The following is a 144179-nucleotide window of genomic DNA, read 5'->3' on the forward strand; positions in this document are numbered from 1 at the left end:
AACAGTTTTTTTTAAAGGTGCTACATAGCATTTTAGTATCAATAAATCATTACCTCATTAATGTTGAGACATGAGTATAATTACTGTAAACAAACGAGACGGTATCAGACTCTTCAAGGGGGGAAATAGCAACATCCTTTTTGTGACAGGAGCAAAGGGGTTTATGGGAAATGTAGTCTCAATTTTGAGAAACACTAGCGCTTACAACGCCACTGGTGTGAGATAGAGGCTCCCAATCATCTCAATCATGGTCTCATTTGTTTACAGAGATTATACCAAGGTATCGCAATTAATTTGACAATGATATATTGATTTTTTAAAAATGCTACATGTAGCATCTTTAACCGTGAAAAAAAGCAATATCCCCTCTTTCCCTACAAGCTCTGACATTTGAAGTTGTCTACTTAGTGTACCAGGAACATCTTGCATCCAATTACTTTCTCTTTTAAACTGCTTGAACTTAATAGTCTTTTAATAGACTTTTGTGTATTTTCCCGGGAAACTGGTGAAATAAGGACAACCAGCACCTATATTGTGCAATAGGTACAACTCTATATTCGAAAAGTGGTTCTTATATTTTGCACAGTGTACTGTATCGCAGCACCATTGCATGCACCATTACACTTTCATAGCTTAAGTCTCGGTTTATCCTGCTGTGTGTATGAGTCTGTGTGTGTGTGTGTGTGTGTGTGAGAGAGATTGCTGTATACAGCGGGAGAGAAAAGCATCCACCATCACAAATCCATACAGTAAGCAGCAGTGTAATAATAGGCCTATGCTGGTATATCATATTGCAGTCAGATAGCCGAGCCGGCACCAGACTGGATGCGGAATGGACTTTCCATCGGTGGCTGAATGCATTAGAGACCTCATTATACACTGTATAGCCTGTTACCAGTGCAGCATGGTGCCCTAAGTGATGACTGGCCTTTACTGCTGAATGTGTGCGTGTGTGATAGAGAGAGAGAGAGAGAGAGAGAGAGAGAGGGGGGTGGGAAAACAGAGGAAGAGAGATTGCACTCTAGTTTTATAGTGTGAGCGGATAAGAGAAAAGAGAGGCTTCGTTCTTACCGTATACGCATGACCGGCAGGCCTCGGCAAAAACCTTTCACTTCTGCAATATGGTTGGTGTGTGAACCTTACTTCTCAGTTCATCGCCGTTCCATCTCGAGCTCAGAGGGTGCCAACTCTCCGTGTCACCCTCTGTCTCCACAACAGGTCAGCATGAGGTTTTAGAGATTTTTTTAGAGTATTTTCAAAAGGCAGCGTTTGCCGATTTTTAAGCGTTCGCTCACTTTCACTTCAGTGCGTTTGCAGTAAAGCAGTCATTCTGCGATTTACCTCCTGGAACTGATAGTGTCACTTTGTTGATATGAACTAAGAAGGATCTATCCCCAAACTTTGAGGTTAAAATGAAATGTGGGACCATGACAAAAAGGGGTAATCTGTTCATTTTGGGGGGTAAGGGGGGTACAAAAAGCACAAAAAGCTGAAAATCTTAATGATCAAAAGTACCAAAGTGCCTGAGTATTTTATTTAGTGAGGTACTCCTTTACTTAAGCTTGATAAGATAAGATAAGATATCACTTTATTAATCCCCTTTATTAATCCCCTGGATGATAATTCAATATTATCGTTTATCGTCTTTCAGTAGAATCATATTGTGATGATATTGTGATATCGTGATACACAATTCTGCCGTCTAAACTGATGATAAGCAAATTTTATTGAAAAATTCGGACAAAATGAGGTATTGTATTATTTGAACATTTCAGTTTTGTTTGACATCATGCCTAACGTTACGATTCGGTTCAATGGGATGAACATTAGTTTGATTAACAGGTGATTTTGCATATGTAAGCCACATTGTGATATATATCGATATTGAAAAAAATCCTTATGATTATCGTGATAATGAGTTCAACCATGTCGCCCAGCAGTAGCCTTGTTAACTAGTAATACAAATCCAAAATCTAAGCCCAATGGAATGCACTACATTTATTCAACAGGATCATATTATTGCTTCGCATTGCTTTTACATTGCATGAAAGTATCTTTCCTCTCTCTGTCTCTCACACCCACACACACGCACACACACACACACACACACACACAGTCACTCGCTTTCCCATTCTCTATATATCACTTAACTTCTCCTTTAGACATCATACAGTATATCACCACCCTCTTATCAGCGACAGCACCTCTTTAACTTTATGACAGCGTAGGCCTTCTACTGTAGATATATATCACTTTACTTTCACATGAATCCCTTCTCTGTGACAGGTGAGCCTGTTCATCCGTCATTTTGGCTTTTGGCTTTTTTTTTTTTTATTGCTAGTGTTCAGTTTTAGATCAATGGCTTGAACTTTTATGGACTGAAAAAAATGAAAAACCGTTTTTTGTCAGGCTGAGCTGGCAGCACAAAAACAACTTTTAATGTGTTTGTGTGTCGCTCAGTGGGTAGAGGATGGCACTAACACTGCAGGGGTAAGGCTTGATTTCCCAATGGGGCCACACATGCAAAAAATATAAGCACTCCCGGTACTGTGACCCCCTTTGGCTAAATGGCGTATGTTAAGATGATCATAACATTTTACTGCCAAACAGGTGATGCAAGCCATAATAGTTTTTTGTGAGGCAGCGTCACTGCAATACAGAATATCTGGGTATTCATAATAGAATTCATAATAGAAATACCTCTCTGGAGGCGCAATATGTGTGTCAAAAAAGAACTAAATGTGAGCCAATCCACATGTGTAGTTCAATTCACAAATGCAGATTCAACAATTTTTATGAAAACAACACTTTTATTCACAAATATGTGTCTGTTTTGTAAATGATGTTACATTTATTTATATGATGGTTTACAGCACGAAACAAATAATTTATTTGTGGATGGAGAGATACATTTGCATTTCTGTTTTTTTTTGCATTCAAAAATCTTAACACATATTTGGGAACTGTAGTATGTATTTATCTTTTTCCATTTATATTTCTATTCACGGACACTACATAGATGTAGTGTGTGTGTGTGTGATAGATTGTGATTTTGGACACAGAAATCCCTCCATACCACTCTTGACATATAGCATGACCGGTAACAGCCCCAGTGTTGTTGTGACTTCCTGAATCTGCTCTCGATAGTCTACTTCCTCTTTCTCTAACTGTAACTGCAGCTGATAGTGTGTAGACAGCCTACTCAACCCCAGATCCCACAGTGCAATATGTCACACATCAGGGATTGTTGCAGCCCCAAACACAAAGACTGAAACGGTTCAGGCTCACTAAAACATGCTAGTACTCTTGTTACTAGCTTATGTGCTATATGTTTAATGCTATATGTTAGGTTATGCTAGGTGTTGTGTCAGTTTTGACCAGTTTTGAGCTCCCATCTCACCTTGTGATGTGCTAACATTTGCTACACCAGGAAATGTGTCCGTAACATGTGATGAAAGACAACATGAAACGGCATTTTCGAGAGAGTCTTGCTTCTGTAATTCGATGCTTTTCCGGTTAAAACAGAATGTTGGCGCAACGCGGGGAGGGGATTGCTCAAAAGCGGGCGGGGAGGTGAACTGTAGCAAACATGGAAATTATGTCAGGAGTCAATTTGCCGCTCTTACGACTTGAAAAGTTATCAAGTTATCGAATTATAATAGATTTTTTTTAACAATTTTTAACAATCCTTAAAGGAATAGTTCACCCAAAAATGAAAATTCTGTCATCATCTCCTCACCCTCATGCCAAAATGAAACACAGGTGAAATGTGTTAGTCCATATAACACACAGGGAGGCTGCAGCACAGCTTGGTAGCAGCCTTCTCCAAAACAACTGAAGTCAATGGGGACCAGTTCTTTAGAGCTCCAAAACAAAAACAGCCAAACAATCACACTGTGAATAGAAAGACCTATACACCATTATTTGTTGCAAATCAATCAGCTGTAGTTCAGATTTGCACTAAATGATGGTGTAAATATACTGTAGGTCTTTTTGGAACTCTGAAGAACTGGTCCCCACTGACTTCAGTTGTTTTGGAGAAGGCTGCTATGGAGTTGTGCTGCAGCCTCCCTGTGTGTTATATGGACAAACTTCACCTGTGTTTCAACTGGCATGAGGGGGAGGAGATGATGACAATCCTTTAAGGATTGTTAAAAATTGTTAAAAAAAAATCTATTATAATATTAGTCAATTTTTATGTACGCCTACTAGTACGTAATGCAGCCACTACTAAAAGTATGCCATTTTCCAGGAAAGCAAATGAATGGGGTTTGGAGATAAAAATACATACAATACATACATGTTTTTGTAAATGATGCTACATTCATTTAAATGATGGTTTACAGAACACGACTAATCATTTATTTGTGGATGGAGAGATACATTTGTGTTTCTTTGCTTTTTGCATACAAAAATCTTAATACAAATTTGGGAACTGTAGTATCTTTTTCCATTAATATATTTTTTTCACACACACACACATTAAATATGTTTGTGATTTTGGACACAGAAATCCCTCCATACCACTCTTGACATATAGCATGACCAGCCCCAGTGTTGTTGAACTGAATCTGCTCTCTCTGAGTCTACTTCCTCTTTCTCTAACTGTAACTGCAGCTGATACTGTACAGCTGATACATTTTTTTTTTGGGGGGGGGGGGGGGGGGGGTGTATTGTTAAATGTGTGTACATTATGACATGAAAATAAGCTAACAAGGTGAAGCCATTTTTCACCTCACTTTGCCTTTAATATTCTGGGTTGCTCTATCAGCCAAGTGTTAACTGCAGCTGGAAAACCAGCATGTTCAGTGTGTGGGTTTGCCTGTGCATGTGTGCCTGTGTGCATCCTTGCGTGCAGTCTTGCATGAGTGCATACGTATGTGTGTGTGTGTGTGTGTGTGTGTGTGTGTGTCTGAGGAGAACAGGTACAGTTCCCCGCCGCTGACCTATTTTCTCTGTCAGACGCTCCCGGGGGGGGGGGGGGGGGGGGGCAGCGTCTCCTCCTGTCTCTGTCTCTCCTGAGACGAGGGAGAAGGGGAACGAGAGGGAGGAGGAGAAGGAGTCGGATGGAGGGAACAGGGAGAGCAGATTTGCATACAGCGGTTCCTAGAGAGAGAGGGAGCGAGTGAGTGAGGAGGATCAGCCCCTCTTTTATTGTCGCTGTCAGGTTAAAACCTTGTATCTCCAAAATGTCAGCTTTTCAGGAACTAAGGAAAGCAGCCTTGTTTTTAGCTTGATGACAATGAATTTTTGAGTCTATCCAATGGGTTTTAAAAGGGTTTCATTCGCCCAAGAGGTCGGAGAATTCTCTCGACCCATAGAGGAGCATGTAATCCTTCAATTTAGCTGAAAACATGAAAATCACCATAAATTGGAGTTACAAGGTTTTCACACAACAGCAAATTCTGCCATTCAGTGGAGGCTTTTACTGAAAGTGCCATAAGTGCATATATTTTTAATATGGGCGACCCCAGTGGGAATCAAACCCCCAACCCCACATGTCCAGTATGTATGTATGCATGTGTGTGTAGGTCACTACTTTCTTCTCCCTCCTCTTTTTTTTTTTTATCTGTCTGTCACTTCCTTCCTTTGCCTCCCTCTCTTCTCTCTCTGCCCTTCAACACATCAGTCTGTTTTCTATCTCTCCTTCATCTCTTCCCCTCTTCCTCTCTCTCTCCCGTCCTCTCTCCCCTTTTCGACACACACGCCGCCGCCGTCTGCTGCCGGTTCACCCCGATTCTCTATCTCTCCTTCATCTCCTTTCCCCTCTTCTTCCTCTCTCCCTTCCCTCTCTCTCTGTCCATTAGGAAGCACTCAGGGCTGATGGCTGGGTTTAAATTGAGATATAAAGTGATTAGGCAGTGAATGCGTCTGTGATTGCTGTGCTGTTACAATGGCCCAGGATGCTTTTTTTTTTTTTCTATCAATGTGAACCCATTCAACCCCACAGCACAACAAAGGCAATTTTACTGTACAAAGAAGCCATTGGGGTTTACCAGTAACACTAAATAACCAATGTGTAAGAGGTGTACAGGGGGGATTACAGCTCTCTAAGTACAAAGTATGATGTGCATTCCCCTAGCTGAATCACCTAGTGTGTATTTAACTGATTTTTTCATGTAGTAAGTGTGCTGTGTGGCCTAAACAGCAACATTTAACATATTGTACACCCCTAAGCAAAAGATGCAAGTGCATTTTACCAGCTGTTATTCCATATTATTGCATTAGAATCAGAAGAAGAAGAAGAACTATCTGCTAAAATTGAGCTACACAGTAGATCGAGGTGATAAACAAGATTTTGAGCAATTTCTCCAGCAATTTCCAACTGTTTTTTTGCTTTTGCGATCCTTTTATTCCTACTTATTTCTTATTCCTTTTCTCATTTCCCATACGCGCTGAAAGCAATATCGCCTGCCATGCGTTGCCACAACACGTGTGTGATGTTTTCCTCTTGTCGTTTCCGCAGGAGACCTGGTGGCTCTGAAGAAGGAGAGCTTCTCCCTAAAGGAAGGCGTGAGTTACAGAGTCAAGATTCACTTCAAGGTGAGAGAAAATGTCGTGAAATAAGCGCAAAATTTAAAAGTGCAAATGCTGAGTAAAGTTTTGAGTTTTTCTTAACCATGACCAAAGCCTTTCCCTGACCGTAACCAAGTTGTTTTACTTCCCTAAATTTAACCGTTAGCCAACCTGTAGGTGAAAATGCGTAAGCTTCACATAATTCCTGTCCACAACACGTAATTTACATTTCAAATTTTGTGCACATTTCGCAAAATTTTGGAAGATCACGTTGTGACGGATGTAGTCATACAGGTAGATTAAAGGGAAACAATGACCATTTTACACATTTTACTGTAATATTATTCAGAAGGCGATGGAACATATTTGTGTATGTGGTTGCTTGGATAATATTAAAATGTGAAATGCTGGTGTTCCCCATTACAGATGAAGGGATGTATGGATGTGTACGTACGGGTGGAGTGGGGGGGATCGAGCCAGACAAGATACACTTGAGATGCACTTTAAGTTTAAGCAGGGAGGGAGGGAGGGAGGGGCGGATCGATGGATGGATGGAGGGATGGAGGGATAGGCAGGGGATCGAACAGACAGATAAGCAACTGATCAGGGAGTTAAGTGACTGAGAGAGAGAGAGAGAGAGAGAGAGAAAGAGAGAGAGAGAGATGAGCAAAGCCACACACTCTACACAACAAACCACGGTATCAAACAAGACCATTATCATATTGAATCAATCCTTTCATTTTATGCTGCCAGTAAGGATTAGCACTAGAAAGGCCAGTGGATTTTTGAAGTGGGAAATGCAAACATACTCTAATGAGCAACTTTGTAATGTAATTAGTTATTTTAAAGGCAGGTAATGAAGAAAAGTAACCAATTACTTTAAAAGGTAACTCTCTCCAACTCTATTTTTGAGGGAAAAGGCCAACAAGTTGTCAGTTGAAGTTCATAAAATTATAACTACTATTTTCTAGCATGACTTTGAAAATGTAATGTAAAATGTAATGTAACATTTGGTTTATATAGATACATACATTTGGTCTAGGAAAAGTCACGGAGACACTTTAAAAAACGAGATATTTCAAAAAAGGCCTTTCCAGTGTTAAAGGGACGATTGTGGTGAGTTCCCATCCTCCGCTTCCTCTCCCTTCTCCTCTTTTTTCATTTCTTTTTCTCACCCTCCCCCTTTCTCCCGTTCTCTCTCTCATTCTCTGGCATTTCCCAGCCTCTCTCTCTCTCTCATCTCTCTCTTCCTTGTCTCTCACTTGCATCGCCCTTTTTCTATCCCCCTTTTGCTCTCTCTCTCTCTCTCTGCCCTCTTCTTCTTTACTTGCCCCCTTCTTCTTCGTCTTCTACCCTCCTTCGCTCTCTCACACCTCCACCCCCCCCCCCTCTTCTTGGTCACAAATAAACTACTCAACACACATGTAAACACACAGCAGCTTTTCCCAAGCTGCGCTCTCATGTCCACTATAAATAGCAGCTGGACAGTTAGACGCTGAAATATAGCTGAATGGAAATAGAAGCATGACAGACAAATAAACAAGGGAGATGGAGAGGAGCCGCGGGCTAGAGTGGATGTTTGTGGAACGATTATCACTTTAGGGGACATTTCGGGGACACTTTACTGGACATTTAGGGGACACTTTAGGGGACATTTGAGGTGAAATGAGTGTGGATGTTTTTGTCCACACATTTCGGTGATGTAGCGTTCCATAGACACCCTCTTCATCAGAGATTTTGTTGCTGAATTTAAGATTTTTGAATTAGAATTTAGAGCCAAAAAGTACTTTAAGCATTTGAAAGGGAAATCTTATAGGTTCCAATATATGATACAATCCAATCAGCATCAATTTCAATTCAGAAAAGTGGAGCATTGCCCGATGACTGAAAAGATATTCAAATTTGGTTGTAATAAATAATAATAAACTTTGATTGTATAGTACCTTTCTTAACAGCATGACAAAGTGCTTCACAGAGCAAGTACAATATACAGCACTAAGACAATAAAATGACACAAAAAAGGATCAGAGAACATAATAAAAAAAGTAAAGTATAAGGAAGAGATATAAAAGAGGACATAAAATCAACAGTAAAACCAAATCATGACTTCAGGCTTTGACAAAGGCTTCTTTTTTTTTTATAAAAGAGGATTTTAAGAAGGGATTTAAAATATATTTTGATTAAACTATTACATGTAGGTCACCAAACATTCAGCTTTGAAGGAACATTGGTTTTGAATGCTCCTCTAATTTTTTTTAGACATGGCTTCCATATAAATTTCTGGCAATTTTACCTTGATCTTTGCTCTCCATTAATACAAAATTACAGGAAAATTGCCCCTCAGATACTGTTACACTGTTATGTATCATCAATCTGTGAAGTTCAATGCAGTTATTTTGTGATGAAGTTTTTTAATTACTGTAACTTTTCTGGTGAACCCATTTTCCCTCAACCTGCCTCGTCTGCTTCTACTCCAGGTAGTGGTTTCCTACATTTCCCAGAATGCCTTGTTCCATTTAGCTGTTGGTTATACATGTCGGTGGAGAGGCATAACAAAAACGATAGAAAAAGCAAGAATCCCTTATTCAAAACGAAACATGTCTTGTGGCTGCATTGAATTCTGATCTATTTTCTGCTACTGTGGGTGGAGGAATTGGTCTCTCTGCCTAGAAATATCTTAATGCGAAATCATGTTGTCTACATTTGACCAGTCATCGATGCAAATAATAAAATCGCACCACCAAACAACAAAATGGACCCAGAAATGCAAAGTACATCACCAATAACTGTTTTTTTTATAGTGTTAAAGTGCTTTATGGTGGGTTCTTCCTTTAAGGGACTAAAACAGGATTCAGTAGTAGCCATTGTTGGAGTCTCCCATCACATCTCTGTCCTTTATTAGTACAGCACTAACCACTGTAGACAATTCCCTCTATAATGCAGTGGAGCTGTAACAAAGAAAGAAAGAAAACAGCCGGTTAACAGATCATTCCTTGCATCTTCTGTGATCAAAGTTTAGATTTTTTTCAAACGAAACCTTGCCGAATGTTCCTCCATTGAATTCCTAGAGGATTAGGCTAGTGGAGAACTTGGGGGAGTTTTGCTAAAGGAAGGGAGGATTTGATCAGAAATAAAGTGATCATCTAATCTGACTTATAATAAAAAAATATAGAGGAAATTGGGGCCACTTGCTTATTTAATAAAGGCAGAATTTTTGTTAGAATGAAGGTATTGTGTGTGTTTGTAGGAAAGGAGGTCAGTGTGAGTGTGTGTATGTGTTTGCTGGCATCGGTATAGAATAGGAGGGCAGCACTCGAGGGGCTTGGCCCTGAAGGGAAAGGGAGATGTGCTGAGAATGACCAAACAGCTCCAAGAGCGGCTGACTCAGCTCTGCTGTGAGGCCCCCTGCTGGAGGAACGGCGTCACTGCCGTTTGCTCACACACAAGCGGGTGGGAATGGGAACGGGTGGGATGCAACTTCACCCACAACAGTATAAGCAAACTAATCACTGTGTGCGCTAGGGGTTTGACTGATATGGGCTTTTTGAAGGCCGAGAGCCATTTATATCTTTATATGTTTCCATTTCCAATGCCAAAAAATTACAAGTATTCAGTGTTTCTCCCCAGAATTGTATTGTCATGGTGGAAAAAAACTCTGGGCCATCATGTGACACTAAAACTCTCCATTGAAACCCAGAATAATGATATCCTTTTAGCTCTGGGATTGATTACTACCTTGAACTGAAAATAATATTCAGGACCCAGGAGAAACGGTTGGGGTCAGGACTCAATAGAAGGCTGGGAGGCATGCATGTGACTCTAAAGACAGAGGTCTAAACCATGACATGGTCTCTATGCATGTTCAAATGTCATGTGAAATGTGTGTGTCTGCAGGTGAACAGAGACATCGTCGCTGGTCTGAGGTACTTTCATCTGACCATCAGGAAAGGACTGAAAGGTGAGTTCATTGTTGCAAAGTACATCCTTATATGTACATCTGCAGTACCGCCCTTTCCAGCGTATAACTGAGTGTCTTTTGTATTTTGTGCTGTATTGCAGGCTATGTATTTTTCATTGTGGGCAGCTACTGTACAATCTGCAGTTTCTCTAGAACTGAAATCAGGCTCTCACGCATACAACTTAGTATCTTGGTGTTTAGTATCTTGACAAGACAAGGTACATGGTTAACATTTATGACCTACAGTTTCCCCACATACACTTAAAAACAAGCTATCCTGCGTGCAAGTGAGCATCCATTTTGTGTCTTTTCCCACTGGACAAGATAATGTACATTGTTGGAAGTTACATTAATACAAATGAACGTCCATTTTGTTGTGTGTGTTGAGGTCAGAAATTCCCAGCTGTTAGCAAAGAAACATGGATGCGAGCACCAAATTCTGCTCCCAATGCTAACAGCTAGTGTGTAATATTTGGCAGCGTTAGCAAGCTAGTTAGCATAGCATGTTATCAACTGTAGGTGCAACTTTACATTTCAAAGTTATATTTTTTAACTATTTACCACACAGATGTTTTGATAGATTTAAAGGAATAGTTCACCCAAAAACGAAAATTCTGTCGTTATCTATGCCAGTTGAAACACGGATGATGTTTGTTAGTCCATAAAACACACAGGTTGCCAGGGAGTCATTCCTATGTTCCCAGAATCCTATGTTCCCAGGGTCCTATGTTCCCAGGGTCCTATGTTCCCCAGCTCTATATAGCACATAATGGGAACATGGAAAAGATCTGTATTCGCTTAATACCATAGGTGTCATTTACACTGGGGACGCTGGGGACATGTCCCCACCACTTTTAGAAATGGCCGATTTTGTCCCCATCACTTTTTAAAAGCATAATTTGTTAAAAATCTTCTGAAAAATAGCTTGCGCCAAGAAATGTTAACTAACAAATGAGAACGCTCTGAGAGGTTTATTTGCACACTAAGAAAACATTGCAATGCAATGTAAATATAGAAGAAACAAATGCGCATTGTCCAAAAAAAGAAAAATGTTCTCACCGTAATTATCTACTCTGACCTCATACCGATCCCCCCATTACATTGCCTAAAATCGCATATGTTGAAGACCGTTTAAAAAATGTTTTTTCATCTGAGCCCTTATGTCCCCACCACTTTTCAACACAAAGTGACGCCCTTGCTTAATACGGTTAGTTAGGGTTAGGGTTAGGGTTAAACATAGGACCCTGGGAACATAGGACCCTGGGAGAGCACATATGTAGAAATGGGGAACATAGGACCCTGGGAACATAGGACCCTTTGTCATGTTCCCATTACATGCCATATAAATCTGGGGAACATAGGACCCTGGGAACATAGGACCATGGGAACATAGATACGCTCCCGGTTGCCAGCACAACTCTGTAGCAGCCTTCTCCAAAACAACTGAAGTCAGTGGGGACCGATTTTTTGAGTTCCAAAAAGAGCAAAAAATGACCATAAATTTACTCCATACAGCTCATGCAGCATCATCCAACTGTTCTGAAGCCAAATGATCGCACAGTGAGTGGGAAAGACCAATAGTTACACCATTATTTAGTGCAAATCTTCACTACAGCCGTTGTTTTCGAAAACGTTCACAAGTGCACGCACCCAGAACTTGTGCGTTCATGTGAATTTTCCCCACTTCCCTGCGTGGAATTCCGACTTGGATTGCCATTCCATTGTACCTTTCCTAGTAGAACGCTGGAATTTGGTTGACAGTTATGATCTCCAGTTTCCAGCATCCATTTTACGTCTTTTTGACCAGACAAGACAGTGTACGTGGTTGACGGTTTAGAGTGATTTCCAGTGTTACCATGCATGCAACTGAGCGTCCATTTTGTGTCTTCCCCGCAGTGGACAGGGCAGTGCACATGGTGGGCAGCTACGGCCCGCGGGAGGAGGAGTACGAGTATATGACCCCTGTCGAAGAGGCGCCCAAAGGCCTGATCGTCCGCGGCACCTACCACATCAAGTCCCGCTTCACCGACGACGACAAGGTGGAGCACTTGAGCTGGGAGTGGAACCTCAACATCAAGAAGGACTGGAACGACTAGAGAGAGAAAGAGAGAGAGGGATGACACTGCTCTCTTCCCCTCTCCCATCCCTCCCTCTTTTTCACCCCCTCTCTATCCATCCTCCTCTTCCCCTCATCTACCTTTGTTCCAGCTCCTCCTGTTAGAGGAACCTCACTATCTAAGAAGGATTGGGGACAAATTGAAGGAGAGGGACGGGACGCAACTTGTCTCTCTCCTCCTCCCTTGTCCTCCTTTTCCCATCTTTTCCTTCCTGTTTCACTTAAACCCATGAGTCCCGGGAAGGGAAACTCACTAGCAAGAGCAACTGGGACTTCTAGAGAAGGGAACGCCTCTCTTATCCCTGCAATGCATTCTTCTACTCTTATATCCTTCTATCCTATATTCCAACCATCTTGGGATGACGACATCAAGAAGCTTTGGGATGAGCAGAATCGTAACTTCGCCCTCGTCCCTCTCTCTCTCTCTCTCCTCTTCCCTCTTTCCCTCTCCCTTTCTCCCTCCCTTCCTCCTCATCCTCCCCCTCATTTATCCTTACCTACACGACAGCAGCAAATGGTCAGCCACGGCAGGTATTGATACAGGAAGTTAGTTGAGGCACAGTTCTACAGGGAGAGATGAATTAGAACTAGAGCTAAATAAAGCATCCAATGACTTGTGTTTACAATTCTGGTTAAGTAAACTACACAGCACAGTGGCATGGACAGTGGCACAGGTCAACATGCCATGTGAACAGAGGTGGGGACTCGAGTCACATGATTTGGACTCGAGTCAGACTCGAGTCACAGTTTGAATTGCTTGAGACTTGACTTGATACATGAAGAGAAGACTTGAGACTCGACTTGACTTGTACTTTGATGACTTGAAAAGGTTTCTAAAGTCTTGACAAAAGATCTTGCGTTTGTGTAAATGACATACTACATTTCGACTTGAGACTTGACATTAATGACATGGACTTGACTTGGACTTGACTTGGTAATCCACATTTAGACTTGAGACTTGACATGAATGACATGGACTTGACTTGGACTTGATTTGGTAATCCACATTTAGACTTGAGACTTGACATGAATGACATGGACTTGATTTGGATTTGACTTGGTAATCCACATTTAGACTTGAGACTTGACATGAATGATATGGACTTGACTTGGTAATCTATATTTAGACTTCAGACTTGACATTAATGACATGGACTTGACTTGGACTTGACTTGGTAATCTACATTTTGACTTGGGACTTGATATTAATGACATGGACTTGACTTGAGACTTGTGCCTCAAGACTTGAGACTGACTTGGGACTCGAGCAAAGTTGACTTGGTCGCACCTCTGCATGAGAAGTATAAGAACCATAAAGCCATGATATGACATCACTCAGTGTGCTGGATGGAAATGCAACTGTGCGTAGTACGCTTACAAGCATCTAATATCTGGAGAACATGCATTCCCAAGCAAAGAGATGAGTGGAAATGCGTAAACACAGGGTGTGTCTGTACTCGCTCAGAACATTGAGCAAGTTTAATACCAGTAAAATCGATCCGATGTGGAATACATCACACTTGACTTGTTGAAGCTTCATTTGTATCAAGATGAATGTCTAATCCCAGTGAGATTTACAGTCTATAGTCCCACCGCATACAGTTGGTAGTAGGCAGTGACAGTCTGAATGGGATTGTCCTGAGGAATGTCACTGCTTCAGTATTCCTTAGTGGACAAAATATTAGGAATGTCCTCCTGATATAGAGTCGACCGCCTTTTGCACAGTCCATTCACAATCGATCCACAATTGATTGTCTCAAGACTTAAAACTTCTTCCACATTTAGAATTCAGTCTATTTCCTGGGAAGGACAGGTATTGCTAATATTTTGTGCAGAATTTGTAAGGGTCAGAGCAGAGGAGATGACTCTATGACAGTATAAAATGTGAAGTTTCGAACTAGAATATGTAAGAAGATAAAAGAAAAATACATTTGGTGTTAGATAAACAGATATTTTCTTTGCTTTCACTTCCATCCCAAGACCTTCCCCTCCTTCTGTCCCTTCTTTCCGCGTGGTTTTAAGGCCAGATGTCAAAGAACATAAGGTTCGACATATCGGATACATGTATCTAATATATGTATTTTCTTTGAGTTACTCCCCTCTTCACGGTTGTATATCATAACTACTATCTACAGCTTTCAGAGTATCAATCATGTAATCTCTTCTGCAATTGATAGGGTATGGATTGATTGGGCTTTTGATGGATTATGTGTTCCGTTAGGGAAGAGGTTAAGAAATTTTGACAAAAGATGGATCAGATTTTTTTTCTAATACTTTCATATAATCATAGTTTGTAATGATTTATTGTGAAATTTTGTCCAAATCCCATAGCCTTTGATTAAATTCTACTGTTTAACCACAGTAAACAAACAACAGAAAAATAGAATATTTTCTCCTCATTACGCACATACACAAAAACGTTTGAGAATACATTATTAATTCAGGATGTAAAAGAATGTTTTGGAGTGTTTCAACTCATTTTAGTAGCAAAATGAATCCCAAGCCACTACTAAAATCATCCAAAGTATTGCCTTTTCATACCGTGCTTATGCAGGGATGAAAAGATACACAATTCATAAAAACCTTTTCTCACAAAGACTTGGTGATGACTTCATCCAACATGGCACACTTTATAAGTTCTGGCAAAGACATGGTCATTTTCAAGGCACCGATTTCCTTTGAGTCTTTGGAAACGCAGACCAATGAAAGACTGTGAGACGGTGTGTATTATAGAAAGAGGTGCATGTACATTCTTTAGGATTTGATACTGTTCTCTCATTGAAAATGAAATTTACTCCCCCTTTCTAAACCTCTCTAGTACACCAAGGACAGGAGATGTGAATCCAATTCTACATTCAACCTTTTTAGCGAAATATCGTACGACGGTAGCTGGAAGACGCCTGTCAGAAAAGTATATAAAGTGATCTGTCCAATCCAAATTAAAAAAGAAAATGTCCTTATTATTGTGTAAAGTCTTTGAATATGATATTGTCATTGTTGCTGAACATGATATTGAACATTGAAATGCCATTCAAAAAATGGTTGTGATCTAAGAATAACTGTAAATGTTAGCTTGTTGGGTGTTGCATGGTATATCAAGATTCTCTCTTCCTTTTTTACGACTTTATTGTAAAATTTACTGTGATGTAAAAAAAAAAAAAAAAAAGGAAAAAAGAAACCGACACAATATACAGATGTAGATGGTTGCCAGGATACTGCAGATATTTACAGGGATATTTTTAAAGGCACAGTTTGCTGGAAATAAGTACAGCTATCTGTGTCTGGGTAATCACAAGCCCCCAGCCTGTAATGAGGAAGTGCTGCATCTGAAAATATTTGTGTCAAATCTAGTCGAGCATCCTGTATCTTTTAATAAAGGTTATTCAAACAAACAGTAAGGTCTTGGCTGTGAAATCATTTTTACTGCACTTATGAATCAAAGTAAGAATGCTTGCTATGAGCCATAAATATGCAATATATGCAAAAATAAAGCTTTCATTCAAACACTGCTGCACATTTTCTCTATGTAACAAATCTCTCATCATAAAGTCAGCTAAGGAAATGACAATTCATAGTTGATTTATACAGCAGGTAAAAAAAACCCCATGCATTATTGTCTAATCCTGTCCATTATGTATCCACCTACAACTAATAATAATAATGATAATAATTATCTATTATCTATTATCTATTATATTAAAAAGAGACACAGAAATCAGGTATGAATGTTGTCTACCAAAATCTACATAATGACAGAGACACTGGGATACTATTATCAAATTGAAACTAGCCTATATCGAAACAGAAGATTACTTAATTTTTTTTTTACTGTGTAAGTGTGTAGCAGGGTGTTGCTGGGAAAGAGCACTTCAGAAAACCTCCACTGGACAAATACATGTTTAGAATGATATGTCCCACCAAAGGGGGGACTATGGATCGGTCTCCGTCCGTTAGTTAGTGTGTTAGTTTGTTAGTCACACTGTAATGTTGACTTTGTGCCAGTAGGGGGCGGCATTGACAATGAATGGGGACTCAGTGGTAAAGCAGGTCATACAATTAAAGTCATCATACAATGTGGGGGACAATGAATGGGGACTCAGTGGTAAAGCGATACAGTTAAAGTTATCATAGGTAACATAATAGTCTACACACGCTACACACTTGGAGACATCAGACTGGGTTGATGTGTTGAAGTGAGAGTCAATGGAGAATTTTTGGGCAAACCTCTAACCACAAGACACTGTAGTTATTGTACAGTTGTTGGACTGTTGTTCTGTTATTGCATCATCACTGCACTACCACTGTGCCTCAGTGTTGACTACTTATATCATATTACCACTTACCTACTGTGCAATACCATATATCACTTCGAACTATCATTTAGAATTTATATTATTCATAACACTCACGCTCCTGGTATTGTATGTTATATTGTATATTGTATTATAAATTGTATTGTAGTGTACATTGTGTAATGTACGAATTGTATTTATTGAGTATTGTAGTTCTTATATTTTGTACTGTATTGAGTAAAAACAGGACAATTACAGTTACTACATTTCAAGATAGAACTTGTAAGCCTAATTCTGAGGAGAGTAGGCAACAGAAATATATGGTCAATCTGTCCTTTCATTGTCCCATATGAAAATGCTTATACAATTTACACTCAGCAATCACTGACTGACCCAAGGGTGGAAATACATCACTGGTGGGGACAACATGTTTACTATTTGCTTGTTATTTTATATTCTATAAATAAGACAAAATTAAGTGTTCATATTTGGTCTTTAAGGGGAAGAGTTTGCAGCTTTATGTTATTTTATTTTATCCAATCACAATTTTGTGATTAACAACTTCATGTTTATTTCAGAGTTGAAAGTTAGAAGCATGTCCTCAGTTCACCACAGGTGGGCAGTGTTGCCTGAGTGTGTACACTGGGCAAAAGAATCCCTCAAAGTTAAATTTCAAAAGACTCCTGTATGTTGAATGCAGCAATTCATTCTTTGTAATTTTTTTTGGCATAAATTGTCAAATATGTGTATGGTAGTAGATAGAATGAACTAAAAAGACAAGTGTGACTTTAAACTCAGTGTTTGCGGATGAAACTCTTCCCGAACTCCCTGCACCCCAACAGAACGACCCTCCAGTCCATTAAGAAAAAACATTTGGCCTTTTGCCTGTACAAGCAGAAGAAAAGAATGCAAATCAGCAGTAAACATGTGCAACTCTCAGAGGATTTGATCTGCTCTCCTGTCCAAAATGGTCTTAGTTTTTCCTGTTAAACTTTTAAAAGGTGTGAAAAATACATGTTTCCACCCCCGTCCACTATCTTTTTACAGTACATGTGTCATGTATTCATTGTACTGCATGCAATAAAAAGAAATTTGCAATATTATTAGCCTACCTGTACTTCAGGCCATCTCTGCATCCACCTTATTATTTTGTTTGTTGTTTTCATGTTCTGTCCTCAGACCGTCATGATCAAAAAGATCTGATTAAATTGTTTTTGTTTTTGTACTTATTGTGTACTTATTCCCTTTTGACAGTCAATACCAGCAGGAATAATTCATTTCAATTTGTGGCATAACGCTATACATTTTGGAAAATATTTTGTGACCTGAAACTCCTCAATCATTCAGAAACCCATAAGATTCTATCCTCAAAACCTTTTTAATAACTTTTTAATATCAGCCTTTAGTTTGTTTGACTTTCATACCAGCAATCATTTTGTAAGTGTTGTTTTTTTCAAACAGTGGATATCTCACTTTGGAATGAAACCATTTAAATATGGTGAAAACAGCTGTTGGAAGAAAGGTTAATATGAACAGAGTACACATGAAAGGAAAATTCCATCACTTAAATCAAACATGCACTCATTTCAACTCTCTTTATCATGTATTTATGCCATCTGTTGTCTTCTCATTCCTACTGCTAACACCACAGTTAAAAATAGCAACTACTGTGTGTCATTATACTTTGTTGGCTGTAGTGTAGTGGTGACGGTGACCAGGTTAAAAAAACATTTAACTGATAGATTCATTTGACATTTAAAAATACAACTCATTAAATCATCTATAGTGTTAGTTTTTTTATTGATTACATTACACATATTAGATTTTATTATTCAGCAAAAAAATTCAGTAATAATCCCAACTAACTACCTGTCCCTCTCACCTCAGCTCCCATCCTATAGAGGGCTTTCAGGTGACCTAACACTCTCTGGCGGCCATATTGGAGGTCATCAGCTCTTGGGCCGCTGTAGCTGTGAACAGCTGGTTGTGTTTCTAAACTAATGCTGCGTTCCATTTACCTCGGAAGTCGGAAGTCGGAGCTGGGAGTTGACCGCGTTCCAGTACAAGTCGGAACCAATTTGTTTTTTTTATTTCACGGGGTGGGGCAAGTGGGGTTTGCTCTAGCCAGGTTAGCCATTGTTAGCAATACCAGTTGATAACAACGCATTACACGGTATTTTGCGCATACAAACACCGTAGCAACATGTCCACAGATAGAAGGTGGACAGTACAGTGTGTACGACTGATTTTATGAGACACAAATAAGACAGAAGTGCTAATAAACAGTATATTACTACAGTTTGAGGCGCAGAGCAGCCATCTTGGATTTTGAGGTCGGGGTTGGTGAGGTTCTTCCGACTTTCTGAGTCGGAAATCCGACTTCAGTGGGCGTTCCAGTTGAAATTTCCGACTGGGAACACGGAAATTCCGACTTCCCAGTTCAAATGGAACACACCATTACAACTTGTATCTCAACACAATTCAACATGATAAGCCTAATTTCTGTGCTGTTTTTATTTCGCCACTGACTCATTTTGTGCTTAGATAATATCAGTTTATTCGCTAGATAACCATAGCATCTGATTAGCTAAATATCACTGTCCTAACACATCTGCTTTACACACTAGCTAACGTATCTAGTAGAAGCTAGCATTAGTAGTGGCTAGTAAACATACAGTATGTTAACATTAGCATCACTTGCTTTGCTAAACAAAAAACAGCTGTTTTTTCAGGATGTGCTGACGCTTTTCAAGCTACAACTCACAGTGTTTTGGAGTAGAGACTAGGGCTAAAGTCAAGACATGAATAAGTACATGAACCACACATGTCCCTGGATTTGCTCCCAAAATCTGGTGTGGCTGTAGGCCCGTTTAGTAGTCTCATGAGGTAGATTTGTTCCCAAATTAATTAAACTGTAACAAACTCCTGTTTTAGCCAGTCTCTACTTCAAAGCACTAGAAGTTGCAGCTTGAGAAGAGTCAGTTCAGATAATCTAAACAAACAGTTGGTTTTTGGCTTTGGTAGTTAGCCAGCCAGCAGGCAAATTCAGCAAAGCAACTGGTGTTCACGTTAATATGTAACTACTAGCCAATACTAACAATAGCTTTTACGAGATACGTTAGTTAGTGTGCAAATCAGATGTGTTTATATCAAGACAGAGATGTTAGTAGACCATACTATGGTAACAAACTGACATTAAACACAAAATCGATCAGATGCGTCAGTGGTGAAATGATCAATTCCCAGTCAAAACAGCACAGAAATTAACCATGTGTATTCAGTTCTGTTGAGACGGCCAAGTCGTACATATAGAAATCAAAGCAATCTTCACAGCCATTGTTGTCCAAGAGCTGAGGACCTCCACTATGGCCGCCAGAAGATGTGTTACATCACCTGAAAACGCTGTATCCCATCCTCACTCCACCTCACCTCACCTCCCATCATGCCCACTCCTCACTTCACCTCAGACCACCTCGTTTTGTCCCCCCCCACCACCTCTCCTCTCCTCTCCTCCCCTTCACTCCTCCCCATCCAGCTCCAGTCACATGCTCTGACAGGTAAATAAAAGGTCTTCTGGTGGAGCCCACTGGGATTCACACAGCCAAGCCTCTGTGCTCTCTTGACAAAAGGCCTTCCCTTCCCCACACTGTGTCACCAAAAGGGGGACAGACTTACCGAAGCAGGTAGCTATGCACCTCAGACTTTTCTTTTATGCAAACACAAGGTAAGCTGAGCAGATCAACACTACAGTAATGTTGCTTGCCCTAACTTACATTCTGGGTGATGACGAGTAAGTTGAATATTTAAGATGATGTTGGCAATTTTTGGGGTATAAAGCCTGTTTTTTAATTCAGAATTAAGATCCTCAAAGGCTATGCAGGCAGGTAGAACACAGCAGCTGTATGCCAGTGTAAGTGACTGGGTTTGTCTCTTTAAATCCAAGTCATTCTGTAAAACAGAACTTACGGCAAAAGTTGTGGAACAAATCATTTGTTTAACCTATTCTAACACCAGAAGTAACAAGTGAGGCTGCCAGATTCTCCTAATCAAAAGGCACTGAATCTGAAACTGCTGGTTTAAATTTCCATATTTTCATAACCCTTGCCCGAGAACCAATTTTACACCCGCTCCAACAGGACAGTGTAACTAGGGCAACAGGATAATATATTCTCCTGCTGGAGAATATTTTACTGAATCGTGCCTCTGCAAAAAAAAAGCATCACGTGAAATACAACGAGTTCTCCCTAACAGCCAGACTTCAGATAAACCGACAGGTGTAGTGGAGTTAAAGCGTCGGTTTGCATCACATGTCCGGGGGGCAGATGTTCTCTCCGTCTCTCGCTCCCACAGTGGGGCTGAGATAAGGCTTTTTGGGGTCATATGAATGATCGTATTTGTACATTTGGCAATTTCCCCAAGGCTATGTCTACCTAGACCCCACCGACAGCATTTTGACCATTGACCATTACATTAGGATTTAGATTTCATATACTAAAGCAGTGATTCTCAACCTTTTTCATATCAAGGACCCCTAATTTAGTCCACATTAGAGCCACGGACTCCCATTTGATGAGATTTTGTCAAATCTGAGAATGTTTTTATTGTCAGATATGATTTTGTCCAGAATTCCATGACTATCTGTATTGTAGGTAGAGAGATAACAGAGAAACTATGATCAGAACAGTCATTCTTCTACATTCTCTAATAAAGTAAATGAAATAATGCTGAAGTTTAATGATTCATCAATTTGCTGGGGACCCCCTGGAACCCCCTCAAGGACCCCTGGTGGTCCCTGGATCCCACGTTGAGAACCACTGTACTAAAGGTTTTAGAATTTATAATCGACTCAAGACAAAAATAAAAACCTGCTTTTTGAACTGTGATGTGTGGCTCCAGACCCCCGACTTTTATATAGTACCCCTGTATTTCAACTTGGTACAAATGTCCTGAGCTATTTCTGTGATATGTGACCTAAACCCTCGCCTCAGCCCCAGGATGCGTTTGCTCTATGCGTTGGGTCTGTCCGTGGCTCTGCTGCAGCTGGCCAACTGTCTGCGGCTGGGAGCCTTTAACATCAAGTCATTTGGGGACAAGAAAGCCTCCAACACCACCCTGATGGACATCATCAGCACGGTCTGATAACACCACTGCTTTTTATTCTACTTCTTGTATACTTCTTTCTTTCTTTCTTTCTTGCCTAAAACCAATTTACTGCAGAGCCTTGAGTAAGCTAATAAATCAAAATTTAAACTGTAGAGGAAACACACAATGCTGAGCTAGACTTGGAAAAACACAAAGTACATTACACCCAGAGATTGCCATTACTACATTACATGGATGATCAAATTAGGCTGAAAATATAAGTTATATTTGTCCACATTGTGTGCACCTCTATTGCATATTTCGGGAGAATCATACATTAAGTACACTGGAAATTCTCCTAGTGTAGAAAGTGCACTTGGTGGCACTAGAGAGTCAATAAAATGAGTGTTGTTTTGTATTTTTTTTGGTCTGTTGCAGATTGTCCATCGCTATGACATCATTCTGATCCAGGAGGTCAGAGACAGCGATCTGTCAGCAACCAAAAAACTCATGGAGCATGTCAACAAGTTAGACTAACTACACACCTTTTAAAAAGCATACAAAAACATGTTACACACAATTAAGTGGGAAGTAGTTTTCTTCAGGGATGTTTGTAGACAGCGGGGATGCTCACACTGTCATATAATGGTGACCATAATAATAGTTATGTGATTTTGTGTGTATGTGTGTGTGTGTGTGTTTGTGTGTGTGTGTGTTTCTCGTCAGAGGTTCTCCTCAGTTCAGGTACCGCCACGTCGTCAGTGAGCCTCTGGGCCGCAGCACCTATAGGGAGAGATACCTCTTCCTCTACAGGTACACACAGAGGGAAAAATAATGCTATTACTTGTACAAAATATCTTGGGTAGTGTACATTTTCTCTGTCTCTGTCCTTATTGTAAGCAGTGACTGGCTAACAACTACAGCTGCAGTTTAATAGCAGATGGTTGAGCAGCAGATTGGAGTTTTAATTTTACAAACATTAGCATTAAGTCAATGTAGTAGTAACTGTAGTAGGTGGGATGTGGTACAATGCTGTTCTGGAAATGCTACAACGGTTTGTTTGGAATAAACAGAAGAAGAACTGGGTAGTTGGCATGAGCAGAGATAGCCACCATGGCTGAACAGACAAAGAAAAGAGAAACTCAAACTGCATCAACAGAAAGGCAATGAGCACATACAGTGAAGTGACTCCCCAACAGACTGCTACATCAGACCCTGTCAATTAGTATTTTTTCTCTTTCCTGTCCAGGGAGCAGACGGTGTCAGTGGCTAAAAACTACACCTATGATGACGGCTGTGAGTCCTGTGGAACAGACACCTTCAACAGAGAGCCCTTCGTTGTCATGTTCTCCTCCAGTTACACTGGTAGGCTACGGAACAAGAAAGAAAGAAAGGAAGAAAGAACAAAAGAACGAATGAACGGATCAATATCAATATCTCCCTCTTGCAAATTTGATGAACATTTGTTGTTCATTTCTGCATGGGGGTCATTTTACGGTAGAGATTCTGTTCATACTGATGTCAGATATTGGTCACCTTTCCATCTTGAATGAGAACAGTTAAGACAAAGAGATCGGATTTGAGCAAAAAATCGGAATTGAGCATTAAGGCCTGTAGTGTGAACCTTCTACCTAAGGCTACCTTAGGTAGAAGAAGAGAAGTTTAATCAATGTTGTTGCAATGCCTACTGGTCGCCAGTAGAGGTCGATAAAGATCATAAATAACTTTATGCGCCTTTACAAGACCCTATACATCAGTTTAATACTACTTACTATTAAGTATACCATGAATTTCCATCATTATGTATTATGTCAGCCTAAAAAGGTGGTAAACAACTTGCCTCTCCTCCTTCAAGCATCCCTCTCTCCTCTCCTCTCCTCCCTCGTTTCCCAGCGGTGAGGAACTTTGTCCTGATCCCCCAGCACACCTCTCCAGACTACGCTGTGGAGGAGGTGAACGCTCTCTACGATGTGGTGGCTGATGTCCGCGCCCGCTGGAAGACCAATGTGAATATACACACACTCTCTACTAATACTCAACCATCGCTATAAGCTATATAAATAAAGTCATCAAATTATCATCACACTCTCCCTGTAGGACATCGTGCTGCTGGGAGACTTCAACACAGGCTGCAACTATGTGATGGGCTCCGACTGGGACAAGATCCGCCTCTTCACCGACAAGACGTTCCACTGGCTGATCACCAATGAGGCTGACACCACGGTGTCACACACCAACTGCCCCTACGACAGGTGACACACACTCACACCCTCCATACATACAACCAGAGGTAGGGACTCGAGGCACAATTTGAATTGCTTGAGACTTGATGCATGAAGACAAGACTTGAGACTTGACTTGACTTGGGTTCTGGTGACTTGGGACTTGACTTTGACTTGTGCTTTGATGACTTGAAAAGGTTTCTTAAGTCTTGACTTGAGATCTTGTGTTTGTGTAAATGACTTAGATTGAAAGTGATGAGATTTGTTCCAGCAGACGACTGAATTTGTATGGAATGATTGAATTTACTGAAGTTGAAACTGATTATAGAAATCAAACTCATGATGCTCAAGTTTTTATCCTATTAAAACCATATTGCATTGAAAAGTCCTAGATATTTACTGTTCTTTAACATATTAAATTGATACTGGACTCTTGATTTGTTCTGACTTGCCTTGCAGTTCTACATTTACACTTGAGACTGACTTGGGACTTGAGCAAAGTTGACTGGGTCACACCTCTGCATACAACACACACACTCTTGACGCCATCCTTCTTCCTCTACTTGTAGGATTGTGGCCACTGCTGACATGATGAGGGGAGTGGAGCGTGGCAGTGCGAAGGTCTACAACTACATGATGGACCTGCATCTCAGCCACAGTCTGGTAAAAACCAAGTCGCTCTCTAGAATCACTTCAATTGCCAAAGCACAAGAAACAGACAGGCATCTCAACTCAATTAACTACTAAGTCATGACATAGTTTGCGTGTGACAGTTCCCTCTTCCTCACTCTCAGGCACTGGCTGTTAGCGACCATTACCCTGTGGAGGTGAAGCTGACTGGCCACGCTGCCGCTGCCTGAGTCACATGATGCCCACAACCAATCAGCAAGCATTCCATCTGAATCTGAACGACGACTGTTCTATTCAGTGGGGAATCTCTCACTGATCTTCCATCGAGTCATGAATTACATGACTACAATAAAAGTCAGTCAAATGAAGTCCTTGCATTGTTTAAATTCAGGAGAAACTGATGAACAGGGAGTCATATTGTTATTGCTGGGTTACTTCGACTAAAAGTGGAGACTGAGGATGGGTTGCAGGTTCCTACATCATCGCCAGAATCCCAATATCTTTTCATAAGTGTGGGTTTCAATTTCCCATTTGGGTTTTAGGATGAAAATATTAAAGAACCTCTGATATACTGTACATCTGCATATGCATCGCCCTCATAAACCTCAAAAACTTCCTTCAGAAAACATGTTAGATAGAACAAGTCTACACAACAATACAAATGAAGGTGTTCATAGATGTTTATATGCAAAAAAAAAAAGACAAAACGGGGACATAGCAACATGACATTCACCCAAGGCAACATCAATCATGTCTTTTAGTGAAATAGTTAAAAGTTGAGGCTGAAGTAAAAAAGGCTCTTTAAACCAAACATGACTTTTCACAACGCATTTTACAATAGGAATGCTGACATTGGACCAGTTTAACATTTACATAAAAGGCGTGATGTGGATGAGAGCAATCTCATCAATGATCCCAGATCAGCATTTCTACTCCAAGACGCTTCCTGAATGTTATGTGTCAATCATGAACTTGAAAGAAGCCAATGAGAATTACTCAGTCAAGAGGACAGCAGTCATTGGTTAGATTTAGTCCATTATCCTGGCTATTATAAATGTGTTAGAAAGCACTTGTTTCCCTGCATTGATAATGGCTTGAGGCAGAGGGTAAATCTCAAGAGTCTAAAGTTGCTTTGTCTTTGAATCTCATATCATCTGAACAGCAATGATATAAATCAGTGTTTCTTGAACTACTGGTCCAAATTCAAGATGAGTCATGAATGTGTTTCTACTGGGTCCCCATATGACAAAAGTACTGTTATGTTTCTATGAACATGGGTCCCAAAGAGAGGCTGAATTTCTCTTTCAGGTCAAAGCAGTTCAGGGAAATAAAATGAAGACACATCTGTTAGAGAGATAATAAAGGATTTGCCACTTTAGGCTATCGAGATTCACCCCAGGTTACTTTCATTTGTTGTTACGACGCCTGAAGGTATTCTCTGAAAGGTTAGGCACTCCAATGGTGAAGACCTTTATGTTCCTCTTCAACAATTCTAGACCTAAATTCGTCTTTACTTTAGATTTTCAGGAACAGAAGTACCATGGAAAAATACTGTTTCTCACTGAAGATATGACACTGAAGGCAGATAAATGAACAACCATTTTCAACCATTGTCACCAAATCCCTACTACTAGTTTTTTGTTTCCGTCTCTCCTCTAGCCCTTTCTCTTCTTGAGCATCTCCAGGTACATGCGCAGCGACTTCTGGATGGAGTCTTTGGTGATGAAGCTGACGAAGTTGTGGATGTCGGCCTCTCTGTTGGACATCAGCTTGTCGATGGTCGGCTTCCTCATCATGGACTTGGTGATCTGTCTGGCGTGGTCTGGAAAAAGCGAGGAGACGAACGGTTAGCCCAGTTTTTCCAAACATGGAGTCCGGGGACACAGCCCCCTCGGTTCTGTTCCACTATCCGTACCTGGAATGGCCAGCCACTTGGCCATGGTCTCCGTGGCTGTGGTGAGAACCTGGTCCTCGGGCACCAGCCGGTCCACTAGTCCGATCTTCAGGGCCTCTGGAGCACTGTAGAGCAGGCCCAGCTCCAGGGCCATCTCTGTCGTCCGGTGGCCCACTGTGTTCACCATGGTGTCCTTGAACCTGCAGACGGCACACACTCTTAGATCGAACTAAAAATATAGTTATCATTATCGTTTTGGATGTATAGTTATCGCTGTAGTGGGAACACAGACATTCAGTTTACTTAGAACAATTTAAATCTTTTTATATTTATTGTTCTAGATGTGAATGGACCTTTAGTCAAATATTTAAGATCTATTCTGTTCTATTATATTAAAAAAATATTCAATAACAATTCAATTCATGCATCATATATACCGAGTCAATAAGAGATTCTGTGAGTAATGTGGTGAGCATTAATGTTGATGTGCGTCATCATTCATAATCATCATTCCTTACCAAAAAGGTGCGACGATGCCAAGTTGGGTCTCGTTAAGGCCGATGCTGTAGCGAGGGTTTTCAGCCATGATCCTGTAGTCGCAACCCAGAGACATCAGACACCCCCCCGCAGGACTGGAACCCTGTGGAGGGAGGGAGGGAGGAGAAAACTTGGTTAAAGTGGTGATCCATGAGATTCCCTTTTTTCTTTTCAGTGTGTCTGTTGATGCCGTTTGAGTTTCTCTTTTCTTTGTCTGTTCAGCCATGGTGGCTATCGCTGCCTCATGCCAACTACCAAGTTCTTCTTCTTCTGTTTATTCCAAACAAACCGGAAACGTAAAACACATTTTTTTTGCAGAGTGCAGTGACAAGAATCACCTGGTCATAAGTCACAAATCAACTATGGTGGCCAATGAGGGACAGTAGGGACACATGAATATCATATGACAATGCAAACATGCTGAAATGTAAAAAAAGGGTTCTCTTAATTATCAGGGGTATTTTTTGCCCCCTCATTTTTTATTTGACAGGTGTTTTTGTTATGACTTTGGCCCGAGACCCTGTTAATTTCTGACCCTGGCTGTCACTTACATTGATTGCTGCTATAGTGACCATGTTGGAGCCATAGAGTTTGAGCCACATCTCCTGGACGGCCTTCCAGAACACTCCACAGCTTTCTGGACTCTTCCCGTACATCTCCATGATGTCCAGTCCTGCTGAGAAGACCTTGGGCAGGCTCTGGATGGAAGCAACACACACACACACACGCAGGTTAGTCATTTTCTTTTGTTCAATGTTTAAAATGTTTCGCCATTCCAAAACAGACAGAATTTCAATTATGGAATATCAGATTTCATACTAAAATTCCTCTGTGTTCTTTAATGAAATGGTCACATATTCACTGGCTATTAAGTCACCATTTTTATCCATGTATCCTTTATTTAATCTGATAATCTCATTGAGATAGATATCTCTTTTTCAAAAGGAGAACAGAACGAATTCATAAAAACTACACAAAAAACTACACAAAACAATTCAGTCACATGTTCCACCAGTCCAACAGTCTGCAAAATTGATTCCAAAAGATTAACAAAAAATACTTTATACAAAACAATTACAAACATAATCAAAATGTGAGATTTCATTGCTTTAAAATCCTTGAGGGGGACAAGAAATTGAAAGTGCTTTGCAATCTTTTGTAATCCATATATGAGGTGCATACTAGCACCAGGAAACAGTCTAAAAGCTGTTATAGTTATAGTTATATTTGCATAAGCGTGTGTAAATGCTATCTTGTTTTAAAACAACTGTACACCTCATGACAGTGTGTGTGTGTGTGTCTGCCAATGAGTTCCATATCTATTTGGACAGTGGCACATTGCTGAAAATGGCTTCAAATCAAAGACAACCACAGTCCACACTTCCACCTGCTGGTCATTTTTGTAATTTCATGCCCAAAGTAATACGAGCGTGAAGCCCAAACATCAAAACAATGCGTTGCTGTCCGAACCCTCTTGTATGTAGGCTATGTAATGTGAGGTCACACTGTACCGAGGTGATGATGAGGCCTCGGCAGCTCTTATCCATCTCCAGCTTCTCCAGGCTGATGCTGAACTCTGTGAGGAAGTCTAAACTCAGACTGTTGACCGGAGGACTCTGCATGCGCATCACCGCTACACCTGCACAGAGACAGAAATAGGGATCTTTTACCTGAATCCTTTGGGAAAAACTGGTCTGTACTTGCATTCCAATAAAGACCAGTGAGTTGAACTGAAAGAATGGAATAAACTAACAGAAAACCGTTCAGTTTATAGGATCTAGACACAGTTGCAAAGGTCTTAGTTGCATTAGACAAAATAAAACTGTACCTGTGCTGCTGTCAAAATCCACTTTGATCTTAGATGAGGTGGAGTTGTTCCTCCGCTGAGAGAGGAGGAAGGGAGACACACACACTCTGCCATGACCGCTGGAGGACAGCTGAGGCAGGAGACCTGCTGGCACACACACACACACACACACACACACAGTCATTAGGTTATTATAAGATTAAGTATTGGTATCTGTGAAGAGAGTTCTATTAAAAATCACATTTTAGAAAAAAAGAATATGAGCTCTGTTCATCACTCTGAAATGTAGATGATCCAGTAATAGAAAAGTATTATGATTTTTTACAAATCGCAATTCTTTATTGAAACTTTTAATATAAACTACAGTCAAAGCTATCATTGTCTGACAGTCATTATTATTATGATACTGAACTCAAGTTAGTTGCTTCTGTTGCTGAGTGAACTATGTAACTGTATATACAATGTAACATATATACAATATAATAGGGATATCATGTCAGGATGAAGCAAAAGAATCTGCATTTGGTGGGTATGAAAGAGACTTATTGACCTTTAAGTCAAAACAATGACACCATTTGAATTGCAGGATCCCAATACAACGACTGCACAACAAAGCCCATCAGCTCTAGTTTTATAATAATGCTAATAATAATAATAAACTTAAATTATATAGCACTTTTCAAAACATATGTTTCAACTACTTCACGAGCATGAAAAGAAACGCAAAACAGCAATAGTTACAAGAAGCAAAAAGTGTGAGAAATGCACAGTGCCAAGTGTCGTGCAGCTAGATAGAAATAAACAAAAACACTATTTTAAAGCCTGCAGACGGCTAGTTCAGCGATTCAAATTAACGGTTAACGCATGCCAGTAAAATTACACGAAGCAATATCAGCTACAAGTTAACATTTACTGTTCACTATGTGATACTGAGTGGTAACTAGTGGGTGCACAAGCTAGCAGAGTTAATTTAAGTTAATTAAGTTAATAAGAGCTGTAAGAGAACAGCAGGTTAAAGACTATGACCTTTGCTCCAGTTTCTGAAAATGTATATAGGGCAACAAGGGGCTAACTCAGGTAGCAGAGCTAGCCGGCTGGCTAGTAGCTCTTATTTTACTACAACTACAAAGCCGACCTTTAAAGTCGATGCATATTATCAAGTCCACCTCCCACAATGCGCTCACACTTTTACCGTGCATACAGACGTACCTGAGAAGCCGCACTTGGCTGAGTTTCTCAATGCATTTCTCAATGCCATCTTGTCCTGTCAAGTTGGCGACAACCACTTCCGCAGGCTGACAGTCGGGAGGCGGGACCAAGAGTTGATATCTTGCAAGTGATTGGTGCGCCGTGATTGAGCTACATTTCATTCAATTTTTTTTTTTTTTTTAATTTAACACAATCAAAAAGCCATTACAAAATAATGGAGTAATAATAAAATAAAGAAAAAACACCAATAATAGCTAAAATAGATAGATAGATAGATAGATAGATAGATAGATAGACAGACAGAAAAATCCAGAACCAAGATTTTTTTCTCCAAATTTTATGTTTAACAAGGTAATACAGCTTGTGAAATCCTGTGTGATTGTGCAACACTACATTGATAAAAGGAAGGACTTGTTCATTTTGAAGACAGTGAATGGGCATTTGATTGTACAACCTATTTTACAGAGTTGTAGCACTGTCAATTCTTTTTTTATATATAATAATCCAGCAGTAGTTGTTTCTATTTTGTATAGGTCATGCTCTGCCTTCAGGTAATGTGCTCAATAATTAAGAAATATTTCCACTCTATATCTTATCATATATGGAGTATGCCCAACTCTGCCTCTGAGCGTCTTGGGTAACCTAATTTACAGTGAAATAAGAGACTGAATGCTCACCGCATTTTATTGTGACTACCATGTTAAAGAAATGCTGTGCTCAAACAATAGGAACCATAAAAATGTTTTGAAACCCAAAAAGCACAGAAACCACACTCTCTCTTCAGTAAAAACTATGTTTGGCTTCACTGGCTTTAGTGAAGTGAAATTTAAACAACAACATTGTGCTGAATGTGGGGTTTTCTTTGTACCGTGTGTATCAGTATCTATTCCGAAACTAAGTTGTCAATATTTCTCTGCGTCACTGCCACAAGACAACATCTTTTACATTAAAGGAGCCTTAAGTCATCTATGACCTATGAGGTACCATATCACCAGGCTAAATACTGCAATAATAATACTGGGTTTTTTTAGCTGAAAATGTCTCACTCCCTCATAGCACTTTCGTTGAGCAGTTGAAAATGCCAGGAGGTGGGGGGAGGAGATGGGCAGAGTCTTGAATCTCCGGAGTTTTTATTCCAAAACAGAGTACAGGTGACTACAGGTGACAGGCAAGGTGACTTTTGAAAACCTGAAATCTCAGCAGCTGGTGAAGTAATCGTTGAGTCATTTTGTTCAGTAAACTTATCAAACCCCCGCAGATAAATTATGTTCATTTTGTGTTATAAGCACAGAACTTGAATGCATAGAACAGTCATATACCCATTCAAATCAACATTCCTGGACGGTCGGAGTGGCGGCCATTTTAATGTGAACCGTTGGGCTAGCTTCTGTGTGAACTGACTTATGACAAGTCACTGAGCTGAGAGGTTCTGCAGCAAGAACCAAAGGAGCTTTTCTGTTGCCTTGCTGGCCATCACGAGGACCTTAAGGCTCTGATGAAGCTTTTTAATGCAGAAGTTAAAAACTCTAGACACGCCTACTTTTCTAGTCTCATTGAATCTAATATTTCTAATCCGAAAGTACTTTTTAACATCGTAAGCTGCGCCACTGATGCTCCCCCTGTCCCTTCTGTAGACGCTATACCCCTGAAACCTGCAATGAGTTTTTCAACTTTTTTACTCAAAAAATCTACCGCACCCGTAGATCCCCCGTCAGTTTGTTTACCCGCTAGGCCTGATACTCTTTGCTCTCTTCGACCCTGTTTCTCAACCTACACTATTAGACATTGTTAACAAAATGAACCCCTCCTCCTGTCCTATGGACATTCTCCCCCCTAGATTTTTTAAAGAAGTTTTTAACACAGTTTGTCCTTTTATATTGAACATTTTAAATAGCTCCTTTTCCTCTGGTACTGTGCCCCGTCATTTCAAAAAAACAGCCCCTGTTAAAGAAACCCAGTCTCAATTCAAATGATTTTAACAAGACCTATCTCTAAACTTCTGTTTTTAGCTAAAGTCCTGGAGATTGTTGCAAATCAACTTTTAGCTTTTACGAATGATAATTCAATGTTTGAGTCTTTCCAATCAGCTTTTAGAGCTCACCATAGTACAGAAACTGCCCTTCTTAAGGTCATGAATGATTCGCTTTTAGCTGCTGACGCTGGACGTCCCTCCATTTTAGTTCTCTTAGATCTCAGTGCAGCGTTTGACACAGTTGATCACACATCTTGTCCTGTTTAGAGCAATGGGTGGGCATCAGTGGCACGGCCCTTGAATGGTTTAAGTCTTGTCTTATCTTATCTTATCTCATCTTATCATAGCATTAAAAAAAAAAATTCCTGCAAGATTTAAACGTATTGTATTTGGGGGCGGGCACAGATGTAAATTGGACGGGCCTGGCCTGGTCTGGCCCTCCCTCAGCGCCGGGCCTGGACACGATACAACACTATACATGGGACTGGATAGAGGAGCAACAGGGCTGTGAGAGAGGGAGGGAGGGAGGGAGGGAAGGATGCAATTATAGTTTGCGAGAGAGCGAAGCAAAGGATGAGGCCAGGGGGATGAGCTACGGAGAAAGAGAGAGAGGGAGAACAGAGGTGTGGGAGAGACAGTGTGAGGCGAGTGTGTGTGTGTGTCCACAGGAGGAAGACGCAGCAGGCATCAAAGCTCTTCTGAGTGAGTATACTGTTTTACCTTATGTTACAGTGCACAAAATTCATATGTGTGAATGTATGTTTGTGTCTGGAAACAGTGGTATACAGTACTGAGCACAGATTGTTTTGTAAATGGAGAAGCAAATTACATGGTTTCCATTGTTGTTGGTCCTGATGACACTGATGACAGCAGTGATGACAACGATGACGGCGACGGTCATGACTATGATAATGACCTTCGTTTTTCAGAAAGTTTCAATGAAAACTGATTCAATGAATACAAAATAAACTGTATTTTCCCTGGATGTGTGTGTGCACAGCAAATTTCCCAGGGTTGATAAGTGTTGATTTGTCAGTGACAATTATTCTGAGTTGACAAGTGTTGATTGGAGAGTCGTTTGTCCACTCACAGAGCTGATATGGCTCTGGGTGTTCAAAACTATCAAAAATGTCAAATTAACTCTGATATAGGTGTTATATTAATTGATTTTTGCTGTTTGCATTGCTGTTTTTTTTGGTGCGACCAGGCAGTCCTGACCGTCCCGTTCCAGCTGTGATCGAACCTCATAGGAAATCCATCGGTGTGCGTCACCTCTACGCCCTGTTACCTGGGGGACAGCAGCCGGACACATAACCCCCCCCCCCAACCACCCCCCACCCTTCTCACTTTCTATCCAATCCCACCCCTCTTCACCATGGATCTAATGGAGCTGGTTGACATCGGCAGTGGTTGTGAAGACGAGGATTGCGGCCAGGCAACGGGCTTCCTGGAGGACTGCTCTAACCAATTAGATTGCCAGTGGGAGGATTCTATGTTTAGATTGGTCGAATTAGGTAAGTGAAAAGCCACAGCTACTGAATGGCAACTGGCAACTGTAGTACTTACTTGGGTACGGACACTTCTAAGTGATGAGATGAAACTTAAAATTAAATATAGAGGTGGTACTGATAAAACAATATAGCAATATTCCCATTTCTAGTGTGTGTGACTGTGGTGTGCGGTCTGCTGATGCTGCTCGGCATTCTGGGAAATATGCTAACGATCCTGGTGGTTTGGCTCCGCCCCCACATGAGAAGCTCCACCTACCTCTACCTGAGCAGTATGGCTGTTAGTGACCTGCTGATACTGCTGCTGGTGCCTCTGGATATGTATAAGGTACACACACACACACACACACACAGAAATATGTTACTCAGTGTGTTAGACCCAGAGTTTTTCTGTGATTATCATGACCAGAAACTAAAAGGTAATTTGTGGCATTTTTGGTTATTATTTGAGGCAGGAAGTGCAACCCAGTTTGGGCTACATAGTTCACGGGTTGTTTTCAAACCTACTTTCCGTTTGCTTTGGTCCGAATCAGGGGATAAGTTGTTACTTTTTTTCACTTTTGCATAGGTTTTTAGCATCACAGGATCAGCTGTGTTTGTGGGTCATCACATTTGCATAAACTCTCCATGGAAATTGCACCTCTTGTGGTCCTCATCTATAAACCCACTGTTTATGGAACGAGACCCTGAATAAATAATTGATCCCTCTTTACTTCATTTCTTGATTTTACAACTCAGTTTGTCGAAGCAGGGGATTCTGCTGATACCCCTGCAAGTAAAACAACTTCTAAATCTTTATTTTCCTGTGATGTTACCCTGCATTCAAGTGTTGTTGGATTTACGGTCTGAACAAATTTCCGACCAGGAAGTGCCACATGAACACTTTATTATGTCGGATGATCAAGTCGGAGAAATCGGGATTAGCTGAGTTGGCTAAACAGAGCAGAGTGTTAGCAATTGAGCTAGCGATAGCCTAGCTAGCAAGCAATGTTTGGCTATTTCAGGGGGCTATGAATGTAAATACCACAGGAAATTGAATGCCGTTGGACTATAGTTAGCAAGGAATATCCATGTCTTTTAAAGTTGTACTTGTGGTTCATTTTCGGCTTTATTGTATGAAATTTCTTCCGTTCTCGTGCGACTCTGCTCTGTTTAGCCATGTTGGAAAGCACGATTACGTCACAACTCAGCTAATTCGTGCAGCAGCTACAATCCCGATTTTTCCCCTGCACAAACACAAGTACAATTTTAAAAGACATGGATATTCCTTGATAACTATAGTCCTACAGCATTCAATTTCCTGCAGTGGTGGAAGAAGTACTGAGATCTTTTACTTAAGTAAAAGTAGCAATAAAACAATGTAAAGATACTCCATTATAAGTAAAAGTCCTGCATTCAAAAACTTACTTAAGTAAAAGTACATAAGTATTGGCCACACAATGTACTTAGAGTATCAAAGTAAACATACTCATTATGCAAACTGTCCCCATTTAGAGAGTTATATTTTTCATAAATTGTTGGAATATTAATACTAATTTATTGACATACATGTACATGTAAGCAGCATTTTAAAGTTGTTAACGTGAAGCTAATCTTAACAATTTAGCTATACTTTTGGGTAGTCTAATCTATAACAATGCTATTTTATAGTTATTTTATAAAGATGATCAAATGTTTTAAATATAAAATATTGATCTGAAAAGTAACTAGTAACTATAGCTGTGAAATAAATGTAATGGAGTAAAAAGTACAATATTTCCCTCTAAAATGTAGTGGAGTATAAGTACAAAGTAGCATAAAATGGAAATACTCAAGTAAAGTACAAGTACAAGTAAAATTGTACTTAAGTACAGTACTTGAGTAAATGTACTTAGTTACTTTCCATCACTGATTTCCTGTGGTACTTACATTCATAACCCCCTGAAATAGCCAAACATTGCTTGCTAGCTAGGTTATCACTAGCTCAATTGCTAGAAGAATTGCCTAGAAGGCTGCCAGTGTGTGTAAAAAGTTGATGAAAACTCCAATCTACCTCACAAACTGCACTAAGGGGGGAAATAGGAGGGAGAAGTATCTGCTCTAAACACCCCAAGAAACTATAGACACCTCTGTCTGTTTCTCTCTCTTTCTATCCCTCCACCTGTAGCTATGGCGGCCCAGGCCCTGGCCTTTGGGAGACCTTGTCTGTAAGCTGACCATGTTCCTCTCAGAGTGCTGTACCTTCTCCACCATCCTCCACATCACCTTCCTCTCCCTGGAGAGGTACCTGGCGGTCTGCTGGCCAATCGCGGCCAAGACCCTGGTCACGCGGCACAGAACCAAGGCTCTCATTGGCTGCCTCTGGCTGGGGGCGATCGTCAGCGCGGCGCCGGTGTTGGTCATGGTCGGAGTGGAGGAAGTGGGAGGAGAGGAGTTAGGAATGGGGGGATGGATGGAGGAAGGAGGACAGGGAGGAATAACGATAGGTGGAGGGGGAGAGGGAAGCGGGGAAATGGCTTTTATGGAAGGAGGGATAGAGGGAGTAAAGTGGGGAGGAGAAGAGATGACGGGATGGGATGGAAGAGTTGAGAAGGAGTTGAACGCTAAAATACAAGTTCAGGAAAAGGCAGATGAGGGAGGAGGAGGAGAAGTAGAGATGGAAGTTAAAGGAGAGGGGCAAAATAAGAAGAAAGAAGATGAGGGAGGAGGAGGGGGAGAGGAGGAGGAGGAGACGGAGGAATGGCGAGGAAGAGAGACAGAGGGAGGCGACAAGAGAGAGTGCCGCTGCACCTCCTACGCCGCCTCCTCCGGCCTGCTGGCGGCCATGATGATCCTCTCCAACCTGTACTTCCTGGTGCCGCTCGGCATCCTGGGAGTGGTGTACAGCCTGATCGGGCGAACGCTGTGGCTCCGTCCACGAAGCAGCCGCAGGGACCAGTCGCACGGTCACACCATCAAGATGTTAGGTGAGAAGCACACACACACACACACACACAGCTTCAGTTCTGGTCTCACAAAATTTCGTGAAAAGTTTCGCGAGACTGCGTCGAGACCTTGCGATTGTCATGCCGTCTACCCCTTTTCTCTTTTTCTTCCTTCCTCTCTCCCTTCACCTTCCTCCAGGAGTGATAGTCTTGGTGTTTGTCCTGTGCTGGCTGCCGTTCCACGTCGGTCGGACCATCTTCTCCCTGACTTTTGTCACCGGTGTCGACGGACAGGACGTATACGTGGACACCGACACGCACATAGGCACCGACACACTCTCTGACACTCTCTCGAACACAGACACGCGCTTTGAAACACCCTCCGACACCCTTGGAAAACCCTTAGACCCGCGTGTCGAGATGAACACACACACTCACGCAGACAAGAGTGATACACACTCCAGCACAGACGGAGATAAAACACTCCCTGAAGCTGGTACAAGCACTGATGGTGGACAGGTGGACACCCACGTAGAAGCAGATACTCATAGTGAGACTGACACTACAAATACACACAGTGATACACACAATGCTAATACACAACTAGACATAGACATGCAAAGTGATACACAGAATGACCACGCACACGCCAGAACAGGCACAGACACACAAGCCATGACATCCACTAGCCCGTACGATGACGCGGGCTCTAACATACACAATGACACATATGCCGATGATACACACGCTTACACTCGTGCCTATATTTTATACTATCTGTCTCAGTATTTCAACCTGGTGTCTTCTGTCCTGTTCTACCTCAGCGCTGCTGTCAATCCCCTGCTATACAACCTGATGTCCGCTAGATACAGACACGCCATACACAGCCTCATAAGCGCACGCTCTCACACACAGTCTCACACACACTCCCACACACAATCGCGCACGCAGTCTCACACACACTCTAACCGCCTGCGCCCGCTCACGCCACAGGCCTCCACTACCACCTTGTAAGGGTAAACACACACGGATGGATACACAGACTGCATACACACGCATGAATACACACAGATATACATTGAAACCCGGGCTATGAACGCAGACAGACACACGCATGTTCACGTAAGGCACATACACACACACTGACTGATACATATGTGCACAAGGATGGAAGTAGTAAATTATATTTACTCTCGTTACTGTAATTGATTAGCTTTTTTGTGTTGATATTTTTGAGTATTTTTTGAAGACAGTCATTTTACATTTAATAATTTATTTTTTTTTAAATGGCACCTCGCTACATTTTAAATCATATCTGTTACAGGGTATACATTTTATAGGCTCTCCATAAGCATTGAATTGGAAACTGGCCATAAATTACATCTCCATCAAATCTGCAAAAGCATGTGGAGAAAAGGTTAACTTGTAACATTAAATAATCAAACTTAACCATGATAGCAGCTTAGTTCACATTAGCCAAAGAGCTATGATATTGGCTTAGTTAGCATTAGCCATAAAGCCACAAGCTTAATAGTAGCCAAAAGGTAATATTAGCTAAAAAGCCATGATAGTAGCTTAGCTAACATTAGCCCAAAAGCCATGATATTAGCTTATACATTAGCTATAAAGCCAAGCTATTTGTTTCCCTATTTGTAAATGAAATAAAAGGTTATGGCCATAACTTTATATAAAATGTAAAATAGGAAGGCAGTAAAGACATTGGATTTTTGATAAATATTGGTTGTTGACATGAAGCATCTACTCTTATTCATTTATTTATTCAGTTATTTATTTAAATTGTTATTATTTTTGCTAATGATTCATTGTGATTTTCTCTGTATATGATTTATGATGTATGTATGTAGCTGACTATTCCTCTTTGTATTGTGTATTTGTGTATCTTCGAAATAAAAACCCAAGTCAAAAACCCCCAATTGCAGCTTAGTTAACATTAGCAAAAAGCCATGATATTAGCTTAGTTAACATTAGCTAAAAAGCCATGATTGCAGCTTACTTAACATTAGCTAAAAAGCCATGATTGCAGCTTACTTAGCATTAGCTAAAAAGCCATGATAGTAGTTAACGTTTTAAAGCCATGAGAGTAACTTAGCATTAACCAAAAAGCAATGATAATAGCTTAGTTAACATTAGTTAAAAAGCCATGATAGTAGCTTAGTTAACAGCTAGTTCACTAGCCTTACTAGCTAGTTGGCTAATAGCAAAATTAATGTACTAACGCTATTGAATAATGGGGATGGGAATTTTTCTTTTTTTTTTTCTTTTTTTTTCTTTTATTTCCTTTTCTCACAGATCAAATAACATGAATTTGAAAACCTTACTTTTTACAAAGTTTAACACAAAAACATGCAATATCATATATTGAACTCTCATGGTAAAGATGTAGGTCTAACAATGTTGGTTGGTAGTCACATTTTGTACATGTGCACTTGTGTAGATGCACACACGCATGCACGCACACACACACACACACTCAGAATAGGGCTATCATTTTGATTCATGTAGTTTCATATGGGCTGATGTGTGTGTTTATGTGATACGTATTACATTATATGTCCTGATGTGTCAGAAATTGATATAAATGTCTTTATTTGATGCACAGATGAGGTTATATTACCTCCGGCATGGAGGTTATGTTTTCATCCGTTCGACAGTTTGTCTGTCTGTCTGCAGGATGTCTGAAAAACTTCCCAATGGATTTCCAAGAAGTTTGGTGGACAGATAGGCCTTGGGCTGAGGAACGATTGATTTTATTTTGGTGGTGATCCACATCTGGGATTTCCACCATTAGATTATTATTTGTTTTAGCCATAACAGAAACTAATAGAGACAGAGACTTGATTCCAAATCCTAAGAGTAGCCTGTGCTTACAGGGTCAAGAAATCAATTTAACTTAAAATGCAGGTGATAGGAATGATGTCTTTGGGTGTAACTGCAAGTTGGAGAATTGTTCAGCATTGCTGCTTGCATCATTGAAAGGTGGAGGGTTTTCAAGTAAGCACTTACCCTACATAATGGCATAAAACAATATCACATCCTGTGTATTGGTAATTATGAGTGATATTTTGATGGATATTCCTGAACAAGAGACTTTCCGGTGTCTATTTATCTTTCTACTGTCTTATGTACTGGCTTGCTAACAATGTATGTAAAAATGTAGTAGCCTATTTGTGGTGTATTCTGTAGTTCCAGCTATGACTGTTACTACTATAGCCCTTGTAAAATGTAATTGTTATAAATGGAGGATATACTCTATGTGTTTAGTGTATTTTTTGTTTTGCTGCTATATGACACAGCCTCCCTTGGGATCAATATTGCATCTCTTCATAGTATTGTTTCATATATGATATATAAGATACAATATCTAATACAATTAGACACTGTTACTATATGATGTAAATCATATATGATGTACTAAGATATTATATATGACTGATTTGATCTCAACCCATGAAGAACACTATATCTTACCCTCTGTATCTGTTTGACTATGTATATTAATATTTATAAAAATACTTTTCATCGCTGATCTTCATTTGAGTTCTACTATATGTGCTTCTTCTTCTTGTTAATCACTTAAAGGCACTTCCTGGCAGTGTTCCCTCATTGTGTTATTTTTGATCCGATTCTATTGATTGATGGATTTTTTGCTCTCTTGCTGTATTGATAGCTCTGAGGTCCTGCAGATTATCTGAACTTTAAAACAATCCCTCACTTTTAATGAATATCAACATAGTTAAATATATAATTAAACAAACTTAATATGTAATATCTGTTTACAGGCTCTCTGAACAACAGCAACAACAACAACAACAACAAAATGTAGCTGCAAATAAGTGGGGCATAAGTGGGGTCCAAGCCTATGGGGCAAATGATTTGACAGTGAGAATATAAGCTTGATTCATCATTTTGGAATATTCTGTTCCAGTAATTACAGTCTTAAGGGAAGTAGAAGAAGTAGTGGTGAAAATTGCTTGTTGTCGCTAGTTTCAAGCTCACCACACAAGTTACATGTCACTTCTTGCTTTCTGGACTCAGGCTCAATATTAGTGTGACCAGTTGGGAAGGAACTACAATGACCAAGACACAGACAGGAGTTAGTATAACAAAGAGGAACATGGATTTTAAAATGTAGGAGTGTACAGGTGCAGTCCAGTCTCGTTCCTCTTCCCTCTCCTCTTTGGGCCCTCTTCTCCTCCACCAGTCCTGGAACAAGGAGTAGCAGGTCATTTCTTTTCAAAACAGCAGTGATGAAGGGGATTTCCTTTCAAACGGCTCCAGGTAGTAAATAGTAAAAAATCAGAACCAGGTTTTCCTTTAAAAACACAATATTGCAAAGTCCCCAGATCATCAATCACAGTATTGCACAATTCCCCAGTCTGCTCCAATTGTATAGGTTTACTTCCATTATTGCTGCGATCCCATCCGGTTTTTCCACTGTCCATGTCGCCATCCTTTTCCACCACTTCTCTGTGGTTCGGCCCCAATATAGTTTTCTAAGTTAAGCAGTTTTTACGTAAAACAGTTACGTTAGTATGAACGTGTGTGCATAAAGTAAAAATATTGTTATAAGTTAGGGAAAAAAAAGGTTGCCAGTGAAAATAAAATCAACAGCAAACAGGAGATAGTGTATTCCATGAATATCATAAGCTACATCACCAGGTCAGTTTTACATTACAAAGAACTACAATGAAGATCTGAACTGTTCAAATGAAATCTCTATGTCTTAAAAAACACATCATCATGGTCTTGTCTCTTGTGTTTGGGGTGTTTGTATCCTATCATAGAATTTGCACACTTACAATGCCTGCCATAACGTCATGGAAGTCAGTGTTGATTTGGTGCATAAGACTTGTCAGAAAGCTGATGTGTTACTATGGCTGTTAAAAATCACAAGTCACCACCCTCCTTATTATCCCCAATCACCACTCCCAGCTCCGAACTGTGCGTGTTTCCCAAATGTAGGCTAATTGGTGGCTTGACTTGAACTTTTCATTCCGCCATGTGATTATTTGGTTGAATGTTTAATTTATTGTTATTGTGTTTAGATCTCCATGAATAGTCAGAATTGAAGAGACTACCAAGTTGATGGATGTATTACATGATGCAAGTTGGAAATGATAGCCTTTGTAGAACCTTTGTTGAAATGCTCCTCGGTTTACATTTACTGATTTACCGGTAGGCTACTTTATTTTATACACACAAAATCATCCATCAAATGTATACATCAGGACAGGACCTTCAAAGAACTGTTGAGAACGGCTCCATCTATTCAAATTCTGTGGTTTCAGCATTGAGGAAGTTGTGATGAAGGGGGGGGTGAGGGGTGAGTGGAGGGTGGGAACAGAACAGAGCGACTTCATTATACCGATTAAATTCAGAAGACAAGATGGCAAGCAAACCACTATTCGGTAAGTATATTAATACCTAATACCATGAGAGACTGATGGGGCTCATTCATAAAACTGCGGTAATAGTAGGCTATGGCTACTGCCTACAACTCTGTGTCCCGGTAATTTGACCTAATTCATAAATACACCACAGCCATGATATACCGTGATGGAGCTACATTATCACTGCGTTATCCTCAGCTGGTGCCCGGGTGACAGCCAATCAAAACGAACATGCTAATTAGGCTTTTCATGTAATTACCTGTCCACACTTGTGTGTCAGTGATAGACAGCACAGATATGTCACCTTCCTCCTCAGTCACTCCTACTGCTGTAATTGCAACATTGACCATGATAAACCGAGTGTTTATGATGTCACTTACAGAAATTATAAATTGACCATATGTGGTGATCTGATCATGATTTGTTTATCTTACAGCGTTTTGATACAGGGACATTGGCAGCATGAGCTGCGTTTCTCTTCAATCTATGGACTATACTGTTACAAGGCCGTTTTGACCGTTTGTTTTTTCGTTTGAACCAAAAACGAAAAAATGGGCCCATATTCCATTTTTCCGTTTAAACCAAAAACGGAAAAACGAGAAAACGGGCCCGTTTTCCGTTTTTCCAATGTCCTGACAGACAAGTTGAGAAAGCGATGTTTTGTGCTGTTAGGGTCCAGAGGAGCAGGGAAGAGTCCAACCAGAGGAAACACTCCACTCAGCAGAGAGGAGATAAAGTTAGAAGGAACTGCTCAGTGTATGAAGAGACACAAAGACACAGAAATACACCAAGTCATTGGATTTGATGCTGCAGGAGTTCCCCAGCCATCTTTGAAGTCAGGTGGTTATAGAGGCAGCATGGACCTCCCCATAAGCTGTGAGTATAATATTCTGAACTATAATCCTAGGAAGGTATAACTAATTACAAAACATCTGAGATATAAAAAGAACATATATAAATACTGTATATCAAAAGATGACAGAAAAGAAGTCTGCACAGTTAGCTAATTAGGGCATCAAGTCTAAAAAAAGACATTAAAGGATAAGTTCAGTCAGAGACACTTACGTCGGTAACACTTTACAATTATGTCCTTAATTAACAGTTAACTAATGTGTAATTTACTAATGGTGTTCATGTTAACTAAGGTATTAATTTATAAATTATTTAATAGTTTATAAAGATGGCTATTAAATAATGTATAAATGAATACCTCAGTTAACATGAACACCATTAGTAAATGATTACCAGACACATTAGTTAACTGTTTAATTAAGGGTTAGTTAATGCTTAATAAACATTAACTAACCCTTAACTTAGTGACCTTTATTGTAAAGTGTTACCCTTACGTCAAAGGAGTTGGACCATTATAGCACTAATGGTTATACAGTTATATTTGGCGGTAAAGGCTCTGCTCTTGAGGATGCTCCCCGATGAATCCAAGCAGCATGTGAGAGATTCTGCGGGGAGCGCAATAAACCCCCCAAGGCATAACAGACATATCATTAATAATAATAAACCAACATAAAACCAGACACAGTTCGGAGATAGCTTGTATAAGCATCCTGTGAACAGATAATAACAGGAGGAGGTTGGCGGTGCGATGCTCTATTTCTGCGATTTTGGACCTATATATAGTTTTTCTCTTACATACCTGTAGTACTTGGGACCCACAGACAATATTGACTCCAGAGTCACCTTTCAGTTGAAATGGTGAGCTCCACTGCTAGGCGTCTTGCTGGTAACAATGAGTCCAAAGGGAGTTTGTCAAAATATCTAAAAAAAAACACATTTATAGGCTCCTCAGGGGAGCTGAGAGTAAACAGAGAAGTTGTGAAATACATAACTTAAAATTAGGAAAACAGGAAAACCTGGAACTATTTTTCTCCACTGCAGCACAGACTGCTGTGGGGTGAAAGTGTGTTATTGGTGGAGTGATCTAGTTTTAGTAGAACACTATCTACTGAGTGGAAATGGTGTGGTGCTGCTGCTTTCTGGGCTGTGGATAGCAATATGTCAGTTGGTCGCCATATCATTGTCAAAGACTGGCTTTTTTTGAGATATTCTGACAAACCCCATTGGGACTGCCTAGCAACAGGCGCTAACATGTTTCAACTGACAGCTGAATCTGGAGTCAATATTGTCTGTGGGTCCAAGTACTACAGGTATGTAAGAGGCAAATTACATATAGGTCCAAACTCAAAGAATTTATCCTTTAAGAAAAGACATTAGCTGAGCTGAGGTTCTTTTAATTTGACATGGTGTATAAAAAAATAATTTAATGGTGTTTTACATTTCTCATTTGCATGCTGGGATGAAAAACAATGTAAACATCCCCTGCTGTCCTGTTTTTCCACAGTTGGCGGAGATGACAGAACTGACACCAGGTCTGTGAGTTCAGGATATAGGTCCCTGTAGCACGGATAGTCATACAAAGAAAACCATCACAGTATTCTTACAGTGGTGAAAACTGAAGATGGTTTTGGATCAAGTGGAGCAATCTATGGACTGTACATGTCACAAGCCAGGTGCTGGGACCAGGCAAAGATCTTCCCTATTCTTTTGTATGGTACATTCAATTTCTAGTAGATCCTCATTTATCCAGTTTGACCAAGATGTTTTCCGTACAAAGTCCAATGTCTTCTCGCTTTTCTCCCTTAACTTCAGGCCAGTTATCACTTGGTCATCTCATGTTGTATGAAGGAAAGATTTAAAATCCATTATACTGTAAAGATTGCACATACAAAATCATGGCTGTGTATTATCTAGTTATACTTTGTGTATGGCAAACCCACTCTATTTCCTTTAAGTCTTAGCACTCCCACACGATTTATTACTTATTGTGCTAGTTTTATTTTGTCTATTTTTTGCACTTCTTCGTTCTTGTTGTTCTTGTTGTTTTCTTGTGTTCTTGTTTTTTTTGCTTTATTCTCCGTTTACCTTTTTGATCTAGTTCACAATGCTGTCGACACTGACAGACTAAGAATTTCATTGCTGCTGCTGTATCTGCACATTTGACAAATAAGCTTTGATTTAATTTGAAGATTTTTCTTACTGTTGACTACTTTATTGTTGTAGCTATTTGGCAATCGTTAATTAATAATGATAAATGATAATTGCAACCACAACTTCAGTAACCACAATGTTTCTTTTCAACATTTTTCAGGTATAAAAAACAAGAGTAGGAATGAATCAGTTCAATTCACTGACATTCACTTCAGTTCATTCCGTCTCAATTCGATTAGACGGTTTAATAAAAACACATAATACACATAAATAATAAAAACACAGAAACAAAACACAATAAAAACACACAATGTAAAACACCTAACAAACAACCACAATGTAGGCCATGTCATCTATTGTTGGCATGGCCAATTGGCCAACAATCAGAATAGATCATTTCAGTTCAAATTAATTTTAAACACAATATTTACCCATATATATATTGACCCATACAGATTGATATCTTTATATAACTGATACATGATACAAGTCAAGGTCATATAACAATGCAATAGTGGTGGTATATGATAGAAAAATAGTGAGGTCACTGAATTATGCAGCAGTGAGAAAATCATTAAAAATGTTTTGTAGTTGCGCATCACTGCCTCTAGAGGTCACTGAGCCTCCAGTCCCTTCCAGTCTGAGTTTCCCAGGATGCTTTTCACCTCCCCATACACAATGAGTCACAACTAGGGACAGCTCTACAGCATGGACAACACACTTTTTGGAGTTGCATTACAACACATTTTACTGAAGGAAAAGCAGTTGGGGTATGATGTAATTTGTCATACTTGATCTCTGTTAACTACGACTATAGTTCTGATTGGTTAAAATATTTTCCTTTGATTAATAGGTTGCATAGGGCATGGCTTTAGCATTTTTATCCATAATCTATGGGTTAAAGTTCCCATATGTGTGACTGTGTATGCTATGTTGTTATGGAATTGATTAATCTATTTGAGTTCATTTTATATTTACTGAAATGCATATGATTTGTTAACATGAATTACATTTTTAGGACAGTGTATAGGCCTATTATAGTAAAAGCTACATTCCTATGGTCGTTTTTTATAATCAATATTGTATTTTTTAGGCAACAAGTTAGTTATATGTAAAGATATGTTCTGTAGATGGATATAGTTATTAAAAGGAATATCGCAGAAAACCTCTTGTTCTAACTGCAGATTTTTGACAAATGACCAAGTGATAAGATAAAGAAGTTAATGTATGCAGCCTCTATACTGCCTTTATAATTGCGGCCATCACAGCCTGAATGCAACTGCAGGAAATATATATGCTAGCAAAACAAAGGCACCTGGGGTGGCCTACCAGCACAACGTAGAGCTGTCTGCTGGTTATCAATCTAAAACCCTCCTTTAATGGGGAAGATGTCAGTGAATTCATAATCTGAGGTGATAGGTTGAAATGTCAACCGGTATACTTTTGCTCTGTGTGGCACATGGTTGGACACCAGAGGAGGAATAACGTAAGTTAGCCAAACGTTTGGCTAGTTAGCTCCATTTAGCTCAAGTCTGCAATTAAAGTCAATGATAGGAAATTTTGATTGAAAACACAATACGTTAAAAGTAATCTATGCACAATGAAGACAAACATCCACTGCATGTGCATTGATCTGAGAGTCGTTCAAAACGACTGCTAACGGAGCATTAGCCTGCAAGTTAGCCAAATTCAAATCCCTGTTAAGTTGCATGGTGGAACTATTACACCGTGAGTCACACCTACGCGCCCACCATGTTCTCTCTCGTCTTAGAGAGCGCGAAACGAGGTGACACGAGAGGTCTCGCGAGATATGATGGTCATATCGCCTGTGTACGGTGTGCATCGCGGGATCAAAGACAGCTTGGATAAAGACTCTTACAAACACCACAGGCTTAAAACGATGAGACAGGAAAATACTTTACATGTATATATACATAAATGGCATAAACGTGTTTTTTTTATATTAAAAAAATGGGCATCAAGAAATACTAGTCTTTGTACGTGGAATGGACGTCACAGTGTGGCCATCTGATCACAACCATTTCACAACCAAATAAATTGTCAATCTAACGTTGTTGTATTCAACAAAAAAACAAAGACACATGCATTTGCTTTTTTCAGAGCAATAATATGATCAATATTTCTTGGTTTGTAAGAGAGGGTCTGAATGGACCATTATTGGACGTGGAAACCTCACCATCTGGCCGTCTGCCTCATAACCACGTTGCAGTTTTTGGCGTCCGACCGGAACCATTTTTGGCCAGGGACACGACGTCGCTGTCCGAGCAATGTTTGCTGGGAGGTTACCCACAGAGCAGCAAAGTTCAAGTTTTGATTAACAACCTAGATTAATAGTGAAATAAACCGTTCAAAGCCATTAACTCACACAAGGCCTCCTAACACTTCCATCTTCCACTGCTTCATCTTCCACACCACAGTATCAACATATAGTAACAAAGGTAGTTTGCTAGCTAACGTTTGCTGACATTAGCTTAACTTAGATCGTAAATAAAGGGAAATCAAGCTCTTACACTAAACAAAGCAGAGAGAAAACATGTATACATACATAGCAATTCTTGCCATTTGGTTGATATGATTATGACCCCTATCTGTTTGAAGCATGAAACTGTTACGACTATGCCACTTGATGATTTGGATGAGCACCAGGACTCAATATTGGTGTGACCAGTTGGGAAGGAACTACAATGACCAAGACACAGACAGGAGTTAGTACAACAAAGAGGAACATGGATTTTAAAATGTAGGAGTGTACAGGTGCAGTCCTTGGTCTCGTTCCTCTTCCCTCTCCTCTTTGGGCCCTCTTCTCCTCCACCAGTCCTGGAACAAGTAGGTCATTTCTTTTCAAAACAGCAGTGACGAAGGGGATTTCCTTTCGAACGGCTCCAGGTAGTGAATAGTAAAAAATCAGGACCAGGTTTTCCTTTAAAACCACAATATTGCACAGTCCCCAGGTCATCAAGTATTGCACAATATCGTTTTTTAAGTTAAGCAGTTTTTAAGTCCTAAAGCAGTTACATTAGTATGAAAGTGTGTGCAGGGGCGGTTTTAGTGATTTGGAGGCCCCAGGCAAAGACAAATGTGTGAGGCCCTTCTCCATTTTGCTTAACGCAATCATAGCTAGTAGAGATGCACCGATCGATCGGCCGGTGACCGGAATCAGTCTCATATATCCGATATCCGATTCAAATTTAAGACAACGGTAAAAACTCCGATGTAATTAAGCAATATTACACGAGAGGGTGTGCGTTACCGTGATGCTTACGGACTGACCGCATCACTGTCGTGCCAATAATGACGGTAACGCACACCCTCGAGTGTAATATTGCGATTATACAACAGTTACCAACAAAATAAAAGATACAAACAAAATGTATTCATATTGTGGGGCAATTCGCTCTCAAAATAAAAAACGTTTTGCTAGTGTTATCTCCGTTTCCCTGGAAATACATGGGGTCTGACTAATAACTGGAAAACAATCAGTCACGTCAGTAGACTCCTATGTAATGGAACCTAGTTTACTACTCCAGCAAGTAGGCGGAGCCTTAGTAACGACCTAGCAACAGAGACGATTTCTAGTCCCTGTTGAGTCAGCCAGCCAACTGTAGCTAATGCTTTCTAGAGATCGCGGGATTTCCCAAACTGAATAAATACCACACATATAAACACAAAACTGCCTTGCTAGCTCAATCTTGTTGTAACTAAGATATCTGCTGAAAAAAATAATTTTTCCATGGACAGATTTAGCTACTATGTCCGCGAACTTCACATGTATTTTTAAGCTAGTAGCGCCGTGTCACCGACTCACCGGCACAGCTGATGGATGGCAGAGCGTCTGGTAACATCAAGGCTGAACACAGTTAGCGTAGCGTTATATTTAAATATATTGTATGATAATATGGCGGAGTAATATTTAGTGATGAGCACGGCTAGGTGTGCTGTCATGCTGATTTGATCACGTTCTAAATGTCTAGTTGACCAATCAGATTGCTTGGTCGGAACTACCTGTATAATAGTCCATAATAGTAATAGTCCGTGTGTTGTTATATAGATCTGTTGCACCTGTTTTCTTTTGGGAAAGTATAAAGTGGGATATACTGCAATTCATTTTCATTTGGATTTGTTTGAGTGAGAGTGAGAGAAGGTCTTGTAACCTGGTGCAGTTTTGGAGAAAATGTAAGTTATTAATAGTCAATGTTTTATTATGAACATACAATTGAATTTTAATTTTACAAAAATGTTTGTGTGTGCTGTCAATTATAGTTCTTAGAAAGAAAATCGGAATCGGCCAAAATCGGAATCGGCAGGTCAGACTTTAAAAAAATCGGAAATCGGAATCGGCCAAGAAAATTGCAATCGGTGCATCTCTAATAGCTAGTGAACAAAAACTATTTGGAGGCAGCTCTTTTCAGTTAACAAAGCCTCAGAACTAAAGGACAGATCCAAATGAGAATTCTGTTCTAACTGAAGAACTTCAAATGACCCTCAGTCACACACACACACACATGAATGACACTGTAATGTATAATCATATTGAGATTAGTACAGTGGTTATAGTCACAGGAAAAATAGCAATCTCATAAATATCCATACATAGTAGCCTATAAGTGCGCTCAATACAAAGACAAAATAAAAAACACTAATAATTGGCAGGTTATTTGATAAACACTCAGGTCAGACAAAGGCAAGGTTAGATTGTGTTGGGGAAAATACATTATAGAGGGAGATTAATCTGATTTAGGCTATTTTACTCCAGTTGATAACGTTAATGTGGGTAAGAGCAAGTGAATCTAAATTTTAAAAAGATAAATGGCTTTAGGTCTTACCATTAGAGTCATGCATAGGCCTTTATCATCACATGCTGCAGCAGCTTGCAAGTCGCTGTCCAGGGCGACGTCCTCTGCTGAACACCTGGCACACACACCTGCCACATCGGCAGTTATGGCAGGTATTCTTATCTGTCTGTGTAACGGAAAATTCCTCTTGGCCCCCTCCTGTTACAGTCATGGGTCGCCTTGCTTTTTGCATCTAATTTAAAGTCAAGCCATTTCTTTTTTATTATTATTATTATTTATTATTATTATTATTATTTTGTTATAGTCCTATAATATTCCGATAGGGACTTAAGAGTGTCTGTGATACTCACTAGTGAGTTTACAGTGACCATATCATGGTATTTTCATCTTCTGTAGTATCACTATAATATTCCTATAGGGAATTATAGATTTGTTGGAATATTCATTTAGTATTCATCTAAAACGTAGTATAGGAATACTATAGTTGATTTTCGTAAGGGAACGCACAACAGACAACACTGCATTAACAACAGAAGTTATTTTTTCCCATTCCTTTAGCAGGGCCTTTGATTCCACTATTGAATTATATTAAATATTATATGCTTTAGTTGACTTATGTCTGATAGTAGGACTTCGGTCTCAGAGCTGGCAGACTTCTCCTTAGTCTTCAGTGTCATTTTTATGAATGAAGCTTCCCGACATATGGGCTGGACCCCTAACGTTATATGGCATTATTGGAACGTCAATTATGCAAATCCACAGTTCTCATGAACTTGCATTCATTTAGAACAGGTAGAAGAAAATAAATAAATAATTCACGAGGCCCTCTGGCGGACGAGGCCCCAAGCAATTGCCTTCATATGCCTTATGGTAAAACCGTCTATGAGTGTGTGGACTGTTCAAACAAAATCTGTCTTAAAAAACACATCATCATGGTCTTGTCTCTTGTGTTTGGGGTGTTTGTATCCTATCATAGAATTTGCACACTTACAATGCCTGCCATAACGTCATGGAAGTCAGTGTTGATTTGGTGCATAAGACTTGTCAGAAAGCTGATGTGTTACTATGGCTGTTAAAAATCACAAGTCACCACCCTCCTTATTATCCCCAATCACCACTCCCAGCTCCGAACTGTGCGTGTTTCCCAAATGTAGGCTAAGTGGTGGCTTGACTTGAACTTTTCATTCCGCCATGTGATTATTTGGTTGAATGTTTAATTTATTGTTATTGTGTTTAGATCTCCATGAATAGTCAGAATTGAAGAGACTACCAAGTTGATGGATGTATTACATGATGCAAGTTGGAAATGATAGAACCTTTGTTGAAATGCTCCTCGGTTTACATTTCTGATTTACCGGTAGGCTACTTTATTTTATACACACAAAATCATCACCTTCAAAGAACTGTTGAACGGCTCCATCTATTCATATTCAAATTCTGTGGTTTGTCAATTTCAGCATTGAGGAAGTTGTGATGAAGGGGGGGGTGATGGGTGAGTGGAGGGTGGGAACAGAACAGAGCGACTTCATTATACCGAATAAAGTCAGAAGACAAGATGGCAAGCAAACCACTATTCGGTAAGTATATTAATACCTAATACCATGAGAGACTGATGGGGCTCATTCATAAAACTGCGGTAATAGTAGGCTATGGCTACTGCCTACAACTCTGTGTCCCGGTAATTTGACCTAATTCATAAATACACCACAGCCGTGATATACCGTGATGGAGCTACATTATCACTGTGTTATCCTCAGCTGGTGCCCGGGTGACAGCCAATCAAAACAAACATGCTAATTAGGCTTTTCATGTAATTACCTGTCCACACTTGTGTGTCAGTGATAGACAGCACAGATATGTCTCCTTCCTCCTCAGTCACTCCTACTGCTGTAATTGCAACGTTGACCATGATAAACCGAGTGTTTATGATGTCACTTACAGAAATTATAAATTGACCATAGGTAGTGATCTGATCATGATTTATTTATCTTACAGCGTTTTGACATAGGGACATTGGCAGCATGAGCTGCGTTTCTCTTCAATCTATGGACTATACTGTTACAAGGCCGTTTTGACCGTTTGTTTTTTCGTTTGAACCAAAAACGAAAAAACGAAAAAAATGGGCCCATATTCCGTTTTTCCGTTTAGACCAAAAACGAGAAAACGGGCCCGTTTTCTGTTTTTCCAATGTCCATGAACATTGAAAATCAAGTGGAACAAAGTGGAAAAACGGCTTGTTTTTGGTTTGGTGTAATTTCCATTTTGCAATTTTCCCTTCCAAATTGAAGACCACAGGTGACTGAAATCAATGGAGAGGGTGAACCGGAAGTAAAGTTAAACCGTCAAAATAAAAGTGAAATGTGTGAGAACTTTACTGTCAGGAGAACGAGGCACTCTGCCAATGAATTGTTTGCCTGTAGCTTCAGATTAAGCTAAAGTTAGCTAGTTAGTGTGATATATAGTGATATTATTTTAGTTGAGTGGCATTAATTGTTATTGTGGAAAATGTTTCCCCTATTCCATATTCCTTACCCAAGAGCATCTATAAAGTCACCAGCAGAGGTCCCCATCACCCATCGTGAAGGTTGTAACATTGACATGGTTTTAAATAATAATAATAATAATAATCATATTAATAAAAATAATACTAATACTAATAATTTTAAAATTACATTTTAAATTAAATCTACATTCCTCTATCATTAAATGTGGCGTTATTGACTAATTTTACTCTACACATAATACCAGCTAGTAAAATAGGCTACTACCAAATAAACCTTTTTTTTTTTTTTTTTTCTGCAGAGTCAGTGACCCCAGCTGAGGCACATACTACCCATGTACACAGATACATACACCTTTTCAAGTTGGGAATGCAGACCAGTGAAAAGCCACAGGTTGTGAGGTCTGGCTGGCTAGGCTATAGGTATTCATAACTTGCAGTCACGTGACTGGTTTGTCGTCACCGCCATATTGACGCCCAATGCCCGACTCCGCCATTGTAGCAGTCGGAAGTAGCAGTAGAGTAGTAGTCGCTAGTGAGAGTGTTTTGAGAGTGATCGAGAGGAAATCAGTCAGCATTTATTACCGTGTCGGGAAGGCACTGAAAATGCCTGTGATATGTTGTGCTGTTGGGTGCAACAATCGTGTTGGAGTGGATGGGGTAAAGTTTCATCGTTTGCCCACCGATAAGGAGCGGCGCGATCGGTGGCTAGCAGCCATCAGGAGAGACAAGTGGACTCCAACGAAGCATTCGTGTCTTTGCAGTGCTCACTTTGTCTCAGGTAAGCGTGTAACAGAGAGAGTTTGTATAATTGTCTTGATAGATACCATACGTTATATGTTAAATAGCTATTTGCCATACTGTCTTTGTAGCTCTCGACTCTCATCAGCCTCATTTTGTTTTGTTACTTGCCCCCGCTGCGATGTGCCATCTCCGTTAGCATGGAGCTAGCATGTCGTAGCTTAACCCAGTAAATACATTTAAGTTTAAGTTAGCACAAACTTGCCAGCTAACGTTGCAATTGTACTTTTATCTTGCTATCTACTTCACACTATTCTTGCTCAGCACCATGAATGATCAATACATTGTGATGAGGAAGAGCAGTGTGCGCGATCTTCTTTTCTCAAGACTGAAGTGATACTTTCCAACGCACCTGCATCAGAGATCGTTGGATGTGCAAATATTTCCATGGAAAAAACTTGCTATCTACACCATTGGTTTAGTCACAGCAGTGCATCTTGAGTGCAGATTTAATCAATAGACCTATCATTTGCTGGCAGGCACATCTAGTGAAGGCTGACACAGGACTCTTTACAACCAAAGATTACTGTATCTGGGCTAGTGAATGACATGATACAAGTCATATTCTTGGTGTTATTCAGCCACTAGTATGGTTGTATGGTTAGCTACAGACACAACACACTAATACATTTGCTATATGTTTTTACAGGAAAGAGTGACAACCCACTGAGCCCAGACTTTGTGCCCTCCATCTTCGCTCATGTATCATCTCCTCAGAAGCATACCGTGATGTACAGTGCGCAAAAGTTTGAGGCAAGGCAGGCCATGAAGAGGAAAAGGAGGCAAACTGAGGAACAGTCCAGTGCAATGATGGGAGAGGAATCGGAAAGGGAGGATTTGGAAAGAGAGAGATCAGAGCACACCACTGTGGAAGTTGACGCTGGAAGCTTGGGTGACGTCCCACCGTGCAATCATCCAAAATGTGTGTCCATCATGAAAACACTGGAAGGGGAATGTGATTCACTGAAAGCCGAAGTCCACCACCTGAGAAAGACAGAAAAACAACTTTGAGAAAGAATTGAGACACTGTCTTTCAGTCAAGCCAGCTTCAAGGGAAATGACGAGAAGGTTCAGGAGCTTACAGGGCTACCTTCCTATGCCAAGCTGATGGTGGTGTTCACTTTCATTTCAGCCTTCCTCAAAGGTGGTTCCCTCACACCTTTTCAGCAGTTTCTTCTTACACTCATGTGTATGAAGTTCAACATGCCACTTCACTTCCTGGGACATGTATTTAGTGTTTCATCAGCTACAGCAAGTAGACTTTTTAACAACACTTTGAATGTGATGTCAGTGAGATTGTCATCATTGATAATTTGGCCTGACCAGGAACAGATAAGAATTAGTCTCCCCCTTTGCTTCCGGAATGGCTTTAGTAATTGTACTGCAATAATTGACTGTTTTGAAATATTCATTGAGAAACCCAAAAATTTCAGAGCACGAGCACAAACATACTCCCAGTACAAGCACCATAACACTGCCAAGTACCTGATTGCCATTACACCGCAGGGAGTCATCTCCTTTGTCTCCAAAGGCTGGGGAGGCAGGACCAGTGACAAGCACATCACAGAGAACTGTGGCTTCATCAAGAAGTTGTCCCCAGGGGATGTGGTCCTGGCAGACAGGGGCTTCAATGTCAGAGAGTCGGTAGGCTTGGCATGTGCACACCTGAAGATACCTGCTTTCACAAGGGGGAAGTCCCAACTGCACCCAACTGAAATTGAGTCCACCAGGGGTCTTGCAGCTGTACGGATCCATGTGGAGAGAGTGATTGGTCTTGTGAGGAACAAATTCACCATCCTTCAGGGAACCATTCCCATTACTTTGTGCCATGGAGAGGACTCAGAGGGCTTCACCTCTTTGGACAAGATTGTTTTAGTGTGTTGTGCCCTGTGCAATGTGTGTCCTTCAGTTGTGCCTTCTGAGTGATTGAAACACTGCCTGTAATCTATAATCTGTATATATAATCTTACCCTCTGCAAATATGATGTGAACTATACATAATGTAAATATTCTGCAAATAGTGTAGGCTAGTCTCTAAATATTATACTCTGTAAATAGTGGAACCCATGTTCTATAAAGATTTTGTAAATGGTGCCTTCTGACACAAACTACTTTGTAAGTATTGTATATATCAGCCGCACAAAGGATTTACTTAATTCTTAATTCTTACTTAATTCTTAATTGTTTACAATAAATAATCAATACAGTGCTTGTTGAAGTGTCATTTATTACTAATTTCACAATACTTTAAAGTGTAAAACTTGATTAGAAAAATTAAATACAATAGAATTTTTTTATAACACAGATATGATTTGGCAATTCTTGTGTAGCTTCAATATAAAAAAGGAAAGCATTCAATGTGTACATAAGGGCGGAATTTGAACAGATGTTTAGATTGAAAAGTAAACAAGTAATCAAATGACTAATATCTATGACTTGAATTTACATGTGAGTATGGAAATTCACAATGGCTATTCTTTTTACATGGTGGTGATGCTGCGTGGCAGAGTAAACCACTTGCCAAGGAGTTCTGGGAGCACACCATTTTTGATAAACTCAACAACCTTTGGGTAAGATGAATCAAAGATTGTGGGATCATAGTGTATGCGCTCTACAAAAACACTAGATGGACTCCAGACTACAAAATCACAAAACTCCACCTCTGCTAAGCGCATTTGGGCTTGCACCTGATGCATGTAATGATGGTCCTTTTTCAGTTCCATTTTCCCATCAGTATTACTGAGGCAGAATGATTTATCCGCACATCCCTTCGCCACGGTGCTGTCCTTGATGCGGTAGGGGCACTTGATCTCAAGGATGCCACGGCCATGACATGAGCAGGAGAGTACACCATCAGGTGAGGCACCAAGCCATGGGAATTCTGGGTTGATGATAAGACCTGAGGGTCTCATGAAGAACTCGGCATGCCTCTGCTCCATTAAAGCCTGGTACCTCGCGCTCGCAAGCGGTTCACTTGAAACTCCATATCTGAAAAGAAAACGATAATTAGAGGCTATATACTGAATTTATTTCTGTGAAAAGTACATATAACCGATAAAATTGACCAAGCCAGGAGCTTTTGGCTTTCAGTATAAGATAGAGCAAAAATAATTAATTAAATAGGGGGTAATGGAGATGGTTTAAATACATAAGTTATATCCCTGTATTTACACATCTGCATCAGGGTGCGATTTGCCAGGGGGGTGGGACCTTTTGCTTTTGATTTCCCTTCCTCTGATCATTCAATTTAATAACCAATGGGGGCTCTCTGCTATGTTTTATTGTGTCAGTGAATAAAATACACGACGTTCTCCAATCTGACAGTAGATGGCGCAAACAACTTCCAAAAAAACACCATGGAGTTTTTCTCCGTTCTCACACACGGGATTATAGAAGCTGCCTTCTTAATTATTCAGATATGTGGATAAAAGAAGAAGGTCCGTCATCAGCCTTTTTTTTAAATTCAGTGCCATTTTCGTACTGGTATATTAAAATCAGAATTTCTGCTGTCCACAAACATGCTGACTAGCACACTATAGCTGGCCATCGCCTGGGGCCAGGCGCATAAAACTCTGGAGATTCAAGCGTTCTCTTAACAGCGCCAAATCCGCCGTTGTGTCTTTACGCACAGCCATTACGCACCCAGACGTTTCTTTACAAATCGCACCCTGATCTGCATTATTCATATATGAGCTCTTCAAACACTTAAAATATCCGCGTTGTCTCGACTATTACTATAGGTAGGCCTACCTTGTTGCCTCTGTGGAGAACTGACATGAGCGTGGATAACAGATCCTTTTTATCAGTGATGTCGATTGCTTAGCTCTTACTGCCTAACCAAAGACTGACGCTGTCACTCGCCCTGCTCTTTGGTCATACCAAACCCTACTCTTAGCCTGTTCTCTGGTCTCCTCCTCTATCAGCAAACACTGGAAAGCAAGACAGTACTTAGTGATATATGTGTTAAGTGAAATTTACTCAGTTGGTGCAGTGTTAAATGTCCTTAAATGTGTGTAAAAAGCATTGTAGATGAAATCCATTGTAAATGGCTCACCCAAGTTGTAATGTGACCTATTGACAAAATTACACACCTGCTGTTCTGTTAAATGTAGCTGATCAAATGTCTTGGAGCTCTCTGTAAGAAGCATTGGCAGATCCCACTGAATCATTTTCTTCTTGTACAAGGCTGGCAGAGGTGGTGGTAAGTCCAGCTTCAACATCTTTGGGATGTATCTCTCTGAGTGTCCCTCTATGATGGACAAGACAGCACTCTGACAGGGTTTGACTTCCTGCGTCTCACTCTGATGTAGCTGTTGGAATAGGGACTGGACTTCCTCCTCTGATGGTGTTTGGGTAGAGTTGGATGGAACAGCAGGGCAGGCCTTCCTCTTTCCAAAGCTTATCTTGCCGATTTCTGCATACTGGACCTTCCTGACTGCGTCTTCACTTGGCTGATCCCACGCACAAGGTTTGTCAGTACATGCCTGTCCACTTATCACCCCCACAGCTGCCAAGACGGCATACATTAATGCAGCAGCATGGGAACATGCCTCTCCCAGACCTGCCTTGCAGGTGCAGTGTGCCATCATTACAGTTCCATCCTCCTGAACAGCCAGCCATGGAAGAGTAGGGACAATATTAAGGCTTTGTGAATGATTCACCTGTAGGAGAAGATCGAAAAAATTTAATCCTTTGTATGTATAGGTTTTTGTATTCATACATCCATGTATATGGGATGTATCTATTTATTCTAGCCTATCTTTTCTATTACGATTGCTCTGCGCACACATCATGACCAGATTCATGTCATAATGTTGCTAAATGTAGCTCTAGAGTTAGCTAGCTACGTTACCGTAGCTGAAGTTGCCCGTTGGGCTCAGGTTGATTTATTGACGATTGTCTATAGCTGATATCACAATTATCAGAATTCATTTTAATTAATTCGGGATAAACCACACGGCAACACTGTCACCGCTATCCATAGTGAGGCCACCTCTGTGTGAAAGAAACCACTGTAAACCTGGCTGACGTTAACAAATGGTAGGCTACTGTAAACACTGTAAACAAACTAATTTAGATCGCCAAAAAAATAATTTAATAATGTTTCTTACTTTGCCTGTTATCAGGAACATCTTCTTCTCTTGTAGATGGAGTATTTTTGGCTCGTTTACCCATCCTGCGGTGAAATACCTGAAGGCGTCCGTACTTTTGTAAGCCTTTAAAGCCTCTCCAGTGTACGGAGACGGGTTGTGAACAAGGTAGATATAAATATCGTGAAAGGACAGTTCTGGGAGTTTACATGCAGACCTCAGGGGTGTCAGCGAAGTTGAAGGTAAAGAGTATGGGTCACATCCTCCAAGAACCGCAATCTTTTCATTGTATCTTTCTCGTTCATGTAATGAGAGGTGAGACGTGGCGCTGTCCATGGTACTAGCTGTTAGTGTCAACCGTCAGTGTCAGCCGTCAATATGGCGGCAATAACGAACCGGGCGCGCGACGCAAGTCATGAATTGCATGTAACTACACATTCACCAAGACTATCTATCAGGGGGCAATGAAAAATAGATTAGACTACACCCTGACATAAAGAGGGGCCATGTCAGACCCTATAACGAGACCTTACTTTTTGTCAATTTGAAAAGGGCTAAAGGGTTACAGGTTTATGGACAAAGTTGACCAATATTGGGATATCCCAATTGGGATTGGGATTGCAATACTGAACTTCAACAAATATCCGCTTCATGAAAATTGGGATTAATAAAATACAACCATACCATACCATTTATGACCTGGATGTTTGGAAGTCCATACAATAAAACAAACATAAAACATTTTTTCTTCACCTAAATGTAAAGAATTGCGATACAAGCTTTATATTAGGCTACTATTATATATATTGGCTATAAATATCACGGATGTATAAATTAAATATTCAAACCTCAGCTGGAGTTCGATTGTCGACGGCAACGCTGTTGACCGCAGCAGTGATTTCTTTCCATACTGCATTTTTCTGACTTCCTTTGATGCCAATTTTCAGGCTGCCAAATAGAACTAATTGGTTCAATTGGACTTGTGACGTTAGAGTTTCTATTTTGAGGTCTGGGGGCGAGGCCTCTAAAGCGAGAATATCTAGGGGCGTGATATTTAAATGACGATTGTTTTCAGCCTCCACATTTATCAACGCCCGATCATTCTTACACTGTGATCGGCGAGTTTCTACGTTAGACTGATAAATGAAGGCCAGTGTGTGAAAGCTTGCATGTTACTCCTTATTCTGTGGAGTCTGCTGCACCAACAATATAATGGCAGTACATATTTGGATTTTTTGGAAAGTTTCCACAATAACCAGCCTGCATTCAGCCCTGACAAAGTGTAGCAAAACGTGTTACGCAAGCGTTGCAACTACGGTAGCTGAGAAGGCCATTCTTTGCATTCTTTAAATACATGTTTAATACTACAAAATACACTCGATGTTACGGTCACTGCCCTTGCCGTCCAGAATAGCAGAGAACATCCCAGTGGAGTGAATGGGTTTGTGAAAACTGTGCTTCCTAATTATAGTGATCCAGCATTTGCCTCATTTGCATTTCAGGATGAAAAGGCAAACATTTCAGGTGAAGGATAATCCACTTCTTACCTTCGAGACTGTGTTAGGATCTATATGAGCTAATTATTTTATTATGAGGCCTATCATTATTGCTGATCACTGTTGTTGTGATATGATATTGTAATATTTACCATTATATATTTAGAGGAGTAGAGTGGAGTAGAAAAGTTTATGAAAGTGTCACTCTACAATGGTACAAACAATAGCAAAAGATACAAACATGTCTTCTAATTCGTTCAGTTGTTGCAGACACCAAGCTGCAGCGGACGCATTTGTAAAGGACTTTTGTCGGATCCATTGTGCGCACTGCCTTTTTAATGCGGCGGGGTTTATATACAAGTCGCTGCTGATTGGGTAACACCTCTGACACGCCCACCAAACGAGAGACAACGTACCTCAAAGCCCGTTGCACACCGTTTTTTACACCGTTTCGAGGAAACATGACGTTCAACCCGGAAACTGTAGCAAAACGGTGCAAACCGCTTTCAGATTGAACGAGCCCGAGGGGTTAAAGTGGGCCGGAACGATCCGGAACGGCGTTCCGGCACCTTCGATTAATAAGTAAATAAATCTGATTGGCAGTTTCATACATAATAATGTCAAGCGAGTTCACAGGGCTGCCAACTCTCACTCATTGACCGAGAGACTCACGCAATTTACATGTCACACTTTCACAATTCACATGCTCTCACACCACAAGTCCATTTTCTCATGCAGTCGCGACGCAAAAAAATGACACTGACAGCAGGACAGACGAGACAGAGCAGCACCGTGCAGCAGAGAGTTATTCAGACCATCTGAATAGCGAGAAATATACACAAATGTATTATATTGTAATTTATTCCCATGCATGCTGCTCAGAGTAATCTCAGTCAGCGGCTCTTCTGCGTCTCTCCCTCTCCTCTCGCACCGGTGCGCACCAGGCAGTGAGAGTGAGTTGCTATGGTTACGGGGACGCTCTGTCTCTGTCGCTCTGAAACTTTCTCAAGATTCCCAATAATAGGTTTTTTAGGTTAGTATACCTATGCAAAATCATGACTGTAAGCACCTCAATGCTGAAATCTAGTAATATAACATAATTTTACATTTTTGGTTAACATTATACAGGGTTGCTGTTTCTTGACTTAATCCCAAGAGGTTAGGTGGTGTAGAAATGCAGAAAATTTGTTTTAAATGACAATTTTTTTCTGACCCCCCCACCAATTATGTATCTACCCCCGTAGAAATGCAGGAAATTTGTTTTTAAATTTGTTTTTCTGAACCCCCCCCCTCCCCCCCACCTGCCAAATCCCACTTTAACCCCTGACAATAACTATTAATTAATGCCACTCAACTAAAATAATATCACTGTATATCACACTAACTAGCTAGCTTTAGCTTAATCTGAAGCTACAGGCAAACAATTCATTGGCAGAGTGGCTCGTTCTCCTGACAGTAAAGTTCTCACACATTTCACTTTTATTTTGACGGTTTAACTTTACTTCCGGTTCACCCTCTCCATTGATTTCAGTCACCTGTGGTCTTCAATTTGGAAGGGAAAACTGCAAAATGGAAATTACACCAAACCAAAAACAAGCTGTTTTTTCCACTTTGTTCCACTTGATTTTCAATGTTCATGGACATTGGAAAAACGGAAAACGGCCCGTTTTTTCGTTTTTGGTTTAAACGGAAAAACGGAATATGGGCCCATTTTTTCATTTTTGGTTCAAACGAAAAAACAAACGGTCATTCATAAAACAAAGTTTTATGAATAAAACAAAGTTTTATGAATGAGCCCCTCTGATTGTCTTACATTTTACAGTCTCTCTCTCTCTCTCTCTCTACATTTAATATATGTATGTTTGTTTTACTGAGACGTTGAGAAAGCGATGTTTTGTGCTGTTAGGGTCCAGAGGAGCAGGGAAGAGTCCAACCAGAGGAAACACTCCACTCAGCAGAGAGGAGATAAAGTTAGAAGGAACTGCTCAGTGTATGAAGAGACACAAAGACATAGAAATACACCAAGTCATTGGATTTGATGCTGCAGGAGTTCCCGAGCCATCTTTGAAGTCAGGTGGTTATAGAGGCAGCATGGACCTCCCCATGAACTGTGAGTATAATATTCTGAACTATAATCCTAGGCAGGTATAACTAATTACAACACATCTGAGATATAAAAAGAACATATATAAATACTGTATATCAAAAGATGAAAGAAAAGAAGTCTGCACAGTTAGCGAATTAGGGCATCAAGTCTAAAAAAAGACATTAAAGGATAAGTTCAGTCAGAGACACTTACGTCGGTAACACTTTACAATAATGTCCTTAATTAACAGTTAACTAATGTGTAATTTACTAATGGTGTTGATGTTAACTAAGGTATTAATTTATACATTATTTAATAGATTATAAAGATGGCTATTAAATAATGTATAAATTAATACCTTAGTTAACATGAACACCATTAGTAAATGATTACCAGACACATTAGTTAACTCTTAATTAAGACTTAGTTAATGCTTAATAAACATTAACTAACCCTTAACTTAGTGACCTTTATTGTAAAGTGTTACCTTTACGTCAAAGGAGTTGGACCATTATAGTACTAATGGTTATACAGTTATATTTGGCGGTAAAGGCTCTGCTCTTGAGGATGCTCCCCGATGAATCCAAGCAGCATGCTAGAGGGCATAATAGACATATCCTACAATGAAATGAGGAAAACTCTGTCCCTCTGTCTGCATCCATTTTGCCCCTCAATGGTTTGGCCAATCAATCTGAAACTGCACATGGGCATTGAGCATCGGCATAGGCAGGGACTGACAAAGCTGATTTTTAAATTTTCCAAAATTTACGCTGTTTATGCGCATTTTTGGCAAGTCTGCGCAGAGTTGTGGCGCGCGCATCCCCGGGTGTGGATTAGTCATTTATAATGATATATAAACCAATATATAATAATAATAAACCAACATAAAACCAGACACAATTCGGAGATAGCTTTTATAAGCATCCTGTGAACAGATAATAACAGGAGGAGGTTGGCGGTGCGATGCTCTATTTCTGCGATTTTGGACCTATATATAGTTTTTCTCTTACATACCTGTAGTACTTGGGACCCACAGACAATATTGACTCCAGAGTCAGCTGTCAGTTGAAATGGTGAGCTCCACTGCTAGGCCTCTTGCTGGTAACAATGAGTCCAAATGGAGTTTGTCAAAATATCTAAAAAAAACAACCATTTATAGGCTCCTCAGGGGAGCTGAGAGTAAACAGAGAAGTTGTGAAATACATAACTTAAAATTAGGAAAACAGGAAAACCTGGAACTATTTTTCTCCACTGCAGTACAGACTGCTGTGGGGTGAAAGTGTGTTATTGGTGGAGTGATCTAGTTTTGGACGGTCAGGTCAGATTGTAAACAGTAGAGTTTGGTAGAACACTATCTACTGAGTGGAAATGGTGCGGTGCTGCTGCTTTCTGGGCTGTGGATAGCAATATGTCAGTTGGTCGCCATATCATTGTCAAAGACTGGCTTTTTTTGAGATATTCTGACAAACCCCATTGGGACTGCCTAGCAACAGGAGCTAACATGTTTCAAATGACAGCTGAATCTGGAGTCAATATTATCTGTGGGTCCAAGTACTACAGGTATGTAAGAGGCAAATTATATATAGGTCCAAACTCAAAGAATTTATCCTTTAAGAAAAGACATTAGCTGAGCTGAGGTTCTTTTAATTTGACATGGTGTATAAAAAAATAATTTGATGGTGTTTTACATTTCTCATTTGCATGCTGGGATGAAAAACAATGTAAACATCCCCTGCTGTTCTGTTTTTCCACAGTTGGCGGAGCTGACAGAACTGACACCAGGTCTGTGAGTTCAGGATATAGGTCCCTGTAGCACGGAGAGTCATACAAAGACAATCATCACAGTACCTTACAGTGGTGAAAACTGAAGATGGTTTTCGATCAAGTGGTGCAATCTATGGACTATACTGTTACAAGCCAGGTGCTGGGACCAGGCAAAGATCTTCCCTATTCTTTTGTATGGTACATTCAATTGCTAGTAGATCCTCATTTATCCAGTTTGACCAAGATGTTTTCCGTACAAAGTCCAATGTCCTCTCGCTTTTCTCCTTTAAGTTCAGGCCAGTTATTGGCCATCTCATGTTGTATGAAGGAAAGAATTAAAATCCATTATACTGTAAAGATTGCACATACAAAATCATGCCTGTGTATTATGTAGTTATACTTTGTGTATGGCAAATCCAGTGCACTACTTCATTCTTAATTCTTGTTGTTCTTGTTGTTTTCTTGTTTTTTTTGCTTTATTCTCCGTTTACCTTTTTGATCTAGTTCACAGTGCTGATGACACTGACAGACTAAGAATTTCATTGATGCTGCGCTGTACTGTATCTGCACATTTGACAAATAAGCTTTGATTTAATTTGAAGATTTTTCTTACTGTTGAATACTTTATTGTTGTAGCTATTTGGCAATTGTTAATTAATATTAATAATAATAAATGATAATTGCAAGCACAACTTCAGTTACCACAATGTTTCTTTTCAACATTTTTCAGGTATAAAAAACAAGAGTAGGAATGAATCAATTCAATTCACTGACATTCACTTCAATTCATTCCGTCTCAATTCGATTAGACGGTTTAATAAAAGCACATAATACACATAAATAATAAAAACACATAAACAAAACACAATAAAAAACACAATATAAAACACGTAACAAATAACCACAATGTAGGCCATGGCATCAATTGTTGGCATGGCCAATTGTGTCAGAATAGATCATTTCAGTTCAAATTCAGTTTAAAAACTATTTACCCATATATATATTGACCCATACTGGATGATATCTTTATATAACTGATACATGATACAAGTCAAGGTCATATAACAATGCAATAGTGGTGGTATATGATAAGTCACTGAATTATGCAGCAGTGAGAAAATCATTAAAAATGTTTTGTAGTTGTGCATCACTGCCTCTAGATGTCACTGAGCCTCCAGTCCCTTCCAGTATGAGTTTCCCAGGATGCTTTTCACACCCCCCCCCCCCCCCCCCCAATACACAATGAGTCACAACTAGGGACAGCTCTACAGCATGGACAACACAGTTTTACTTTCTTGACGTTCTTTTTGGAGTTGCATTACAACACATATTACTGAAGGACAAGCAGTTGGGGTATGATGTAATTTGTCATACTTGATCTCTGTTAACTATGACTATACTTCTGATTGGTTAAAATATTTTCCTTTGATTAATAGGTTGCATAGGGCATGGCTTTAGCAATTTTATCCATAATCTATGGGTTAAAGTTCCCATATGTGTGACTGTATGCTATGTTGTTATGGAATTGATTAATCTATTTGAGTTCATTTTATATTTACTGAAATGCATATGATTTGTTAACATTAATTACATTTTTAGGACAGTGTATAGGCCTATTATAGTAAAAGCTACATTCCTATGGTAGTTTTTTATAATCAATATTGTATTTTTTAGGCAACAAGTTAGTTATATGTAAAGATAAGTTCTGTAGATGGATTTAGAAAAGAAATGCATTATTTATGAGAGCTGAAAATGTTCTGTCTCCATGTCATGAGAATGTGTGTTTTACCTTGTTATTAAAAGGAATATCGCAGAAAAACCTCTTGTTCTAACTGCAGATTTTTGACAAGTGACCCGCAGCATATGAATTTCTTTCCCATGGAAAGCTGCAGGACCAGTATGAACACTCTAGTACAATATGCTGACAAAACAACATCTCTATACACTGGTAAATCAGATGGGCTTAAAGACACCAGGACAGTTCAGAAATGAATAGGCAAGTTGTCACAGAAAGCAACTAAACTTTCTAGCACTCATTGCAGAGCAGCAAATCCGACCCAGGTATCACAAGTTAAACCAGACTAATTATTTGCAAATACTATTTGACCCAATGTAGGCATGCACTCCACCTGACCAACTTTCTTGACAAAGCTGACACTTCCAACCAGTCACAATCCCAATCCCAAAGTAGCAGGAAGGATGATGATTAGGGGTTTCTATGACTGCCACCACTTAAAGGATAAGGCTGGTGTTTTTTAATGCATTGCTTACCATCAACAAATCCTATGAAAATAACAAAATCAACAATGCGTTTGCTCTACTCCCGTTACTTTCTGACTTCCCACGTACCGTTTTTAGCCTTCAACCCGGAAGTCGTTGGCTCCAATTGTAAGCTAAAAACCTTGAAACACAGCTCACAAAGACATAGTTTCAATTTAAAAATCACTAACTGTTACCACGAAAAGTCAGGCTGTTGTAGTTATTACCAAATCAAATTCAAATGGGAACAAATTCTTCATTACACCGGGGACTATTTTCGGTGCTGCGGAACTACTTTCCTGAGATGAAAACGTGTTTATGGTCGGTTAAGTTAAGTTGTTTGAGGAAAAAGTCGGCCGGCCCGATGCATCGTGTTGATGAAATATGCTGCCAGAGCAGCAGCATGGCTCTGTGACGGGTTTTTAATCGTTTTTTTAATACAATGGAGTTCTATGGCTGCTGGGACATGGCTTCATTGGGCATCTGCTACATGGACGAGAGTTGTTGGCAAAACAAAGTCATTGCTGATTTTGTTATTTTCATAGGATTTGTTGACGGTACGCAATGCATTAAAAAACACCAGCCTTATCCTTTAAGCTGCAAGAGTCACAAAGTGAAGAGGTCACTTCCAAAATGAGATATCCATTTTTAAAAAGGTGACACCTTCTTACAAAGCCTCTGTTTCCAATCCACAGTGAAAAGTGATACTACAGCTTTTTTCCAAAACAACAGGATTATCAGAGTGATCTAACCAGTTAGCCCAGAAGCTGTGTTGTTCAGAGGGAACAGTATACAGCAGCAGACGCTTAGGTAACACTTCTCATTTGTCCTCATGCTTCATTAAGACGAAAGGTATGTAACCATTTGCTTAAATAAATCAGCACATCAGTGTTTTTCACCAGTAATCCAGAAGTGTCTTTTCAAACACAGGTAATACTGTATAATGAGCCCAGATCAAATTTTTTGGAGTAATCCACCCAGCTGTAATTATGATATTTGAAATCTATTATAAATGTCTTTCAGATGTAAAAGTGACCAGAAGAACTGATGCGAAGAGAAGCATGCGCAGTCATGATGGCATCACAACCTGGTCAGTTTCAGCTAGGAAAATCTATTTTACATGAATTATCATTGTTAAGTTATATGTCATAACAAGTAATAAGTCCCTAATGACACAGATCATTTGTTTCATTGACAGATTCAGAGACCAAAGACTTGAGGATTGTGCTGCTTGGGTCGAGAGGAGCAGGGAAGAGTTCGTCGGGAAACACCATCCTGGGCGGCCAGGAGTTCGGCTTTGGGAGAACAGCTCGGTGTGCGAAGAGACAGGGAGAAGTAGCAGGGAGGCGGGTCACTGTGGTCGACACTCCCGGATGGTGGAAAAGTGCCACCATTGACGAAACGACTGAGCTTGTTAAACAGGAGCTTGTCTGCTGTGCCTCGCTTTGCCCCCCGGAGCCTCACGCTTTCCTTATAATGGTTCGGATGGACGCTTCTTTCCTGAGCGAGCATAAGACCTCGATGAAGGAACACATGGGGCTTCTCAGTGAAAGAGTCTGGAGTCACGCCGTAGTGCTGTTCACCTGTGGCGACCAGCTGGGAGACAAAACCATTGAGCAGTACATCGAGAGTGAAGGGGAGGCCCTCCGGTGGCTTGTTGGGAAATGCGGGAACAGGCATCACGTCTTCAACAACAAGAACAGAGGTGATGGTGGTGCTCAGGTCACAGAGCTGCTGGAGAAGATAGAGGAGATGGTCGCCGGAAACGGAGGAAGACATTATGAAGCTGACGCAAAACTCATCCAGCATGTGGAGGAAATGAGGACGGCAGAGAGGGACAGAGCAGAGCAAAGACTGGTAAACGTGCAGATAGAGAGACAAAGACTGAGATCCATAATGGGTGAGTAATTTCAATCTATAGCAGTGATTCTCAACCTTTTTCAAATCAAGGACTGGTAATTTTGTCCACATTAGAGCCACAAACCCCCATTTGATGAGATTTTGTCTCTCAAACCCAAATCTGAGAATATTTTAATTGTTAGATATGATTTTGTCCAGAATTTCATGACTGTCTGTATAGGTAGAGAGATAACAGTGGAACTATGATCAAAATAGCCATTCTTCTATATTCTCTAATTGTGTTAACTTCTTGTATATGAAATAATGCTGAAGTTTAACAATTCATCAATTTGCTGGGGACCCCCTGGAACCCACTCAAGGACCCCTGGTGGTCCCTGGACTCCACGTTGAGAACCACTGATCTATAGCACTGTACCTGTGAAATCTACAAAGACTTAGGTGATCAATGGGTTCATTGGCAGGACAGCAGATTGGTTAAGGAGGGTCAGTAGTCAAATGTTTACTGTTTGTCTGTCCAATACTTTGAAAGTATCTCTGAGCAAGGGACTTAAAGGAGCATTAAGTAATCTATCAGCTTATCTACCCTATGAATCTATTGGCAACCTGTAGGAATTGCAACAACATCAGTTGAACCTATCTCCTCCTACACAAGTCTCAGCTCCCTTCACCCTTCCCATCCCCTTGAATGACAGTGACCTATAATTGATATAAAGTCATGTCTTCACAACAGAGAGCAGTATAAGCTAGCAAATTAAAGCAGAGATCCAACAGAAACATCTAGTGGTGAGGTAAGGGTTAGGGTTATCATCATGCAAAATACTGGAATAATAATAGTGCTTTATTCTTTGCTTTTTTGGCTTGAGAACAAGGTTCTTATAGCCTTCAGAGCTGAAATGTCTTGCAACACCGGTCTGTTGCTCGTAGCGCTGTCCTCCATCATTGAGCAGTTGAAAAAGTGATTGGGCTGATGAGCGGGGAGTTTTTGTCCCCAAACAGCGTATGGGCCAGAAATCTCAGCACCTGGCGAAATAATCGTTTAGTCACTGGTATTGATCAATAACCCTATGAACCCCCCAGTTATGGTCATTTTGTACTATGGGGCATTGCTCCTTTAAACCCCATGTACATATGTGGAGAGCGTGTCTATGTTCTCTCAGCCCTATGTTCCCTCAGCCCTATGTTCCCTCAGATCAGTACGTCCGCCAATGAGGTATTGTTTTCACCCCTTTCGCCCCCTAACCCTAACCCTAACTCTAACCCCTGACCCAAACCATCTGATGCTGAGGGAACAACACCGTGCATAGGGATTACACATTACCTTGAAATGGTCAAATGAGAAAAAAAGTATGTATGATTTTCTTCCCAGTTGCACAGAAGAAATATACAACATCAAGCCTTTTTGTTTCTCCCTCAGGTCGCTCCTGCCGTCTCTCAAAGCTGAGGATTGTTCTGCTAGGACACAGAACAGCAGGCAAGAGCAGCTCAGGAAACACCATCCTGGGCAAGGAGGAATTCAAGTCAGGGAGAACGACTCAGTGCGGGGTGAAACGAAGACAAACAGCTGGCAGGAAGATCACCGTGGTGGACACTCCAGGATGGTGGGCGAACGCCTCGGCGGAAGACACCAGCGAGCTTGTCAAACAGGAGATTGTGTCTAGTGTGTCTCTGTGTCCCCCAGGACCCCACGCTCTGTTGCTGGTCCTAAGAGCGGACATCGTTTTCCCAAATCAGTTTGCGGGAGCCATACTTGAACACCTGAGTCTTATCAACGAGCAGGTGTGGGATCACACTATTGTGTTGTTCACTAAAGGAGACTATCTGGGAGACAGAACCATTGAGCAGTACATTGAAAGTGAAGGGGATGCCCTCCGGTGGTTAATTGAGAGTTGCGGGAACAGGTATCATGTCTTCAACAACAAGAACAGGGGTGATGGCTCTCAGGTCACAGAGCTGCTGGAGAAGATAGAGGAGATGGTGGCTGCAAATGGACGAAGGCATTATGAGATAGGTAGAGAGATGTCACAAATGGTGAATATGAAGTGGAGAACAAGGAAGGAAAGAGCAAAATGGAGAAAGACCGTAATGAAGAAGTGCAACACAACCCTTCCTGGTCCATTGAAAGGTATGCTTCAGTTTTCCTCCCCAACAGTGAATATGCAGCAAAACTACAAGCGTCATATTTTGTAGTGTATATAAAAGTGGAGACACTCATCACTGCTGAAGATATCCTCTGTGATCCATTGGTAACTTTGAAATCTTCACTGGTCTCCAGCATGAATCCAACTACTGGATGACAGCATGTGTGTAGAAATATGCAGATGATGCACTGATTTTCATTTCATTTCATTTTCGTGCCAAGAAAGCTGCCGTCTCACCATCAAGAATGTCTTTAGTATTTGTTTCAATTGGGAGCTTTAATATCACATGATCTAAATATTATTGAGGCATGTACATCTTGCTGAGAAAAAAATTCTGGGAGAAACAATTAGGGTAAGACTGATATCGGTTTGCCGACATTGGCTTTTTATTAAACGATGTTTATTGGATAGCTATTCAGTCAGCCGCCAACATGATGGAGGTTCCTCTCTGACCACAGCTACATAGAACTTCTATTAAACCTGTTCATTCTTTTCTTTGCACCTTTTATTCATTCACGTAATTTTTCAGCAATCTCGGAACGCATGTCTATCGGTCTGACGACGATTAGACTCTGGGGGCGACGGCCAATATTTCAGGGTTTCTGGTGTAGCCAGCGGACATCCGGGCCAAGACTTCCTCTTCCGTGCGCCGGTCATTGTTTACAGTCCGATTAGCAACTTGAGATGCGAGAATGGAGTTGGAGTTGAAAGACGACATCTACGACCGGATTGTTTCACAAGTTTTTTAGGTCCAGACGACATTTCGGCTAATCTCGGCTAATCTCTAAACAGATATCTGCATATGGGGCCCTCGCCCCCAGAGTCTAATCATCGTCAGACCGACAGACGATGGGTTTTTCTGAATTCTTCACTTAGAGGTAGTAACCTATATCCTAGAGTTCCCCTGACATTGAATAGGTGTGGTGGGTCTTCCTGACATAAACAGCTGCTAACCCTACAAGAATTTCAGTAGTCTGGGTTTCAGTCGAATGTTTTGGTGTCACATGATGGGGACTAAATGCTGTTTCAGGCTTTTCCATGCTTCCAAGAATAAAATTCTGTGTGGAAACACTGAACACCCTAACACACTATAAAGATATTGAATATTGGCATTAATATCAGCAGCAGCGTCTTTTCTCTGTCTCTGTCACTGTTTATGTCTCTTTCTCTCTCACCCTATTCTTTCTCTTAGAGCTGATAATTGTGCTGCTGGGACACAGAGGATCAGGGAAAAGCTCGTCGGGGAACACCATCCTGGGAGGAGAGGGATCGGTGTCAGGGACAGCAGCTGGAAGTGGGAAGCGGCAGGGGGAAGTGGCGGGGAGGCTGGTCACCGTGGTCGACACTCCAGGATGGTGCATGTCTCTCTCTGCCGCAACCGTCTGTGAAGAGGTTCAGCTGGAGATTGCGAGCAGCGCGTCTCTGAGTCCACACGCTTTCCTTCTGTTTATCCGTGTTGACGTGTCGTTCAACGAGAGCATGGAGACGGCAGTGGAGAAACATCTGCTTCCTCTCACCGAAAGAGACTGGAGTCGCATGGTGGTGGTGTTCACACATGGAGACTGCCTGGGAGACAGAACCGTTGAGCAGTACGTTGAGAGTGAAGGGGAGGCCCTCAAGATTCTTGTTGGGAAATGCGGGAACAGGTATCATGTCTTCAACAACAAGAACAGGGGTGATGGTGCTCAGGTAACAGAGCTGCTGGAGAAGATAGAGGAGATGGTGGCAAGAAACATGGACTTGCCACTTTTCAATGCATCAAACTCGCCACAGGGTAAGTGATTAATTCATGCAGGAGTTCACAAATTGAGAATGAGTGCATAGATAAATAGTGTAAGGGTAAGTTACATGTTGTTCAATCAGTGCCAAAATGCATCATCAGAATTGGACAAGTGGAGTGGCAGTTACGGCCTTTCAAAGTTAGAAATTTTTACCTTTAATTATAGCACTCCCACTCTTACAAAAAGATCACGTGAAAACATATGTAAATTCAAAGCACATGTGCTTTTTGGACACATGTTGGTTTGCATATATGTGAAATTTCCCTATGTGAAAATGACATTTGCACCTGTGAATTGTTTGTATGTAACAGCGGGAGAAAACAGAAAAAAAAAAGGTTCTCATGTGGAAAAAAAACACTTCACACCTATGAACTGAACTGTTCACATCTGAAGTAAAAGTCTCAAGTAAAAACTGTCAGGATACAATGTGGGAAAAAAATGACATGTGCATTGAATTCACATGTGGGTTTTCACATGTGCCTTTTTGTAAGGGATAGGCCAGTGTCATGTTTTTAAACTAGTATAGTCTCTCCAAGTATAGTGAAAATCAGACCAGTGGTGAGTGGGATATCACCTGAGATAGCATGTTTGGTGGTAACTCAAGAGGTTGTCAAGCTTGTGAGGTCACCAAATATTTTTTTGGACATTAGAACATTACTCATCAGTAGCAGGAAATAAAACATAGATTGTAATTTTGTCTTCACAGGCAGTGGAGACGGCCTCTTCTTCATCACCCCTGCATCTCAAACCTCCCGTATGCAATCCAGCCGTGGAGACCCCGCTGACTCTGAGCCCAGAACATCTCACTGTTCGGGAAGCAGAAACCATGGCAGTAATGCAGAGCCTGGGAGGAGCTGTGGACCAAGGTGGAATCGCCTGCCAAAAATCCTCTGTTTCAGAAAACCCATGGATGATTCAGAGATCCTCCTAGATGAGAAATGAAGGACATGTTTAGTTTAATTTGAAATTCTCAAGAAATCAACATTTCAAATCAACACTTATTTATATGAAAATTAACAGATTATTACATCAAAGCTTATTATATATTATTTTATATATTATATTATTTTATGGCATTTATTATTTTGCTGCACATTAAAGCACTTTGTGATCAACTTGTTTTGGAAAAAGCACATTTCATCATTTGAAAGCAGCCAAGAGTGCCAGGAAAGAATGAACGGAATCTGAATGTAAACATTGGTAGTCTTTACATATGCTGTAAAGACTGTGCTGTGATATATATGACTGTGAAATTGTAGCTTACTTTTCAACATTGACTTCTGTTATGCTCATTGTATTGCATGTCCAGGCGCATGTATTAAAATTGTGGAAGATACAATTACATGTTTCAAGTTGTTACTTTTAGATAAGATAAGCAGTGTAGCCTTTTTTATATTTTCATGTGCTTGTCCTGATGTTTTTCCTTTATCATTCTTTGTTGAAAAGTTATATGTAGTTATAGGCTCATTCTCTGTACAGTCCTTGTGACATGCATGTGATAAGGATAGTAAATAAACAAGCTTGAACTTGAACACTGAAAGTGAAACTAACTTCCGGGTTCAGTGTCGTCAGGCAGACTGGATCGGTCTGGTTTTAAAGGTTGTTTATGAAGGGCACAGTCAGCTGTGTTCAGAGTTTCGTTAGTTAGTTTTCTTTTGTGCAACGCAGCGCAGCAAAAATGGGTAGGTGAATTTGTCATGATTTTGTTTTTCATAACTAGGCTACTATTAGAGAGCTCTTAATGCAACACTATGTTGATGTAAATTGAAGTTATGTTCTTATCTGTGACGCAGATAAAGCGCAACACATGGCAATGGAAAAAATACAGGAACAAAAGTTTCTTATTAAGTTAATTGTGAGCCATTTACTGCTTTGACATTATATCACAAATACATGTAATTGTACATTTAAAATGTATTTTAAAGTCTATTTCACTCGAAGTTTTGCCAGCAGTGCAAATGTATTTGTTTATTAATGAGGATCCCCATTAACTATACACAAGTGTGTCAGCTATTCTTCCTGCCCATTAAAACACAATATACATCCAAAACATATGCGCAAAGTTTAAAACCAGGATACAATAAAATCAACAATCAGGACCACGTTGTCATGGGCTACAGCATGAAAGACAAACGGAAACATTTGTACAGTAAGCAATCATTCTTACATATCATAAGGGGAAGGACAAACTCGACAAAAACAGATGTGAAATACATATGCATGGATACAATAGTGTAAAACAAGTAGGCCTACGATTAAAATGAAGCATTTGACCGCAAGTCATAATACAATGTCCAAGTTGGCAGATCTAGTAGAGATATTTGCTGCAGTCCCTTATTTTAGTTTATAGTTTAGTTTATATTGGCAATTCTACCATTACGTCAAAAGTAAACATATTGCCTCTAAAATGAAAATGAAAATCAACAGCTGATGTATGATAGGGGGAAACCGTGTCGATTGTTGCAACAGTATAGCCTACGTGGTACACAAGAGGAACTTGAAACTTGGTGAGCAGATGCTGATCACTGTCATGGGATTCCCTGCAGAAAATCAACACTCGTTTTGGTTTTGCGGAGTTATGGTCAAAACGTGATTTTCATGTCGGAAAGTCAAATATTGAAAACGGAAGTGTTTTTCGTTTTTGTCATAGAGTTTATTTATTGAATGCTGCAAACTTCTGTCATCTGTTAGACCTATCGGGAGACTAAACATCAGCCATTGTTTCATGTACCACGTTGGCTTCGCTTTTCTGTTTTCCTATAGCTTAACCCTCCTGTTGTGTTCGTTTCATGTTAATTACTTCTGTGTTCCCAGTTCAAAATGACCGCCCCATTATAGCTGATTATAAATCCATAATACATATGTTATCACCTAATGTTGTGTTAGATCTTTTTTATCAACTTAAGTTCTTGTGAACATTACAAGTTTTGAACTTCTATTTGCTATTTATGGCCTGTAGGCCTCATTGACCTGAGCTCATACAACTCGTTTTTGAGTGAAAAAAGACAACAAAAAAACATTTGAAACCATTTCAAATGTTTAAATAATGGCTCAAAATAACATCTGTTGTGTTCCCAGTCAAAACTGACCGGTATGATTTTATTAGTAAAAAAAAAAAGGACATAGGTCCAAAACTACACATGAAAACTTTACTGCATCTTCACTGTCAGTTTCCTGGAATCTCCTCCTCACCAGTGTCATGATCAAAGATAAGATCAAGAGCCTCACATACAGTATATTGTTTGGTCATTGTGCTGCCACAGAATGAATTGTGAGCAAGGCCTCAAAAAAGCTTTATATACCAGAGCTGCGAGAAAAGTTACTATTGAAACAATGTTGCGATTGTTTGTGAGTGCCAACAGGTGTGGTTCCCGTGGGGGAAAGATTGTACCGGGTAAGGTTACCGTGGGTGTTGCCATGGAAGCCAAGAAGGGGAGTGAGGTGTGTGTGTGTGTGTGTGTGTGTGTGTGTGTGCAGCACTCTTTGAATTTGCATGGCCATGCAAATTCAAAGAGTGCTGAAAACTGCGATTCATAGGGGCTGGACACCAGGCTAGATGAGAGCCTGCAGGCGGTCTGTCATGAGACAGTCTTATAACCCTAACCCGGTAAACACAGGTCCCCGTTAATATATCAGCTGTCATTGAAAAATGACAGTGGATATATAGGTTAACATATTCTGAAAAGAAGGGAGTGTAGACCGTGGTGTAGACTAGACATTACAAGCAAAACATGACAGGAAATTGATATTTCGAAACATTTGTTTGTGTGGGGCATTAAATGGAGGATAAAATATTGATTAACCAGTAAAATAGTTAGACGCAAGGTTGAATTTTATCTATTTGTAACAGATAAATTGTATTAAATAATCTCAACATTTGTTTGGATGATCAATTCGTGAACTAATGATAAGTACAGTATATGCCATAAAATGTGTTAGTTAACTGTGTTGTGGTCCGTTTTGAGCGGTGCTACATTCGTCCCCTGTCTGTGCTACTTTTGTCCCGACAGTGAGGGGCAAAAGTAGCACTGCACAGCTTCTCTTTTTGGTCTGATGACATTTGATGTATTGATCCATGGGACGAAATTATTGTTTATATTGGTAGGGCACATGTGAAGGTTGTCCACATTAAAATATTGTAACTCTAGGTGACACAATATTTTTGTAATGAGGAAAAAACCAAAAAGTGCTACAATCGCCCCGGATATCTCCTACTGTCGCAATCACATCGGAATCAAGCTATTTGATCACAGTGTTTCAGACACAGCAAGATAACTGATGAAAGAGGGTGCAGGGATGGGCCAAAATGGGGTCTTCTGCTGATTATAACATTATTTCAAATAAGATGTAGTCATGCTAAGTGACCTACAACAATGTTTATTAACTAGTATACACATTTGTTTTTTTGATTGCAGTGATCAAGCGCCCAGAACTTGGAATTGTGCTGCTCGGACCCAAGCGAGCAGGGAAGAGTTCATCAGGGAACACCATCCTGGGCAGAGAGGCATTTAGGCTCAGGAGAACTACCCAGAGTGTGAAGAGACAGGGAGAAGTAGCAGGGAGGCAGGTTGTTGTGGTCGACACTCCGGGATGGTGGGAGAACGTGTCTGCCACGCACACTCCTGTGCTAGTCAAGCAAGAGATGTTTTATGGCGTATCTCTCTGTCCCCAAGGACCCAACGTGCTCCTCTTGGTTCTACAAATAGACTTCAATCTGAAGGAAGTCGTCGGGAAAGCTTTTATTGAGCACATGCTTTTGTTCAGTGAGAGGGTTTGGAAGAATAGCATTGTGTTGTTCACCAAGGGAGAATGTCTGGGAGACAAAACCATTGAGCAGTACATTGAGAGTGAAGGGAAGGCCCTCCAGGAGCTTCTTGAGAAATGCGGGAACAGGTATCATGTCTTCAACAACCAGGAAGAGAGAGATGGTACTCAGGTCACGGAGCTGCTGGAGAAGATAGAGTCGCTGGCAGGAAATGTAGGACAGCATTTTGAGATCGATAGAATGGTTGCACAGGAATTAGAAGAAAGGAAGAGAACAAGCGAGAGAGCACAAAAGAGACGGATGAATGTGAAGAAACAGAGAACAACGCTCAAGTCATCAGAGGGTAGGGAATCATGTGACATAAGTTACCCTTCTACCAATGCATTCCTCAACATCGGTATGCCATTGTCAGATTAAGTGCAATACCTTGGTATAATTACTGTAAAGAAATGAGACCACGATCCACTGCTAGTACCTCTCAAAATGAAAACCACATTTCCCGTGAACTCCCCTGCTTCCTGTCACAATGAGGATGTTGCTACTTCCTCCATTTGTGCTGCAAGAACAGCACCCATTTCCCGTTTCCTGCTATGAAACAATCCAGGAAATTTCCCATGAAATCCAGCAGCCAGTCTTCGCTGTAGTGGTCTCATTTGTTTACAGAAATTATACCGATGTCTCAAAAATAACTGGGGTAATGATTTCTTGCCGTAGCACCTTGAAAATCAATTTTGAAAGTGTAAACATGCGTCTACTAGTGTCATTGAAGTCTTTTCTCATCCTTTCTTTCAGAGCTGAGGCTAGTACTGCTGGGATGGAAGACAGCAGGGAAGAGTTCATCAGGAAACACCATCCTGGGCAGCGAAGAGTTCAAGTTAGGGACCACATCTCGGTGCGTGAAGAGGCAAGGTAGAATGGCAGGAAGGCGGGTCACGGTGATTGACACTCCAGGATGGTGGAGAGATGTCCCTTCTGTCTACACTCCTGAGTTCGTTAAACAGGAGGTCGTTCGTAGCGTGTCTTTATGCTCCCCAGGGCCGCACGTCCTACTCCTTGTCGTCTGCGTAGACATGTCTTTCCCTGCTGGGTACAAGGAAGCCGTAAAGAAACACCTGCGTCTTCTCGGTGAGAGAGCGTGGCGTCACACCATAGTGCTGTTCACCTGTGGCAACTGTCTGGGTAGCGCAACCATTGAGCAGTACATTGAGAGTGAAGGGGGGGACCTTCGATGGCTCGTTGAGAAATGCGGGAGCAGGTATCACGTCTTCGACAACAAGAGCAGGGCCGATGGCTCTCAGGTCACAGAGCTGCTGGAGAAGATAGAGGAGATGGTGGCAGGAAACAGAGGAAGACATTATATGGTGGACAGAAAGATGATTAAGGAGACTAGGGCAGAGCAGAACAAACCTAGAGTGATGGAGGTGCAGAGGCAAAGAGACGGAAACCCGAGGGCAGCAGAACTGAGGATGGTACTGCTGGGGTACGGCCATGCGGGGAAGAGTTCCTCCGGGAACACAATACTCGGCAGAAAGGAGTTCAGCAGCAGGACAGCCGAGTGTGTGACGGGACAGGGGCATGTGGCAGGGAGACAGGTCACGGTAGTCGACACTCCAGGATGGTGGATGTCTCTCTTTTTTAGCCAGCCACCGGATGAACAAAAAAGAGGGGTCATACTGAGCGGTGCGTCTCTGTTTCCCACAGAGCCCCACGCTCTCCTGCTGGTGTTACGGTTAGACTTGTCGTTCACAGAGAAAGAGAGGAAAGACCTAGAGGCGCACGTTCGTCCCCTCGGCGACGCGGTGTGGAACGGCTGCATGGTGTTGTTCACTTACGGGGACTTTCTGGGTGACAGATCCATTGAGCGTTACATTGAGAGCGAGGGAAGGGCCCTCCAGTGGCTTGTTGAGAAATGTGGGAACAGGTATCACGTCTTCAACAACAAGAGCAAGGGCGATGGCTCTCAGGTGACAGAGCTGCTGGAGAAGATAGAGGAGATGGTGGCTGGGCAGCCACTTGGACATGCACAAAGCATTGATATTCCTCTTAACAGTAAGTATCTGCAATTCTTCAGTGCTGTTGGATGAAAACCTTGTATCTCGAAAATGTCAACTTTTCAGGAACTAAGAGAAACAGCCTTGGTTTTAACATGATGGCAATGCATTTTTGAGTTTATCCAATGGGTTCTGAAAGGGATTCACAAGCCCAAGAGGTCAGAGATTTTTTGTCAACCCATAGAGGAGCATGTAATCCTTCAATTTAAGTGAAAATGTGAAAATCACCAAAATTTGAGTTACAAGGGTTTTACACAACAACAGCAAAGTTGTATTTTTTAAAGGGGAGTAGGTCTGTTAGTGGGTTACTGGATCCTCTATATTTTGAAAAAAATTCAATAAGGAATTACAGGTAATGATTGTTTTCCCAAAATACAGTGTTTTGGAAAAGGACTCTTCATGTATTGTTGATATTTGGCCACTAGATGGCCTAGTTCACATGAGTGGTTCAGAAGCATTTGAAGAGTTGAACACCATGAATTCCCCACCATAACAATCTATGAAGTAACAACACTGTAAGCTGAACTATTATTAGTGAGAAATTGTTCTTGCTCTGCAGTGAGTGGATCCCAGAAGTCACCGTCTGGCTCCTCCACATCATCGCTGACTTCTTCTGGTTACGCCACCCAGAGTACTGACTCTGGAAGAAGCTCTGGATCAAGATGGATAAGCCTCCAGAAATTACTTCAGTGCAAAACAAAAGACTCCCTCTTACAAGATTTCACATGAAATGCTATGAAAAAAAACCCCTGTAATAATTATCCATGACTTTCAGTGACATTTAGGCATTTATCATAATGTACAGTAATAATGAACATATAACAGACGTCCCTTTGTATAACAGACGTCCATGTAACCTATAATTGCTGATACAGTTTGGTTTCTGATCTGCTGAGCGGGCTGTTCCAAGCCAGCAGAGTGTGTCGATTCATTAGTCTGTTAGTTGCAGGAATGTAAAGGGAATGTAAAGAGAGCAGTAATGGCAGTAGAGTAATGTTGGGAACAAGGGATAAGCCTATGTGTAGGTCTAGTGGAGTGGAAGCGCACACTCAACCCTGTAACATTTAGATGAATTGGGCTTCTGTATGAATGCTCACATTGGGTTATGGCACAAAGGATACATCAAATCCTGTGTGGCCTATAGGTCAGTGGTTCTCAACGTGGGGTCCGGGGACCACTAGGGGTCCTTGAGGGGGTTCCAGGGGGTCCCCAGCAAATTGATGAATTGTTAAACTTCACCATTATTTGATTTACAAGAAGTTAACACAATTAGAGAATGTATAAGAATGACTGTTTTGATGATAGTTTCTCTGTTATCTCTCTACCTACAATACAGATAGTCATGGAATTCTGGACAAAATCTTATGTGACAAAAATATTTTCAGATCTCATCAAATGGGGGTCCGTGGCTCTAATGTGGACTAAATTAGGGGTCCTTGATATGAAAAAGGTTGAGAATCACTGCTATAGGTAAATGCTGGTGAATATGTGTAACCGTCCTTTGCTTTACGTACACTTTTCCAGGGTTGTTGCATTTATGTCAGGCACAAGGGTAGCCTACTTCTGTTACTTGCTTATGAATTTGTAATCAGCTGTTTCTTTTGTACAGACTGCATTAACGATTGATAAAACATTTTTCTCTCTTGCTTCTATTATCGTGAACAACCTTGTGATCAGAGCAGGAGAATTGAAGCAATAGTTATTACTGGAAATGGAAAACCCTGTAATAAAGTTTTGAAAACTACAGATGTGTCTTGATGACTTTTGCATTTCTACAAAGTTTTAATGCATTTGCATAGGCATTTGGTACAAAATATGTAGGCCTAGGATACTGTAAATGAAAAGCCCTCACTACAGGTTCAGTGCAGTCAGTGATCATGTTTTTTAGGGGGGTTTATACAGTCAGAGAGACAGCTGTGTTCTTTACCAATCTGCTGTAAGCTAAATTTTACATTGAAAATACAGCATAGCTAACATATTTTGAATTGGAATTAATTTAATTAATTTAGTTTGGCAAGAGCTTTGGTTGAACCAGACATTTTAAGAGATGGTTTAACGACACGTAACTACACACAACGATACAGTAGGTGGCGGTGTGCATCTAAAAAAAAGTTGGTTTGCGAGCCACCATAAAACTCAGAGAAGAAGAAGAACAAGAGTGACGTAATTTCCGTAATGTAACTGCCACAAACAGGAAGAAAACATCCAGCTGTCAAAGATAGCAAAGGAGGGCTAGCTTAGGTTAGCTTAGGTGTCTAGCATTGGCACAGTAATGAAATGGTCTTGTGAGTAGAGAATACACTTGTGTCTTATCATGGTGTGTCCGGAGTAGTGACTGTATCAATCGATACGCAAGGAATATCATTTCCTCGACGTTCCTCTGGTCCGAGTGCCGAAACAAGGTACGCTAGCTTAGCAACAGAACATTAGGTAACGTTAACGCTAGCCACCGAGTAAGCTAATTAGCTAGCATTCATGCTAGCTTGCAGTCAGCTACAGCACTCACAAGCAGCTACTGTACCAAATCCCTGCTTTTTCTCAAGCAAACTGTGTCAGCATTATTTGTGATTATTAACAGTAGGAGCAACAGCAACTGTTCAGCAGAAGAGCAAACAATTAAAAATGTTTTAACGTGCAGTTAAAACACAAACGTGTAGTTGTACAGCATCAGTTGGCGATTTTAATGATTAATATATAGTTCTGGCTGAATTAGCTTATTGTTGTTTATTCAATAATGATAAATTTAAGCTTGTGCTCGTCGATTAACAGCTTGTTAGCTAGAGAAATAGATGTATCAACAGTTGAACATGATATGATATTCTCTACAGACTTGTCAGACTTGTCCACCGTTCATTTTGCTTTTATTTTCGCTATGTACTCAATTTGGTGTAATAGGAAACCCACACAGGAGATCGCATTAATGACCTGTGTGGTCTTCCCTACATTACTCAGCAAGCATTTGTCATGTGGTAACTTTATCTAATTTACTATTGGGTCCCATAATGTATTTATGAATGAAGCTGTGGGTCTTCCACGCTGCTGCTGTTCAACAGTTTAAAGTCAAATTTGATCTCCAATTGATTCCTGTGAGTGTGAATGGCTGACAGGATGCCCTCACTGCATTCAGGGAGGACTTGGTTTTAAAAGTCTTAAAGTGTCTTTCAGTATGGTCTCATATTGGTTTCTTTATATGAGAATGACTGATGTGCCTCCTGTAGCTCTCAGTGTAGACTCACCATTGGTCCGTCACTTGACAGAAACCTGTGTGTGCTCTGTGTTGGTTGTGCAGGTGTGAATGACTGACGTGGTGCCTCCCACTGCTCTCAGCGAAGTCCAGCTCCGGCTCCTCTGCCACGATGACATAGAGAGCGTCAAGCTGCTCTGCGGCGATTGGTTCCCAATCGAGTGAGCATTACTTGCTATGAATTATTCATACTTATTCATACTTTAACTCATAATTTAATGTCTCTCTTGCAGTTAGTGAGGCTCTTCAGCCCATGTTGTGGTCCAGTGTGGCTCAAAGGATAGAGTGTGGCACTAACACAACCAGGGTTTGGGGTTTCCCACTGGGACTTTCGATAATAAAAATATATGCACTAGGGATGGGACGACATGCTTATCTCACGGTACAATTTGATATGGGGTTCACAATTTGATACAACCATGATACGATGTAATAAGTGAAGCTTCAATGACAACGTGTGACTGTGCAGAATTATGTTTATTTCTGAGCCACAAATCTTTCTAGCGATGGCATTGGCTTGCTAGAATGTAAACAACACTTTAAAAATGTCATTACAAAGTGACAATAATATAATTTGGATGGAGAAACTCATGAAATTGTAATGAACAAGCCGTCTCATTTGTGATTACTACAGCAGAATAAAATGTAGCTAATATTGCGATTAATTTTTCTGCCCCACGATACATATTGTCACATTTTTGTATTGCGATATATTGAATTTCGATATATAACGTCCCATCCCTAATATGCACTGGTAGCACTGCAAGTTTCTTTGGATAAACAGAGTATATAGATTATCATCTGTATTAGTGATAGTTCCTTGTTCCTACACTGACATCTCTGACCTGTGGCTCCAGGTACCCAGACTCATGGTATCAGGACATCACCTCCAACAAGAAGTTCTTCTCCCTGGCTGCCACCTTCAAAGGAGGCATCGTGGGAATGATTGTGGCCGAGATCAAAGGCCGGACCAAAGTACACAAAGAGGTATGATGTGCAGGCCACACATACAAATGCACATTGTCCCCTTGTTTTATCTCCGCTCACTCAGCTGCCATTTGGAAAAAAAGTCTTAAATAGAACACTGACATTCCAGATTCTGTTTTTAGTCTGCTAATTACACAGAACCAGATGCCCTTGATTGAGTTAGACTCTATCTGGAGACAGGAGAAAGAAAGGAAGAAAGAAAGAAGGAACGACAGGGTGACGGAGTGGTGAAGCGTGGGGAAAATACCGAAAGAAGAGATGAGGGGCAAAAGAAGGAATGAAACGTGTAGAGGAGAGGAAGGAGAGCGGAGAACGGAGGAAAGGACGGGGCAAGAGAAAGAGGTCGATACTGGAAGGAGGAAGGGTTCAAACTTCAGAAGAGAGGATGAAGGAACAGATCGAAATTGTTTAGGAGAGGAGGATGGAGAGTGGTCGGGTGACAGAGAGGGGAAGAGAAAGACGAGGAGATAGAGATGAAGGTTGAAAGAAGAAAAGTGAAGGGGCAAAGGGAGGGACTGAAAATGTGTGCAGGTTGGAGAAGAAGAAGAGGAAATGGGGGGCATCGAGGAGCAGATATGTAGATTTTGGGGAACAGAAACAAAGGTGGAGTCAAAGTAGAGTGCTTTGAGATGTGAATGAGTTCTAGACTTTTCTCTCATTATGTCCACTTGTTGGTGTGAAAATAGGGTAGACCTGTTTGTATTGGCTGTGGTCAGGTGGTTTGCATTGCCATCTCAGTCGGACCTTGTAAACCAAGCCGCTCCCTAAAACCTGAGAATGCCTGTACTCTGCGGCTTCTCCCCATGTTGCTTAAACCCAGTGGACATGAGTGTTTTCTCGTTCCTTCATTAATGGTCAGCAGTGTACTAAACCTGTAGCTTACCTCACATTTACTGTGTCCCCCTAGGATCTCTTAAGTGCCCCACTGAGAACATTCACGGTCACTTTACAGGAATCTTTACAGGAGCACAAGATTTAAACACTTTATACTTCAATACTTGAAGCATACAGGCTTTTGGGATGTCACATGTTTCTATGTATGGGATGGATTGATAACTACATTGGCATTCTCTTATGGTGTCCTGTTAATTCTTTGGAAAATTGTCTGCTCGGGACCTATTTGGAAGATAACGATAACAAGCAGCATGTATTTTGAATGCTTACTATTTTCAAATGTGTGTTAGTGGGTATGAGTCAACTTGAAGAATGGTGTGAAAACTGCATTAGAAACAGTGGTGATATTGTAGTCTGATATTCGCTGTTTTCAGTGTAACAACTGGTTGACACTAGCTTGAATGTGGTCAGTGTTGAGAACTCCTGGTGGCATGTGATCACACTATAGTATTACCTCAGAGTCTAAAGATTATTATTATAATAGATGGTAGATAAATCATAGGTTTAGAGGTTTGTTCCTATATTGGAGTATAATCCTTACTTACCTATTTTTTGTCTTTCTTTCTTTCTTCCTTTCTTTTTTTTATGTCATTTCATTACACAAATTCCGTCTTGCTTTTGCTTGTAATTTATTTTATGTAAAGCCCTTTGAGTTGCATTCTCTATGTGAATGGTGCTATAAAGTTTTTATTATTATAGTATAAAGTTATTACTATTAAATGTATAATACCTTGCCGTGTATTTACCCTGAGGTGGTGTTTTTACCTATTTTGGGAAAAGTCACACTCAATCCTATTTGAGCAATACGATGCTTGGCAGTTTGGTTTAGTGGCAGTTTGATTTATTGCACTTGACAGGTACTTGAAATAAGTGCAAAAAACAAATCGCTTATCGCTTTGGGCTTTAGATTTTATGAAGGGTTCTCTCTGTATGGAGGCTTTGTGTGGTATCAAAGCTTCATTTCCCTTTGGCAGAGCATTTCCATTTTTGAACACGCCTCCCCAGCGGGCAATTTGCACAGGCGAACACCGTGAGTGTTATGGGCAGAGGGAGGTATGGATTAGGGCACATTCACACCGAGCATGTTTGGAGCGGTTTATTCGAACTCTGGAGCGTTTACTACTTTTGTTCGAGCCGTTCGGGCAGGTGAGGACAATGCCATTTGAACCGAGATGCCTGAAAAATGCAGGTCTGAGAACTGCAGTGCGATTTATTAGGAGTGAAAATGTAATCCAGACCCCTCCAAACGACAGGAATCAAACCCAAATGCGAGGTTTTATGGGTATAAAGAGACAGATGTTGGCATCTATTAGCAAACAAAATGAAGTCCATCATGCTCAGCTTAGGTTACAGGGATCAGATTTGTTTTGACTCCCCTCACCACTAAAATCTCACCAAAACTCTGTCTAATAAACAAGCTACGTGGCTTTTGTTTACAAGCTGTGGTTCATTTGTAACTGGGCAGTGTGGGCAATATTTTTCCACTATGGTTTAGACCGCAGAAAACTAACTGTCTATCAGCCATTTTGACACCTCTCTGCCATCACTTGGAGTTATTTTTTTCTATTCCTGTTTGGCTTGTAAAATAATCTATTGTAAATTCCAAGAAAACATCGGAATCCGCTATCCATAATTGTCTCTGTCTCTGCCTCTGTCTGTCTGTGTGTGTTAGGATGGAGACATCCTGGCCTCCAGCTTCCCCGTGGACACACAGGTAGCCTACATCCTCAGCCTGGGAGTGGTCAAAGAGTTCAGGAAACATGGCATAGGTACTGCTCACCTCTCCCACCGACTCACCGAACCCACAAACACACACACACACACACACACACCTTCTGTTATCCTATAACAATAATTTTCAGGAAGCCTTCACTTGATATGATGTTCTTTTTCCTCACGGTGCCTGGATCCTATTTTTAACAGACAAACACACACTGTCTTCCCCCCCCTCTCTCTTAATTTGCTCTTGTCATTTTCTCTTTTTTCCTTCGTCGTTCTTCCCTCTCTTTCTCCCCGTTCACAGTTTGAAGAGGCACATCGCAAAACCACGGCAACACTTTTCACCAAAACGCTCCCTGACTGACACGCTCCCCTCTCTTCCATTTCGTCAAGGCATTTTATCGTTGGACAGTTTGAAGAGCTCGTCTACCCTTCCCCACCCTCCCTCCATCCCCCCCTCCCCCTCTACCCCCCCCTCCCCCTCTTTATTGAAGGAGCACACCTCGACCGCAGTGCAGGTCCTGCGAGGCCATCTGCCTTCCTCAGCACAAATAACGCTGATTGGCTTTTTCTGTTCGCCGTCTTCCTTCCTCTCCTCCTCTCTCTCACGTATTTCCTTCAGACTCTCCTTTAGTCTCTCTCACCAACTCCGTATCTGTTGAGCTCAGTGTGTCCTTTATATTCATTTTGATGCGGTGGCTCTCCCAAGCTGGATTTTTTTGAAAAATCCAGATACAAGGAGCATTCATCATCTGGCCTTGTTGCTCATCCCGCCTATATAAATGTCTATATAAATATTAGGGATTGACTGAGTTTTTGGCTGATACCGATATTTTTAGACTCAAGTCGCTGATAGCCGACAAAAAAGTACCGGAATTTTATTCTTGTCAGCATGTAAAAGCCTCTGAAACAGCATTTAGACCTTCATGGGACACTAAAACTCTCCACTGAAACCCAGACTAATGAAATCCTTATAGGCAGTTCAGCAGCACCTTAAAGAAGGGTGACCCACCACACCTGTACTATGGCAGGGGGAACTGTGGGACACACTACTGCCTTTTTAAGTGAAGAATTATTACATGAAAAACGTAATTTCACAATCAAATCAATCAAATTTTACAGACTCGTATCAGCAGTGGACGACATGACTAGCCGGTGTCAGATATTTAATAAAAGGCCAATATCGGCCTGATATATCTGCCAACCTATATATCGGTCCAACCCTGATAAATACCCAAATAAGAGCCATTCTTAACCTGCTAAACCTACTAGAAACTGATCCTGGAACCTCTGTCTCAGAACCAAAATTACCCACCACATCTAAAACAGTTCTGCAAGAAGCACTGCTCTAGCTCTCATCCCTTCTTCTTTCCCTCCGTTCTTCTCTCTCCCTTCTCTCCCTCTACTGCCGGACAGACTGAAGGAAACATCTCGCCCCTGACCTGACCTAGGACACTGTAAATCTGTCTGCCTTCTCTCTCTCTCTCTCTCTCCGTCACTAACTCTCCTCTCTCTCTCTCTCTCTCTCCGCCCCGGCTCCACCCAGGCTCTCTACTGCTGGACAGTTTGAAGGAGCACATCTCTACGACGGCCCAGGACCACTGTAAGGCCATCTACCTGCACGTCCTCACCACCAACAACACTGCCATCCACTTCTACGAGAACAGGGACTTCAGGCAGCACCACTACCTGCCCTACTACTACTCCATACGAGGGGTCCTCAAAGACGGATTCACATACGTGCTCTATATCAACGGCGGCCATCCGCCCTGGACAATATTATATCCTTTTGGGGGCCAGGGGGGGATAGAAAGGTGTGTGTGTCTTCTCTGTGCCTGTCGCGTTTTAACCTTAACTCCCTGTCCCACTGATTATATCCAGCACATCGGTTCGGCCCTGGCCAGCCTGAGCCCCTGCTCCATCCCGCAGCGGCTGTACCGCCAGGCCCAGTCCCTGCTGCGCTCCCTGCTGCCCTGGTCCAACATCGCCTCCAAGACCGGCATACAGTACAGCAGAACGATGTGACACAGCATGGTAGGTGGCGAGTGAAAAATGTGTGTGTGTAGAGGGAGTGTGTACCTACTCTCCTTTTCCTATTTTAGTCTGGGAAGTGTGTGTTCATGGATATCTGATTCTCTTTCACTCTCTCTCTCTTTCTTTGTCTCCTCTGTCTCTGTTTCAGGAGCGCAGTCTTATGTTTCTCATCAGTCTTCCCCTGTACGCACCAGGATGCTCACACACACACACTCGCACTCACATTCTCTCTTACACACACACACACTGGGAACCCGATAGAGACTAAAAGGTTCGAGCCCTGCCTATCTTCCTGTCTACCTACTACCTGTCCACCACTGTCACAGAGACTATGTATACTGTTTGTATATGACATATATTAAGCTAATATATAAATTTCTCCATATGTATGTATATTCTATGCTGTTAGTAGGCCTAGGTTCGACTACGCCCCCCCCCCTCCCCATCCCCATCCCCATCCTCTTGCCCTCTCAATGTGTAGACTGAATCGTCCGGACTGAATCCAGATTCGGAGTCAATTCCAGTTTGTGAAACATCAACTCAGGAACGAGTTCATTAAAATTGGATTGAGAATTGAGTACTTTTAATAGCGTAGTACCGTAGAATAAAGATAAGTATACACAGGAAACTTCTAGAAGCAATGTAGATGGGCAATATATTCAGTAGCAACAGCCATTTCCAAATGGGAAGAAATCATAATCTGAAATTAAATTGCCAAGTGCAATAAATTTACTTTAAACCGAGACATATGGACAATTTAGAGAATATGACACAGTACTTACTGAGACACATGGTACAAAGACAGCAGGACCTCACCTACTGTGCATAAATCTATAAAAGTGTTACGGAAACTCTTAGCAAAATGGCCTTTCTACATGTTGCCCATGTATCATTCATATAAGAGAGAAGGAGAGTAGTTTGAGTCCTGATTTAGAGGGTTTGAATGGTAATTGGCTCCAGCACTGGCTGTAATGTTGCTGCTCATGTAGAGAAATATCCATCAGTTTGTCCAGGTTTTTAAATATCGGCCCAGATTAGATTTTTATGTCTGCCTGTTTGTAATAGAGAAGAGAGGAAAGGTAGTAACGCTCCCCAACATGAGGGTCATACTGCTTGTGTATGTGTGTGTGTGTGTGTGTGTGTGTGTGTGTGTACATGTGTGTCTGTCTTGTGTGCAAGAAAGCGAATGTGTGTATATGTGTGTGTACAGAATCCGAAATTAACGCCCTCCAAGTGCCAAATGCTGGTAAAAATTCGTCTTCACCCGTCACACTGGCCGGTAAAATTTTCATAAGGTAACATCTTAATGCCTTGGTTATATTGAGTTCTGTTGCATTTCATGATGAATTACAAACTTAATCCATGGTATAAGTGAGGGTCACAGTACTTGATTCTACAGGTGAAATAGCACTGAACACTTAGGGTGACATATTCTATGAAAAATGAATATGAATTACTTGGCTAATTTAGAAATAATACGTTTTTTGGTTTACCAGCCGTCGGCAAGAGAGCCAAAATGTTAATTTCGGGCACTGTTTATACACTAGACTTGTTGCGTATATGAGTGTGTGTGTGTGTGTTCTTTCGTTTGAGTCTGTCAGACAAGCTGCCCCTGGAGCATTTTTATAATTTCATACATAAACCCAAGCCTTGTTTTTCCTGCCATAGTTCCAGTTGTCACGTCCTCACACGTACATTTCAAAAAAGGCTTCCGTTGTGTCCTTACCACCGAAAACCTCAAGGTGCCACATGGGGCACATTCACAGCATGAGTGTCCTGCTGGAAACCATGCATCTCCAAACAGCACATTTTTATCATTTTAGACTCATACATTTTCAATACCGAGCGCATGTGCAGTGGCTTTGCTCGGTCCCCAAGATCATGAAAAATGTCCAAAAAAAAAAAATGTTGAAATTGGAGATGCAGGGTTTTTCCGCAGGACATCGCAAGGAGAATTGTGAGCTTTTTTTCTTTTTCGTCTAAAAGGAATTGAGATCAAAGAGTTCAGAGATCCAGCCGTAGTGAAATAGCTTCTGAACAGGAGAAGGGGGGCAGAATCCTACAGGAGTAAATGAATGTAGTCCCCGATGCAGACAGGTCCCTCCACAGATCTCACGGGGTTTGTGTTGTAATACCGCAGTGGGTTCGCGCTGTTAGTACACCGCCTATCTGTGTCTTATCAGGCTGCACACAAAGCTATTGAGCGGGGGGCGGGGGGGGGTTCTCAATATTTTAAGTAGCAGGGGGAATCGAACCTGTGACCTTTTTTTGTGTAATGGGAATGTCACTCACCATATATACACGCCTCCATAGAAGTTCAGGAGCAGTCAGCCTCCGATGTTTAGCTGCCCTGGGGATCCACTGACACCACCAGATCCAGGCTTTATCCTCCAGCTAGCTGCAAACAGGCAAAATTACACAGAATGAAAATGAATGTATCTACTTTGTGGTATATCCGACTGTTTTTGTAGATTTGGTAGAACTTTTAGACTAGATTTTCATATTGAAGAAATGAACATGGTTCCCCAAAGCAGCCAGTATTGGTGGTTGACAATTTATGAACTCCTGTAGAGTTCTGTGCACTACAAAAAAAACCAGAAAATGTTCCACTGTGCTTTGAGAAACCAGTCCCTGATCTAACCTGTGTTGTGGTATTTCTTAACCAGAGCCAAATAGGCTAGAATTACACATAAGTATAGAAAAGCTAATTTTACCTGTTATGTCGGCTGTTTTCAGCAATGAAAAGCTCACACTGGGTTGACATACTTTTCTTTTTTTTTCAGTGCTAATCCAGCATTTAGTACTGCAGAATTCTCTTAATATTTCCTCTTTAGGAAAGGAGCGACAGTGCAGCAAGTATGTAAAGTGGAACTTCCCATTGCAGCCCAAAACAAACAGGGATGTAAGTAGTGTAAATAAGACAGATATTAGATTATATGTACTCTTTGTCAATGGGAGGATGAATAGATGGTTTTTAAAACCAATGTTTTTGATTTTACTTTACTGAGTTGATTTCTCTGGTATAACATACTGTTTTTTTTATTTTGTCTTTTTTTAAAAGCCCTGTTCTCTGGGGGCAGGAAAGTTACTCTGTATGTTGAAGGTGTCTTTTCATAATTATGGAAGAGGATTAGGGCCACATGTAAAAAATTTGAGTTTAATTCTGAGAATAAAGTCAGAATTCTGAGATTCAGAGAATAGTCAAAATTCTGACTCTTTCTGAGATTAATCTCAGAACTCAAAATACATTTTTCACATGTGGCACTAATCCTCTTCTGCACACAATACTATCAGAATCTTGTTCATATTTTTTGTCTTTTACTGTAAGGGAATGTTTGTTTTAAGATGACTGATTTATACACTCCATCGCAGACATCTCAAAATTGTGTTCCAATTAAGTTTGGAGAGGACTAAGTTCTTTTTTTTTTCTAATACAAAGCTCATCCTAATAATACAAAAAAAAAAGGAATTCAAATGTGAACAGTGCGTCTTTACTGCTTAACGCCACGGATCCCAGATCATCACGAATGCATTTCCTACTGATAGCCGCTCATAGATTTCACCGTCGAATCAGACTGAGCAGAGCATGGATTCTTTTACAAACTTGTATGCTGTGATCTCCAAAGGCTTGGTGTCTTAAACTGTGGATCAGAACACAGAACGAGCTGTGGGTCCAAATCTGTCTCGGCATGATAAAAAGAACAGCAGCGTGTTCAAATGAGCCCATGGGTGTACGACTGAAACTTTCCCTTTGGGCTCGAGTTTTAAACAATTTAGAGAGTTATCCGATGGTTATTATTCTTCTCCACTCTGCATGCTCTGAGCCAGCACATTTACTACCAAATATATGGAAAGTGAAGAGTGTGTCTGCATTGAGGTAGTTCATTAAAGCCAGGCACTCCGGCTACTTTGTTATAGCCATAGAGATTAAACCAGGGCAGATCTCAGCTTCCTTATCGGCACAAATTATTCTCCGCATCGCCCGTTTTAGCTGTAAATCTGCAGGACAATTAGGAGATGATCATTTCTCACCAACCCCCTTTGTGTGTTAATGTCCTCTCACTGTCTCCGGGTGTCCTGTAATACAAAGTCAGCATCAGTATATGTTTGTTGTACATAGTAGAATTCCAGGTTTTTACAAAATGTGATGTTGCAAAGGGGTAATGTGTGGAATCAGCACATTACATTGGGTTGACAATGAAAACTTGAACCCATTTTCAGTTCCCATTCCTTACAATAGAACTCAAATAAAAAAAAAAAAAAAGTGTCATGTCGCCCTCTGCCGACCATGTGAAGAGGTGCTTCACATTAACCCTGTCATATCCCAGCTGTCCTCTCCTAGCCCATGCATTCTTCTGACTATCACATACTTTTAATTATGTTTATTTATTCTCGTCGATTTTTAAATGCATAACAATAGTGGTTCATATTTTCTTTTTTTTTTTTTTTAAGAATCATCCTTTTGATTTTCTATGAGAAGACTTGATTGTTCACACATGCTTGATTATGTGTACATGTACCGCACACACACACACACACACACACACACACCAAAATGTTTGTCTTGAAGGCAGAAGAAAATAAACACATTTTTGAAATAACTGCTGGATTTTGTGTGTGTGATGGGGAGTTTTGTTCATATGAAACCGCGTGTTAATTCGTCATGCAATTGTTCCCTCCTGAATTTCTCTGGTAATTTGCATCTCATGCAAATTAAGGACCACTTTCTCACATATTTACACCTGCTGAACAGACATAAATCATATTGAGGTTACTGTTACTGTTACTTAGACCAGTGATTCTCAACCTTTTTCATATCAAGGACCCCTAAATTAGTACAGATTAGGGCCATGGACCCCCATTTGTCTCTTGGACCCAAATCTGAGAACATTTTTAATGTTAGATATGATTTTGTCCAGAATTCTATGACGATCTGTGTTGTAGGCAAAGATAACAGTGAAACTATGATAGTCATTCTTCTACATTCTGTAACTGTTAACTTATTGTAAATGATATAATGGTGAAGTTTAACAATTCATCAATTTGCTGGGGACCCCCTGGAACCCCCTCAAGGACCCCTGGCGGTCCCCGGACCGCACGTTGAGAACCACTGACGACTGAACCACTGTTTCTCACCCACTTGTAGGGTTTTAAATGATCATGACTGACAGTAATGATGTTTCACTATGTTCAGGTGAAATAAAGAAACTAATATGAATCTATGCTGATACCAAAAGGAACTACGCTATAGTAAATTTTAGAAAGGTACTATAAGCTATATATAATATCCAATAGGAATATTATAAAGATAAAAAAAATACCATAAAGTAGGAGAAACTCACCATTGAGTACCACAGACACACTATAAGTCAACATAGGAATATTATAGGAATATTGCTGCCCTCTGTATTTGACAGGTTAAAACGATGTGTGATGTGTTTTAGCCCCATTTTCACTGAAAAGTGAGGGAAATCCCTTTGCGGATTGAGGTCTTTTATACGAGCTACGGTATCTATGCTTTCTTTGGTTTGGGTTTGAGTGCGCACTGCGGAGTCAGTTGCGGTAAAAGGACCCCCCCCCCCTCCCGTTGTGACGTCACCCCTTGATGAGTAGGTCACGCCCATTCGGAGCGAGAGCGAGTGAGCGCGAGAGAGAGAGAGTGACAGACTCTTGGATACTGAATCCCACTCACATCCTACAAGTTGAGGAAAAACAACTGAACAAAACTCTACTCAAAGTTTTTTTTTTAAACGTATATTTTACCGCTTTCTTCTTCGGCTCGAGAGGAACTTTTGTCGTGAACTTGGGGGGAAAAGGTGAGTGATGCGCCGCACACTTCAAAGCCTGCATGCAAACACCATTCATGAACCTCAAGTGCATCAACAAACAGACATAATGTGGGATTTGCTCAGTGAAAGCCATACAGTTGCTTGCTAGGTGTTTTGTAGGTTGTGGCCGCAGTAAAAAACCGTTAAATTCGAATTGAAAATACTAATAATAAATTGGTGGACCACATTACCAGATGAGTTGAACGTTTGTGTAACTGGTCATCACTTAGGTGTCATAATAGTTTATTCATATTAAGTCCAGGACAATATATTTTTGAGTCAAAAGGTTGCTCATACAGCAGTCTTGGTTTCTGTTTTCAACCCTGACTTATTGCTAGAGTTAAAGTTGACTGGTTTCCTGCGTTGAGGAAAGTAAGTAACTCTTTCCTTTCCATTACGGATTGTATTTTCCTGGCAGAACTTGGCGTTCATCATTTCCAATGGGAAGGGAGAGGGAGGCAAACAAGCTAACATGAGCCCATAAACTGGGAAGCCTGAGAGAGAAAGTATGTGTGTGTGTGTGTGTGTGTGTGTGTGTGTGTGTGTGTGTGTGTGTGTGTGTATACTGCCTGTGTCATCCAATTACCTCTTCACACAAGTCTGTGTGTGTGAAAGAAAGAGAGAGAGAGAGAGGGAGGAAGGGAGGGAGAGACTTGAAAAGGTTTTCTCAAAACACAAACCCTCATTTTGAGCTAATGAAGAGCTGGAAGAAAAGCTCTGTGGGTGTGTTGCCAACGAGCCGAGGAGCTCCAGGATGTCAGTATCTATCAGCAGCACATTAAGTCTTGGGAGGGTGTGTGGGTGTGTGTGTGTGTGTGTGTGTGTGTGTGTGTGTGTGTGTGTGTGTGTGTATCCGTTAACCACAGAGGAGAGGTGGAGGTGGAGGGAAAGACCTTGTTTTTGCTGCTGGGTGAATTGAGCTGGTTTAGGCCTGTTGTTGGTTTAAATAGAAAACATCAGCTGATGTGATGGGGAAGGGGTGTATGTACGTGTGTGTGTGTGTGTGTGTGTGTGTATCTGATAAAAAGTCCCGGATTTGTAAAGAGCAGTGACTGTACATGGGTACCTTGACACATTTTCAGTCAGGATGTGGCTGGCTGTAAAAAGTCGAGGTTTTTTTCAACTTCAGAAGTGAACGCAGCTAAACTGAGGTTAGGAAGTGTTCAGTGTGACACAGCCAGTCACATATGAAAGAATGAACAGATGGATTGATAGACTGAACTAGGTTGTTATCCACAAGTCATTCCCCAGTTTGTCACAGCATGTTTTGGCTTGTTGGGGGATGCGCAGAGCCTGATAAGACCTTCTGTCAGTAAGTTCCAGGCCTTTTGTATCCATAGTACAAGCTCAACTGGATCTAGGCTTGCATTGACATTTACATTTCAGGCATTTAGCTGACACTTTAATCCAGAGCGCCTGATTGTGAGTGAAGCAGTAGCTTAGTAGTGAAGCTTACATCCACGTGAACACACAAACACTGTTGCAGTTGGGGATGCAGCTTGCATTTCTGGGTCCATTTTGTTGTTTGGTGGTGTGTTTTTCTTCTTCCCGCGGATAAACTGGCCAATCGTAGACGACGTGATGTCACATGGAGATATTTCCAGTGCAGTTACAAAGGAGTTTGATCGCAGAAAATGTTCCAGCGATCAAAAACATCAACGCTAAACGTCAGGTTTTGGTGTCAGTCCCTCAGAATCAAAGAGCGAGGGCTTCTTTCTAGAACCAATTTTGCACCAAGAGACGTTCAACAATCATACAGGGTATGATTATGTATCCTCTCGTAGAAGAGGAGAGAGACCAATTTCTCCACCGACTGTAGCCTCAATAGACCAGAATGCAGTGCAGCCGCAGGAGAGGTTGTGCCTTGAGTAAGGGGTTGAGAGATATGCCTCAATAGGGCTTTTCACATAGCACATTCTTAGTTATCTTAACCCTGGGCTAACAGTTGGCCCAGGGCTGGCTTAACCCCTGTTCACACACAGACATTTAACCCACGGCTAACTCTTAGCCTAGGGCCAACGATTCACACAGCATTCTTGTTAGCCCAGGGCTTGCATGTCTGAATAATCTACAGTATATGGTAATAAAAACACTTGAGCCTAGGAATGCCATGCATCGTTGCTTAGCAACGTTGTAAAGGAGAAGTTTGATTTGATTGAACACAAAAGTGTTCTAACCCTGTTGACACAGCCAACAGATAACCCTGATTTTAAACAATTTCCTGTGGAGAACCCTGAAAAGTCGGGGTTAACCCTGCTCCGGAGCAGGGTTATTGGAATTTGCCTATGTGAATCGTTTCTTAGCCCTGGGCTAAGCACTGTGTGAAAACCACTAATGTTCAAACTAGTTATATTTATAGACCCATACACCCATCTTTGATTGAAAGCACGCAAGTTCACGCAAATTTACAAAAACCAAAGAGCCCAGACATTTTATGTAAAAATTGTTTCTATGTCCTTAAAGTGACTGTATGCAATACTTAGTCCAGGTCATAATATGCACTGCAGTTTGCCATCAGTTGATTTTGTTATGCTAGGCTTTCCTAGGCTTTTCCATGACCCTGCAGATGCTCAGGCGAGGCTGCGGCATCATAACAAAGCCAGCGGCGTCGAATGCCAATTTCAACACAATAATTTGTGCTTGCAAAAGCGCTACCTTTTTATATGTGTGCACTCACCCTAAATGCTTGTTTTCAAACCACCTACATCACACTAATTATGCTGTTGTGCCGTATTTAAGATTGTCAAGAAGGCTAATTGCACTATTGCGGTGGCTCCACTTGATGTTGTGGTTCACAGCACAGTGGAAGAGAAGACTAGGGCCATCATGCAGAATTGTATGCATTTAGGGCTGAATGATATGGTTGAAATCAATATCACGATAATCATAAGTATATATCGATATATATCACGGTATAGCTTAAGTATGCAAAACCATGTTAAATAGTCAAACTGCTGTTCATGACATTGAACTGCATGGTAATGTCAGGTGTGATGTCAAACAAAACACTAAAATACCTCAATACGATTCCATTGAAAGAAACGATAATATTGAATTATTATTATATTGCATTATCATCGTTATTACATGTGATGTTGACCGCTGCTATTGATTAATTTGTGTCTGTTATGTCAGATGTGTGTTGCACAACCTAAATTCCCTTGGGATTAATGCAGTACCTACCTTTCTACACTCTCACCATGGTTTTATGGCCATGCGTTTTACAGCCGTGGCGTCGGGAGGTAGAGCTTGTTTTGAAGGCCTTACATGCTGTTGTGCAATATGATCTGCTGTAATCGTCCCTGGTGAACGCTGATGGAGGCAATAAGGCAATGATAATGGAAGAGGGAGAGAGAGAGGGAGGGGAGGAGAAGCTGATGCTGAGAGAGGCATGGATGGTCGGAGTGTAAGACTGGGAGAGGCGATGGATAAATGGACGGTGCTTAGATGGAGAGAATAATTAGACGTGGATGAGAGGAACGAGGGCGACGGAGAGAATGGGAGGCAAGGGGAGACGAGAGGTGCTAGAGTGATGGAGAGCGATTTAATTGGAAAAAGTGAAGGAGGAGAAGGTAGACAAATCAAAGGAGAGATGGACTGATGTGGAGGACGAGCGAGGGAGGAGACAACGAAAGAGGGAGTGGACAGGAGTTTGTTGCTTTATTGAAAATATTTCGGGAACAGAGGAATATTCTTTACTTATTCTTAGTCTTGGCACTATCTTTAGGTTTGTGACAGGGGAAATTCCCACCTATTGTACTGTTGCACTTACTGTAAGTTGCCCTAGATAAGGCCGAAACAATAACAAACCCGAACACAAAGAGCAAAGGAAAGGTGTCACTGGTCCATGGTAGCAAAGAAAGAAAGTCAATGGCAGTTGGTTGGAGAGAGAGAAGACAGGTAGCGAAAGGAGAGATGGAGCAGAGAGATAAAACAGGAGAGAAAGGAGGGAGTTATGTTGTCGTGACCTGTCCCCATCCATTCTCCTCCCTACTCTGTGTGTGTGTGCATACATAATGTGTGTTTATGTGCATGCTTGTGTGTGTGTGTGTGTGTGTGCGCTACCTAGCTGATGTGTAGCTAGTTTGTCCAAGGGGCAAATTCCACCTTCACTACTGAAATATGACTGGAATGACCCCCAGAGGCGTTATCTGTGCTTATCACCAGATCACTCAAGGTTATACTTAGGGAAGTATGTGTGTGTGAGGGATAACCAGACAAGGTCACACTATCTTGAACCGGTACTTGAAAACAATAACCAGTGACATTTTCATGTAAATAAATGGCCATTTTGCATCTAAAAAAAAAAGGTTCAGCGCTCTTTTATTGTCTTGTGTTTGCTTCTGTCAGAGAGATAAATGAATGAGTGTGTGAGTGAGCTGGTGCTGGCCATACGGTACGTTTGTCCTACATACATAATGACTGAGATAGAGACAGGGATAAAGAGAGACAGTGATAGGGAGGGAGAGAGGCGTGTGCATGCATGCATGTATTACAGCAGCACAAATTAGGCCTACTTGTTGTGCATATCTGCTCATTCCCACTATTGTTGTCCAGTTCGGAAGAGTAAAACCCCCTCCACTTAAAGAAGCACAATCCAGTCTTTCAGTAGGCCAGAGAAAAGAGGACATGAACAGTACTATTAAAGGTGTCGGGTTGCACTTTGGCCAAACAGGCTCAGCTCTTGGGTTATACCTTTCAGTGTGCAGAAGAGGAAGACAAAACATAGATCGGGTTTACCGCGTTTTAGTTTTACTTCTTCTTGACCTGAGTTTTATTTTTGATGGTTCTGAAGAGAAAACAAACTAAATACTCTTTGTGTCTATCTCAGACCGTTTCTGTTTCGTCTTTGTTTTTAGATCCCAAGACCAAGTAAAGTGAATTTTTGTCCCCTGCATCTTTTCATTTGATCTAACTGACCTGTCGCCGGTTTATAGGCGTACTGCAGCATTAATAAAGACTTTTTAAAAGAATTCAAAAGAACATTTAAACCTATTCTGTCCCAACTTGTTCCAGTCTTACACTTGAACGCCTCAACACAATGCTTCAACACTTTTACTAAGGTAGAAGTTTGTATTTAAGACTTTTACGAATTTTATCAGGTTATTATTATCAGGTGGGTGCTACACATCGGTGGTGGATGAGTTGAGACCCCCCCCCCCCCCGCCCCCCCCCATCATATGTGAAGCGCTTTGAGTACCTAGAAAAGCGCTATATAAATGTAATCAATTATTATTATTATTATTATTATTTATAGGTGAAAAGCTCTATTGCAAAACGCATTGCAAAATCATTAAGTTTAGCATTCAATATCTGTCAAACAGTCTGTAAATGTGTAGATAACCTACAGTAAGAACTTGGGTGAACTACTATCCTTTAAAGACACCATAATTACAGGCTCAAGACGGTAAGGCTGAGATCCTTTTGGTTTTGTGCTGGTTTATTATTGGGTTTAATGTTGCGTGCCATAGTAGGCGCCACATTTTTCAATTGTGGAGCAAAACTCCTCACTTGTAGCCCTGAGGTTTAATACCATTAGAGGTGTTGTATTACACTGTGGGGAAGGAGGTAGTGCTCTGTACAGCAGGGTGTAAACATATGGTCATGGTGTAAATGAGATGTGAACATGGTGACAGTGCTTCTGATAGTAGCCTGCAAGACAGGACAGGACAGGACACACACAAGATCGGGTTTCAGTGTTTATACTTGGATCATGTGGGGATCGCTGTATTTGTGGGCCGTCATGTCTGTCTGTCTGCTGCAGGTGAAGAAATACACAAATCCTGCGCAAAAGTAGGAATACTCTGATGGAATTGTGCTCTGAAAATACATTCAAATTCTGTTAAAAAATACACCGTTAAAAAGGAGGTGTCATTTTCAACCTGGAGCAACTTGCGTGTTAGGTTTCGAAATGTTTTAAAGCTGCAGAAGGGGAGATTTTTATGCAAAGATACACCCAAATAGCAAAGTGGGGCCGTCCCATCAGACCGTGTAATTTGCTCCAATTAAATCCTGCTGCGTGGAAGTAACAGGAAGTAATGAATCCAAATTTGAGTGCAAAATACAAATATTGAAAAGGTAGATCTTTTTCTCTCTCTCGACTCTTTGGTTTCCTTTGCGTCACAGACTGGCAAGGTTGGTAAACATGAGCGAGCGGTGTGCAGTTTGCTGATGACACCTCACCGTATTTCTGGGTGCTGAAGTTTTTACACCGTTTTCAGACAGTTACTTCTCTGCCATTTGGAGCCGGCAAAGTGTGAAGTTGCCCGGTGCAGATTGAACAACAACATATGTCGACTTAGTCTGAGTTGTTGCTGGCGTATCTTGTGTCACAATAATGTACGCTTGTTCCAAATTAGATGTATCAATCTAGGATGGGTTGTTGTTAGATGTATTAAAAGGAATAGTACATGTTCAATATGATGTCTTTGTTGAGATGGAAGGGTGGACATTGAACTCAACCTGTGGAGAGAGTGAGTGAGAAACTGCCCTAAAACTCCTAAAAGAGGCAGATTTAATGTCTTCTGTTCTCCTGTTGTCCTTTTTCTCTCTCTAGTTTGATCACTTTTTGTTTTGGCTGGAAGTCTATCTGTCTTTCCATCTCACCCTGGTCTGTCTTTCTCTTTCACTATCTGCCACACTGTCACCTACTTTTTCAGTCTTCACATCTGATCTCTCTGGCAAAGAAAACACATTTCTGTCTGAATCTCACCAATAGGGCACCAGATACCCCAGGGTCCTGGTCCTCATTTCAATAGACTTGTAACAATTTGGCAGTGGTGTGGCACCATGACCAGTAAGTGACAGGTCACTCTGTCTTCGGCATGAAACCCCAACACGGCGGGGATAGGGAAGTTTCACAACCCACACTGTCTCAAACATTTATAGGAAAAGAGGATAAACAAATAATTAAGATTCTTTCTGTGTTGCCTGTCAGTTTGCAACACATTTTGAAGTTGCATCCAATAGGGTCAGAGTGCCATTCTGATGAGGGGAATTGCAACGTGAGCTCCTATGCTGCCATAGAATATAAATAAGGAACCTGGCTGATGTTTGCGTCAATGATACTGAAGTTCTTATTCTCCCTTTTAACATGCTTCTGGATGATTTTCACCAAGTACCTCTTTCAGAATTGTCTTTTAACTAACAGGTTGTAGTTCCCATTTTTTGTGGTCAGATTACATGTATTACTCCCATCATCCCAGTGAGCATGCACAGGGTCACCCTGCCCCAGGCCTGACAAGAGTCCATTCAGTGATGAGGCACAGATTTCACAACCCATCACCACTGTAGAAAGAGGTTACAGTGACACACAGACACTTGCGGGTCACATGAAGGTTTTGGGTCAACTTGTTACATTTGGAGTTATCACATATCTTTCAGTGAGAGTTATGATCACTAATCTGCACTGATTTCCTTACACTCATAGACTCACCAAACTGGTCATTCTCCAGACATTAGCTGTGCCTTGATGTCCTGTCCATGAATGAAAACATCTTTACAGTGCAAAAAATGGCAGGTCCCAGCCCATGCAGGCTTCAATTAGCAATACCAACATCTTGTCTCATTGTAGACCAACAATGCTGAGGAGGAGAGAGGAGCCGTTGTCATTTTTAGCCAGTGAGCTGGGTCCGGTGCCAGATGGGACGCTCTGTTGTTGATACTGCTGCAACAAACACCCCATTGATTCTCAACAGAGGGGATCTCTCTCTCTCTCTGATGTGTTTTCCTTCTTTTCATCTCTCTCTCTGTCTTAACTCTGTGTCTCTCGCTCTCTGTTGCCCTCTCCATTGATGTTTTCTGTCTTGCCCTTTTCCCCTCAGAACACCATGTTTTTGGCAGCATCAACTCTTCTCGCTATACAAAACAGCCTGTTGTGTTTTTCACTTGTTGGTGTCGCTGATCTGTATCTGTGAAGCCACTGCAGAATGGGTCTTTGGATTCTGAATGGCTCCCAGAGGCTCTAAAGTAATCTCACTTTCCTCCGGTCAATGGCATTGCAAGCAACTTGAGACACATTAAGTCTCTTTGGTCTGAGACATTGTATCCTTGGATTCAAATGTCCAACAACGCTAAAGTAAATTCTATTCCCTCTTCTGCATTTTGGTGTGACTTCTGGCTCAGTCACCTTAGTTCAGTAGCCTACCAAGTGGCTAAAGAATCAATTATTCCACTCCTTTCTTAGATTTGTTCATCTGAGTATGGATTCTAAATGCCTGTACTCTAGCTCTGTAATTGCCTTAAAGGAAAAATCCACTCTAAAACACTAACACTGTTAAAAACAGCTATTGGAGATGCACCTTGCATTTCTGTTGTTTGTGGTTTGGTTGTGTATTTTTCTTAGTAGTGCGATTAACTGGTGGATAACTTGATGTGACATCACATCATGATTTCCAGCACAGCTACAATGGATTGTAATCAGAGAAAATTCTTCAACTGTCTAAAACATCAACAGTAAACGTCAGGTTTTGGTGTCAGTCCCTCAGAATCAAAGATCAAAGGCTTCTTTCTAGACTCATCGTTTTGCACCTATGCTCAACAATCATACAGGGAGAAATCCATAGTGAGACCAATTTCTCCACTGACAGTAGCCTCAATAGACCAGAATGCAATGCAGCCACAAGACATGATGTGTTTTGAGTAGTTTAAGACTGCAACTCTCACTTGTTCTCTCACTTGTCGCTCTGCTGTCGCCACTGCTGTCTCCACCTACACGTATAACACATAGCTGAACCGATCAGACACGTTCTCTGGGCTCGTCGAAAGGCATTCTGGGAAATGTAGGAAATTATTAACTGAAGGAGAAGTGGAGAAGGCGGGATAAGGGGAAGTGGGTACACAGTGTAAGAGTATCTGAGGGTGAAATTTTCCTTTAATTTTCAATCTTCTTCCAACATCATGCTGGTCTTATTAACATGATGATGTTTTGCTCCAGGTCGGCTCCTGTCTCTTGTTGGTCTAATGATCTGCGTCTTTAGTGCTGTAATGGCTCTGCAATGGTCCAGCACAGCCGCAGTTTCCTCTGTCTAATGCAGTGTAACATTATGATGGAAACAATCCTGTAAAGCAGTGGCTGTCAACCTTTTTGGTACTGAGACACAGAGCCTTATATTATCATAGCAGAGGGCTAGCTTGCACAATGAGTTGCATGAAATTTCCCAAATTGCATTAAGCTTGAATTTCCTCCTTTTTAAACTGGATTTATGGAACCAAATGCAGTCATTTTGCTTGACATTGACATTCACGACAAGTGAAGCAAAGCACCCTCCTCAGGATGCATTCAAATTATCTGGTATCTGTCCTTGTAACTTTTTATTGGACGTCACAAGCAAATGTTTCTGAGGAAAGTTAGGGGACAGTTGCAAAAGAAGGATTTTTGTTTTGCTTTGTTTTTTAATATCACAACTTTTGTACACTCTTAGAAAGAATGTGTCATATTTAACACACTTTTGTGTATTGTTTGTGTGTAGATTGGGACAGCACACATTTGTGTTTCTTTTCTACAAAACATATGTTCATAACGAATGTGTACGAAAAACATTTAACAGTGTATGCCGAGAAACAAAAGCCTTCCAGTATCCACAGACCCCCTGAGGATTGTAACCAAAGATTGAGTTTTAAGAGAGCACCAAAACAACTAAATCATAGTTAAAGCATTTCCGCTCTCCAATGATTGGACAGGATGAGACCTGGCTACTTCCTGCTTTCTGCTGCATCCAGTAAATAGTAATCATCCCCCCTGGTCATGACAACCTGAGGAGAGGACCAAAGGATGACATAGGAGAGAAGGGGAGGAAAGATGCATTTGTTATTGCTAATGGTATAATAGTCGAACAATATCATACATATTTAAGACATAAAAAGCTGGTTGAAGGCCATAGATGCATACAGAGTGTGTGTGATCCTGTGCATGTGTGTGTTTGTGTGTCTTGACATCATTGTAATAAGAGGATGGGCGGAGGAGGAGAGAGAGATTGTCTATGTGCCTCCGTTTTATTCTTTCGCTTTGTTTCAAGTCGGCTGAAAGGAGTTTCCATTCATTCAAAGGTAAATAAAAAAAAAGAGGTAAATATAGTTTGATCAAAGGCTGTGACTCCTCACTCCCGTATGAATAAATTATCTATTCAAGTGCACTTTGATTTACATGTATGAAGTGAATCATTCTCATCCGTAGAATTACAACAGATAGACTGGGCACTTACTGGTGGATCATGGTCACCTCTGTCGTAGAAGTATGGATAATTCAGCGACTTTAGTGCTAGATTTAGCGACTTTTCAGCACCCCCATTTTGAATTTCAATATATCGTCCCATCCCTACTTGCTTGTCTGTTGCAAAGAGGTCTGAGGATCTGACAGTGCTTCCCATACACAAGAGCTGGGGGGGGGGGGGGGGGCTGTAGCAAATATCTGAATATGCAAATTAGCGTCTGACATCATCTGACGCCTTCTAGCGACTTTTTTGGCAGCCGACAGCTACTTAAATCCTCATTTATTTTACATATCAGATATTTGAAGGGGCATTCGTATGACGGGAGACATCACACTGACGCACACTGGAGGGTGAGTCATCAAAGTGTAAGATCGTCTCTTACTGTCATGCACTCAGCCAGTTAGCCCTCCCCCGACAACACATTTGCACATGCACACACACACACACACACACACACACACAGATACACGCCCACACTGACTTTTAAGCACACGGACAGCTCATATAATAGCTTCTCTGTGTTTCAGGTTAAGGCTCTCTGCTTTCAAATGACGAACACATATACTGCCTCTATTGTCAGTGTGTAAATATGAAAAGGAAGCAGCTTTTCTCAACACACACACTCCCTCTCTCTCTCATTGCTTTCCCACTTGCGCACTCTCTCTCTTTCTCCCTCTCTTCCTGTCTTTCTGTCTTTGTATTGTATCTCTCCCTCTCTCTCTCTCCAGCCTCTAGCCTTGACTCTACCAATCCCCTCCACCTACTCATATTTTCGACTGCTCAACGATGGACCGACCATACGCCGAACGCTTAAAGGCTTCGTTCTCGAGCCAAAAAAGCAAATGATTATTATTACAGTATTTTGCATCATAATATATACTCTCTTCGCTTGACGTTTGTTGGATCTCTGCTATATTTATGCAGCTCACTTGTCTTGATTAGAGGCCACCGTAGCTCAAGGGGACAGAAGGACATTTTTGGTGTTCAGTATGGTCACTGGTGGGAAATCTTTTCAGCGCACAGAATCAAAACCTAAGAGCGAAATACAAAAATGTCTCCTAAACAGCGAGTGAGCTCTCCGTCCAGAGAAAGATAGAAGTATAGAAGTCTTCAAAATCCAAAGAGGTACCTCCCAAAGTTGCTTAAATGCAGCTTTAAGGGGGGCGAAAGGGGAAATTTATTTCACCTGGAGTTTGTTTCACCTAACCTTTTAAACAGTAAACCCCTTGCATCCTGTGTTTCCCCCTTAATTTCCCCTTAAGTAGCTTCAAAGTTAGAATTTTTTTTTCCATACTGTACGACAATGTCACATCCATATTCTTCATTGAAGCTACAACACGCTTATACTGAGTGAAATACTCAAACCCAAGATACCATTTATTTATAGCTGCACCATTACATCAAATGGAACAAAATCTACATGTCTTGTGCATCTTTTTCTACACATTTCTCTGTAATTCAGCATATGTGGTATCTTTGGAAACCTCGGGATCTCGACTAGAATTCAAAATAAAGTTCTGCAGGTTTGAACGAAGCTGGGGCTGGAAGGGCGGAGGGAGAGGGGAAGCCAGAGAAGGGAACGTTTTGTCTTCTATCACCTGAAAGAAAGGTCGTCGTCCCCGCAGTAGCGACTCTCCCACGCTGACTGCAGCCCGGGACAAAGAGCCTCCTCCGACCCTCTCATTACGCGAGACTCCTCTAGATCGAGAGAAGAGGCGGGAGATAAAGGGACGGAGAGCGGGTGGATAAAGAGATGAAGCGAGAAAAGACGGGGACGCCGCCGATCGTGTTAGGAGTTTCGGTCCCTCGCGCGGTCACCCTGTTCTGTTCCCGCTGTCCTTTTTGTCACAACTTTAGTGTCATCTTCTGTGTGTTTTGAACTACACACTAACGGCTACTCTGTGGGTGTGGGTGTGGGTGTTTGCATGCGTGCTTCACCTTAACCACCTCAGCAGACTAGGATAGCCTCTTCAGCAACATTTATTGACATTTAACAGTGAGGGCCATATAACTCTGAGCTCAGATTGACAGTGAATGGATAACAGACCCGGGTCAAATAGTATTCTCAAATACACTGAATGTACCAAATATTAGGAATGCTGACACTTTTCATGAAGCACACTGATGAGGTAAATCCAGGTAAAAGCCATTATCCCTTATTGATTTCCCTTATTAAATCTACACCAATCACAAAGGAGGAGATGGAGATAAAGAGAAGCAGAGAGTTAGAGAAGGATTTTGAAGCTTTGAGACAACTCGGATGTGGATTGTGCAAAAGGGCAAAAGCTCAATATCAGGAAGATGTCATATTATGTAAGTCATAGTTTTAACCTGCTTGGAGTACCAGATGGGTGGGCACAATTATGTAGCGCTATTGTGATTTGCAACTTTTTTTTTTTACACTATCTCAATTGTCCTGATGCACTCAACCCTACCCATCTTCGGGATTATCTTCACGGGAATCGTGCCACAGACAGACACTGTCACTGGAGGGCAGGAAATTACACCAAGTTCAATTTATTTAAAGTGCATTATCACAAGTCCCAACGCACTTTACCAAAGATACATTTAAAAGAGCAGTAAAACAGCTTGTATCACATATAATATCATATCATATGAGATAGTGTAAAACAAGGGGAGAAAGATAAATTTAGATAGGACAGTAAAAACAGCTCATATCACATTGAATATGATATAATGTCATATAAACTGGGGCTGAACAATTAATCGAAATTTTATCGAAATCGCAATATGGCCTACTGCAATTTTCAAATCGCAGGAGGCGCAATATTTGTTAAAGGTGAAATGTGTCAAAAAAGCATTTTAAATGAAATATTGTGGTGCTGCAGAGATGTCCTGGCCTACACATCATATTCCACAGACTTAAGAAAACATCTTTGTTTGGTACAGATCCCCGCAAAAATCACACCATAATCATTTTAATATATTTTTCAATTAAAATGAGAATAATGATGTAAAAATTATCATTCCCTCTAATATCGCAAATCATAACGCAATTGCAATATCAGTCAGAATAATCGCAATTAGATATTTTTTCGAAATCGTTCAGCCCTAATATAAACAAGAATGAAACAATACAAAGGAAATAAAACAGTACATAAGGAAGAAGAATGTTACATGATGTTGGATATCGGACCAGCTAGAGTATTTAGGTTACACAATAGAATTTAGAGAGTGTGTTTTAAGTTTTGCCTTAAAAACAGAAACTAGCTTGTAACCAGTCATGGTCTTGAGGTTCTTTTCTACCAATTTTTGAAATTGTGAAAAAGGGAAAGTTTTATGTAAATTTTGGAATCCACCCGCCACTGTGGCTGATTGGCAAAAAGGTTTTTCAGCCCTGTACAGAATAATAATAATAATAAAAAAAACCACTTAAAAGTTGCGTAGGTGCTGGAAACATGATGATGATGATGTCACTCAACAGCTAGCTATAGGTGTTACAGTGGCTGGTTGAAATTTACCCAACATCTACAAAAGTTAATTTACAAAATGCTACATATTCATTTTGGGTAGAAAACATTAACTTAAGTAAACTATTCAATATATGTGTAATCATTTTGTCAACCAAGGACTTAATTTGCCTTCTGTCCTTTACTTTACTTCTCAACCTTTTTCATATCAGGGACCCCTAATTTAGTCCACATTAGGGCCACAAACCCCCATTTAATACAATTTTGTCTCTCGGACCCAAATCTGAGAATATTTTTGGATTTTGCCCAGAATTCCATGACTATCTGTATTATAGGCAGAGAGATAACAGTGAAACTATGATCAAAATAGTCATTCTTCTACATTCTCCAATTGTGTTAACTTCAAATTTCACAAATCATCAATTTGCTGGAGACCCCTGGAACCCCCTCAAGGACCCCTGGTGGTCCCCGGACCCCATGTTGAGAACCACTGCTTTAGAAAGCACTCCTCACTGCAACTCAAATCTATCATTCTCTCTGCATCTGCCCACTCTTGTTTTTCTTCCTCTCCCATTCTGTCTCTATTCATCTCACTTCTCACTCCCTCTGTCGTTGGCCTTCTCTCCCCATGTCTCTCTCTCTCTCTCTCTCTCTCTCTCTCTCTCTCTCTCTCTCTCTCTCTCTCTCTCTCTCTCTCTCTCTCTCTCTCGCTTTCTCCAGCACTAACCCCCTCATCAGGATGGGAGGTGAAAGGACTTCCTGCCACACACAGAACCACATTCAACAGTTGCAATGAGTGTGTGTGTGTGTGTGCATATACGTGTGCTCCTTCCTTTGCCTTCACCCACTGTCTCTCTGCCTGGGTCTTTTGTCATTTCTTTGCTGTTTGGTATGAAATATGTATTTGTGTGTATGCGCTGTAACCCTCCCATTATTTTGATGATGTCAGGTCAGATGAGTGTGTGTTAAAAGGCCGGGATCACACTCAATCTGTAATGTATTTCTGCTTCTGCCAACTATGTATAGAGATCCACATATCCCAAACTAACTCATTCTAACTACCCAGTTCTTCTTCTTCTGTTTATTCCAAACAAAATGTAAAACGCATCGCTTCCCGTGCGGTAGAGGATTTTTATAACAGCAAATGGAAATAGGTTGAATCACTATTGTGTTAGATCAATAAGCGATATAAAGTAGAGAAACAGACATTTAATTATATGAAAATGTCACTGATTAGTGGAGTTGTTGTTGTTGTTTTGTTCCTGTGTGAATGCAGCTTTAGATGAATGGGCCCGGTCTGGGAGTGGGTGCCAGACTGAAACACTACACCACTAAATGGAGTCTGGATGCTTTCATGAAATGCATCAGAGGAGAGGCTGGATGTAGCTAGCATCATACAGTACAATACCCCAGCACATGATCTGTTTGTTCTCAGCAAAGCCGTGTGTGTGTGGGTGTGTGAGCAAACGTATGCATGTATGTTTGTGTGTGTGATTAAATGTGTGTGTGTGTGTGTGCGTGTCGTGTCCCATCGGGCTGGTATTTGCTGTATCAGCAGGGTCTCTGGGTAGCGTGGTGGTCAGAGAGCACTAGAATGGAAAATTCCATAGGACACTAGAGGACCGGCCTTGCTCTGTGTGTGTGTGTGTGTGTGTGTGTGTGAGAGAGAGATAGAGAGAGAGAGCGATAGAGAGTCAAATCCATGTTTATATAGAACGCATCCACCTTTATAATAGACACTGTTACAGCTAGTACAATAGGTGCTGATACACGATACATTACAGGCGGTCAGACAGGTTGGTCCTGGACTTCATAACAAAAATACTTTTTATGATACAAGTAATAGTAGTTATCTGTCATTTCTGGCGTGTGTGTGTGTGTGGGTGGGGAGGTATGGGTGTGAACGGGTATTTTTTATATATATATATATTTTTTTTTTTATTAATTGTGGATATATGGTGTTTCCTTTCTTTGCTCTGTGGGTTTTTATGCACAATGTTTAATTAAAGAACAATTAAAGACTCTCTCTCTCTCTCTCTCTCTCTCTCTCTCTCTCTCTCTCTCTCTCTCTCTCTCTCTCTCTCTCTCTCTCTCTCTCCCTCTCTCTCTCTCTCCTCTCTCTCTTCCCTACCTCCTACTCTCTCCTCTGCCTTCTGGTAGATTACCAACCACATGCAAACGAATTATCACGAAATCCAGTCATAACAACAGTTTGCGTTTCATGAAGGAAATGTTTTTGTGTGTGTGTGTGTGTGTGTGCGCACACCGGGTGTGTTAGTGTGAAGTTCTGTGGGAAATTCTATAACGTTCCTAGTCACTCATGACTCACACTCATGAAAACAAGGATTTGATCTAACCTACTCTGTCTCTGGTCTGAATGAAATACTGTGATTTTGTAGATTAATAATCCATACACATGATGCATTTTGTTGGATTAGCCTCCACAATAACCCATATTCTTGGTTTGATGTTGAATGTATTTTGTCAGCAAAGTGGCAAAACTCAAAACTAAGTGTGTTAATAAACGAAAGCAAGTATTCCCCTATCAAAGATATTTTATGACTATGCTTCATGTGGTTTAAAGTCATCAAATACAAAAAATGGATGAGATCATTTCTTTGGAAGAAAGGTAGAAAATGCAGTGTTCATTTCTGAAACACTTTGGAGGGGAAAAAAATCATCACCTGAAGTTCATTGTTAAATATTACACTATAAGTTACATGAGTAGACTGACAACAGTAGTACAATTTAGACAACTTTTCCTCTAAAACACAAGCAAGTGTTTAGAATCAATGTTTTTTATCAAGATAAATGAACTGCAGTCTGCACTAGAACCAGAACTGGGAGCAAAACAGACCCGGGACCTTTTTCCAATATCCTCCTTGTATGTTACCCAAGAGGAAAATTAGACAGCAGCTCTAACGTCAACAGAGCAATTGTGGTTTGAAATCCCACTCTATAAGTTTCCTAAACAGCTTAGTGTGTGTGTGTGTGTGTGTGTGTCTGTGCACTTTTTCCTAAACAGATTCAATAAGTGGTTGCAGCTTTCTGTACAATAGCTTTAGGTGGCCTTGACTCCTGAACACACACACACACACACACACACACACACACACACACACACACACACACACACACACACACACACACAGAGTTTATCATCTCCAGCCTTCTCACATTCTCCCTCTCCTTATCTTCAACTCTTTCCACTCCTGCTCTGTTATCTCCATGTTTTCCATTTTACACATCTCAAATGACTCAGCTTTTCTAACTACGGCCTTTTTACATATTATCATAATGCAATATCTATCTAATCATCAGTGCTTCCTTTTCTCTGTGTAAAAACCAAATGGATATTTTGGACATGTATGAACTACTGATTCACATTTACATTCCTCATTTAGATCGGTCTAAACCAAAACTCGAATCCTAATTCTAATTTTCCAAACAGTTTTTTTTTGGCGTTTTTTTTAAAGTGGTAAAGTACTTAAAGGGGCATTAAGCAATCTTTCTATCTATTTAATTTTATCGACCTCTATTGGCGACCACTAGGAATTGCAACAACATCAGTAGAACTAAATTAAAATGGAGCTAATATCACCATTCATTATCAATATATCGGCCCATCCCTAGTGAAAACCCTACTTCCTTACTTATTGCCCCTTTTAGTAAACAAGCAGTAAACAGTGGGACTTCTGCAGTGGCTAAATCTGTACTCGCCCTGTCATGTTTTGCAAGCCTCCCTCATGCATTATCTCTTACTTATCTGCCACTTTTCCGTTTCATTCCTCCCTCTCTCTCCCTCTCTCTCCCTCTCTCTCCCTGCTGCTGTTCTCATCCATCTATTTTCTCTCCACTCCTGCTCCTGTTTTGGTCTCACTGTGTTGTCTTTCCTGTTTTATTCAAGTGACAGATTTTCAACAGGATGATCATTTCAGCTGAAAACACTTGCTGATTTTGTGTGTGTGTGTGTGTGTGTGTGTGTGTGTGTGTGTGTGTGTGTGTGTGTTTTAAGTTAAGCTAAACCGCAGCTATTCCGTCCCTGTGACCAAAATTACCTTCATTGCTCATGTCCTTATGCCATTTCCTCTTTCATATGGGCATAAATAAAGAATTCAAATGTGTGCATGTGCTGTGTGTGTGTGTGTGCATCCATGTGTGCAAGCAACATGATTTGACTGCAGCCTCAGTGTTTGTGTCCTTGTGATTTAAGTGTGTGTGTGTGTGTGCATTGACAATGTAAACCCTGCCTCCATCAGTGAGTGTGTCGTCCAGAGATGCTGTGATCAGATTAAGCCTGTGTGTTATTGTGTTAAGACGGTTCACAGTGCAGCTGCTCAATGGCCACCAGTAGAAGACAAGGTTGTACTGGGCAGCTCCCAGTGTGAATGTGTGTAACTGTATGAATGTGAAGCAAGCTGGTGTATAATGATATAATATTTGCTGAGTAAATCTGAGTAAAGCAGTTCTCTCCCAGAACATTAGGAGATAAGAGAGTAAGAGATTAAGAGAGATAGTAGTTGTAGATATCAGGCCTGGTTTTCTCCCTTCAGAGGAAGCCGTTTGCAGCCTTTAATTCTTGCACGGTATGAAAAGCAACTTGCACAGACTTGAGAATTGCCCCCGAGGAAGGTAATCCATCACACTAAACACGAAACCTTAATTTGGTTTTGCGAGAGTTTCTGTTTTATTGCCATTTCATTGCACCCGACTTGAGCGTTTTCATATGCTGTGTTATGTAATATGTTACGCTCTGCCTGTCAATCGCCTGACACCCACAGGAAGAAATGAAGTCTGCCAGGAAAACAAGTCGCCTTACTAAACTTTCACGTCACGTGTCTTTTTATTTAGGGTGTCTTTGTGAGCCTGGAGAGCAGTTCACTTAAAGCTAAGTTTGACACTGTAAAGGCTGTATTTTAAAACCAGTATATGTTAGAAAAAATCTAATTACCTATGGCATGCATTGCAAAATGATTGTGGCAAATGTAAACTAGACATAGACAGTAGAAAGTGGGCTATAACTTAAATTGATACCAGTATTCTCCTTTTGAAATAAATTCTCAATTTAATGCTTTAATCACTCCGTGCAATGATGGGTTTCTTTGCACTTGCTTTTCTTAGATTAACACAGAACAGAGTTAGTAGTTCAGTAGGCAAAACATGTTTTGTTTTTCATCCTATCTGCTTTAGTAAACACTGTTGGACACTTCATGTCCCTTAATGTCCTGGTATCTTTTTCCCTTTAATTAGCTATTGAGTCGGAAACAGGCTGGTTTTGCCAACTTTGCCTCTTTATTTTGCTTTTTAAATTGGCCTTAAGGGAATAGTTCACCCAAAAATGAGGTTTCAACTGGCATGGGGGTGAGAAGATAATGACTGAATTTTCATTTCTGGGTGAACTATTCCTTTAAATTTAGTTCCAGGTAGCATTAAAAGTCTTAAATTCGGCTTTCGGAAACCTGCAGGTTCTTCAGTGTCCAGATGTTGATAAAGGACAGAGAAGCAGGCTTGTAACTGTAAAGTCGGCAGTTTGAATCCCCAGGCCAGTGTGGAAAGCCTGCCCTGCCTTCTCTCTACATCTATGGAAATACTGTCGATTAAGGCTCTTCACCCCCAGCTCCTCCAGTATCGCTGCTCACTGACCTGCTTCTGCTGCCTTTTGTTGCTCTGTTTGCTTTTATTATATTTGTTCAAACATCAACCCAATTCTCTCTCTCTCTCTCTCTCTTTCTCTCTGTTGCTCTCTCTTAATAATATCCCAGTAATGGATGGAGAAGAGATAAATGGAGGTTTTCTATTCTGCCTCTCCCCTAATTGGTTGCTAGTGATGTAATGGCTGATGATGTAAGGCCAGGGCCTAGGTGAATGAGGCGTCTGTTCTCTCTCTCTCTCTCTCTCTCTCTTTCTCTCTCTCTCTGTCTCTCCCTCTCTCTCGGGTCGCCGCGGTGCCCCGGCTGCCCTCTGATTGGTGTTGCCATGGCAATGATGGTTCTGAGAATGTTGCTCGCAGGGGTGGGGTCCAGGGGTGACAGTACTGAAAACAAGTCATGTTCCTAAAGGCCAGTTATGCTCAGCTGATGCTCTCATATCAGTGTGTGTGTGTGTGTGTGTGTGTGTGTGTGTGTGTGTGTGTGTGTGTGCTTGCGATGCATTCAAAGCCTTAACCAAATCTTAACCATAACCTTCTCCTCTCCTCAGGCATTTCGTAAACTCCGCTGTGTTCCCTCCTGAGTCCCCACTTCCTTCACTCCCACCAGTGTTAGCTTCCACCCTTGGGCCCCGCCTCCTCCATCATGTCCTCTCGGGCCACGCCCATCCAGGGGGCGCGACCCGTGACCCCTCCACTGCACTCCGCAGGCTCCCCAGGTTCTCACATTTCCCCACTGTCTTCAGGTAAAAGCTTTTTTTTTTATTTTTTTTTTTTTATTTATATTTTATTAAAGTTTTCAAATTTTTAACACAGTACAGACAAAAACATGAATAACAAACACCAAAAAACTCTTTACAAAAGACCAAGAAAAGAAAATTGTATTAACTAATTAACTTAAATTTATCTTAAATTTATATAAAAGAATTACGGAAGAGGATTAGGGCCACATGTGAAAAATGTATTTGAGTTCTGAGTTTAAAGTCAGAATTCTGACTTTAATGTCAGAATTCTGAGATTAAAGTCAGAATTCTGAGTTTAAAGTCAGAATTCTGAGAATAAAGTCAGAATTCTGAGATTAAAGTCAGAATTCTGACTTTAAACTCAGAACTCAAATACATTTTTCACATGTGGCCCTAATCCTCTTCCGTAAAGAATAAATAAATCCCCCCCCCAAAAAAAAAAAAAAATGTTATGTCTTATGATCAAATGATAGGAGACATTCTATAAGACATACAGTATTATAATTTTGTTTAAAATTCATCACAGCAATGAGCGCTTAGCAACAAAGACATCACCAAAATCCACCAAAGAAGAATCTTGCATATTTCCACGTTAACTCTGCGTCGGTTGCTCTGTTTGGACTTGGATTGTTGGTGGAGTAACAGGGTGTCTTCTCCCACCAGGGGCCCTGCGGCCTCCAGCCTGCAGACACAGAGACCGCTCACCTTCCCCCATGAGAGGCTACCTCATCCCCAGCCCCCTGCCCACACGCAGAAACAGGACCTGCTCAGCGTGAGGACGCACACACACACACACTCATGCAGAACCATATGGGATGAAACTTGCTGATCAGCCTGTTAGCAGTGTCTCTCTGGTAATGGCTAATGGGACCTTTCCATTATTTAGTCGGGTAGTTGTAGCTGAAGAAATAATGGATTGGGTTGGGTTATTGGACGAATACATGGGGATTCAGTCTGTCGCCAGTGTAAAATCTCTTTTGTGTGTGTGTAAATTAACTTGTTCTTTGGCAAGTTCTCACTTATTCTCGTGGGTTTTGTCATGCAAATGCCACCATATTCATCAGTTCTTTTTCTTGACTGCAAGGACTTTTAAGATAATTTAAAATGTAAAAAATTCCCCTCCCTTGTGCATTTAAAAGCTACAAGTCATCACACATACACCGCTATATATGATAATGATTTCTTCTTCATCTTCCAACCCTTTTTGCTTGTCGAGCAAGCAAAGCATTTTTATCTGCTGGCCAAGCAAATAGCTTGTTATATGTTCTGCTAAAGCAGGGTTTAATCAATAACGGGTGGATATGACTGCTGTGATGATACATTTACAGAGTTTGATTCCCTTCATCCCCCCCCTCTTTTCTTTCCTCCCTCCCTCCCTCCCTCCCTCCCTACAGGACAGCTCGTGCGTCGGAGGGTCCGATGTTTACTGGCGTCTGTAAATGTTTTTCCCGCTCCAAAGGGCATGGCTTCATCACACCATCTGACGGGGGCAACGACATCTTCGTCCACATCTCAGAGTAAGGGTGTGTGTGTGTGTGTGTGTGTGTGTGTGTGTGTGTGTGTCTGTGTGTGTGTGTGTAGGGGCCGAAAGCGTGTGCACTGGTAGATGTGTACGTATGTGTTGTTGGGACAGAAGTGTTTGCGTGTAGGTTGATGTGTGTAAGTGTGCCGAGAAAGTCGTGTGTGTGTTCTTCTGAGTATAGGGGGTTGGATGTGTGTAGGTGTGTGTGTTCTTGCACTTGTGTCCTTGTGTGTTCAATGTGTAATATTTACTCAGGAGTAGGCCGAGGCTGTGTTCTTGTTGTTGTTTGAAGGCCCTCTTATCACGCCAAAGTCCATTCAAAAATCGGGCAATTTGTTTTTGCCTTAATTATCGGCAAAAACACACATGGGAAAATATAATTTGTGACTTTATTACTAATAAGTGGGGTGTTCTGGTAAATTCGGCATGTATATAATCCTCCAAACAGCTCGATTTTTACCACCTTTTAAAAATGTAATCACACAACAGGTAGTTTAAGCCAAGCCATCTGATTTATCATTAATGCCAACCAGCCCTTTACTGACTCCTATAGTAAGTAGGCATACCTATGTATACTAGTATGAAGTACACTCTTACACAGTACACACGCCTTGGTAACTGTTGCATAATAGCCATAATACCCTTGAGGGCAACCTTCACTGTGATTATGGGTACTTCAGTGCTGCAGACGGTGCCTTGAATCTGTTGTATAATTACTATAATAGAAACTGCGAGGCATATTGTCAGGGTACTATGGCTGTGACCATGGCACTTTTTACTGTTGCTGCCAATGATGGTGATGTGGAAACTGAAGCTTATTCTACTGCTGCACTCTTAAGTCTAATTCACTTTGGATCATCAGGTCATTTTTTAAACTTCAAAATGTAAATGCAAATATTAATGATTGAGCCGTCTACCTCAATTCTTTATCAACTGGTTGAATATGTGTGTGTGTCGAGAGAAGTGTGTGTGTGTGTGTGTGCTGCTGTGGGCGTAATTGGAGGACGGGTGAAATAGTTGGACAAACAAACGCTTTCCCCTCTTTGAATAAAGAGTCTGTCCTTCTCATTGTCAGTGAGTAGGTGATGTATGTGTGTGTGTGTGTGTGTGTGTGTTAATTCCCTCTACTCCTACACAGAGCCCTGCAACTCTGATGACACAGTGAGGAAAACTGAAGTGGCTCTCTCACTTTCACACACACACACACACACACACACACACACACACACACACACACACACACACACACAGGGATAGCAGTGGCCTCAGGGGTGTGTAGGAGGACAGGAGAATATCTGATGACCTTCGCCAGGTTGCCTTTGTTATTACCCAGCAGCTTAAAACACATTGACGTCAGCAGCGCTCACTCATACATACACACACACACACACACACACACACGGCAAACACAGTGGTACAATGTAAACTGTAAATCAGGATGCAATATAATGGCTCACTCTTTATTTCTGTCTTTCTGTCTTAGAGAGTCTGTTTGTGTCATTCTAGTCACAGTCCCTTTCCTTTCTAACCTGCCAAAAGGAAACTTGCAAATCCGTGTGTGTGTGTGTGTGTGTGTGTGTGTGTGTGTGTGTGTGTGTGTGTGTGTGTGTGTGTGTGTGTGTGTGTGTGTGTGTGTGTGTGTGTGTGTGTGTGTGTGTGTGTGTGTGTGTGTGTGTGTGTGTGTGTGTGTGTGTGTGTAATCAAGGTTGATGGCAATGGAGAAGGAAGCGAGAAAGAAAAGCAGAGAGACTAAGAAAGGACAGAAAGAAGGAAAAAAAAGGGTGGGAAGGAAAGAGAAAGAAAGTGACGGAAAGAAAGGAAGAGTGACGCAAAGGAAAGAAAGTGACGGAAAAAGTGACAGAAATAAGTAAAGAAAGAAGGAAAGGGAGTGATAGAAATAAAGAAAGAATGATAGAGAGTGGCCAAAAGAAAGAAAGCGTGAAAGGCAGCGATGGGAATAAAGAAAGAAAAAGAAAGGGTGACCAAAAGAAAGAAAGAGAAAGTGACTAAAAGAAAGAGAGTGAGCGAAAGAAAGCAACAGAAATCAAGAAAAGGAAGGAAAGAGAAAGAAAGTGATGGAAAGAAAGGAAGAGTGATGCAAAGGAAAGAAAGAAAGTGACGGAAAGAAAGGAAGAGTGATGCAAAGGAAAGAAAGAAAGTGACGGAAAGAAAGGAAGAGTGATGCAAAGGAAAGAAAGAAAGTGATGGAAAGAAAGGAAGAGTGACGCAAAGGAAAGAAAGGAAGAGTGACGCAAAGGAAAGAAAGTGATGGAAAAAGTGACAGAAATAAGTAAAGAAAGAAGGAAAGGGAGTGATAGAAATAAAGAAAGAATGATAGAGTGACAAAGTCACCAAAAGAAAGCAATGGAAAGAGAGTGGCCAAAAGAAAGAAAGCATGAAAGGCAGCGATGGGAATAAAGAAAGAAAAAAAAGAGTGACCAAAAGAAAGAGTGAGAAAGTGACTGAAAGAAAGAGAGTGAGTGAAAGAAAGCAACAGAAATCAAGAAAAGGAAGGAAAGAGAAAGAAAGTGACGGAAAGAAAGGAAGAGTGATGCAAAGGAAAGAAAGAAAGTGACGGAAAGAAAGGAAGAGTGATGCAAAGGAAAGAAAGAAAGTGATGGAAAGAAAGGAAGAGTGATGCAAAGGAAAGAAAGAAAGTGATGGAAAGAAAGGAAGAGTGACGCAAAGGAAAGAAAGGAAGAGTGACGCAAAGGAAAGAAAGTGACAGAAAGAGTGACAGAAATAAGTAAAGAAAGAAGGAAAGGGAGTGATAGAAATAAAGAAAGAATGATAGAGTGACAAAGTGACCAAAAGAAAGCAATGGAAAGAGAGTGGCCAAAAGAAAGAAAGCATGAAAGGCAGCGATGGAAATAAAGAAAGAAAAAGAAAGAGTGACCAAAAGAAAGAAAGAGAGAAAGTGACTAAAAGAAAGAGAGTGAGTGAAAGAAAGCAACAGAAATCAAGAAAAGGAAGGAAAGAGAAAGAAAGTGACGGAAAGAAAGGAAGAGTGATGAAAAGGAAAGAAAGAAAGTGACGGAAAGAAAGGAAGAGTGATGCAAAGGAAAGAAAGAAAGTGACGGAAAGAAAGGAAGAGTGATGCAAAGGAAAGAAAGAAAGTGACGGAAAGAAAGGAAGAGTGATGCAAAGGAAAGAAAGAAAGTGACGGAAATAAAGGAAGAGTGGCGCAAAGAAAGGAAGAGTGACGCAAAGGAAAGAAAGGAAGAGTGACGCAAAGGAAAGAAAGTGACGGAAAGAGTGACAGAAATAAGTAAAGAAAGAAGGAAAGGGAGTGATAGAAATAAAGAAAGAATGATAGAGTGACAAAGTGACCAAAAGAAAGCAATGGAAAGAGAGTGGCCAAAAGAAAGAAAGCATGAAAGGCAGCGATGGGAATAAAGAAAGAAAAAGAAAGAGTGACCAAAAGAAAGAAAGAGAGAAAGTGACTAAAAGAAAGAGAGTGAGTGAAAGAAAGCAACAGAAATCAAGAAACATTGATGGAAAGAGTGACAGAAAGAAAGACTGAAAGAAAGAAATAAAGGAAGAGAAAAAGAATCACTTCACCCATAAACGGTTCTTGCTGACCTTCTCTTTTCAATCTGTCTACTCTCTCTTCCTCTCTCTCCCTCCCTTTTTCCCTTTGTCCCTCCCTTCCTTCACCTCCTTCCGTCCTCTTTCCCTCCTTTCCCCACTGTTTTTTTTTTTTAAACCTCTTTTCCTCTCTTCTATCCTCTTTCCCTTCCTCTCTCCATTGCTCCCTCTACCCCTAAAATCTACCCTCTTAACCTTTCCTCTTTACCCTCTCCTTCCTCCCTACTCTTCTTTTTTTTTTAACCCATTTTCTCTCCTTTTTTTTCCCCTCCCTCTCCTCCTCCAGCGTGGAGGGCGAGTACGTGCCGGTGGAGGGCGACGAGGTGAGCTACAAGCTGTGCTCCATCCCCCCCAAACTGGAGAAGGTCCAGGCGGTGGAGGTGACCATCACCCACCTCAAGGCCGGGAGCAAGCACGAAACCTGGGCGGGGATCGTCGTCAGCAGCTGAACATCGCCACGGAGATCTGGGTGGGGTGGGGGTGGTGATGGAGGGAAAGATGGGATGGAAAGGGAGGGGAAGGGAAAGAGGGAGGGATCCAAGTGAGGAGGTAAGGAGGTGAGGAGATGCAGGAATGGAAGGGGCGAGTTGGACGTAGGACGAGGGAGGAATTGCGCGAAGATGGTACAGAGTTCCAGAGAAAAAGGACGAAAAAGGGTGGGGTGATGGAGGGAAAGATGGGATGGGAAGGGAAGGGAAGGGAAAGAGGGAGGGATCCAACTGAGGAGGTAAGGAGGTGAGGAGATGCAGGAATGGAAAGGGCGAGTTGGATGGAGGACGAGGGAGGAATTGCGCGAAGATGGTACAGAGTTCCGAGAAAAGGGACGAAAAGGGTGGAGAGAGGGTGAAGCGATGGAAGTGAGGGATGATTGGATGGAGAGAATGGCAATGAGGGGTTTGGGATGGGGGTCAGTATTGCCACCGTTTTGCCTGTTTTTCAGCTTTGCGACGTTATTATTTCTCGCCGTTTTAACACTCGGAGGCGGCCGGACGTATCGAAGGTTTGGGTTTGCGGAGAATCTCAAAAATACACGGTTGGTTTGGGAATCTGGGCTTTCACCACACTAGTGTGTTATTTCCTGCTTTTTTTTTTTCTGATACTCGGTGGGTCTGTGGAGGGTGAGGGAGAGGTGGAAGGAAGGAGGGATGAAAGCGGAAAGATCCCGCAGTTCACTTGTGTTGAAATGTGGGGCCAATTCCTCTGCGCTTCCTGGGAAATGGGTAGGCCTAAGTATATTTTGGAAAAAGGGTATGGTTGGTTTCAGTGGCAAATTAATAGATTTATCATTACAAAGAAAGAGATGTTTGTCATATAAAGCTTAGATTAGTAGATTTTTTTTTTAGACACCCGGTTGACCTTATTCATACGGCGGCCATTTTGAACACTCAGGCTAGGAAACGCTACCCGGATGATTGGCATTTAAATAAAACTAATGTTACTTCAAGTGAGGACTTCGGCTAGACCTAACAGTTATAAAATTAGCAGCAATCTCAGGAACAACAACCACAACATCTGCTTGAATTGAGCAGGGAAGTTAGCTAGCTAGCTTACTTGTAGGTAAGCTACTAGCTAGCTGCCTAGGCTAGACTCGTAGTTAGCGATAATGGCGCCAAATATATTAAAATGTGAACCAATATCCCTCCTGACCTTTGAGATCCATTTGTTTCTTCAGTTTTTTTCAGTGGGGAATCTGAAATGCTAAATGTTTGCATGATGTGCAGCTTGGCTCACAACAGCAGGACAGAGCTGGGGAGAGTTTCCCACCCAAAGTGTTCAAAATGGCCGCTGTGTGAATAAGGTCAATATAGACATTTGATTGTATGATGTTTGAAATTGCGTCTCTTAATACTTAATCTGACCAGTAAAAATTCGGCTCAGCCACAATTTCTGGTTTCCAGGAAATTCTGGGTATCAAAAGGTTTCTCTTGAATCGTGTGGAGACAGAATCTGATTTCACAGTTTAGCTCTGGATCCAAACGCTAACTATTTATTCTATCAAATGTATATCAAACATATGCAGATATTTGTTTTATCAGTTAAAAATTATTAGATCTATTTTTTTCCTACAAATCCACCAAGCTATAATACACCATGCATAGTATCATCATAGAAGTGGCACTGGTTTGATTTTCAGCTCACATGGAATCATCTTGCAGCTCGTCATTACACATGTTCAGGTCTACTTTGCAGCATTTGAGAATAAGCTCAGTACTAATGCATGAGTGCTGAACGACCATGGCTACTGTATGTGTTTGCCGTGTTACATTTTCAGCACTGTGAGTTTATGTTTCAGGTATACTGTGTGTGCCTACATGTGCCCAGAGAGCACACAGCTCTGTTTGTGCCTACATATACCAATCTATCACTTTTCCCCCCTGTATATCATACTGTTTGGGTGGTGATATGAGAGAATTAAAGCATTTTCAAAACTTACTTCATATTGGTGTCTGTGTTTTAATGAATGAAGCATATTTAACATGTTTAAAGTGGTAATCTAAGTGACTGTTATTGTGACAGACTGATCATTGTCATGCAAGTAAAGCATCTTATGACTTTTGTCTACAAATTGTCAACATTTTGAAGATGGAATATCTATATTTTCGAAATATGGAGGGAATTACAGGTAACATTTTTCTCAAAATCAATATAGCATTTTGTAATGAAACCATTCAATTATAATGATAAAATCATTACATTTGTTTCATTGGAATTCAGTGTAACATGCTGAATTTTCAATAGGCCTATCAGGACTATATTGGAGACAAAACTGTATCTGCTGCCCTCTTCTGTCCCAATCTGTCTATTACAGCTTGACCACTGGTTCATATTAAAACAAATTCTGCTACTTTTTAAGGCATTGTAGGTAACACAGGTCCATGATTGACAAAATAGTTGCGCTTTTACTGACTGGGTTCTTTACATTAAGGCACTTTTCAGATGAATTTCATGTACTCATGTCTTCCAAAATGCTAATAGCTTGTGCTCTTTCTATCCCTATATAAATGTTACTTCAAGAGGAAGGGCAGAGGGTGAAGGTGGACCACTGAATACATGAATATAGCCTATTTAAAAAAAAAAACTAACCTAAAGTCTGCTGGCAGTGAAGGATTTAGGTCACCTTAGGTCATATTAGGGCTCAATGTCTTTCCTGGTGTGGTTAGGTTTAGGGTTTTATTTTCTAACCCTAAAAGCCATATTAACTTGCTTTAGGAAATGTGGATCATGGGTCAGACAATAGCCTCCAGAAAGTCAATTTCTGTGTACAATAACTTCTTTGTGGAATGTCTGGTGTTTTTTACATCTTTATTTTATTGAGAAATAGTAATGACCACTATGTACCACTGTTTTGTCATTTTATGTTTACAGTAAGCATTAGCTAAAACACTTCAATATATAGGTACCATTTCGAGCAACCAATAGTAAGGAGTTCTGACCCAGGGAACAGCTACAGGAACATTATGTGAAATGCAAACAAGAGACTGCTGCGAATTGAGAGTTGCAGTCAAAAATGAGATATCCAACAATAAACTGTAATAAAACGATTGCTGGCATGGAAGTCAAACGAGCAATTCAAGTTACAAGTCATCTCAAGGGGAGATGTGAAGGCCTAATGCTTGGTGCGGTCGTCTCCCAGTTGCAGGGCCCGGTTTCGATCCCCTGTGGCTGTATCCTTGAGTAAGATACTTAAAAGGACTTCAAAATAGTTCTCTCTTTGAGGATAGATCCATCAGTTTTTGAATGAAACCCCTCAAACGCACCACAGAGGATCTTTATGGCATGTTTTGGGGTGATGAACCAGTCATTTGCAGTCTTTCTGAGGTCAAATCCACAAAAATCGGGGGACTCATGTATCAAAGACACATTCTTTTTATTATCAACAAGAAATATTTGTAGCTGAATGTCTATATTTGGATTTTGAAATGATCTCAAAGTAATGTAGCAAGATGCTATTACCTGGGTTCCTAAAATGCCTTATGTCACGTTATGGGACTATAGGGAGAACTGAACATATACCTGAAACTCATAACCTCATAATTTATTAACCTCTCCTGGTGGTAAACACATACACGTAATTTATTGCACAGAAAGCTATCAGACTGAATAGTAGTGTACAGTTAATAATTGACAGAACAAGTAGTAAACTCATGGCAAAAATACTCGTATTAACTCTAAATATGGCTGAATTTACCTGACTGCAAGATTAATTTATCTTTGGGTATAATAAAGTATATCTTGAACCTCTGTAAAAGAGAAAAACATCCTGGTTATATTACAGTGGAATTAGATTAAGGAGATTATTTAGTTTCCATTGTGCAACGGGAGGGAAAAAACGGTGTGACTCCTGTATTACAAAGTATGTTTGAAGTCTCCTCTTTAACAATGGAAACTATACGGTACTTAAGTCTTTTTTTTTTTTTTTTTTACACTTTTTACTGCATCATTACACCAAAAAATACATATATTTTGTTTATTTTACAGGGTTTACAAATTTTCAATTGTTTGACAAATTTCAGTCAAATTTGGTTTAGTAATTCTAACTTTCTATTCTGATTTATGAATGACGTTAAATGAAGTATGATCATTTATGAAATAGACTCAAATACAACTAAAAGTGAATGAATGAATTTAAATGTATGCAATCTGTTGTATACATTGCTGCATTGCTACATTGCATTGCCAATGCAATCTGAAATGCATTTCAATGCATCTCAATTACAAATTTCCATCCAACTGGAATATTTAAACTCTGTCTGGTCACATAGATCCAATAACAGTCAGACACTTCACACATTTATTTTTTGATGATTTTTTTTCTTTAACACTTTCTTTGAAATTTGGATGAAATCAACTTCATCTCTTTTTCTTAATTACAAAAGAATTAGAATCTGACTTCTAGAATCAGCAGCATTAGCAGCAGAACTGTGATTCTGATCAGGAAAGCTATTTATAACTCTGCCTGGCTGTCACCGCTTGATGACATCATGCTTCTGTCTCTGTTTCGCCACTATCTCTGTCTGTCATCAACTTGGTCACAGACGACTGAGACTACCACACACACACACACACACACACACACACACACACACACACACACACACACACACGCATACACACAAACACGGCACACATGGAGATACACTGTACATGCAAATACACACTCATAGAAGCAAACATATACATTCTCTCTTTCACCCTGTCAAACACACACATACACTATCTCTCTCTCTTTCTCTCTCTCTCTCTCTTAAGTGCACACACACACACACACACACACACACACACACAGCGAGGGCAGTGCGGAGGTGCACGTACTGTATAATCTCCAGGAAGCGATTAGGGGGTGTGAGATCAAAGGTGGTGTGCGACGGGAAAAACATTCCTCCCTCTGTTCCCCCCCCGGGGGCGAGAGGGACGGACAGCTTCCTCCTCTCTCTGCCTGGCTCTGCCCCACAGACACTGAAACAGCTGCTAACTAAAGCATTCTGCCACAAACAAGGGGCCATCTTATTTCAAAGTGTTTGATTTTAAAAGCTTTTCAGTATTCAAAAGTGTTTCAAATGTAATCTCCTTGGATTTCAGTGACAGGAAGGTTTTTTTTTTAATGTGCCAGCTTCCTACGTAGGTGAAGTAAAAGTACCTCAGAAAAGTTTTTAAAAAGTGAAAAAAGTATCTTGTACTCCTATAAACTCTTAATACTTATGGCTTCCTTGTCTCTACCCCACAGACATTAAACCAGGCTTTAACACAGGCATCCTGTTGCCACATGATAAGTTGTGGCCAGTCCACAGCTATTTTAATGTTAGCTTTATTTATGTAGCACCTTTCATACATGACATGCAGCAAGTGCAAAACATAGACATAGAAGATGGACATTAAAAGGATATGAAATTGTAAGACATGAAATATACAGTACTGTGCAAAAGTCTTAGGCATATGTCAAAGAAATCCATAAAGCGAAGATGCTTTCAAAACTAATGAAATGAAAAGTTTCTGTTGTCCCACCTCTGTGATACATGTAGGACATTATGTTGTTTAATGAATGACCTCATTAACATAACTGGTTATGTCAGTACGTAGTGCATTACAATAATCACTATTTGGGAGCATGATGTTCATCATCAGTAGTGGATAAAGTTCACAAGTCATTCACTTAAGTGACACAACATATGACTTATTTCGACACCTAGTAGTCCTGTAATAATCATGGAACATGGGGATACTAGTTGTTTTGTGGCTTTGACCCTTGCAATCCTTACTACTGGTTGCTTGTAATGTGGGTAATCTTGGAATTACAGTATATTCTACTGCACTCATTGTAAATTAGTCTGGATGAGACCATCAGCTAAATGCCTAAAATGTCTTTTACTTAATGCACCATGCAGTGCCATATGCATCTGTACATTTTTTGATACAAGTGGCACTAGTGGGAATGTGATGTTAGTGCCATGCTCTACCTGGGAAATACACAGAACCAGGTGAAAGTATATGAATTCTGGTACTCTGGTAAAAGTAAAGATCATCCATTCAAACTCATATGAAAATGTATTGAAGTGTCTGATTAAATGTGTTTAATTGTAAAGGTAAAGCATACATGTTTAGTGTAACTTCCTTGTATTTCAGAGCTAGGAAGTGTTCCATAAGTACATGAGTCACAAATCTCTTGATGTTGATTTTTACAGCTTGGTTGTTCAGGAGAATGATATTGCTAATATATCAGCCCTGCTCAAGCCACCAAATCTCATTTCATAACAGCTTTGGTTTCTGTTTTGGCGAATGCTGATAATACATTCTGATCAGAAATGTCACTGTATAAAACCCAGACTTGATGGGTTGACTATGTTTATATGATCAGAGAAAATGATGATGATTTATTTTTTCTGCCCTCATTCACTAAACCACTGCTGACTGAGATTCACACTATGAGCAGTAGAGGGCAGTAGACACAAGGGGCTGCTTTAAAACCTGGGCACCTTGTGTGTGTGTGTGTGTGTGTGTGTGTGTGTGTGTGTATGTGTGTGTGTGTCAGCTGCACTGTCTGCAAATCCTCTGCAGTCTGGCCCATGCGAGTGTTTGACGTGCAGCAGGAGGCCAAGTCCAACGTCAAACCAAACCAACATCATCATATTCCTCATGTTCATGTTCATCATCATCATCAGGAATCATATTGAAACAGCTGTGGAAACTGTTTTGAACTGATATCAGAGAGATATTCAGCTCCTGGTTTCACAAAATGACGCAGGGAGCGGATATGGACTTCAGCTCAACTTTCATTTTGGTTCGGAATATTTGAGAATACGCACAATAATTTTGTATATTTTTATTGTATTTTCCCGGATATTAAACGTAACAGTTGCAACACTATTGATCTCTCATTACACTCCCCTCACACACAGCTCTAAAACACTGTATTTATATTGAATAATATGTTCTACTTTTATTTATCTCTGCTCTGGTTTTGAAACGGAGTTCGGTTGAAATCTACAAAACTGCAAACAAATAAAACTCAATAAAACTCGAAATCTCAAAAATGTGATACAGCAACGTTTGTGATATCTGAGACAAACTGGAATCAATTTGTTTTTTCCTGCACAGACTAAAGCAAAATGACTCTCCCTAGACAGATTTTTACTACTACTACTGGTGAAAGTTTTAGTCATAACAGCTGATTTCAATTAGGAACGCGTCCGGTAATTGCAGTGGATGAATGCGTGGAGGTGTTTGAATTATGGATGGGCGGACAGAGATGTTTGTCATATAGATGGAATAACGATGGTGTGGGGATGAGAGGAAAGTGGAGGGGGGGGTGGAGGGGGGGTGGAGGGGGGGGGCCCAGATCGAGTCCCCTCCTGTGCATATGGCCCATAAATCCTAGGTACGCCCCTGCTTCCAGTCAGTGATCAAAACAAAAATCTGTTATATTCAACTCTTCTTTTTCTCCTTAAAAGACCCTCTCCTCATATAACTGACATTATCTTGATACTACTTTCTGTGATAACTAACCTGACCAAGACTAGTTAAAGTTAAAGTGAAAATCATATCAATCCATATGTATGTATAAATGAAAAAGTCCTTCCATAAACTGGACTTGAGAGCCATTGATGTCATCAAGCAGCAATTTCTGGACCTATTCCATTCACAATGAATACAAGGCTGACTTTACATACACAGTGACACCCAGGTTCTGCTCTGGGATAAGGGTTTACATCTACTGGTTTAGATCTGTTAGCAATACTATGAAATCAATGTCTTTTAAACCTAAAAGCTCAAACATTCTGACAAAAATGATTGAAGTGTCTATACTGCATGTTTACCTGTCTGCCTGTCTGTCTGTGATTTGTCTGGCAGATTGGAGTTTTAGTTCTGCAAACATTTCTCAGAGGCAGAGCTGCTCTGGAGGCAGAAATAATCTCAATCTCATTAAACCTCAGTGGGCGGAGCCAAAGAACCACACTGTTTCAGAGCACAAGTCAACTAATTGGCAAACTTGAATGGCAAAGAAGGAACTCTGGCCAAAATATAAATAAGAAATATAAACGGCCATGACTTCTTTTTTCCATTTATTCATGACCATGGATCTGTTTGCCTATCTGTTTGCTTGTTTGACCTGACTCCCTGTCTGTGTGTGTGTGTGTGTGTGTGTGTGTGTGTGTGGCCAGTTAATGGCACGCTGCATGTGGTCCTTCCTCCCTCTGAGGGCCAGAGGACAGATTAAATTAGAGCTTTAGAGCTTCTCTAATTAGACAGGCCCGCAGGCTGTTTGTGTACAAATCCATCAACAAGGGGTGTTAAGGTGATATTTCACTCTGTTGCAACATTTTTCATCTAAGCCTCTGACCTCTGACCTTTGCTGAAGCACCATTTCAAGTCCTTTACTCAAGTCAAAGTATAACAGTACATCGTCTTAAATGTACTTTAAGTCTAAAAAAGTCATTTCTAATGTTCTAAACCGGTTTTCTGTTGAGCGTTCCTCTGAATCCCAGATCACAGCTCAGATCATGAACGTTAATTCTCTGCTCTCTCTCTCTCTCTGTCCCTTTCCCTCCTTTCTGGTGTCGCTTTGCTGAACGAGCAGCCAATCACATTTGGCTCTTGATCTGCTGCTTCTGGGTTGGAAGCCGTCTGATGCGGAAAATTAAAAAAAAAAAGAATAAAATCAGTTGATGATTTCCCGAGTAACGAGTCTGTTTTGAAAATGTAGCGAGTAGATAACGTATAGATTTTTCTTTTGGAATGTAGTGAGTAAAAGTAACAAGTCTTAAGTGAAAGAAAAACTCAAGTAAAGCAGCTTACAGATGCTTGAAAATCTTACTTAAGTACAGTCAGAAAGTATTTTTACTTTGTCACTTGTGCTGGGAAAAGAAACAAAAATGGATGAAGGATGAAGAAATGGGTTTTCAGCCTACAACAGAAGATGAGGAATGACTATTAAAATTATATATTTTATACTGAAGTGTGTTTTTAAGAAGAAATATAGAGGATCACAGTTAGTTTTCTTTAAAAAATGTATACTTGATGTTATATGTTCGCTCCCAGCTGCACTGGTAAGTCATGCAAATAGATCAACTGTAAATAGATAAAGGCTATTTACAGTTTTTCACAATTGCTTCCACACAAAAACTGGAACTTGAGTCACAATCACTAAAACCTGAACCTCATGTATCACATCTGTAAACCGAGTCTGCGAAACTACAAGCACATTTTCTGCTTTTCACTCAGTTTGAAATTCTCAATCGCGCTTTTTACAGAAAAGGGAGAATTTGAATTTGGAAGAAATGAGCCTTAACTTTCAGAAAATGTGTGTAAGCAATTGTGAAAAACTGTAATATGTCAGTTTTTAACCGTCAAGACATAGCCAGCACTCATCCATACTTCATCAGTCATATTCACTGCTGTCACTTGTACAGAAAATGACTCGACTGTTAAAGGGTTAAAAAAAACGACTTTAATCAGCAGAAGTGACGGTGTGCAGAGCGCCGTATTTTTTTGCAAGCAAAACAAAATGAAAGACTACTTTGAAGCGTGTGCAGACAGCTTGTGGGCACATGCCCCCCTGGCGATGTAGACACCCACAAACCCCGGCGGTGCCACCCTGCCACCCTGCCACCCTGGTGCCACACAGAGACTTAAAACGCTCAATTACAGTCAATTGGGTCGGCGGATTTGGATGCAAAGTCAGGGTGGGCCCATTGGTGTGGTTGGATGTGTTGGTGAAGCGCGGTTCTGTGTGGGTATAAAGTATTTATTTTGGTGATATCAGGCTGTGTGTGTGTGGCGAGTGTGTGTGTGTGTGTGTGTGTGTTGAAAGCAGGTCTAGCCTCCGTGTCCAACCCTATGATCTCTTGATTAGAATGTCACTGCTGGAGATGCAGAGTTAAACAGGCTGTCAGGACTCTCAGATTATAGCAGGGATTTTATTGCATTGCGCTCTGGGTTTAGTTTCTCATTAGTTTCCTCAGTCTGTTTCACTCCCTACAGCGTAAACTTCACCTTCTTATCTGTTTTTGTCATGCTGTGATTCTGATATTCTTTGAATTTAAGTTTATTCTACTGTTAATACTTGTGTGTTTCTCTGGATCAGTGGTGGAAGAAGTACTCAGATCTTGTACTTAAGTAAAAGTAGCAATACCACAGTGTAGAAATACTCTGTTACAAGTAAAAGTCCTGCATTCAAATTTTTACTTAAGTAAAAGTACAAAAGTATTAGCATCAAAATGTACTTAAAGTACCAAAAGTAAAAGTACTCATTTTGCAGAATGGCCCATTTCAGAATGATGTATATTATTATTGGATTATAATTATTGATACATTAATGTTTACATCACTTTAATGTTGCAGCTGGTAAAGGTGACTTTATTTACTGCTGGGTAGTTTGTAAATTTCCCCCTGGGGATCAATAAAGTTTTATCTTAATCTATAATAATACATCATCATTTATTTGTTGATTATATTTTGTATTATTAATCTGAATATGCAAAGTAACTAGTAACTTAAGTTATCAAATAAAGGTAGTGGAGTAAAAAGTACAGTATTTGCCTCTGAAATGTAGGGGAGTAGAAGTATAAAGTAGCAGAAAATGGTAATACTCAAGTAAAGTACAAGTACCTCAAAATTGTACTTAAGTACAGTACTTGAGTAAATGTACTTAGTTACTTTCCACCTCTGCTCTAGATGAGGGCATCGGTGAAATACCTAAAATGTAAATGTAAAATATCTCTCAATAACATATTTTCATTTCAGAAATCTGTGTTTCAGGATACAACTTTGAGGAAGTATGCTGTCTGACATCGAACACTGTTTTGACTCCCCACAGATCTGCTCATTTCTGCCTTTAAAGGAAAAATCCACTCTGAAACTGTTGCATATAATAAATATACATTCTATTTATATAGCACTTTCTCAATAACTCAAAGCACTTTAACAACAAAACAGCATTAAAAACAGTTTAAGTATCCTTAAAACTAACAATGCAATCATAAATGATATGCTTCTCTAAAAAGTAAGCATCAGTGTGATGAGAAGCCCTCGCTCTTTGATTCTGAGGGACTGACACCAAAACCTGACGCTTACTGTTGATGTTTTAGAAAACAAATTCTCTTATCGAACTCCATTGTAGCTGCTGGAAATGTCTCAACATGACATCACAGCCTGGCCAGTTATCCGTGAGAATAAGACAAATACACCGCCAAACAACAAAAAGAGCCCAGAAATGCAAGCTGTATCACCAATAGCTGTTTTTTTTTAACTGTGTTGAAGTGTTTTAGGGTGTTTTTTTCTTTTAATACAGGGGATAAAAGAATAAAAAAAACCTTGAGTGATCTACCTAAGGACAAGCACATACTTCACACCATACAAGATACAAGGACAACTGAGCGAGTCAGAAAACACCTTGTTGACATTCAGTTGTTTTCCCACATAGACTCTGGGCTTTTTTACAGGTCTTTGTCACAAAATGTAACCTTTTGTATGAGAGGCCATATAGGACATAATTCAAACTTTGCTGTTCACACACACACACACACACATATGAAACACTCGCAAATACACGCATACTATTAAATACTCACAGAAATATATGAAATACGCACACATATACATGTATACTTGCATATACTTGCACACACACACACACACTCTACTAATGAAGTCTTGAACTATATGTGAGTACAGTATGCCTGTATGCGTGAGTGGCTCATATGCGTCAATCAATCAATCAATCAATCATTATTATCCCAGTTGGGAGATTTGTTGTGCAGTTACCTGACTGCACAATTTATATGTAAAAATGTATGAACAAGGTAAACACGACAATGAACACATAAAATATGTGCAAAAAGGTGTGTTTAAAAAATATAAATAAAAATTTACAATGAGCTGTAATATTAAAGGTTATATATTCATTTTGAAAAAAACAAAACAAAAACATGGTGTCCATCATTCAATTTCTCTAAAATAAAGAGGAGCCAGTCTGTAATGGCGTCATCATTTTATCCACCAAAAATATTGCATAATCTACAACATTTTCATATAAATAAATGTCTAATCATGTATGTAACACAATTGTGATTCAACCTATATCCAGTCCATCTGCCGTTCTAAACTCTCAGTGTCTGGTAGCTCTTTCCTGGGAAAAAATCCTGGGTATAGTTCCATGGCTGAACAGACAAAGAAAAGAGAAACTACCAAACTGCATCGACAGAAAAACCCCAAGCCCCGCCCTCACACTGTTTGATTGACAGGTGATCTCTGGGAAGTGCAGTGCAGAACCACCACAGCAATGAGAGCTTAGCAACAAAGATGGGGACAAAACCACTTTACCACTTTAAGTTCAAACTACTAGCAGCGGCAGAACAGAGCAACTTTCCAGTAAAGCAACATCACCTGTTGCTACAAAAGAAATCCAATTGAATCCCTCGAACACACCGACGCTGGCTCTCGACAGTTATTGGAAAACACCCTTTACACACACACACACACACACACACACACACACACACACACACACACACCATCCCCTCTCCTGGTATCCCATCTAACATTTTTCCTTTTTTTTTTCTTTTTTTTTTTTTTACACTCCGAACACACACACACACACACACACCCGTCTCTTTTGTTTTCGCCTAAAAAGACTCTGGTGGAATTCCAGCGCGAGGCGAGCGAGGGAAAGGAGAAGGACGGAGGAGGAGGAAAAACATGTTGGAATTTTTCTCCTCCTCTCAGATCTTCGGGGTTTCTCAGCAGCAATTACAGAGAAGTGTTACCAGATGCTTTTTCCTTCGCCCCGTCGTCAGACCCGAAACCACGTATCTGCTGCGGCCCGGGGGGGGTGGGGGTGGGGGTGGGGGCGAGAAGGCGAGAGAACGCTTCTTTTATTTCTTAACGTGCGGCGGGTTTCGCCGTTATCGAAAATTTTCGCGACGACGGCGTCTTTAAAAAAAAACCAAAACGGCGAAACTTTTATTTCAAGAAAGAAAAAAACGCTTAAAAAAAAAATTGCAGTTACGTGGTTTTTTTTCTCAGCGTTGGGTTTCTGCAATCTTATCTTATCCTTGAGCCTTGCCCCGGCTCCTAGCGCTCTCCAATTAGTAGAAGAAAAACACACTTACATGCACACACACACACAGGCATTGCTCGACACGCTGTGCACGTGCACGGCAACGCACGTGCACACACGTAGGCACGAAAGGTTGCAGAGTTGGATGTTTTGTCGCACGTTTTTTACCTGTGTTTCTGAGAGTGGATGCACACACACATACATACACAGGTACGCAGATGTCACACGCTAACATACACACACACACACACACACACACACACACACGAACACACTCATTCTCTCACACACCACATTGCTACGAGCCATTAATCACCCGCAATGTACTGTGTCATCCGTTACACAGCTAAAACAATACAGATTAAGCATAAACATCTTTTTTTTTTCCTCTTTCCCAGCTCCTCTCTCTCTCTCTCTCTCTCTCTCTCGTTCTCTCACTTCCTCTTTCGGCCCCACATTGGTATCATTTGCATGTTTATATTGGGATTTTAATAAATATCGGATATCGGCCAATCAGTGTCTTCCTTCCACACTGCAAAAAAAAAAAACGTCCATCTTAACAAGTCATTTAGTCTCATATTCAGCCTTCAGATCTTATTTTTCTTAAAACCGAGAGAAACATTCTGCAGTGAAGAGAGATAACTCCACTTGTTTCAGGAATGTTCTAGAAATGAATGTGAGTATGTTGAAACATTCATGAATTGTTCATTGGAAACAAGTGAAATTATCTCACCCACTTTTTCACTTATTTTACAAAAATTCAGATTTTAGGACTCAATAAGACTAAATGACATGTTAAGATGGAGATTTTTTTTGCAGTGCAATGCATTTAATTTTTCCATTGAATTTATAATTGTGCTGGGCCAGTCTGCTTTAAAGAGCTGCTAACACTAAAATAATTTCATTATTATGGGTTTCAGTGGAGAGTTTTAATGTCCCATGATGCTCTGAATGAGAATACAATTCTAGGGGGGGGACACTGCATCCTTGCCATTTTTTGGGGGGAGCATAAAAACGGTCAAATTTAAAGTTTTGTTGCACAATATCAGCTATTGGCAGCTCCAATAGAAAAGTATCAGTATCAGTATCGGCCTTCAAACACATTTCATCTGTAAAATAAGATAAAACAAACACTCTTTTTTTTATTTGCAAGTCCTGAAAATATAGTATTGAACTACAATCCGTCTCAGCTTTCCTCTGTTACAGATGTGTGTGTGTGTGTGTGCATCTACGCAGACATTCCTGAATGCAAATGGACAGAGTTCAGAAAGCGGCACAGCCAATGACTGATCCCCCCCCCCCTCCCCCCCTCTGCAGGCAATTTGACCGTAATCCACCAATCAGGCGGCTCGTTTCGCCCACCTCTTACAAAAGCTAATGGCAGAAAACGCACGATTATGACAAATCATATATTTCTGACACCGGTCGCCGTCTCGCTGGCTTAACCTCCGAGTGTATCGCCTTTCAGTCTTCACATGGGGGGGGGGTGCGGCGTTTTTAAGGGGGAAACTAAATACCTCATGTGGGCACGCGGAGGGATTATGGGTATTTTCGGTTTTGTGGGGGAGCTCAATTTTCTGACGCGGCCTCTTTTGGGTTTTTTTGATTCATGGCAGAAACACGTTTGATATGCACACACACACACACACACACACGCACGGCCGTGTATAAAGACATGTTCAAACGCTTGCCTCGCCACACACACACACACACACACACAAATACATACTGTACATGCACACACATCCCACCCACACACACACACACACACATTCATACACACACAGAGGAGCAGCCTGTGCTCGGGGGTTACTCCCGGTGTCTCGGGGGAAAAGGTAATTGGTGCGGAAGCCGAGCTACTGAGCGCCAGCCGTCTGTTTGGTTGATAGGGATCAGCGGGCAAAGGAGTGTGGAGGCTGCCCCAAAACACAGCTCTTCACTCTTTTCTCTACAACTCTTTTCTACCTTCTTTCTGTCTTTCCATACTCAACACTTTCTATCAAATAGGAACATCTCAGGGACACGGGAGTATTTGTTGTCTCTGTTGTCGGGGACGGGTTTGGACACTTGCTCGTGATGTCGAGTAATACTGGATTTGAAGTTTATTCTACTGTTGGACTTATTGTGTAAGTCAGTGGTTCTCAACGTGGGGTCCGGGGACCACCAGGGGGTCCTTGTGGGTGTTCCAGGGGGGTCCCCAGCAAATTGATGAAGTGTTAAACTTCATTTACAAGAAGTTAACACAAGAATGACTGTTTTGATCATAGTTTCACTGTTATCTCTCTACCTACAATACAGATAGTTATGGAATTCTGGACAAAATCATATCTAACAATAGGGGGTATTAGGGGTCCTTGATATGAAAAAGGTTGAGAATCACTGGTTTAAGTCACTCTGTATAGGAGAGTCAGTTAAATGCCTATAGAAGTGTAAAATGTCAAATGAGAGCAGAAATGGGTGCAAGCCTAAGGTTTCAGCAGAGTCTGAAAATAACTTTTCAAAATAAAATTCACCTGTCATGCAGTAATAACTTTTACCAGCCAAAATAATAACAAAATTTGTCACTACCTGTTTTCAGTGCTATTCCATGTATAGAATCAGGTACTGTGTGTTCATTTAAAACTTGCTCACTCACTTATACAATGGATGAAGTTTATAATTCAACATGAAGTGCAACAGAATTCAATATAACCAAGGGATTCAAATGTTAATGTATGAAAAAATTTAAACCTTTATTGATCTGTCAAGCCAACTTTTACTGGCATTTGGTGCTTGGTGCTAATTACAGACCCTGCATTTAAAATTAAATTTTTCCTACATTTAGGAAATCTGCTGTGAGAATTTCAATGATTTTCAATAAACATCTCAGACTGCAATACTAAGAAGTTTGCCACAGAAAAGTTTAGAGCGATTCATGTACTTTTTAATTTATTTTGGCGACACCTTTGGTGATAAGCAGCCATTGCTTTGGTGTTTTGCACTCAGTTTAGACACTGGCCACATCTGCATCGCTCCTCATCCTCTGTCCTCATGTTGGAGCATTTTTCATCTTTGAAAGGCGATGCTCATGTTCTTCTCCAGTTTTGGCTCGGAGACGCTAGCTTTTCCTTTTCAGCAATTCTGAGCGACTAATCTGTTTCTTTTTCCTTGGATTTGCTGTATAAGTTGCGGGCCAAAAAAATGGATCGAGAGCCTATTTCAACAGTTTCATGCCAAAACAAGACAAAAAATGTGACACCTGAAATGACTGCTTCCATGGAGTTAAAATTCACTCCTGAATATTACTGATATTAGCTATCTTGAGTTGTTTACTTGCAATATAGTAACACTTAAGAAGATGCAATCAACTGTGGGTTTTTTTTTAAATACTGAGGATTGCATTTTTTCCCCCAAAATGGATACTGTTATGTTCATGGGAAACACAAGTTCAGTCAAGCAGGCTGCAGTCTGGTCCGCCCAGCAGAATATCCACTGTAAACAATCAATCACACACACTCTCCACAATAGAGCTGACTATTTAAACCACACTGATACTCCTCCAGTCTGTGGAGTTTATGCTCCCTGTTTGGTAACTCATGCTCATATAAACAGATCTATTCACCAAAACCAAAGGCTGTATTCCCATGTTGTTTCATCAAAATAAATGGTTTCACCCAACTGAAATTTGATAGAAACTAGTTTTGCATCCATACCTTTTAGATCCTTAGAATGCCGACTGCACATACTTGTAAGTCTGTGTTTCTCGGACCCAAAATGGATCATGAGTCTGTTTCTCTTGCATTCCCAAGTGACAAGATTACTGGTATTATTATATGTTTTAATGAAGGTCCCAGAGTGAGACTGAATGTACTAAATTTGTGTCCTGGGATGAAAAAAAAAAAAAGCTGGAGGAACTACAGCTGACCCTGGAGCTCTCCAGAAGGAACAGGAGGGAAAAGAAATCCTGTTCAAAATCAGTCTCAACGTAGTTCACAGGAGTTCACTGAACTAAATGACATACATTAGGAATGGCTTTGCTGAATAAAGGACAACAGTGCAGATTATGGCAGTGCATAGCTGAATGATTATAGCATTGGTAACACTGTGGAGGTGTTTGATTCCTGCTGGAGCCACCCATGCTGAAAATGTGTGTACTGTAAGGTGCTTTGTCAGCCAAATGTCATCTGCTTTAGCTGCCTTTCCCATCATTATAATGAGAAAATGACAGTTAATAAATATAGATACATTACTGTGCAAAAGTCTTAGGCAACCCAGATTTCTCATATACATTTTGTCTTAGATGTTTATTTGTTTTCTGCATTAGTGTGTCAGTAGACTACTCTTTATTGTATTTTTTTTTATATTTATAAACTTTTCATTTCATTATTTTTGAAAGCATCTTCTCTTTATGGAATCTTTTCTTTTACATGTGCCTAAGACTTTTGCACAGTACTGTATATATATATATGTATATATTTCCTTTATTTTACCAGGTAGGTTATTGAGAACACATTCTCTTTTACGATACGACCTGCCAAAAAGACACAGAGGCACACACAAAATAGCAGCAATACAGATAAACAAATACAAACAGAGTTAAAACATTAGTAAAGACAGGGACAGATATAGCAATTAGTAGTAAAAGGACTTAACATACAAGCCAGACTTAACATACAGGCCAGACAAGACATAGTACAGGGTTAGGACACGGGGGGGGAAGGCGTGTCAGGATAGTTGACATTTGCAGACGTATGTAAAGGCAGCCAAGTCAACAAACTGGCCCAGCAGTAGTGATTTATTAAGTCCATTCCAGGCTGATGCAGCAGCAGAGTGGAAGGCTTCACTACCAAATAAAAGGAGTTGTTGGCTTTTGGGACAGCGAGAGAGATTAGAGAGTTAGATCTGAGGTTATAAGTGGATGTGGATATGCACAGTAGTTTGGATAGATAGGCCGGGGTGTGTCCAGGGAGTGCTTTGTAAACCAGGGTGTACCAATGTGACTCACGTCTGGCCTGGAGAGAGGTGAGGCCTGTTTGACTGTAAAGTGAGCAGTGATGAGTGATGAGTTTGGAGTTTACTGATGTGAGGGTTAAAGCTAAGGGAATCGTCTAACCAGATGCCAAGGTGTTTGAATGTGTAGACGCGATCTACGGGGATGTTGCTGAGAGTGATTAGGGAATACTGTGTTGAATTAGCTGGAGATGGTTTCTTATGTGGAAAAAATCATGAATTTGGCTTTGGAGGCATTCAGTAGTAGTTGGGATTCGAAGAGTGTTTTTTGGATGGAGGTGAGATTGGATACAGCGGTGAGTGGTTGGAGTGCAGATGCATAGATTGCGGTATCATCGGCGTAAAGATGTATGGACGCATTAGAGATTTTTTCAGGGAGGTTGTTGATGTGAATGGAGAATAGAGTTGGTCCTAGTGAAGGGCCTTGGGGAACTCCTTTGGTAGCAGAGCAGGGTTAAATGATTCTATACAGCTACCAATCAGCTTCAGACCTTGACTGCATATGTAACTGATTCAATTTAAAACATTACAAAAAACATCGCAAATAGAGAGCAAATCAGTTCTCAATCTCCATCATTCCATCTCTCTTCATGTCATCTATCTGTATTATAACTCATAATTTACCATACTGCAATTTGTATCGGGTTACTGTCTGATCAAAGCATGATTAGGAGAATGAGGAAGAAAAAAAAAAAGAAAAAAAAAGAGCTTTGGCACTTACATGCTAATACATCTGTACTAAAAGTATGGAAGTGCCCCTGTGGATTTTGTGAAAGCGCTAAACTATTATCTCAAGTGTAGCTTCTGTTTTGAGGCAGTGATGTTTTATGGAGGCGTAACTCCACTTATGAATGAGTTATAATATTGGCTACCGATTCATATCTTGTTCCAAGTGCGATGGTTGTAGTTATGAGCGAGAGGGCATGGCTGGCAGGCTGAGAGAGAGAGAGAGAGAAAGCAAGAGACTCTAGTGGCCAATAAAGAGGAAGAAAAGAAAGAGGAAGAGAGAGAGAGAGAGAGAGATCATGAACAAGTTTTACCTCCAACACTGAGTCTCATGGGAAATTTATTCATTTTCTACCTGTTCTGGTATTCTAGGGAGTTTCTGTGCTAGTGTGCGTGTGTGTGTGTGTGTGTGTGTGTGTGTTCTGCAGGTATTTTCCAATGGTTCTTGAGCCTCCCTCAGTAAGTAAATCAAATCTAGTATATTTACATGCTGACCGACACTGGGAGGAGTCAGCTTACGGCAATATTTCAGTTACATTTAGTAGCACAATTTCTCTAATATCCCAGTTTAATAATTGGTCTACTGCTCAATAATGCTCCACTGTACTGCACCATGTTGTTTACAGCATCTGGGCTGCGAAAACTGGTTAAAAAAACAAACAAAAGAAATCGAAGGCCCTAATAAATCCATAGAGTAGAAATCTAAGTGTGTTAATCAAGTTATAGTTAGTCTCATTATGACCTTCCTCTGATTAGGTAAAGGCGCTAACATGACAGTTTCAGTAGTCGTAGAGTGCAGTAGAGTAATATCAGTGTGCAGGTAAACGTAGTCAAGATAATCAGATAAAGGTTTTTACATGACAGTCTCAAAGGCTGATCACACAGAGAAGCACAGCACGCATCAGGCGACCAATGAATGACAAGGGAGGGAGCAGCGATGCGGCTAAAGGGGCCACATCTAAATTCACCCGATGTTTTCTCTTTGCTCAATAGGCAACGGCAAAGGATGTGATGATATCCTTTGTGTCAGGTGGAGTTTCAAACTTGTAGCAGAAGAGATCGCTAGGATATAGCTAGCATGGTGCATCAACCTGCATCAACCTGCATCAGTCTGTATTCATTGTTTAGTGGCTGGTTAAGTAGCTAACTAGCTATCACAGGGAGCGTATCTATGTATTAAGTGAATGGAACATCTTTTTCAGGTTCCCATTATGTGCTATATAGAGCTGGGGAACATAGGACCCTGGTAACATAGGACCCTGGGAACATAGGACCTTGGGAACATAGGACCCTGGGAACGTAGGACCCAGGTAACATAGGACCCTGGTAACATAGGACCTTGGGAACATAGGACCCTGGGAACATAGGACCCTGGGAACATAGGCATGACTCCCTATCGATTGACTCCGATTCTATGCTATTTGGTTAGCAAACTAAAGTTAACTGTCTACTACTGCATAACATCAGCAAAACCACAAATGTACCATCTAGATTATATAATATCTTGGATTCCTCCATGTTGGATTTCTTTCCTCTGGAGTCAACACGGCCAAACGAGTGTTTCTACTGGCCGGTTGTGCAAATTTGCAGGTCAAGGTTTTCAATTGATGTCAAAGGGTGGTCCGGTTATGCAGGATTATTTAAAGGCGCTACACTTAGTATTTCAATACATCATTACCACATTCATTTTGAGACGTTAGCATAATTACCATAAACAAACGAGACCATCTCCGAGAAGATCGGCAGCCTCTACCGGCCTCTACGCTACATTTTAGATCGTGTTCCATCGGGTCGGATTTCATAGGAAATCTGCTGGATCGCTTTGTGGCACAAAGCGGCGAGCAGTTGCTGTTCTTCCAGAGCAAACAGAGCTAAAGCTTTCAGTTTCTCATAATGGCAGATGGTGGAATGAGTGAACGGGTTTATCCTCTTCAGTAAAGTGACAAAACACCAGGGAGGGGGAGGGGGGACAAGTAGCAATGTCCTCAGCGTTTATTGGAAATGTGGCTTTCATTTTGAGAAAGACCCGAACTCGCAATACCACTGGTGTGAGACAGAGGCTCCCAATCGTCTCCACCGTGATCTCATTTGTTTACGGTAGTTTCGCCAAAGGAATCGCAATTAACGACGCGAGACCAGATCTCTCATGCGGTCGTCATGGCGCTCAGTCACACTGGGGGGGGACGTTTGTCTTTTTCATCCACGCTGTAACATAAAACCCGGCCGCTCTCGGGACGGCGTCTGGGTGGCTTTCGGGGGAGGGGCGTGGCGTAAACACTCGATTTGATTTCCAGTAGGAGGACGGCGGGACGAGGGCGGACAGCGTGTTTGGAGTTCCCGGGCCAAATTGAAGAGAGGGGTTCGCCCGAAGCTGCACTAACAACAGAGCAAGGGAGAGATACTAACATTTACACAGGGGAAACCACACGCAGTCTAAGACACACACACACACACACACACACACACACAAAGGAGTATGCTGCGTAAGAGATAGCCTAACATTTACACAGAGAAACCAGATACACACACATGCATGGATAAAGAGGTGTACATTTACAACACAGGAAAGGAAAGATGCCAGGATTTATACAGAAAAAACACACACACACACACACACACACGCACACACACACACACACACAGATGGTGGCAGCAGGGCAGACCCCCTAGTCTGGCCGCATATGGCTGCAATTGACCGGTGGGCTGGGTGGATAGATGGCAGTCGACCAAGCGGCGGTATAATTATCTGACCAGCCTCTTTATGTATAGCCTTTAAATAGCGGCCTTGTTTGCACTAAAAATAAACTGTCATTTCAAACTCGCCGACCTTTGACCTCCGACGCCTGACCCCCCCCCCCCCCTGCCCCCCCCGTCCCGGGCCAGAAAGGACAAAGGTCGGCCATCTTGGACTCGCCGCTAAAAATAGCAGACGGGCCTCTTCATCCTTGAACCTGAGCCCAAAAAAGAGCCATTCACCGTTGGACCAAAGTGACACCTCCTATTAAGAATTAATTGAAAACATCTTTGTAGCTTAAGTCCTTGGAGAGGAGGTAACTTACTTACAGACTCTGTCCTCTATAGTTTAGATGTACTGTATGGAATAAAGAAAGTAAGATAATATAATTTTTTTGTTCAAAAATGCTATACAGCACTTTGGAATACAACATAATAATTGTTGAATACATTTGTGGTAAGTGGGAATGTCTGTCCAAAAAAAGAAAAAAATATCTCAGGTGCATAAATTCAAAAAATCAGAACATAGAAGATCAAAAATGTGCATACTATAAAGATAAAAAAAAAAAAAAAAAAAAAAAAAAAAAAACCTTCTTTCTGCACTTTTATTTTTGCATCTTTTTTCACCTTGTCACCATGTAAATACATTTTGGTATTTTTTGCATCAGCTGGCCTCTTTTTAGTTTTGTTACTTTTATAGTGGGTGAATTATTTTTTTTATCTTCTATGAATACTTGTGTGAGAAGAAAAACATGAAGACTGCCTGATTTATCATAACTCAGCAAGCATGTGCAGGAGGAGAGCAAGTTCAACGTCAATGCAAATTAGCACAAAATTTGATTTCACAATATGATATTATGGCATGGGAAAAATTCTTATTAAAACAGCTTTGGAAACTGTTTTGAGCTGATATCAGAAAGATATTTGGGCCCCGATTTCACAAAATGGACAACAGGTAGGTGGCAAATGTCTCTCTCTCTCGGATACATTGTGATCTCTCTCTCTCTCTCTCTCTCACCACACACACTCGCTCTTTGAACACCAGACCACCACCTGCTTGCTCTCAACACACACTCTCTCTCTCTCACACACACACACACACACACAGAGAAGAGAGTTAATGACCCTGACCTCTAATTATGGCAGCCTACGGCGTTCACCTGCAGCTCTGCTCCAGACACACACAAGCTGTGGCTGCAGAGACCCAGCAGACCCCTGACCCAGCAATAACACGCGGGGCCAGATGTGGTAGCGAGAGTCACACACACACACACACACACACACACACTACATCCCCTCAGAGAACTTGACATCTATGATAGTTTAATTCCAAAATCAGGTATTGTCTATGATGCAGGCAGTAAAATTATGCATCATCCATCCAAGTTTCATCGAAATCTGATGGGTGGCTTTTTGAAGTTTGAAATTTTGACCATTAGATATAGCAGCCCCATAAAAACCAATCAGAATATTTCTAAAAACATTTTTTAAACTGGAAAACAGTGTGAAGAGGCATCATCCCTCCCAAGTTTCTTCAAAATCAGACCAGTGGTGTCTGAGATATTACTTAAGATGTCACTTTTGACAGATTTCATTGCCGAGGGCAGTGGTTCTCAACATGGGGTCCGGGGACCACCAGGGGTCCTTGAGGAGGTTCCAGGGGGTCCCCAGAAAATTGATTAATTGTTAAACTTGACGACTAGAAGTTAACACAATTAGAGATTGTAGAAGAATGACTGTTTTGATCATAGTTTCACTGTTATCTCTGACTACAACACAGATAGTTATGGAATTCTGGACAAAGTTGTATCTAAAATAATAAAAAATATTCTCAGATTTGGGTTTGGAGACAAAATCACATCAAATGGGGGTCTGTGGCCCTAATGTGGACTAAATTAGGGGTCCTTGATATGAAAAAGGTTGAGAATCACTGGCCTAGGGGACAATGACACAAAGTAAAATGTCTCATAGCAGCAATTGAGATAATCAAGCTAATCAAATTATGGTATGAGAAAATGTCATTAAAAGATCTTGCCATGCAGCACACACAAAGTGGTGCGTTTTACATATTATGTGAACAAGGAAGTGTATTATGCCACAATCTGCGGGCTATTTTAGAATTTAGGAGTTGCAGATTTTGGAAAGTCTCAAAGCAAAAAAGGTGAGTGACAGAAAAAGAATAAATATCGGCGCTGCTTTTACTCAATGGAAAGACTTAAAGACCTAAATCTCTGTCAAGCCTGACATCTGATGGTGAAAAGTAGGGTACTGAACGGGCCATCTGTTATTGGCTGGTCTTTGGTGCCAGGTGATGTCACCACCTGTTGTGCTAGCATGTAGCATGCTTTTTACAAGATGTCAGGTTTTACACAGATTTAAGTTTGGGGTTTAGTTAGTCTTTAATGGAGCGGCAAGACACAGGGCTGTAGTACTCGAGTCCGATCTCGGTCCTGAGACCGGACTCGAGACCGATTTTTGACGGTCTTGGTCTCTTTTAAAAAAGTGACCAGCAGTGAATGATACAATTTTCACAGTTGATAGGTTGATTGCTGATATGCCAACTACCCAACCAATGACTCACCATGTCCATATGTAACGTTACTCCTGCTCTCGCTCTGTCTTTCTCTGTCTCTTTTCCTTCTTTAAATAGATGAATCCACTTCTAGTGAAGTAAAGGTGCAACTACTGTATATTATGAACATAAACAAGCTGCCTACAATTAATTTTGGCCTCAAAACATGTTAATTTTGTTGAAATGTCTTTAGAAACCTCCCTTCTATTTTAGGCAATAAACAAAAATATGCTATTTTAGTCAATAAATACAATGGTAACCTTGGATAACACATTGCTATGGTACTGGTCTTGAATTGGACTCGTAGTTTTCCGGTCTTGGTCTCGACTTGGTTTCGACTCCCCTCGGTCTTGGTCTTGAATTGGACTCAATTCACCAATGATTCCATGTGGACTTGGACTCGACCAAGGCGGTCTCGACTACAGCCCTGGCACGACAACAGAACCAATGCAGAGAAGTCTTCTTTTTTTAAAGGACAGGTAAGAATTCTCTGACATTAGCCAGTTATTTACTCTGAAATTCTGATCACTATCAATCATTTTTTACCAGTGTGAATATTCAGATACCATATGGATAGCTGTTTCTGTACATCGTAAACATCACCAAAGCAATGGGGAAGGGTTTAAGGGAAGTAGAGGGGAAAAAAAACACTTAGTGGCCACAGGTGCCGCCAAACTGCAAAAATCTCTGATTCTCTGTCATCAGGAAATTGGAGAATTGTGTTTTTTTTCTCTCTCCATTCACTGCCATTGTCTGGAGGCACAGTCTGAAAATCACACTTCTACCACGTAAAGGAACATCAACAAAACAGATTCTGACAATATATATAAAAAAACATTGTGGTTAAGTGAATCACTTTCTTTATGTTTATTAAACCTTTCAGTTTGAACCAATATAACACCGAAACCCAGTCCTTTCCGCCACCTTTTTTGAATATGAATATGAATATGAAGGTTTCTATAGGGATAAACTTTTCTTATGAATGATTCTTCGCAGTTTCAAAACGGCCATTCCTCCTAAGAGAAACATGCTTTGAAGCAGAAATCTTGAGAACCATTCTACATGTGCATATTTGCATGGCTTTTTGGTGTGGTTTTTTCCGCGTCTGTCCTCTGGGCGTTCAAAACGAAACACCTTTCCTCCCGAATACAGTATGTGTTTTACATCGATACATTCGGTGCGTCTGCTCTGTTCCTCTCTGTTGTGAAGCCGCTCTGGATGTAAAGCAGCCCAGACACCGGAGAAGGGAGCGGAGGGTAAAGTAGTCTTTCAACAACGTCACATTGGATCAAAA

The 144179-nt window shown here is 40.8% G+C and overlaps 8 protein-coding genes across 10 annotated transcripts; 7 read left to right on the forward strand and 1 right to left on the reverse strand.

Annotated features, from left to right (window-relative positions):
- Positions 1-5143: 5143 nt before the first annotated feature.
- arhgdig (Rho GDP dissociation inhibitor (GDI) gamma) lies at positions 5144-15777 on the forward strand (the record flags this gene model as incomplete). Its single annotated transcript, XM_071534776.1, has 4 exons — positions 5144-5167; positions 6467-6543; positions 10411-10474; positions 12371-15777. Coding segments are annotated over 4 exons (365 nt in total), but the record flags the coding sequence as incomplete, so codon positions are not given.
- Positions 15778-20554: 4777 nt separating this feature from the next.
- dnase1 (deoxyribonuclease I) lies at positions 20555-25046 on the forward strand. Its single transcript, XM_071534786.1, has 9 exons — positions 20555-20565; positions 21877-22015; positions 22403-22491; positions 22691-22777; positions 23214-23329; positions 23858-23970; positions 24062-24216; positions 24756-24849; positions 24981-25046. The coding sequence occupies exons 2-9, from the start codon at positions 21878-21880 to the stop codon at positions 25044-25046; spliced, it is 858 nt and encodes a 285-aa protein (XP_071390887.1). The 5' UTR covers positions 20555-20565; position 21877.
- Positions 25047-25487: 441 nt separating this feature from the next.
- Positions 25488-30350, reverse strand: eci1 (enoyl-CoA delta isomerase 1). Of its 2 annotated transcripts, none has more exons than XM_071534777.1 (7): positions 30264-30350; positions 29076-29198; positions 28759-28886; positions 27799-27945; positions 27229-27350; positions 26732-26910; positions 25488-26638 (listed from the first exon to the last, which is right to left on the reverse strand). In XM_071534777.1, the coding sequence occupies exons 1-7, from the start codon at positions 30310-30312 to the stop codon at positions 26472-26474; spliced, it is 915 nt and encodes a 304-aa protein (XP_071390878.1). In that variant the 5' UTR covers positions 30313-30350; the 3' UTR covers positions 25488-26471. The 2 variants fall into 2 exon arrangements, with proteins under 2 accessions (XP_071390878.1, XP_071390879.1); XM_071534778.1 differs by having other exon boundaries at positions 29076-29184; positions 30283-30312.
- A 3260-nt stretch (positions 30351-33610) lies between these two features.
- On the forward strand, positions 33611-55105 carry LOC139657076 (growth hormone secretagogue receptor type 1-like). Its single transcript, XM_071534783.1, has 7 exons — positions 33611-33749; positions 33896-34071; positions 35890-36688; positions 36846-36926; positions 37401-37543; positions 54634-54819; positions 55085-55105. Exons 1-7 carry the CDS (start codon positions 33611-33613, stop codon positions 55103-55105), a joined length of 1545 nt encoding a protein of 514 aa, XP_071390884.1.
- A 9777-nt stretch (positions 55106-64882) lies between these two features.
- LOC139657077 (GTPase IMAP family member 8-like) lies at positions 64883-73030 on the forward strand. Of its 2 annotated transcripts, XM_071534784.1 has the most exons (7): positions 64883-64964; positions 66566-66680; positions 66894-66960; positions 67069-67770; positions 69145-69852; positions 71061-71642; positions 72356-73030. In XM_071534784.1, exons 3-7 carry the CDS (start codon positions 66918-66920, stop codon positions 72589-72591), a joined length of 2271 nt encoding a protein of 756 aa, XP_071390885.1. In that variant the 5' UTR covers positions 64883-64964; positions 66566-66680; positions 66894-66917; the 3' UTR covers positions 72592-73030. The 2 variants fall into 2 exon arrangements, with proteins under 2 accessions (XP_071390885.1, XP_071390886.1); XM_071534785.1 differs by lacking the exons at positions 64883-64964; positions 66566-66680 and adding an exon at positions 66685-66722.
- Positions 73031-73211: 181 nt separating this feature from the next.
- LOC139657075 (GTPase IMAP family member 8-like) lies at positions 73212-80184 on the forward strand. Its single transcript, XM_071534782.1, has 4 exons — positions 73212-73331; positions 76065-76757; positions 77207-78463; positions 79025-80184. The coding sequence occupies exons 1-4, from the start codon at positions 73328-73330 to the stop codon at positions 79192-79194; spliced, it is 2124 nt and encodes a 707-aa protein (XP_071390883.1). The 5' UTR covers positions 73212-73327; the 3' UTR covers positions 79195-80184.
- A 511-nt stretch (positions 80185-80695) lies between these two features.
- naa60 (N-alpha-acetyltransferase 60, NatF catalytic subunit) lies at positions 80696-89210 on the forward strand. The gene is made up of 7 exons (XM_071534780.1): positions 80696-80867; positions 81755-81870; positions 82567-82696; positions 85263-85359; positions 86856-87090; positions 87178-87343; positions 87492-89210. Exons 2-6 carry the CDS (start codon positions 81761-81763, stop codon positions 87332-87334), a joined length of 729 nt encoding a protein of 242 aa, XP_071390881.1. The 5' UTR covers positions 80696-80867; positions 81755-81760; the 3' UTR covers positions 87335-87343; positions 87492-89210.
- A 3775-nt stretch (positions 89211-92985) lies between these two features.
- Positions 92986-118806, forward strand: carhsp1 (calcium regulated heat stable protein 1). Its single transcript, XM_071534781.1, has 5 exons — positions 92986-93159; positions 113012-113206; positions 113867-113975; positions 114598-114720; positions 118600-118806. Exons 2-5 carry the CDS (start codon positions 113107-113109, stop codon positions 118760-118762), a joined length of 495 nt encoding a protein of 164 aa, XP_071390882.1. The 5' UTR covers positions 92986-93159; positions 113012-113106; the 3' UTR covers positions 118763-118806.
- Positions 118807-144179: the final 25373 nt, after the last annotated feature.

The sequence above is a fragment of the Centroberyx affinis genome, unplaced genomic scaffold, assembly GCF_046629955.1.
Source record: "Centroberyx affinis isolate AG114_WGS23_722 - 3 ecotype Tasmania unplaced genomic scaffold, CSIRO-AGI_Caff_v1 ptg002622l_1, whole genome shotgun sequence".
NCBI classification, from domain to species: Eukaryota; Metazoa; Chordata; class Actinopteri; order Beryciformes; family Berycidae; genus Centroberyx; species Centroberyx affinis.

Bases quoted from the DNA above. Each gene is read 5' to 3' on its own strand.
- dnase1 (XM_071534786.1), top strand. From the start codon at position 21,878: ATGCGTTTGCTCTATGCGTTGGGTCTGTCCGTGGCTCTGCTGCAGCTG. The intron at 22,778-23,213 runs GTACACACAGAG...TTTCCTGTCCAG, and splicing joins AGATACCTCTTCCTCTACAG to GGAGCAGACGGTGTCAGTGG. The intron at 23,330-23,857 runs GTAGGCTACGGA...CTCGTTTCCCAG, and splicing joins GTTCTCCTCCAGTTACACTG to CGGTGAGGAACTTTGTCCTG.
- eci1 (XM_071534777.1), bottom strand. From the start codon at position 30,312: ATGGCATTGAGAAATGCATTGAGAAACTCAGCCAAGTGCGGCTTCTCA. The intron at 27,946-28,758 runs GTACAGTGTGAC...GCTTCCATCCAG, and splicing joins GAGGCCTCATCATCACCTCG to AGCCTGCCCAAGGTCTTCTC. The intron at 26,639-26,731 runs GTACGGATAGTG...CGCTTTTTCCAG, and splicing joins CAAGTGGCTGGCCATTCCAG to ACCACGCCAGACAGATCACC.
- LOC139657076 (XM_071534783.1), top strand. From the start codon at position 33,611: ATGGATCTAATGGAGCTGGTTGACATCGGCAGTGGTTGTGAAGACGAG. The intron at 36,927-37,400 runs GTGTCGACGGAC...CACACGCTTACA, and splicing joins CTCCCTGACTTTTGTCACCG to CTCGTGCCTATATTTTATAC. The intron at 37,544-54,633 runs GCACGCTCTCAC...ACATACTCCCAG, and splicing joins CCATACACAGCCTCATAAGC to TACAAGCACCATAACACTGC.
- LOC139657077 (XM_071534784.1), top strand. From the start codon at position 66,918: ATGCGAAGAGAAGCATGCGCAGTCATGATGGCATCACAACCTG. The intron at 67,771-69,144 runs GTGAGTAATTTC...TTTCTCCCTCAG, and splicing joins AAGACTGAGATCCATAATGG to GTCGCTCCTGCCGTCTCTCA. The intron at 71,643-72,355 runs GTAAGTGATTAA...TTGTCTTCACAG, and splicing joins TGCATCAAACTCGCCACAGG to GCAGTGGAGACGGCCTCTTC.
- LOC139657075 (XM_071534782.1), top strand. The intron at 76,758-77,206 runs GTAGGGAATCAT...CCTTTCTTTCAG, and splicing joins AACGCTCAAGTCATCAGAGG to AGCTGAGGCTAGTACTGCTG. The intron at 78,464-79,024 runs GTAAGTATCTGC...CTTGCTCTGCAG, and splicing joins CATTGATATTCCTCTTAACA to TGAGTGGATCCCAGAAGTCA.
- naa60 (XM_071534780.1), top strand. From the start codon at position 81,761: ATGACTGACGTGGTGCCTCCCACTGCTCTCAGCGAAGTCCAGCTCCGG. The intron at 81,871-82,566 runs GTGAGCATTACT...CTGTGGCTCCAG, and splicing joins GGCGATTGGTTCCCAATCGA to GTACCCAGACTCATGGTATC. The intron at 82,697-85,262 runs GTATGATGTGCA...TGTGTGTGTTAG, and splicing joins GGACCAAAGTACACAAAGAG to GATGGAGACATCCTGGCCTC.
- carhsp1 (XM_071534781.1), top strand. From the start codon at position 113,107: ATGTCCTCTCGGGCCACGCCCATCCAGGGGGCGCGACCCGTGACCCCT. The intron at 113,207-113,866 runs GTAAAAGCTTTT...TTCTCCCACCAG, and splicing joins CATTTCCCCACTGTCTTCAG to GGGCCCTGCGGCCTCCAGCC. The intron at 113,976-114,597 runs GTGAGGACGCAC...CCCTCCCTACAG, and splicing joins AGAAACAGGACCTGCTCAGC to GACAGCTCGTGCGTCGGAGG.